The sequence below is a fragment of the Prionailurus bengalensis genome, chromosome X (assembly GCF_016509475.1).
Source record: "Prionailurus bengalensis isolate Pbe53 chromosome X, Fcat_Pben_1.1_paternal_pri, whole genome shotgun sequence".
NCBI lineage: Eukaryota > Metazoa > Chordata > Mammalia > Carnivora > Felidae > Prionailurus > Prionailurus bengalensis.
In genome coordinates this window covers 95,624,964-95,768,365 of record NC_057361.1, presented here as the reverse complement: position 1 = coordinate 95,768,365, position 143,402 = coordinate 95,624,964, and the positions used below count along the sequence as shown (strand labels likewise).

At 53.1% G+C, this 143,402-nt stretch overlaps 2 long non-coding RNA genes across 3 annotated transcripts; one reads left to right on the top strand and one right to left on the bottom strand.

Moving 5' to 3' along the window:
- Window positions 1–36,432: 36,432 nt before the first annotated feature.
- On the top strand, window positions 36,433–100,720 carry LOC122477852. Of its 2 annotated transcripts, XR_006295773.1 has the most exons (5): window positions 36,433–36,650; window positions 49,688–49,750; window positions 74,117–74,192; window positions 84,027–84,150; window positions 99,341–100,720. It is a non-coding gene; the product is annotated as an uncharacterized LOC122477852 (long non-coding RNA). The 2 variants fall into 2 exon arrangements; XR_006295772.1 differs by lacking the exon at window positions 84,027–84,150 and having other exon boundaries at window positions 36,442–36,650.
- LOC122477851 lies at window positions 95,392–143,039 on the bottom strand. Its single transcript, XR_006295771.1, has 3 exons — window positions 142,830–143,039; window positions 103,527–103,640; window positions 95,392–95,634 (listed from the first exon to the last, which is right to left on the bottom strand). It is a non-coding gene; the product is annotated as an uncharacterized LOC122477851 (long non-coding RNA).
- Window positions 143,040–143,402: the final 363 nt, after the last annotated feature.

Genomic DNA, 143,402 nt, shown 5'->3' with positions numbered 1-143,402 from the left:
CCAGCCATTTCTCTCAAGCTCGAAACCCTCTCGCTCCGGCTTTCCCTCTCCATTCGTGCCATCAGTATCTACCCAGTCTCTCAAGCCAGAGATTTAGGAGTCTTTCGGAAGGCCCATCCCTCTCTTCCTCACCCAAATCCTATAATTACAGATTTTAATATTTTTTAAGTTTATTTATTTTGGGAGAGAGAGAGAGCCAGAGCATGCGAGCGGGGGAGGGGCAGAGAGAGAGAGAGAGAGGGAGAGAGCACAAGCAGGGGAGGGCCAGAAAGAGAGGGAGAGAGAGAAAATCCCAAGCAGGCTCTGCACTCCCAGCGCAGAGCCCGACGTGGGGCTCGAACCCATGAACCATAAGCTCGTGTCCTGAGCCGGAACCAAGAGCCAGACGCTTAACCGACTAAGCCACCCAGGCGCCCCCTAAAATTACAGATTTTGAATGTAAGCAGTGCAAAAGAGAAACACTGAAGACACTACCTTGGCAATAAGAAAAACATGATCAGGGGCGCCTGGGTGGCGCAGTCGGTTAAGCGTCCGACTTCAGGCAGGTCACGATCTCGCGGTCCGGGAGTTCGAGCCCCGCGTCGGGCTCTGGGCTGATGGCTCGGAGCCTGGAGCCTGTTTCCGATTCTGTGTCTCCCTCTCTCTCTGCCCCCCCCCCCCCGTTCATGCTCTGTCTCTCTCTGTCCCAAAAATAAATTAAAAAAAAAACGTTGAAAAAAAATTAAAAAAAAAAAAAAGAAAAACAAGATCACCCTGCGACACTGGATCATAGTTTGGCCCTGGGGAATCCGTTCTCCCACAGAGCTCCTAGTCGAAATGGCTGAAATATAAATCTGATCAACTCACTTCCCTTCAATGACTCCCCATAGATTTCAGAATAAAGGGAAAGCACTAACTTAGAGCACAGGCCCTGCCTGAACCAATCCTTATCAACCTTGCTAGTCTCATTTCCGGCCTCTCCTCCATTGTACCCTCTAGGCATCGGCCTCACCGAACTGCTGGCACTTTCCTGACCATATTACACTGTTTCATATCTGTACTTTTATCCCTGCTGTTTCCTCTGCCTACAAGACTTAACTCGCACATAAATTTCCCAGGGAAGCTTTTCCTGACTCTTGAACAGGAGAATTTGACACCCCAAAATGTCTCTTTGGCATGAGGATTATTTGAGGCTGATTACTTCTAAGCCACAGCAGACACAGCAAAAGCTCTGAAAACTGAGAAGTTACCATTTTGTAAGAGAAATTAACATTTGCAAGGGAGATTTCCATTTGTAAGGGTGTCTTCCTGACTGTAGCAGAAAGGAAAGGATGACTCTACATCCCTAGAAACTCATCAATGGAGAAGACGACAATCTAAATCTGCATAACAAGTATACCCTTGTTTACTGTGCTTTTCCTGGAAACCTCTCATAACTGGCTCCCCGCCCCCAATCACTTTCAATTGTCTTTAGCTGGAAATGGTGTATAAGGTGAGGGCTTGGGCCATTTGGGGGAGTGACTCAGTTTTCCTGGGTATGTCCCATGTACACAAGAGGTACACATGTCATTGAACTTGTTTGGTTTTTTCCTGCTAATCTTTTTATTACAGAAGGGTCTCAGCCAAGAACCTAGAAAGGGAAAAGGAAAATTATTTCTCCTCCCCTGCATACTCCTTTTCTGCACCCCCAGTATTCAATGTGTATCTTTATCATAGCACCTCATCCCATTGACTTAGGCATATCTATTTACTCATATGGTTTTTCTATAAGGCACTAAAGTCCCCAAAGCAGGGATTGATTGATTATTTCTATTTATTTATTTATTTATTTATTTATTTATTATTTCTGTATCGCTATTGCCTGGCATATTATTTAGTACATAGTACATGCTAAATTAATATTTGATAAATTAAAAACATGAAGGAGCAAACGAATAGAAAGTTAATTAGGGAATAGAAGAGAGAGATTAAAAAAATCCATGTTGCTATGATTTCCTTTTTACACTAACTTACAATTTGTCTGTTTTTAAGTGGGTTTTTTTTAATGTTTATTTATGTTTTGATAGAGAGCGCAAGCAGGGGAGGGGCAGAGAGAGAGGGAGGCACAGAATCCGAAGCAGGCTCCAGGCTCTGAGCGGTCAGCACAGAGCTCGATGTGGGGCTCAAACCCACAAACCACTAGATCCTGACCTGGGCTGAAGTTGGATACTCAACGGGCTGAGCCACGCAAGCACCCCTAGTTTTTTGTTTTTTGTTTTTTGTTTTTTTTTTTTTGGAGAGAGAGCATGAGCAGGTGACAGTCAGAGAGAGTGGGAGAGAAAGAATCCCAAGCAGGCTCCACACTGTCAGCACAGAGCCCGATGCGGGCCTCAAACTCACAAACCATGAGATCGTGACCTGAGCTGAAATCATGAGCTGGACGCTTAACCAACTGAGCCACCCAGGCATCCCCCAATTTACATTTTAATTAGAGGCTTTTATTTCAGTTATGTATTTGTGGGAAGTAATCAAGGATTTGTAAGAATTCATACCTCTAGGGGCGCCTGGGTGGCTCAGTCGGTTAAGCGTCCGACTTCGGCTCGGATCACGATCTCGCGGTCCCTGAGTTCAAGCCCCGTGCCCGGCTCTGTGCTGACAGCTCGGAGCCTGGAGCCTGTTTCGGATTCTGTGTCTCCCTCTCTCTCTGACCCTCCCCCGTTCATGCTCTGTCTCTGTCTGTCTCAAAAATAAATAAACGTTAATAAAAAAGAGAAAAAGAAAAAAAGAACTCATACCTCTGGTCACCTGTGTGTTACTTTTTCACGAGTAAGTTAGACTGTACTTTGCATAATTGAGATGCTGCCTGGCTAGATGCTGGTACGTCCTGTAGGGTGAGTAGGGCTACATTATGTCACCGAGGAGGAGTTCTCTGTTTACTTCCCAAACCTCTACTGTCTTACAAAGAACATCTGTGCAAACTGTACCCCAGCCACTAGGCCTCTGGGACTCTTTGGCCACAGCTCTGCCTGCCTGGCCTCATCTCGTTCATATTCACTGCTGTTCACAACCCGCTGCTTGAATAGAATGAGCCAACCAGGCTCCCCATGCGCAAGGGGAGAACATTTTCCCAGCGGAGCAAAATAATTGTTAAATCACAGGCTTTGTGGATCAGAATTGCTTCTAACCTCACTCAAAGCCTCCTTTTGCGCCCAGAACAAATTTAAAGAGTTGTGCTTTTGCTCCCTTTACTATAAGCACGCCTCCCCCCTCCCCCACACACCAACTCCAACATCAACACCTTCTTGCCAATGAATAGCCTAATTCAGCCCTCTCGTTCTTTCTCAATGAATGGATCAGACGGTACACTCTGCTCCCTTCCTTCCTGTTCCAAGGCTGGAGTGTCCCGTCCAATTACGCTACAGGCCCTCCAGAGGACGAGACTGTGGTGTCCGTCTAGGGAGGGATCTTAGCACTATGAGGCAGCCAGTATGGGACCGTTATAAAAGGGCCCTGGACTATTCCTCTGAGCTATCTCTTGTAACACAAGTGAGCCTCGTCAGCCCATGGTGGACACATCACCAGTCTAGTGACCCAACCCTTCAAAGTATTTTGGCCTATCATTTCTGCATCACCTTGGATGTGGTCCCTTCCTCCACTTATGTATATGCTTTTAAGTGCAACACAAGTATTTTTAGAAGGTGTTGCTCTCTGGTAAAAAAATAAAATAAAATAAACACCACCACCACCAACAACAGCAGCAGCAACAAACACAAGAAGTTAGGAATCCTGTTGCGCAAATAGTCACATCTACTATTTCCATAAATCTCATTAACACTTTTGCCAGTACTTTTTAAAGCCAGTACGTTCTTCCACTTAACTCCACTTTACAACCTTTGGTTAGACCACACGATGTTGATGTTCTTTTACTCCGGATTACTTAATGCCCTCAAGATTTTAAGGGTTGCATCTGAGCAAAAAATCTTGGCTGGCATATCTTTGCATTAATAGTTTAAATGATTTTACTTATTTATTTTTTTTTAGAGAGAGAATGAGAGTTCCAGCAGGAGACAGGGGCAGAGAGAGAGACAGAGAGAGAGAGAGAATCTTAAGCAGGGGCTCGATCCCATGACCCTGGGATCATACCCTGAGCAGAAATCAATAGCCAGATGCTCAACTGACTGAGTCAGCCAAGTGCCCCTAAATGATCTTTTTAAACAGATCAGATTAATTACTCTAGTAATCATGAAATCTCTTTTTGCGCTTGCAAATCTCTTTCTCAAAACTTTTGAATTAATCTCTGCTCAGACATGACACAAGTCTTAAAACTCTCAAATATCGCCCATCTCTTCACAAAGTCAATCAATTACATCGAAGCCATGGGGAAATAAACTCTTTTTTTTTTTACAAGTATCTGTAAATATTCTCTCAGATGTTCCTGAAAATATATAGATCTAGATCATTCAAACTGAAACATGCTGTCTATTAAAGCTCGATGCTTTTCACATTAAATTTAGGCCACGACCAAATCACCCAGCTTGCTAATTAGATTTTCTGTGATTTGCTCAAGCTAGAGAGCTCAAATCTTAATACTAACTAAATTCTCAGAATGTGTTCCCTTTTTAACAATTTGATTGATGTGAGAAATTTAAATCTGAACAGAAAAATCCATTCTGAAAATCTTCCATTTTATGTTTTTCCATGTAATAAAAATCACATGTCTCCCTTTAGGCTGCAGTAACTAAAGTAGCTGCCCAAATCATCTCACCCCCAAGTTTACCTAAGCAGAGAGAAGTGCTTCTCAAAGATCCAGTTCCTGTAACTGTGTCTGTATACTGGCCGGGCTGTGTCAGTGGAGGAAAGGCATAGGAAAGGGACTGTCCTGAGCTGTTCCATGTCAACCACTAGGTCTGGCTCGGGACTTTATCAGCACCTTCCTGCCTTTCCAACCGGCAAATTAACATGAATAGGAGGACGGCCACACAGCCATGGCGGTCTATTCTACCCGCTGCTGCTGACAGATTATTTATTAATGCCATCACCGGGCATGTGTGGCATTGGGGCTGCGACGTGCCAACCTATCTCCTACATGCAGATGACCAACTTCAGTTGAGGAACAAATATTTTACCATTTCTATATTCCTTTAAGAAGTCCCTGGGAAAATACCCAGTCCTCACCAGCGTTTTATTTTGATAATAAGATGCTCTGTTGGGTAAGGAAACTTAAACTATTGGAAAACTATCTATGAGTAAGTTAGTAACTCTTTATAAATGTTGGGTCCCGGGGCGCCTGGGTGGCTCAGTCGGTTGAGCGGCCGACTTGGGCTCAGGTCACGATCTCGCGGTCCGCGAGTTCGAGCCCTGCGTCGGGCTCTGTGCTGATGGCTCAGAGCCTGGAGCCTGCTTCCGATTCTGTGTCTCCCTCTCTCTGACCCTCCCCCATTCATGCTCTGTTTCTCTCTGTCTCAAAAATAAATAAACGTTAAAAAAAAAAAATGTTGGCTCCCAAGAGTCACTGGTATCTCACAGCATAGATTACCTGGAACAGCATATATTTGAATTGGTTCATTTTTGTGCTACAAAACACGCAGAGCTTGAATAATCATATAAATCCTTAGTTAAAAGAGCCATGTCTCCCTAGTCAGTTATTAAATCAAGAACTTCCACAGAGGCACTGAGAGCTTATGCTGCCTTCCTAATATCTCGGGGAGGAAGGCTAGAAGCGCTCTGAGATGAGTAGGGCCAGAGCAAAGAAAATTGGGGCTTGGCATTGAACACAGTCACCAAATAATGTAGGGTAGTATATCACTCCTAGAACAAAGGAAACCTTAGAGGCTCTGAGCTCAGAGCAAATCACACCGTGTCCCCTGCATTCTTGCTTTCACGTACATCCAGGTGAGACTGGACGGTTCAACACCAAGACCAATTCAAAGGAAAGGCGGTATCACCATCCATACCCTATAGAAATATGGAGAAGGGAACTAATGACCGGTAGCCTCTCGACCTTGAGGGGGAAGCTTAGGAATCTTCATCTGCCCCACCTTCCACGTGGAGGGGGTCCACAGGCCACGCTTTAAGTAGCACTGCCTCAGAGAATAATAAAACTATCATAACCACAGAATCCTCGAGCAGGAAGGCCCTCAGAGACCATCAAATCATTTCCAACGGTCAGAGCCAGACAAAAAAATGGCGTGGACCACCTCTGGGAGATAGCAAACTGCCTATCACTGAAGGCATTCCAGCAGAAACTCAATAAGTCCTTAGCAAGAATATTGCAGTGGGATTTCAAACACCACATGGGGAAGTTAGAGTAGGTGATCTTGAGGACAATTTCAAGTCTGAGATTATATTGTCTCTAGCTCTGGGAAAAGACAGAAATCCCATTCCCAGAAGTAGAAATAATACTAAGATAAGTTCCAACTTATCAGATCATGGGAGTGCTGTTTAACAAAAACAGTTTAAATGCAAACTAAAACAATGCCAAATGTTCCAAGAAACAAGACTACGTACTCAGAGTCCACGGAGAGAGTCTAGAGGGCAGAGGTTGCTTGGTCTAACTTGAAGGAGCAGGAGAAGATAAGCTACTACGGATGAGTACTTCTGACCTATATCTTACAAGCTTGATATTCGTACTTGGTATTAGTGCTTTCTTGCTTTCATCATGGGGTGGACGTTAGAAAACAGGATGGCAATGAGATGGAGAATGAGAAGGAGTGGGGGCAGGGAAGAATAACATAGTATTCTGAAAGTATTCAAGTTTCATGGCGGGGAGGGCCTGATAAGGAACAAAACGTCTGAAAAGGCTCCTGGGGGGTGATCATGGAAAAAGGATGGGAAACACTGCTTTATATCTAGGGGTGAGACTGCAGTGTATGTGTATATTCAACTTTATATAGATTGCTAAAGAGTTTTTCCAGAGGGGCACCTGGGCGTCTCGGTCGGTTGAGCGGCTGACTCTTGCTGTTGACTCGGGACATGATCCCAGGGTCATGGGATCAATTTTGGCTCAGGTCACGATCCCAGGGCCGTAGGATCAAGCCCCGTGTCGGGCCCTGTGCTGACAATGGAGAGCCTGCTCGAGATTCTCTCTCTCTTTCTCTCTCTCTCCCCTGCTTGTGTGCTGTCTCTCTCTCTCTCTCTAAAATTAAAAAAAAAGAAGTTTTCCAGAATGGTGATATTTTTATTTTTTTTTTAATTTTTTTTTCAACGTTTATTTATTTTTGGGACAGAGAGAGACAGAGCATGAATGGGGGAGGGGCAGACAGAGAGGGAGACACAGAATCGGAAACAGGCTCCAGGCTCCGAGCCATCAGCCCAGAGCCCGACGCGGGGCTCGAACTCCCGGACCGCGAGATCGTGACCTGGCTGAAGTCGGACGCTTAACCGACTGTGCCACCCAGGCGCCCCAAGAATGGTGATATTTTTAAAAATACCAGAGGCGATTCTAATGTGTATCCAGGGTTGAGAACCACCACATTCTGCTGTGAGGGTTCACAGTAGGCCAAACAGGCAGTAACACCAGTCTGAATATTTGGGGTTGATAAGGTCCTGTCTCTCATCATCCTCGATCATCACCACGGTCCCTAACCAGCAGCTTCTCCCACAGGTTTTGGAACTAATTCTGTGAAGAAGGCTAAAAAGAGCGCTAGGTGATTTCGTCAATAAATAAATATTGAGTCATACTAACTCTGACTCTGTGCCCCAGTTATTAACAGCTGCTCTTAGATTCCCTGTTGGGGTTTTTTTGGGTCCACCCTTTGGGACCTCTTTTGCTGAACCCACGCTTCCTATGTCAACAGCCTGCCTTGACTATAAACCTGTCACTGTCTATTCTTTTTGAGAGAGAGAGAGCGAGCACTTGTGCTAGTCAGGGAAAGGGGCAGAGGGAGAGAGAGAGAGAGAGAGAGAGAGAGAGAGAGAATCTCAAGCAGGCTCCAGGCTCAGCGCGGAGCCTGACACAGGCTCCTACGACCCTGGGATCATGACCGGAATGGAAATCATGAGTCAGATGCTGAAGCAGCCAGCCAGGCGCCCCTGAGCCTGCCTACACCATACTCCTAGAAGCTTAGTTAAGGAAAGAACAAGAGAAAAGCATTCGCCAAAAAGTGATGCTTCCTCAACAATATTTTTAAGGTGCTATATTGACATGATTGTTTTTTTAATACTCGAGGTACAGAGAAAGCAGTCAACAACAAATGTTGTCTTAAAAAAAACCAACAAACCTGCTCACTCTCCTAGCAGCCAATACCACACCCGCTCTCATACAAGCCCACCTTTTGGCTTCCTCCCTCTCAGGTTAGAAACAAGGCAGCCTTATTTTTATCACTTGAAGCTAGGTCTTCCCTCCAGCATCTGCCCAATTCCAGGTATCTCAGGTTCTAGCCTCCCCTAAGTGTAGCTAAACTTCTGTTTTGTGTGTCCCAAGGTGTCTTGTTGGCAAAAACATCAAAGGCTCCCTGCACTTCTGAGTCTCAGACCTGTTCTATGGGTAAAAAATGCTGTCCCCCTGCTGAATTGTAATTTATATTCTTAATTTGAAGGCCGTGAATATTTCTCGTGGACCTTCCTAGGCTCTTTACTTTCTAGGCATGCCTACATTCAGATAATCAAATAATACCCTCTAATATCACAATTATAAAATCCTTATTTAAAAAAAAAATTCAGTCGTTGCTTCTCCGTTGCCTTTAGGAGGCTACTAAACTCTGACAGATGTTGAACTGAAATAGCGTTTTTTTTGGGCAGTAACTGGAAAAACCAAATTTTCCTTCACCGCTGGCTGCCTCACTAAATCCAGGCTACAGAAATAACAGTGGGGTTTGAGGGGGCAGAAGGGGCCTACGGCTCAGCTAGCCAGCCAGCTAGCATTTTCATTGCCACAAGCTTAGCATGACTCTAGCTACGGCAAAGTAATTTAGCGTCTCTGGTGACTAAACAACATATGTAAACTTTGTTAGCTTCCATTATGTCCTGGGGCACAGATTAATCCTCTTAAACATATCTAGACTTCCAGAGCCTCTGGACCAAGTAGAAGGACAGTGATTCCCTGGAAAGAAAATATTGGCTCAGAGTAGGAAGAATGGAAAAAACAGGTTCACTTCTCTTAAGAGTTGCAATTATGCATTTTCAATCGAGTAAAAATGAATCGTGATCTCCCTCTAGTGACCAAAAGGAGAGTAGCCAACAGACCAGCTTGGGTTCCTTTGTTTTTCTTTTTAACAGGCTGTTTTTAAGTAAAAAATATTTGTATTTATCCTTAGCAACTAAACACACACACACACACACACACACACACACACACACGCACGCACACGGAGCGTATGTATATATCTTTATTTCTTTATGACCAGAGCATAAGACTGTGCTTGGAGCAAGGATCAGAACACAAATTATGGATACCATAATTTGGATACTAGCTACATTTGCACTAATTTTTTATAGCTAAGCAGAAGCAGCCTCATAAAATATTAAAATCTTAGGGACTTGAAAACTTCATGTTTGGTAACTGGTATCTGAAAGTAGAGGAAATCTGACTTTCTTAAGGTTGGACTAAATGAATTTACACTGATGAATAAGCTTTTATTAAATGCCCAGAATTAGATTAAACTACAGATTTCCTTCTCGTTTCTCCTGTATCTACTAAGTGCTTTCTATTGGACAGTGTTTCCTTCTCTATATGATTTTTTCTAATTTTTTTAATCTTCTCTCTATTGTTTTAAAAGTTACGATGTTTTTAGTGTTCTCTGGTGTTTGCCCTTAAGAATCATACTCATGCATATTTTGCTTTTCTTAATTTCTTCAAGATATTAATATCATAAAAATCCGTAACTAAAATCATAGATCATAGTAACATAATGGGGATGAGTCTGGATTTTTATGAATATGTGTTCACTTTTTCTTCTACTTAGTCCCGAAATTATTTTTATTTTATTTAAAAAAATTGTTTTACGTTTATTTATTATTGAGAGACAGAGCGTGAACAGGGGAGGGGCAAAGAGAGAGGAAGACACAGAATCCGAAGCAGGCTCCAGGCTCTGAGCTGTCAGCACAGAGCCTGACACGGGGCTTGAACTCACAAACCACAAGATCATGACCTGGCTCCAGGCTCTGAGCTGTCAGCACAGAGCCCGACACGGGGCTTGAACTCACAAACGGAAAGATCATGACCTGAGCCGAAGTCGGACGCTTAACCAACTGAGCCACCCAGGTGCCCCATTTTTATTTTATTTTTAAAGCATCAAAAAGTTAGTTAAGAAATTTGATCATCCTAACTTGCTACGTTTCTAGAACTATCATTTGGATTGCCTATTTTCATTTGAGTACTTCTTCTGTTCCAGTTTGCAATGTGGGTTCTTGTGTAACAAACCCCCTAAGGCCTAGTATCCCAAAGAATATTTTTATTATTCCCTCATATGTGAATAACAACAATTTAGCTAGATAAGAAGTCTAGGCTCAAAGTTATTTTCCTTAATATTTATTTATTTATCTTTAATGTTTACTGATTTATTTTGACAGAGCGAAAGAGAGCAGGGTAGAGGCAGAGAGAGAGGGAGAGAGAGAATCCCAAGCAGACTTCACACTGTCAGCACAGAGCCCGACATGGGGCTCATACTGAAGAACTGTGAGATCAGGACCTGAGCTGAAATCAAGTGTTGGACGCTTAACCGACTGAGCCACCCAGGCACCCCTTCTCAATATTTAAAAATTAATAGCTCCATTGCTTTCTTGAGTCCAGAATACTATTGAAAAGTTGGATATCAATCTAACCTTGACTCTTCTATTGTTGATCTGTTCTTTCTTGCTGGCTCATTTTTAGGCTGGTTGACTTTAAAAAAAAAAAATCAATGCACTTTACTTTTTAGAACAGTTGTGAGTTTGTCTAAAACTTGAGCAGGATGTACAGAGTTCTCATATATCCCAACACCTCCACTCACCCACACACCCACACACACCCACCCACACACACACACACACACACACACACACACACAGTTTCCCCTACTATTAATATCTTACAATATACAGTAAATTTGTAATAAATGATGAGGCAATATGGATACATCATTATTAACTAAAGTTCATAGTTTACATTAGGGTTCACTCTTCTCTTAAACATTCTATAGATTTAAATATATTATCCACCATTACAGGACCATACGGAATAGTTTCACTGTGCTAAAAGTCCCCTATGCTCCACCTATTCATCCCTCCTTCTCTCTCCCCATTGCCATCATCATCACTATCACCATGACTATCAATATCATCCTCCTCACCATCATCATCACCCTTAACATCATCTGCATCATTATTACTATCACCTACACGATTATGACTATCATCTTCATAATCAAAAGAAACTTCAGAATAATCAAAACCCTCTTCTCTATCACCAGCAGCAGCTCACCGTCATTATTCACATCATAATGCTCACCATCACTGTCATGATCGTCAACTTCATTGTCATCTTCATTATAACCATGGTCATCCTCATCATCATCACCCCTCACCATCATCTTCATTATCATTGTCAGCTTCTGTTATGGACTAATTTATGCCCCCGAAATTCATAGGTTGAAGCCCTAAACCCAAATGTGACTGTAGTTGGAGACAGGGCCTTAAATGAGGTCATAAAGGTAGGGCTCTCTATTCCTATGGGTCTTGTGTCCTTATAAGAAGAGAAAGAGACAAAAGGGCTCACTGTCCTCTGTTCATGCACAAAGAAAAAGTCATGTGAGGACATAGTGAGAAGGTGTCCATCTGCAAGGTGAGGAGAGAGATCTCACCAGAAACCAACCCTGCCGGAACTTGGATTTTAGACGGCCAGTGTCCAGAACTGTTAGAAAATAAATTTCTGTTGTTTAAGCCACCCAGTCTGTGGGATTTTGTTATGGCAGCCCAAACAAACTAATACACCGTCACAACCATCTTTGTCACCTAAACCACCACGGTTGTCACTTTCATCAGCACCGTCACTATTTTTACCTTCACCATAATCATAATCACCACCATCGTCAATCACCCTTTGTATCATCCTCATTATCACCAGCGTCATCATCACTGGCATCATGACCATGTTTATCGTCTGTGTTAATACCATTTTCACCATCATCGTCATCTGTGTTATTACCATTTTCCACATAATTATTACCAATTGCCATCATCTTCATATTTATCACCACCACCATCCTCATGCTCACCATTACCAGCATAGTCATCATTATCACAATCAGCATTATCTTCATCTCCATAATTATCACCATTACCACCAATAGTATCAAAATCATCATCATCATCGTCGTCATCGTCATCACGTCACCATCTTCACACTGATCATAAGATCCAACATCATCAGATTCTTATCATCATCGTCATCAATACCATGATCTTTATAATCATCACCAACATTATTTTCCCCATATTTCTCACCGTCATGGCTATCATCACCCCCAATGTGTACATTGCCATCATTTCATCATCTTTACCATCATCCTCGTCATCTTCATTATCTTCACACTTATCTTCACCACCCTTACCATCATCACCAACAAAATCACCATCATCAACAACAGCATCCCCTCCGTCACTGTGATTATCACCAGGTCCATCGCCATCATCATCTTCAACATTATTGCCATTATCATCTTCCTCATCACCATCACCATCACCTTAATCATCAGTGTGACCATCACCATCGTCCTCACCATTAACATTACCGCCATCACTGTCATCATCCTCATCACCATACTCATCACGATTATCATCACCATCATCATCATCCACGAAATCTTCATCATCACCATTATCGTCCTCATCACCAGCATGATGAACATCGTCATCGTTACCATCATATCACTCTAATCATTTTCATATTCCTCCCATTAGCATCACCATTATCTTCCTATTCAGCATCGCCATCATTTTCATCACCTTTGCACTCATCCCCGTCATCAGTAGAATCAAAATCATTATCTTTATCTCACCACGGTCATCATCGGCTTCTTTTATATCTTCATCATCACCACCATCATCTTAATTATCATTTGCACTATCCTCATGACCATGATCATCCCAATCATTGCTGCTATCATCACAATTGTCATGATTATCATCATCGTCATCATCAACCTCACGATCATCATTATAATCGCCATTTTTATCATTACCACCATCATTTCCAAAGTCCTCTTTACCGTCAGCTTTACCATTATCATGATCATCATCGCCATCATGGACATCAACTCGTTTCATCATCATCACCATCTTTACCTTCTCCATCATAGCCATCATCTTCATTAGATTATCTTCACCGCCGAAACCACCATCCATCATCATCTTTATCATGAATGTATCACCATCATCATTTACACTCTTCATTAGTTACATTGGTAACCTTATCTCCAGTATCATCTTCATCACTATCATTATCTACATTATCATCACAATCATCACCTTCCTCACCACCTCACGGCCATCATGATCATAGTCATTGTTACAATTATTGTCCACAGTATCTCCAACGCTACCATCGTCACCATCATCTTCTTCACAGCATCATCCTCATTCTCATCGTTGATTCTCCTCATTTTCATCACTACCATTGTCTTCAGCAGCTTTGCATTCATCATCACCATCATCATCACCGTCCCACTATCTTCATTCTTACCACCATCGCCATCATCGTCTTCTTCTTTATTGTCATTCTAGTATTCCCTACATCATCATCATCACTACCGCCATCTTCACCATCATCATCACCGTGATTATCACCATCGTCTTAATTATTACTAGCATCATCATCAATGCTATCATTATCCTCACCATGACCATTCTTGTCATTATCATTACAATTAAAATTACCATCGTCGTGACCATCATCCTCATCTTCATCACCACCATCATCCTTTTTTTACCCTTCTCTCTACCATTACCATCACTATCCTATCCATCATCCTCATGTATATCATCACTGTCATCAGCAGCAGCTTCATATTGCCACCATCATCACCACCTTTATCCCAATTAGCATTATCATTGTCAACGCTATCATTGTGATGATCTCCATCATTATCATATTCATTATTATCATCACCTTCATCAGCACCATTATCACTCCCGTCATCCTCACCAGCCTCGTCAGATTGTTCATTAATATTCATCATAGTCACTACTATTATCACCCGCAGTAGCAGCATCAATATCTTCACTGTCTTTCCCATCATGATCACCATTGTAATCCTCACTATAATCTCTATCGTTACCAGATATGCAGAAGATAAATCAATCACAGGGAAAAACGTGGCATACGAAGTTACCAAAGTCAGAGTAGTTGCATGGATTGATGGAACACCAAATTTTTCTTAGTTCTTTAAGATCTTGTACAAATCTATATAGTGGGCAACCATCTTTATCAAATTTCACTTCCTTCTCTATTGGAAGTATGAGGGTATTACATGGTAAGCGCCTTTTGAAAATTATCTCTTCTTTTATTCTAATTCTCTTATAGTTAGTTTCATTCCTTCTAATTGAGCTCTTGACAATGGAGATTGTTTTACACATGGCCGTGGTTTATCCCTTTGGTAAAATATTTTTATGGGCTCTATATTTTGCATATAACAAGTATCGTTATTTCCCAGGGCCCAAAATAACGCATTGATTTGCTTCAACTTAGGGTGCTTTCCTATGATGTTGTGAGACCGCCATTCTACCATATTTCCTTTCTTTTGGTGGACACGTAGTAACCAATTCTGATACTACCTTCAGAGGAGCTCCACGGAAACTCCATTTGGAGTACAGAATATGGTAGTCTTTAAGGTGCACGGCTGGACACACAACAGGTGTACAGAAGAACCAAGAGAAAGCGAGGAACCATGTTCTTCAGTCAGAGGATCTGTCAATATGGGAACATGGATGAAATGGAACAAGGGAGAGAAGGTAAAAGCAAAAAGGCTGATCCAAGATACCAACACCCGACATTGATCTATCACCAAATGGAATGTGAGAAATTCCTGACAAAATTGCAAAATAAGCAGCACCAGTAACACCAATTCCCAACTTAGGATTCCCTAAATCGGTCAAATTTTTAAGCTATTTGTCAATGATTTCCTAGCTTTCTGAGCTTTCTTATTTATGTAATTCCTGCATCTTTTAGAGTGTCTTTCTATAATCCCCCCTTTAATATCTTGATTTCTGGCAATATTGACATACAGTTTCCCTTCTTCTTTTGTCCCTTTCATAGGTTTTCTAGAGTAGGGGGTATTCCCTTTAGAAAATAGTTCTAACAGAGCAACTGACACAGTAGTTTTTAAAATTTCTTCATGTTTTCTTTATCTTCTCTGGAGTTTACCAAAACTGAGTAGTTGCAGCTAATATTTGAGTAATAGTCTGCCCTTGCCCTACTATAGCACTTTCCTTAATATGAATTTTAAGAATCAGCAAAGAGCCAGGACTCCTTGTGGCTCAGTTGGTTGAGCATCCAACTCTTGATTTCTGCTCAGGTCCCAGAGTCATGGGATAGAGTCCTGCGTTGGGATCCACACTGAGCACAGAGCCTGCTTAAGATCTCTCCTCTTCCTCTGCTTCTCTCTGTCACTCACACTCTCTTTCTCTCTAAAAGTAAAATAAGTCTTAAAAAAAAAAAAACAAAATAAAGAATCAGCAAAGAGCCAAGACAAAGGTGGTTAGGACCAGAGGGTGAATTTGATCTGCCCTTAGATCCAGGCCAACAAACACAGAGGACCATAGAGAAAACATCTACTAATCACTGGTGAAATCAACAAGGGATTCACCCATCTTCTTGGGACACCACTGCAACTTCTGCCAGCTTACCTTTAATGGAAAGCTTCACACGCAATCATTATCAACCCTTCCTGACAGGTCTCCAAAGTCCTTAGTTCTTTCATCCTTGTGGGGTGACAGTAAACATCTTTCCTTGGTCACCATAACACTGTATGTGATCTTCCAGACTCTGAAGTGTTTGCTAGATTGAATGGACAGCCTTCTGGCAGCAGGATTCCATGCAGCTGCCGGTTGCAGAATTCTGGGAAGTAGCCAGTGCACAACATCACACATGGGGTTGTAAAATGAAAACACTCTGCTTCTGGGTTCCAGGGGAGACATGACATGACTATTATCAGCTGGCAAGAAAGGAATGTGAATTACCTGGGTGTCTGGGGTCGCTTTTCAATGTCATCACCTTTGCTGGCGATCCAACTAGGAAGGCCTGGGGTGTTCCCCCCCCCCCCCCCCCCGGATGAGGAAAATGTAAACTATATAGTACTTTTGTCTGCTTTCCTATAATTGACATTCATCGGCTTCACACCTTCTTTGTTTTCCTGTTTCCGAGTAACCAGTGAAACTACTATCCATATTTATCCAAGTTCTCAGGTATTCTCAGACCATGTCCCATTATCATATCTGCTTCTCTAACTGTGCGGATGATAAGGGACTCTTAAAAGCGTCATCTGGGACAAGACATGAGGTGGACTTTGGGTCAAGCCATGAGGCACACATTTATCTTCAAATAGCCACTGCGGTACAGAGAACTGCAACGCAGACAAACTCAGCAGATTTCATCGCTGATGAAGCCAACAACCAGCACAGACACCACAGATGCCCTGAAGGTATTTTGCCAACTATTTTTTGCATTCCAGATGCCAGTCGCCTGAGTCCCTCCCCCAAACCCTACAGCTACGCACCTGCATACATCCAGCCCAACCCCATCACTAGCCTCCAATGCTCTCTGCATGGCCAGGGGAAAGAACGCAACAATAGGAGAACATGCCAAAATCCAGGGCCTCCACAGCTGCCAGTGAGCCCGTAGTTGGCCATGGTCCTTGCTGCCTGCCCTGACCCCTATCACTACTATGTGGGTGTCTGCAACTGGACCCTGCTGCTACATAGGCATTTGCAGCTGGCCCCTGCAGCTCAGTGTGCACACACCACTGGATCCGGCCACCACTGGATCCTGCCCTGGTCCCTGGCTACCAGAATTGGCGCTTCCAGCCACTGCAGACCCCATGGTGCTCGCAAAGGACCATACAGTTGTTGATGCTATGTGCCACAGCATCCTAAGCCAAGGAGACATCATCCCCGATTAGACCCAGTGCCGCACATGCCCCTGCACTAGGTGCCCCACACCACCAGACCAGGGATCACACAGCGTATTCCCGCATACCCTGCCCAAAGGCAAAAGACTTCACTTATAAGAATCAGTCCATAAAGTCTGAAAGACGTAACTGCTTGCTCAAATGCAGAGACACCTATACAAAGCTACGGGGATGACAAAGGATCAGGGAAACATGTCTCCACCAAAGGACCAGAGTAAACCTCCAGTAACTAACACCCGCCGCATACAACAAATGAAGGTCCAGCAATTTCTCTGCGAATAATTCAAAGTAATTGTTCTAAAGATGCTCAAAGAGGTACAAGAGAACACAAATAAACAATTTGATGATATCAGGAAGAGTGCAGGAATAAAATGAGACATTCAACAAAGAGAAAACATAAAAAGGAAACAAATTAAGGAACTGAGGAATACCATGACTGGACTAAAGAATTTGAAAGAGAGCCTCAACAACGGACATGAACAAGCAGAAGAATCATTGGGCTAGAAGACAGATCAATTGAACTTATCCGATCAGAGGAGCAAAAATAAGAAAGAATGAAAATTGAAGAAGAAAGTCTATGGGGGTTATAAATACCACAAAGAGAAATACTATACACACCACTGGAGTCCAGAAGGAGAAGAGAGGGAGAAAGGGGCAGAAAACTTGTTTAAAGAAATAATGGCTGATATACCCAACATAACAGCACCTAAGTATATAAAGTAAATATTAACAGACCTCAAGGGAGAAATAGAGAGCAATATAATAATAGTAGGGGATTTTAAAACCCAACTTTCATCAATGGATAGATCATCCAGACAGAAAATCACTAAGGAAACAGTGGCTTTGAACGACATATTAGGCCAGATGGACTTAACAGACATATACAGACAAATCCATCCAAAAACAACAGAGTACACATTCTTTCCAAGCAGACATGGAACATTCTCCAGGATCGACCATATGTTAGGCCACAAAACAAGTCTTAATAAATTTAAGAAGATTGAAATTATATCAACCATCTTTCTGACCCCATCAGTGTGAAACTAGAAATCAATGGCAAGAAGAAAACTGGAAAATTCACAAACACATGGAGATTAAACAACATGCTATCGAACAACCAATCTTCTTTGATTCAAAGAAGAAATCAAGAGAAATCAAAAATATATTAAGACAAATGAAAATGGAAACACAACATACCAAAACTTATTGGATACAGCAAAAGCAGTTCTAAGAGTAAAGTTCAGAGGAATAAACGCCTACATCAAAAAGCAAGAAAGAGCTCAAATCAACAACCTAACTTTATACCTCAAGAAAAAGAAGAGTGAATGGAGCCAAAGTTAGTAGAAGGAAGGAAATAACAAAGATCAGGATGGAAACAAATGATATAGAGACTAAACATATGATAGAAAAAAAAAATCAATGAAACAAAGAGCTAGTTTTTTATTTTTTCATTTTATTTAAAAAATTTTTTTTCTTAATGTTTTTATTTATTTTTGAGACAGAGAGAGACAGAGCATGAGCAGAGGAGGGGCAGAGAGAGAGGGAGACACAGAATCTGAAGCAGGCTCCAGGCTCTGAGCCATCAGCACAGAGCCCGACGCGGGGCTCGAACTCACAGACTGTGAGATCATGACCTGAGCCGAAGTCAGACGCTCAACCGACTGAGCCACCCAGGCGCCCCAAAGAGCTAGTTTTTTAGAAGATAAACAAAATTGACAAACATTTAGCTATACCCACCAAGAAAAAAAGAGAGAGGACTCAAATAAATAAAATCATAAATGAAAGAGACGCTGCATCTGGTGCCACAGAAATACAGAAAACCAGAGGAGGTTACAATGGGTAATCATATACCAACAAATTGGATAACCTAGAAATGGATAAATTCATAGAAACATGCAATCTACCAAGACTAACTCATGAAGAAACAAAAAATCTGAACATACTGATTACTACTAAGGAGATCGAATCAGTAATTAAAAACCTGTCAAGAAACAAAAGCCCAGAACCAGATGGCTTTCCTGGCGATTTCTACCGAACGTTTAAAGAATTAATACCAATTCTTCTCGAGCGCTTCCAAAGTAATGCAAGAGGAGGGAACACTTTCTCCAACTCATTTTACAAAGCCAACATTACCCTGATAACAAAACCAGGATCCTGCTAAAACAGTTCAGAGAAAATCCCCCACCCTCGATATCTGAGCAAGTTCCTCATCCCCTACCTTTGATGTATAAATCCTTGGCCTATCTCCAGCAAGAATTCTCCTACCCTGGGTCACCTGGGTGGCTCAGTCCGTTGAGCTTCTGACTAGATTTTGGTTCAGGCCATGATCTCATGGTTTGTGGGACTGAGCCCTGTGTCGGGTTCTGTGCAGACAATGCAGAGCCTGCTTGGGATTCTCTCTCCCCCTCTCTTTCTCTCTCTCTCTCTGCCTCTCCTCCACTCGCTCTTCTGTGCGCTCTCTCTCTGAAAATAAATAAATAAATTTTTAAAAATTATTTTAGTATATGTGCTGCCGAAGCGAGCACAAATTTTTAAAAATGAAATTTCATTAATTAATTAAAGAATTCTCCTACCCTTAGGGCACCTGGCTGGCTCGGTCAGTAGAGTATGTGACTCTTTCTTTCTTTCTTTCTTTCTTTCTTTTTTTTAATTTGGGGAGAGAGAGAATCTGTTTTTTAAAGTTTGTTTATTTATTTTTGAGAGAGAGAGAGAGAGCGCGCGCGCGCGAGCACAAATGGGGGAGGGGCAGAGAGAGACACAGAATCCAAAGCAGACTCCAGGCTCCGTGCTGTCAGCACGAAGCCCCACACAGGGCTTGAATGAGATCACGACCTAAGCCGACGTTGGACACTCAACCGACTGAGCCACCCAGGCACCCTGCGTATGTGACTCTTGTAAGATCAAGCACCACGTTGGGTGTAGACACTACTTAAAAATAAAATCTTTACCAAAAAATTCTCCTACTCTGTTAGTAACTTTCCGTCTACTGATCCCCTCACGTGGCTATGAGGCTCCACTTGTCCTTGTCATATTTGGGGATGAGTCTGATCTCTTTTCCCTACTGCAATAGGGAAGGCTTCTTTGAGATGACATTTGAACAGACACTTGATTAGAGAGAGCAATTCACTTGTGCCGTGTTCATTGCATTTTTTAACTTGAGATTTTCCTGGTTCTTTGTATGACAAGTGATTTATGATTGTATCCTGGACATGTGGGTATTATGTTCTGAGTATCTGGATCCTACTTACAGCTTATACTTTAGGAAGCAGTTTAGATTTACCCTCAGGTCATGGCATACTTTTGCGGGCTATGTTTCGAATGACAATTTGGTTCTCACAGGCCTTGAAAAACTCTGCTATGCTTTATTTCTGTGCTATTCAGAGGCCAACCTGAAAACCTAGGCAGGATGTTCATTTCTTGTACAGGTTACTCGGGGGGGGGGGTTGCCCAGGATGCTATATATATTTAAAAATTCCTTTCTCCAACTCCTTCCTTGGATTCGCTAGTTTGGAGGGTAAGAAACATCACCTCATCAAGCTTGCCCAGCTCGGTCTCCTAGACATCACCTCATTAATGGAAGGAGAATGCTGCCTCCCAGCCACCAACCGGGGCAAGGTGTACTCATAATTTTTAAACACCAAGGCATTTAATGTTCAAAAACTTTCACTCTCTGCGCTTCTCTAGCAGGAAAAAAGACACAGATGTTCATTCAGCATCTCAGCAAAAACACCCAGAAATTCAGCTAAAATAGATTTATTGAGTGGAATCAGAGCAGGAGGGCAGAAATGTCTTTAAGCGGTTCAAAAGCAAGGAGAGTATCCTGAGATCCATGCTTTATTAGCCCAGAGAGCAGAAAGGCTGTCTAGAGAACCAAAATCAATAAAGTGCCATGACAAGGAAAAGGAATGAGTTCCTATGTCAGATTATGCAACAAAGCCAAATAAACTGAGCCATAGCACATGTGATACTAATTCACAAGATCTCTTTTTTGCTGAGCAAATATTCAATAAACAAATTTTTATTTTTTATTTCTATTTTTTTTAAGTTTATTTCTTTTTTTTTTTTTTTTTTGAGACAGAGAGAGCACGCACACAAGAGGGAGCACCTAAGCAGGGGAAGGGCAAAGAGAAAGGCAGAGAGAATTCCAAGCAGGCTCCACACGGTCAGTGCAGAGCCCAATGTGGGGCTCGAACCCATAAATCACGAGATAACCTGAGCTGAAGCCAAGAGTCAGACGCTTAACTGACTGAGCCACCCAGGCACCCCCAAAAATACAGTAAATTTTTAAAAATAATGAAATGATTTCGGCTCAGGTCATCTCGTGGTTTGGAGCAAGGAGGAGTCTAGCTAGATTTATCCATGGTCAGAAGTAAGGTAAAAGTCTACAGTCCAGGGGTGCCTGGGTGGCTCAGTCGGATAAGCATCCAACTCTTGGCTTTGGCTTAGGTCATCTTGTGGTTCGTGGGTTTGAGCCTCACATTGGGCTCTGCCCTGACAGTACAGAGCCTGCTTGGGATTCTCTCTCCCTTTCTCTCTGCCCCTCCTCTGCTCTTAAGCTCACTCTGTCTCTCTCTCAAAATAAATACACTTTATACACATAGATGAGTTATTTCCCCATATGGTGGCCTGGATAAGTGCATTTTCATTGGAAAATGAGTTCCTAATTCATAAGTATTGTGAAATTTTTGTGATCAGCTTGTGTGTGTGTGTGTGTGTGTGTGTGTGTGTGTGAGAGAGAGAGAGAGAGAGAGAGAGAGAGAGAGAAGCTTTTTAAAAGATACATTGTTTGATGATGATTAAAAAAAATAATATTCAGGAAAGAAGGCACTTTCCTATGCTATGTACCAAAAAAATTAGATTACTGTCACCACTGAATGTTGTCACCTATTACACACTGTAAAAATTTAAATGTCAACAGAAAACATCATTACCTTAAAAATAGCTAGGATAACAAGGGTCAAAACAATTTTTAAACATGTATGTTTATATTTAAGAGAGTTATAGTACTTAAAGATGGTAAAAATAATCAAAATTTCTTTTAAGAATGTGTTTCCTACATGACTGTAGTGAGACAAAAAGACCCTAATCCCCAGAATCTGTGATTACCTTATATCGCAAAAGATGTGATTAAGTTAAGGATCTTTTTTTTTTTTTAATTTTTTTTCAACGTTTATTTATTTTTGGGACAGAGAGAGACAGAGCATGAACGGGGGAGGGGCAGAGAGAGAGGGAGACACAGAATCGGAAACAGGCTCCAGACTCCGAGCCGTCAGCCCAGAGCCCGACGCGGGGCTCGAACTCCCGGACCGCGAGATCGTGACCTGAGCCGAAGTCGGACGCTTAACCGACTGCGCCACCCAGGCGCCCCATGGATCTTAAGAGGAGGTACTTATTCTGGACTATCTGGGTGAGCTCTGAATGCAGTCACCTTGTGAAAGAGAGGTAGAGGGAGTTTACAGACACGAAGAGGGGAAAGCAACGTAAAAATGGAACAGAGAGAGAGGTTGCCAAGGAATGCCAATAGCCATTAGAAGCTGGAAGAATCAAGGAAGAGCTTGTCTCCGGGAGCCTCCAGAGGGAGTGTGGCCTTGCCAGCACTTTGATTTTGGACTTCTGTACTCCAGAACTCCGAGAGATACATTTTTGTTGTTTTAAGACACCCAGTTTATGATAATTTGTTATGGCAGCCCTAGGAAAGTAATACAATCCTCCTTACAGAACTTTCTTGCTTTCTCTTTGCCTTCTGCATGAATTTCACATGCTTTAATGGAGTTTCCGATTATTGAGATACTGTCTGAAGGAGAAGCGTAAGGTGGTGAGCTCACAAAGGAAAACAAAAGAGTCTGCAGTCTATTCTCTAACACTGAACCGTACTTGGCTACATCTGTGCAGGTATTTGCACATTAGTGATCACCAATGGCTAGGAGATGCCATAAACTTTAGTCAACGTTTTGCCTTTGACCATGTGATTCTCTTCAAGGAGAATCAAGTCCTGGGGTTAAGAATTGATCGATGAAGTTCAGTTTCATATATTTATTTCTGCTTAATTCCTTAAGTTAGAGCAAGTGATGATCCTGGAACAAAAGGTACCCCAACAAAGGTAATGATGGAGGAGGAGGTCCTTGAACGAAGATGACGGGGGTGGTGATAACGGTTTACCATTTATTCCAGGTAAAGGAATTGGAGGAAGAGGAGCAACTCCTTTAGGTGGAGGCAGCACAGGTAGAGATGATGGTTGGCACGACCCTCTATCTACCCGTAGATACCACGGAAGAGGACCTGAAATTTATGAGTAACTTGACGGCCAGTGCTCCTATAATATAAATAAACTTCAAATGCTTGCAGTAAAATATGCAGTACACATTCATGGGGGTTTTTTAGAGATTATACACTACTTATTAGTTTATCCATCTCCAAGGACCTAGTATATGCAAGGGTCTTGTAAAGATATTTAATAAGCATTTAAAATTCTATACAAAAGTACTTCCACTAACACCGTAATGTCAGAAGAGTTGGCATCCTCATCAAAAGGTTTGTGAAATCGCACTCCAAAGTAATGAAAAATTAGATGTTACGATGAACATATGCAAAGAAGTATTCTATCTGGCCCGGGCCTGTTAGATTAGTCTGTTCAAATATGGGTAGTACAAGGTTATGGTTTGATCCCCTTGGGAGCTAATTAGCTTTACAGAAAGAGTCTGTCTCAGAGTGCCAATGATCTAGCTATCTTATAATAACATAAGCAATATCCATTTATATAGTAATATATGCTTATCAAAGTTTTTACATTATCCCTTTTGAACGTTATTATAACCCTATATATAATATAGGTAGGGCAAGTAGTTTTATCTCATTGTTTACAGATGAGACACTGAGAATCCCGAAACTTACGTGATTGGTCAAAGGTCACAAATTTAGTGTGGAACATAATTAGGACCTGAATACAGTTCTTCATGGACCTAATTGGGCTCCCTTTTTATTATAGCAGACTACCTCCTCATGAATGCGTGCCATCTGTCATGAGCTGAGGACAGACCTAGGTGAATGCCCAAATTTGGGGAGTGAAAAAAGGGAGAGCAACCAACTTCTTAGAGAAAACAAAAAGTGAAGTAGGATAGAAAAAAAAATGTCAAATATTACAGATATAGTAAAGCAAAACGAGGCTACGAAAAGGCCACCAGATTGGGCCACATGGAGTTCACTGTTGATTTTTTATGTAAGTTTTCAGTAGACTGGTAGAAACAGACCAATTCAAGCAACAAACACCTAGTGAGGATTGGCCACGTTAAGATGCAATCTTCACTTTCTGAATATTCCCTCCAAATCTGAGCTGTCTTGAGGGTGGGAATGTAAAGTTGACAGGTTTTGCAATAATGGTAGTCGAGATTAGAGAGGTCTACAAAAGCTTTGAGGATTATTAAAATAACTGAAGATTTTCTTCACGAGAGGAAAAGTGATTCTGATGGTTAATTTTATGTGTCAACATGACTGGGCAAGAGGGTGCCCAGGTATCTGGTTAAACATTATTCTGGGTGTTACTGGATGAGATTAACATTTGAATTGGTAAACTGAGTACCACAGACTCCCTTCCCTAATGTGAGCAGACCTAATCCAATCAACTGAAGGCACGAATATAACAAAAATGCTTATCTTCCAGCTAGTAATGAAGAATTCTTACTGCCTAACTACCTTTGAACTGGGACACTGGCATTTTTCCTGTATTAGGATTCAAACACAAACATCGGCTCTTCCTGAGTTTCAGTCATGCTGGACTTCCGACCAGACCTACACCATTGGTTTTCATGATTCTAAGGCTTTTCTACTAAGACTAGGTCCAGACTAATGGCTCTCCTGTGTCTGCTGCTTGCCAACTCATGCTGTAGATCTTGGGACTTGCTGCTACCATAATCATGTGAGCTGCTTCCTTATTTTATATCGTATGTATTATGTCCAATATTACATATGTTATATGTAAACTTTATATATTTTAATAAAAATACGTATACATATTTACATATAAATATGTATATGTTATACATAAAACATACACATATGTACATATAAATATATTCTGTAAATTGTATATATAAAATACATGTATATCTGTGTGTGTATATATATATACACAGAATATATAAAATCTCTACCCTATTGGTTCTGTTTCTCTAGAACCCGGAGTCATATAAAGGTGGACCCAAATATTCAAATTATAGTGAAAATTTTCTCTCAAAGACAATTTTGCTTGCATAATATTTTCTATCACAAAATATGTAGGGAAGCATAAGAAACGAATGCTCGAGTCTTTTTCCACGCATGGAAATGATTTGTCTTGGGAAATCAAATTCGTAGAGTTATTTAAACTAAAATTTTAATTTATGAGGAAGTCTCTTTCTGGTCCTATTTTTCCTCTATTGAACTAGATAATTTCCTACCATAGAACTCATCTTGACATGATAAAATATATATATAGCTTCATTACCTGTTTTTGATTTTGCTGGAATTCTGTTCCAAGCTCTTTGATCTTTTCTTCCTTTTTTGGCATCTTGTTTCGAACGTGGGTTCAAGCTCTGAATTCTTCATTTACCTGCAATGTTTGACACCGTAAATGCATACTGAATAATAAAGCTTCCAGAAAGCTTTAAACAATATTATGATTAAATAAATGGAACACCCGGTGCTTCTTTAATTCCCAGGCCTTCACTCCTGACTGTTTTCATGACAATTAACTGCCCCTGTGTGGGGGCGGGACTAGTGCTGGTGATCATAGTGGTAGTAATGAAGAACTATGCTCTCAACTCAATGCAAACAAAACCGTTTGTACTCCTGAAAAAAAAAATACTATAAAAAAATTTTAAATGTGTGGGCCACATTTTTCTTCATATATCATGGGTATCTTTTGTTTTATTATTCAAAAGTAGATCTTAGTAATTTCATCCCAAATGGGGAAAGACTGAGAGCTTTTCCTCTACAGTCCAGAACAAGATAGAGATGTCCACTCTCACCACTGTAATTCAACATAGTACTGGAAGTTCTAGCCACAGCAATCAGACAACAAAAAGAAATAAAAGGCATCCGAATCAGCAAAGAAGAAGTAAAAGTTCCACTATTTGCAGGTGACATGATACTATATAGAGAAAACCCGAGGGGCACCTCGGTGGCTCAGTCGGTTAAGCATCTGACTTCAGCTCAGGTCTTGATCTCACAGTGCGTGAGTTTGAGCCCCGTGTCTGGCTCTGTGCTGACAGCTCAGAGCCTAGAGCCTGCTTCAGATTCTGTGCCTCCCTCTCTCCCTGCCCCTCCTCCACTCATGCACTTTCTCTCTCTCAAAAATAAAAACAAACATTAAAAAAAAATTTTTTAAAGAAAACCCGAAAGACTCCACCAAAAAACTGCTAGACCAGATAAATGAAATCAGTAAAGTCGCAGGATACAAAATCAACATACAAAAATCTATTGCATTTCTATATATTAATAATGAAGCAGCAGAAAGCGAAATTAAGAAAACAATCCCATTTACAATTGCACCAAAAAATAATAAGATACCTAGGAATAAACCTAACCAACGAGGCAAAAGATCTATACTCTGAAAACTATAAAATACTAAAGAAAGAAATTGAAGAAGACACAAAGAAATGGAAAGACATTCCATGCCCGTGGGTTGGAAGAACAAATATTGTTAAAATCTCTATACTACCCAAAGCAATTTACACATTTAATGCAGTCCCTATCAAAATACCAACAGCGTTTTTCACAGAACTAGAACAAACAATCCTAAAATTTGTACGGAACCACAAAAGACCCTGAATAGCCAAAGCAACCTTGAAAAAGAAAAGCAAAACTGGAGGCATCACAATTCTGGACTTCAAGTTATATTACAAAGCTGTAGTGATCAAAACAGTATGGTACTGGCACAGAAATAGACACATAGATCAGTGGAACAGAACAGAATACCCAGAAATGAACCCACAATTATATGGTCAATTAATCAACACAAGAGGCAAGAATACGCAATGGGAAAAAAGACAGTCTCTTCAACAAATGGTGTTGGGAAAACTGGACAGCAACATGCAAAAGAATGAAACTGGACCGCTTTCTTACACCAAACACAAATACAAATTCAAAATGGATGAAAGACCTAAATGTGAGACCTGAAACTACAAAAATCATAGGAGAACACAGGCAATAACTTCTTTGACATTGGGCCATAGCAATGTCTTTCTAGATGGATCTCCTGAGGCAAGGGAAAGAAAAGCAAAAATAATTTATACTGTTTTTTAATGTTACATACTCTATATTTAAGCTTAATAAGTTAGAAAATTAAGTATAAAAATAAGTTGTCAGATGGTTCAACTTCTTAAATATACTTAATCTTGAAGAGAGATCACACTACTAGGACATTCAAGTTGATTCACATGAATACAAATTAGAATCTTTCTACTGCATCCTTCATTGCTTAGCATTCTAAAAGATGTGCTGTACAAAACCAGACAGTAGAATGATATACACCATAGGGGTGCCTGGGTGGCTCAGTCAGTTACACGTCCAACTTCGGCTCAGGTCATGATCTCATGGTTCGTGAGTTTGAGCCCCACATCAGGCTCTCCTCTGTCAGCATAGAGCCCGCTTCAGATCCTCTGTCTCCCCTCTCTCTGCCCCTCCTCCCCAACTTGTGCCCTCAAAAATAAACTTAAAAAAAATTAAAAATAAAAGAATGATCACGTCATAAAGGCATTCTCCATGAGATGGTAAGTCAAAACACTTGTATAAAATGTCAGGAGGGAATGTGAGAGGTTAAAATACAGTGCTAAGCCAGAGAGATCATCTAAATGATGGACATTCTCGGGCTGCCTGGGTGGCTCAGTCGGTTGAGCACCCGACTTCGGCTCAGGTCATGATCTATCTCACTGCTTGTGGGTTCAAGCCCCGCATCAGGTTCTGTGCTGACAGCTCAGAGCCTACAGCCTGCTTCGGATTCTGTGTCCCGCTATCTCTCTCTGCCCCTCCCTCACTTATGCTCTCTCTCTCTCTCTCTCTCTCTCTCTCTCTCTCTCCAGAATAAATAAAACATTAAATGATGGACATTCTTCTGCTGTGTCCTGCTACAGGTCTTCATCGAGCCTCTAAACAAGACCAAACAAACCTGAATATTTATTGTGAACACTGCTTGGTCCAGCTAAAGAAAGACCATATTCACATCTTATTTCACCTCTGTTGCAATGTCACCTGAAGTCATTCTAGAAGGCTACTACATTCTATAACGCTACTCCTGCTTCTACAAGTGATGTATCTTCTTGTCTGGAATTGTCTTTTTTTAAATGTTTATTATTTATTATTGAGAGAGAGAGAGAGGGAGAGAGCGCAAGCAGGAGAGAGAGAGGGAGACACAGAATCTGAAGCAGGCTCCAGGCTCTGAGCTGTCAACACAGAGCCTGACGCGGGGCTCGAACTCATGAACTATGAGATCATGACCTGAGCCAAAGTCGGACGCTTAACCGACTGAGCTACCCAGGCACCCCATTGTCTGGAATTGTCTTTAGCTTAGTGGAAGAATAAGTACTTTCACGGTTAGTCACTTATTCTCAGAGTATATATGACCTTTAGAAATTATAAAAGGCATTCAGATCCAAGTCTGAAGAAAGAGTGTGCGAGGGGCGCCTGGGTGGCGCAGTCGGTTGAGCGTCCGACTTCAGCCAGGTCACGATCTCGCGCCGTCTGTGAGTTCGAGCCCCGCGTCAGGCTCTGGGCTGATGGCTCAGAGCCTGGAGCCTGTTTCAGATTCTGTGTCTCCCTCTCTCTCTGCCCCTCCCACATTCATGCTCTGTCTCTCTCTGTCCCCAAAATAAATAAAAACGTTGAAAAAAAATTAAAAAAAAAAAGAGTGTGCGAGCAACACGGAGAATAACAATGGTTAGGGTTAAACCTAAAATACTACTTAATAATTGTTGTATCTATTCACATCTGAGTCCTAGAAAATGTCCCACAGTGGCTAATCCAAATCTTCTCTAGTATCTTTAAATTTCAATTCCTCCTCAAAGACTTTGATCAATCAATGAGCTGATACTGTATTTTTTTAAAGTAATCTCTACACCCAATGTGGGGCTTGAACTTACGATCCTGAGACCAAGAGTTGTATGCTCCACCAACTGACCCAGCCAGGCAGCCCTGATCTGATATTCTGGTTCATTGAAAGATGTGAGCTTGTTTGTTTGACTTTACTATGATCCATGTTAAGATTTCTCTGAATCCAGGGGCACCTGGATGGCTCAGTGGGAAGAGCATGTGACTCTTGATCTCGGGGTCGGGAGTTTAAGCCCCACGTTGGGTGTTGAGATTACTGAAAAAAAAAAAACCTTTAAGATTTCTATGAATCTGGGGCACCTGGGTGGCTCAGTTGGTAGAGCATTGGCCTCTTGATCTCAGGTCTTGATCTCAGGGTTGTGAGTTTGAGCCCTGTGTTGGGCATGGAAACTACTTAAAAAAAAAAAAAAGAAGAAAAGAAAAAGATTTCTCTGAATCCACACTCCCTTCCCTCTCCTAAATCAGCTTCTCCTTCTGTGTTTATGAGCTCATGTGCCTACACAAGATAATGTCTACAATTTCCTTCTGTAAATAGCTCATTGCTACATTTCAGAGAGTCATGTAATCTCTCTGCTTGTAATTTTTAAAATTTTTTTATTGTTTATTTTTGAGAGAGAGACAGAGCACCAGTGTGGGTGGGGGGAGCAGAGAGAGAGAGAGAGAGAGAGAGAGAGAGAGAGAGAATACAAAGCAGCTCTAGGCTCTGAGCTGTCAGCAGAGAGCCTGACGTGGGGCTTGAACTCACGAACTGTGAGATCATGACCTGAACCAAGGTCAGATGCTTAACCGGCTGAGCCACCCAGCGAACCCCTCTCTGCTTGCAATTTAAAATTAAAAACACAGGGGTGCCTGGGTGGCTCAATTGGTTAAGCATCTGATTTTGGCTCAGGTCATGATCTCATAGTTCATGAGTTCAAGCTCCGTGTCTGGCTCTGTTCTGATAGCCCGGAGCCTGCTTCAGATTCTTTGTCTCCCACTCTCTCTGCCCCTCCACTGCTCACACTTTCTCTCTCTCTCTCAAAAATAAGTAAATAAACATAAAAAAAATTTTTTTTTAGGGGCACCTGGTAGCTCGGTCGGTTAAGCATCTGGCTTCGGCTCAGGTCATGATTTCATGGTTCATAGATTTGAGCCCCGTGTCAGGCTCTGTGCTGACAGCTCAGAGCCGAGAGCCTGCTTCTGATTCTGTCTCCCTCTCTTTCTGCCCCTCCCCTGCTTGTGTTCTGTCTCTTTCTGTCTCTCAAAAATAAATAAAGATGTCAAAAAATGTTTAATTAAATAAATAAATTTAATTAAATTAACCGCACACAGAATTCAAAATCACACAAGTCTAAAGTATGTGAGTGGAAAGATGCCTTCTTAGAAGGCCACGAATCTTAGCTTCCACTTTTTTCTTTTTCTTTTTTTAAATGTTCATTTATTTTTGTGAGAGAGAGTTAGGGGCAGAGTGAGAGGGAGACAGAGAGGGTCCAAAGCAGGCTCCGCACTGACAGCAGAGAGCCCAATGCAGGGCTCGAACTCATGAACCGTGAGATCACGACCTGAGCCAAGGTTGGACGTTTAACCCACTGAGCCACGCAGGTGCCCCTTATCATCCACTTGTAACAGTGAAGAAGCCAAGACCCAAGAGTGCAACTTACTCAGAGCCACAGCCAATTGGTAGCAAAGCTGAGATCAGACCTTACAGCTTATCATCTACAACTGAGTGCAGGGATGTTAGAAAGTACCAGATAGGTTAATATTTCTAATCCCCCAGGCAGAACTCTCATGATCATCATAATAAATCATTAGAGCGACAAAGCATGCGTGGACACGGTGCTCACCAGATATTAACACAGGAAGTTCAGTGAGGCGCCTACTTTGAAAAAGGAGCCTCGGGGCACCTGGTTGGCTCAGTCGGTTGGGTGTGATTTTGAGGTTGAGTGTCCAAGTTTGGCTCAGGTCATGATCTCCCAGTTTGTGACAGCGCAGAGCCCACTTTGGATTCTCTGTTCCTCTCTCTCTCTCTCTCTCTCTCCCTACCCCTCCCCCACTTGCACTTTCTTTCTCAAAAATAAACACTAAAAAAAAGAAAAAGAAGCCTAGGTACGGAAGGGGGTAACACAGAATCAAAGTACAAAATACAACGCGGAGTTAACTCATATACCTATCAGAAGTGTGAAATCAGAGTCCGTTCTTCGTCTATGCTTGAACTCTGGGTCCACACCATCGCACGTGTAGCACACACAGTAGATCACACTCTTCAATTTTCTTATAAAACTGGGACCGGGATGGGGAGGGCACCTGGGTGGCTCAGTCGGTTAAGCATCCCACTCGTGATTTCGGCTCAGGTCACCATCTCGTGGTTTGTGGGTTTGAGCCCCACATCCAGCTCTGTGCTGACAGGGCAGAGCCTGCTCGGGATTCTCTCTCCCTCACTCTCTCTCTCTCTCCGCCCCTCCCCCCACTCCCAAATAAACTTAAAAACAAAAACGAAAACAAAAACAAAACCTGTGACCTGAAAAGGAAAGAAAGTATTTTTGAGTACCCTCGCCACAGATACAAATCAACTTTTCTAAGATTCCACATGAAAAAATCTATAGCTTCACACTAGAATTTGCTGGGATTCAGTGGTCAAAGATACGGATCAGCCTTTCTGCTTAGTTAAGCTACTGTCCTTAAGGTTAATAAAATAAATATCCTGTTAGCCCTACATGCGCAGGTTTAGAAATGTTGCTCCCCACTTGCGAGGGATGAATATCCTGGCACGAGGCAGCCAGGGACAGTTTGGATTTTGTACAGTGGTATCACTCAAGTAGCTGTGAACAGCTTATACAACTGTACTGAGCCACTCAAGATGCTAAGCAAGGAAGAATGTATACACGTGTTCAAAAAAGATCGAACTTATAGAAGCATACATGCTTAGTAGGCAATGGCTAGAGCCTCAATTGATTCAAAGTGGCAAAGGTCTTGAACCATGTCTTTAATTACGTAAACCATCAAGGTAAACCTGACCAATTTGCATACTGCCGAAATACAACAAAATACAACAGCAACTGTTGCATCGAAATGGGAGGGAAAATGACACTCGGTCAGTGGCTGGACGATTTTACAGAGTAACAGCACAAGAGGTACAGGATATTCCCTCTCTTTGCAACTTTCCTCCCCAGATCTCCAGGATCTCTTCCTTCAGGATTTTTGTCACCTTCTCAGTAAGGCCTTTGCTGCACAACCTATCGAAGGTGCAAATCCCCACATCCTTCCCATGGCCTACTCCCGTTCCCTACCCCAGTGTGTTGCAAAGAACAGATCATTATCCCTCATATATATATGTGTCTCATTGATCTTCCCCACTAGAAATGTGAGCCCCGTGTGAACTGGGACCTTTTTCTTTGTCACTTTCATGGTTGTATTTCAAGCATTAAGAACAGCGTCTGGCACATAGTAGGTGCTCAGCAAAAAACCAAAGTCACTTTTGGCCTAATGTTCATGCTGTTCCAAAGGTGATCCTGTTAAATGTATGGTGAGCAGTTTTCAGGATTTTCTTCCACATATTTACATTCTCATATAAGAGACTATTAAAAAATAGATACCATTCACTTCAATTAAGCTTTGAATACTTCTATAATAAACAAAAATCACTTGTTTCCACTTCTACCTGGAGATACAATTACAGCTTTGTAAACACAACCAAGATTAACTCTTTAAGTTTGGTATTTTCCCCCATATTTCTCAATACCGTGCTCAAACTATGATTTTGTTTCTGTTTACTCTTTATCATGGGTGATTTCAAATAAAGCAGATGCAACAATATGTCAGAAATCCTATGCATCTGCCAGACAGCTTCAACAACAATCAACATGAGCAATATTCCACACTTTGCCAGTTGTGGGTTTTGTTTGGGTTTTTTGGCTAATTTTTTTTTTTGGTTGAGCATTTCAAAACATATTGCAGATATATGGTTTTGCACATAAATCTTAAGCTATACAATCCATATACTCTACTATAAACAAACGCTCTAACAGATAAGGGCTTTAAAAAACCCAAATATTATCATTGCCTCTAAGAAATTGTAATTATAGCTGTCCTTGCACAAAACAGGTTTGAACTGCACGGGTCCACTTACACACAGATTTTTTTTTTTTTACATAGTACAGTACTATAAATGTATTTTCCTTTCCTTATGATTTTCTTTAACTTACTTTATTGTAAGAATATAGCATATAACATATGTAACATACAAAACACATATTTATGTTACTGGTAAGGCTTTTGGTCAACAGTAGGCTATTAGTAGTTAAGTTTGGGGGGGACTCAAAAGTTATACTTGGATTTTTGACTGCACAAGGAGGTCAGCACCCCAATTCCCCTCATTGTTCAAGGGGTCAACTGTATTCCCTAATGCCACATGAAAATATCCATGTCCAATATGCTGCTTGACCTAAATATGTCTCTCAAATTTGATTTGTTCTTATTAGGATCCAAACAAAGATCGTTCGTAGAATTGGCCAAATTATGACTTAATCCTCTTTTCGTCTATAACATCCCTTTACCCCCTTTTCTTTGCCATTTCTTTGATGAAAATACTGGATTATTTGTCTCGTAGAATTACTCACATTCTGATTTCTCCGTAGACATCCTTGTCCTGAACATATTCCATTACAAACAAAATAGCTTGTCGTGTGACTTGGTTAGATTCAGGTTAAATTACTTTAGCAAGCATGTTTTATAATTAATGCTTTGTATTCCTATTACATCACATCAGAACACACGTTGTGATTCACACACTGATGATATGAATATGAATCAGTGGGTCATAGTATTTTTACTTTGATTCACCCACACATTGTTCTTTTACTTAAATTGTATTAAATTTATGTGTGGGCTTGCTTTTTATTATTGATATGAAATTCATGCTGTATATAATTTATAATTTTAAAATGTACACGTCACTTTTTTTATGTTCCCCAATTTGTGCACGCATCACAATCAATTTTAGAATATTTGCATCATCCCAAAAAGCAAGTCCATACCCGTTAGCAGTCATTCTCCATTCCCCCTGACAACTTCTAATCCACTTTCTTTCCCTATGGATTTGCCTATTCCGAACATTTCTTGTGAATAGGATCATGCAATACGTATTCTTTTGTGCTGGCTTCTTAAAAGTACTATATTCTTGGGGTGCCTGGGTGGCTCAGTCAGTTAAGTGTCCGACTTCGGCTCAGGTCATGATCTCACGGCTCGTGAGTTCGAGCCCCGCGTCGGGCCCTGTGCTGACCGCTCAGAGCCTGGAGCCTGCTTCGGATTCTGGGTCTCCCTCTCTCTCTGCCCCTCCCCCACTTGCACTCTGTCTCTGTCTCTCAAAAATAAATAAACGTTAATTAAAAAATACTATATTTTAAAGGTTAATTCATGTCGTAATGTGTATCCATGTTATGACTAAATAACATTCCATGATATGGATATAACACATTTTGTTTAAATGCTCATCAGTTGATGGATATTCGGGTTGTTTCACCCCTTTAGCTTTATGAATAATGCTGCTGTGAACATTCATGTACGAGTTCTTGTTTGAATATGTTTTCAGTTCTCTGTTATATATACCCAGGAATGGAATTGCTGACCACGTGGTCACTCTGTTTAACTTTTGGTGGAATTGCCAAATGGCTTTCCCAGGTGTCCACACGATCTTACATTCCCACTAGTAATGTATATGAAATTAAATTCTTGACAACCTTGCCACAATTGCTATTTTCCATTTTATTTTTAATTTAGTCATCTTGGTAAGTAGGAAGTGGTATCTCCATGTGGTTTTAATTTTTACTTCCCTAATGATGGATGATGTCGAGTATCTTTTCTTGTGATCATTGGCCATTAGCATGGGAGGGACCAATGGATTTGCAGCATGTGTGTGAATACTTCCTGTGCAACCTTGGTTCACAGTGGCAAAGCCAGTGAGTCTGTTCGTACCTCAGTTTCCTGGCACAATGAGTAGTCAGTGAACTGGTCTCTGCCCAGAGAATGGGAATAGAAAAAGGCTTTGGCTTGGGTCTCTGCATGAGGAAATGACCCCCACTCCCTAACGTGGAGGACAAGAAACACAGGGAGGAATCCAGAGGCTCAGCTGAGACCCAGAGCCCAGGGGCTGGTCAGGTAATCCCACCAGGGGAGGAGGTGGAAACGCTTTCATTTACCACTCTGCCAGGTGGGGAGAGTGAGGCAGGGAATGAACCCCTCCCTTCACCCCTGGGAGTGGAAGGCAGCTGGGTTTTGTGAGATTTCCGGTGTTGACCTGAAATGCAAAAAGGCCGCCACGCGGCCAGGACAAAGCCCCTCGGGGTCTTCTTTGTCCTCCTTCCTTCCGCCCTAGAAATTCCCACCCACTTCTGCCCAAACAACCTAGGGAATGAATGGGTGAGAAAAAGGGGCTGTGAGTCCCAGCTTGAACCAGGCTGGAAGCAGCGGACAGCAGGTGGTCTTGAGGGTGGTGGGCAGGTGTGGGCAGGGGTGACTTCAATTCTCTCTTGAAACAGGTCTGTATTCCCGTATGTGTGAAGATTTTCTTCTTTAAAAATAAGAAAGGATTGCGTTTGTCAATGGAGAGAAAAAGTACACAAACGTATCTTCACAGATATAGATTACAACCTGCTGGGAGGATACAGGCACCAAATTAACACCCCTCATCTCTGGCCGCATCACCTATAGGTTCCTTTTCTTCTATATGCGTCTCCATTATGGGAACATTATTTTGCAAGAGGAAGGTTTTCCTCTTTCAATAGGAGGAAATAAATCAAGACACTGATCAGACAGGAGAAGCGTTCCAGTCGCTGTGATTCTTTCGGACCCGTCACATCACCAGGCGGTGTGGACACCACCTGCAGCAGCCCCGGAAAGGCCACACAGGGACGCTGGCTCCCTAGCAGGTCCTGGGCAAAGAGCGGGAGGTGATGGGGCGCAAAGAGCGCCTGCTCTTCCGATCCCGACTCTCACCCGGGGAGGGAGCAGTTAAAGTTTCCATTACCTCAGGCGTATGAATGATGCAAACGTGTAACCTCGTCTGAAAGTGTACGTATTGAAACTTCTTTCCCCCTAAATAGTTTTGCTACTGCGGAACGGTACATTTTCGGTTTTATTGTTTGAGCACCTTCACCACGTGCCCTCTTGCCGGCGGCGGACAAGTTGATTTTCCCGAGCAAACGGTAAAAGACCGCTTTACTCTCTGAGCTTCCCACGCCCACCTCTTCCCGCCCCTTCTAGCACCTGGGAATGTCCCACCCCTCCCTTGGGCGGGGCCGACACCGAGGAACCCGGATTCTCAGCCCCCGCCCCCGCCCCCGCCGCGACCCCGTACCTCCAGCCTGCGCACGCTCCGGGGAATAGGAGGAGGCGCCGACGTTGGGAGGGGCGGCCTACCCACGGCCTCGAGGGCGCAGCTTTACGGCAGGGATGGGCCGGGGGGCGCAGTCGTTATCGTGCGGCCCCGCGCGAGGACCGGAGCCGACTTTGTTTTTCCCGCCGGCGCGCGGCCTCCGCCAGGTGGGTCCCTCGGCTTTCGTCCCTTTGCCGTTCCTTTCCCTTCTCGGGCGCGAGGGGACCGGGGGGCGGGGGGCCGGGCTTGAGCGGCCCTTCCGGGCCCGAGGACCTTCCCTGTCCTCCAGAATGTGGACAGCCTGTCCCCGGCGTGCGACGTAGGCCAGCGGTGGCTGCTGCCCGGCCGGCTTGGAGGGACAGGAGGGGACTGGCCGAGGCGGGGCGAGCGCGGGCTCCGGGATTGTACCGCCGTCTAAGTTCTGTGCCCAGGCGCGTGTAGGGGGAGCCTCCCAGGAGCGCCTTCTCGGGCCTCCTGGTCTGTGGGCCTGGGAGCGTTTCCCTGTGGCTGCGGGGTGGGGGTGGGGAGGGCGCGGATCCTTGTCCCCAATCCCCACTCTGGACCCTCGCCTTCTTCCCCACTTACGTGGCCGCAGGAGGTTCTGCTCGGTTGGTTTGGATGGAGGGCTCCTCGGAATGTATCGCCAGAAAAGTGACATTTCGTGTAACTGAGGGAAGAATAGGTGTCCTTGGCCCGTGTTGGGCTCAATTCTCTGCTCATTTCGGACAAACTTTCTTGAAAATCTTGTAAGAAACCCAGTGCCAATGACTGGCTTAAGGAAACTGTTCTGACCTATAAATTGCTTATTTAAGTGAAACTAGCGGATTCACAGAATAGGTTGCAGATAATATGTCGTCCACATTATTTTAAATGAACTAAGGGGATTTGGGAGACCAGGATTAATTTTCACAAGTCGTTGGTGCTCCTCGCGATTTGAAACTTAGCCGGGGACTAAATTTGAAGAGGTGAAATGACCTGAGTGAAGGAATCCAGCCTCTTGTCTTCCTGTGTGTTTAAAACTTTTAAGAGCTTTGTAGGGGCGCCTGGATGGCTCGGTCGGTTAAGCCTCGGACTTCAGCTCAGGCGATGATCTCACGGTTTGTGAGTTCGAGCGCCGCGTCCGGCTCCGTGCTGACAGCTCTGAGCCTGGAGCCTGCTTCGGATTCTGTGTGTCCCCCTCTCTCTCTGCCCTTCCCCGGCCCGTGTTCTGTCTCTCTCTTAAAAATAAATAAACATTAAAAAAATTAAAAACTTTTAAGAGCTTGGTATTTGTGCACTGGCCTTACTGTGTTTCACTCATTTAAAGAAGGGTGCCTACTCTCCACAAATCCGTTCTGTCCATGTTTGATTATTTATGACAAATGTACACCCTGTTCAGTCCCTGGCGACATCTGAAAAGAAGATGTAGGTTGTGTTATTGTAGTCATAGAAACGAACAAAGGACAAAAGTTTGCTTTACCTGCATGCAAACGTGCATGTTTGTTTGTCGCAGACCTATCCAGATACACAGGTCCTGCTGGCGATTCATGAATGAAAAAAATGCAGGTGGAAGGGCCAGGCTATTGATTGTGTTTACTGTGAAGGAGTGGGATTTTTGAAGAGGCTCTTTCAGACCAATTTTAACCATATCTCAGTTCTTAAAACTTTTTAAAGACCAAACTGGAATTTAAGTTAGGATTTTCAGTGAACAGTTTTTTGAAAAAGTTGATGGGTTATCATCAAACAGCACAGATGTTAGTAATGGATTTTTGCCCTAAAATAATTCTATTTCCACATATACTTTTAACCAAACCCCCAAATTTTGGGGGCTTTCCCCAAGTGATGGGATTACTGGTGCTTTACGTTTTCATCTTTTTACAGTTTTCTGTGAATAGGAGGATCTGAAAGGAGGGTGATTACTAATGAAAGAAACAAGCTTTTTAAAGAAGTAGTTTCAGGTTATCAAAGATAATGAAGGCTAGTGGCAATACAGGTTTCCCCTGTTGTCAGAAAGTAGAGAACATTCCTCTGAAACCTAAGCTGAAATGGCATAAAGCTAAGAGTATACTGCACTTCCTGAACATTCGTGTTAGGCCACTTTGCTTTTAAGAAAGACTGGTAGTGGGGCGCCCTGGGTGGCTCAGTTGGTCAAGCCACCGACTTTGGCTCGGGTCATGATCTCGCAGTTTGTGAGTTTGAGCCCTGCATCGGGCTCTGGGCTGACAGCTCAGAGCCTGGAGCTTACTTCGGAGTCTGTGTTTCCCCCTCTCTCTACCCCTCCCCTGCTCACACTCTGTGTCTCTCTCTCAATAATAAATAAACATTTAAAAAAATTAAAAAAAAAAAAGACTGGTAGTAGTACCTGTTTTTGCTAACTGAAGGACATCCGAGGATTTTTGCTTTCACAAAAACTGTTACCATGCTAGTGTTGGTCTTTATAAAAGTGAAGTAGTGGAACTCAGACTTTTGGGAAGCAGGGGATACCCCAATACAAAAATATGTATGAAGCGAACCAACTCGATATATGCGGGGAAAAAAGTCCAGAAGGAAAGAAAGCACTAGTTATTTCCAGATGACAGCGTTACTGGTGTGCTTGTGTTTCTTGTTACTGATACCGAGGCAGACATTTGGTCTTATTTCCAAAATTTAACAGCTCACAGAAGTTCTGCGATGATCTGATGGCATGAGATGGCAATTGAAATGTGAGCGTTAGGGATTTTCACTAGTACCCTGTTTACAGTATGATTATTCCCATCTGAAGTATTCAAAGAGATTGGCTCCGTTCTTTGTAAAAACATCTACCTGTGAAATGGCACTTGACTGTCTGCATGGGCGGGACAAATCCTTGCAAGAAAATAGCAATGAAACCACTTAAGATGAGCCAGATTCAACATAGGGCAAGAAATGGTCCATATATAAAGAGTACAATAAACTGGTAATACGGGTCCCTCAGAGGGGCAGGTCACGATTAGGAACCCTTGATGTGGGGCGCCTGGGTGGCGCAGTCGGTTAAGCGTCCGACTTCAGCCAGGTCACGATCTCGCGGTCCGGGAGTTCGAGCCCCGCGTCGGGCTCTGGGCTGATGGCTCGGAGCCTGGAACCTCTTTCCGATTCTGTGTCTCCCTCTCTCTCTGCCCCTCCCCCGTTCATGCTCTGTCTCTCTCTGTCCCCCCCCCCCAAAAAAAAAAACGTTGAAAAAAAAGAAACCCTTGATGTGTAAGGAATTGTATAACAGTGCAATTTTTGTTTAGATTTTCCTTATTAGTTGGTGGGAAACCTTTCTGTATATTTAGGGTACTTTTGTGTTTCTCTGTGGACTGTTAATATCTTCTACTGTTGGGTGTTACTCAAATGATTTTCTTTGTTAATGTTTATTTTTGAGAGAGAGGGAGAGCATGAGCAAGGGAGGGGCAGAGAGATGGAGAGCGAGAGAGAATCCCAAGCAGGCCCCGCGCCATTACTGCAGAGCCAGATGTGGGGCTCGCACCCATGGACTGTGAGATCACAACCTGAGCTGAAATGAAGAATCGGGCGCTTAACCGACTGAGCCATCCAGGCACCCCTCAAATAATTCCTACAGCTTCTCCTGTATTTGAGTAAGACTAGTGTGAGTTGAAAATATTTTTTCCTATTTATCATTGCTTTTCTGACTTTGCTTACAAAAGTTTTTTTTTTAAATATGGTGAATTTTACATGTTCATATATATCCATGTTTTCCTTGATGGATTTTGAATCAAAGGTAGAAAGGCGTTCCCTGCTGCAGGGTTATTAAGGAATCAGCCTGTGCTTTTAAGGGTTTTATGATTCTGTTCACTGAATATTTAATTCTTGGATCTATATAGAGTTTATCCTGACTTCTTGTGTGAAATGTGGAACCAAGAACCTGGGTACCCCTTTGCCCCAAATCTGTCCTTTTTTTGTTAATGTTTATTTTTGAGAGAGAGAAGGTGAGTGTGCATGGGGGAGGAGAATGGGGGGGACAGACAATCCTAAGCTGGCTCTGTGCTCGATGCGGGGGCTCGAACTCACAGACCATGAGATCGTGACCTGAACCTAAGTTGGATGCTTAACCAACTGAGCCACCCAGGCGACCCCCAAATCTGTCTTTACGTCCACAGATTTGGGAGCCTACCTTTTATATACTAAACTCTTGTATGTCCTTGGGTCTGTTCTCCTTTTTTTAATTGAAGTGTTATTGACATACAGTATTAAGTTAGTTTCAGGTGGGGGGCACCTGGCTGGCTCAGTTGGAACAGCATGTGAATCCTTTTTACAACTTTTTTTTAAGTTTATTTATCTTGAGAGCAAGAGAGAAAGCGAGAGTGCTCGTGCAATGGGGGAGGGGTAGAGTGGAGAGAGAGAATCCCAAGCAGGCTCCATGCTCTGAGCATAGAGCCAGATGTGGGGCTCAGACTCATGAACCATGAGATCATGACTTGAGCCGAAATCAAGAGTCTGATGCTTAACCAACTGAGCCACCCAGGCACCCCATGCATGTGACTCTTGACCTCAGGGTTGTGAGTTTGAGCTCCACGTTGGATGTAGAGATTACTGAAAATAAACTAACTTAAAAAAATTAAATTAGTTCCAGGTGTGCAGCATAGTGATTCAATTATATACATTATGAAATGCTCACCACAATAAGCATAGTTACCTTCTGTCACCATACAAAGTTGCTATAATATTACTGACTATATACCCTATACTTTACTTTTCATCCCCATGACTTATTTATCTTATAACCGTAAGCTTGTACTTGTTAATCCCCTTCACCTATTTCACCCACCGCCCCACCCCCCCCTTCCGCTCTGGCAACCACCCATTTGTTATCTGTATTTGTGAAAATGCTGCTGTTTTTTGTTTTGTTTTTTTAGATTCCACATGTTAGTGAAATCACGTGGTATTTGTCTTTCTCTGGCTTACCTGACTTAGCTAATACCCTCTAAGCCCATCCATGTTGTCGTGAATGGCAAGATTTCATTCTTTTTTATGGCTGAGTAATATTCCATTGTGTGTGTGTGTGTGTGTGTGTGTGTGTATACACACCACATTTTTATCCATTGATCTATCAGTACACACTTGGGTTGCTTCCATATCTTGGATATCGTAAATACTGAGTAAACATAGGGGTGCATATATCTTTCTGAATTAGTGTTTTTGTTTTCTTCAGGTAAATACCCAGTAGTAGAACTATTGGATCTTATGGTATTTATATTTTTAATTTTTTTGAGAAACCTCCATGTTGTTTTCCAGAGTGGCTGTACCAGTTTGCATTCCCATCAGTAGTGCATGAGGGTTCCCCTTTTTCCGCATCCTTGCCAACACTTGTTATTTCTTACCTTTTTGATACTAGACATTTTGACTGGTGTGAGGTGATATTGTAGTTTTGATTTGCATTTCCTTGATGTTAGGAAATATCAAGCATCTTTGTCATATGTCTCTTGGCCATCTGTATGTCTTTGGAAAAATATCTTTGGGTCCTCTGGCCATTTTTTTAATAGGATTTTTTTGTTGTTGTTGTTACTGAGTTGTATGAGTTCTTTATATATTTTGGGTTATTAACCCATTATTGCATATATGATTAGCACGTATCTTCTCCCATTCAGTAAGTTGCTTTTTCATTTTGATGATGATCTCCTTTGCTGTGCAAAAGCTTTTTAGTTTGCCATAGCCCCAATTGTTTATTTTTGCTTTTGTTTCCCTTGCCTTGGGAGACAGATCCAGAAAAATATTGCCCAGGCTGATGTCTTAAGAGTTTACTGCCTATGTTTGGGGCGGAGGGGGTGGGTTAGGAGTTTTATGGTTTCAGTTCTTACATTTAGGTCTTGAACCATTTCGAGTTTATTTTTGTGTATGATGTAAGAAAGTGGCCCATTTTGGGGTCTAGTCTTGGTCTTTGTGTTCTCTATATATGGCACATCTAGTCATCCCCCCACGTGGCCATTCATTATCAAAACTGTCCTGATATTCCTGCCTGTTTATTTTATTGTCCCTTATGAGTAATGGAAAACAACAACAAAGCCTTCAAAAGCCTTTTGGATTGTTCTTGGGATTAGAATAGATTGATTAATTTACTGATGATGAATCAACATATTCAAGAGGTTGAGTATTTTTTATGTTTATTTTGAGAGAGGGAGGGAGGGAGGGAGGGTGAGAGAGAGAGAGAGAGAGAGAGAGAGAATCCCAAGCAGGCTCAGCACTGTCAGTGCAGAGAGAGAGAGAGAGAGAGAGAGAGAGAGATCGAGAATCCCAAGCAGGCTCAGCACTGTCAGTGCAGAGCCTGACGTGGGGCTCCATGTCACAAACCGTGAGATCAGGACCTGAGCAGAAGTCAAGAGTCGGACTCTTAACCAACTGAGCCACCCAGGCACCTCGAGGTTGAGTCTTATTATTCAAGAATATAATACATGTTTACTCTTGTTTAAGTGTGTTTTCCTGTCTTTCTTGACCCTTTAAAGTTTACCTCCTGTGAAGTGTTTCGTGTTTTTGTTCAATTATTCCTAGCCATATAATCTTTCATTATTGGTAATATAAATTCCTTTATTCTCTTTAGTAATGGGATATTTGTCCGTGGAATTGGCCTGAAAAAAATATTGGTAGAGCCCTTGATGGTTAAGAATTTTGTTAACCCTCTAGGTGGCAGTGAAGGGTATAAATATTTTCCTTATTGGTTCTTACCAACCCTAGGAAAGGTGAAAAAGTTTTGAAGCATATGCCTCTGAGTGTTGGATCTTCTGGCACTGGGTGGGTAAAAGTTGGGTAAAAAATTACAAATCCATTTCTCTGAAATATTTTGTTTTCTCTCTTACGTTCAGTGTTGCAAACAGAATTCAAATGTTCCCACTGTTCCCATCTCATTGGAGGGTCCTGAAACCCTTGCATTTCTCCGTTAACACATTTGCTGAAATTCCAAAGATTTTGAAAGTTAATGTTCGTTTTTGTGGGCAACAGATAATCCAGTGACTCCAGAAGATGATATAGATCTCAATTTGATGAATTTGGAAAGGGCATAGACACTCTCGTGTACCGAACAAGATGGGCTAAGTTTAGAGTATTATAGAGCCTGTAAACCAGAATTTGAGAGGATCAAAATAAAACAAAACTGTAAATTCTGTATTGCCTTTTCTTTTCAAGGCTTTGTTAAACATGATATACAGCGACTCCCTTCAAACTATGGAATACAGAATGCTAGTCTTTTTCTTCTTTAGGGTCTTCTGTTGTTCCTATTTGTGCTTTGATTGTACACAGGCCCTTATTTTGCTGACAAGAACTAAAGTAAAATATATTGTTGAAATGCTTGAAAATTGGAGAAGTTTGGCATGAAGGGGGGCTTTTCTAAGCCTGATTGAAATTCAAGCATCCACGAACATCTAGGCTGATGCGTTTAGGTACCCGCCTCTTGGAAAACCATTTGACAGTATTGATCCAAGAATTGAATGAAAGTACATGAGAATTTCTGATTCATTCTGTTGCTTCTCTGAAAATGCAGGATTATATTCACAAATGAGCAGAGGAGCATATCCAAGAGGGTGTCTTTCACCCAGGATTTGTAGAAGTGAGAAGTAGAAAGGGACCAGAAGGACCCTCCAGAGGTGAATGGTGGGATGTCTTGTTACTCAGCCGTGGGAGGGAATATACACTGCCTGCCATAGAAAGAATGAGATGGTGGTCCTCGTGGGCCTGAATCCTTGGCAGAAGCGTGTCCTCTTTTGAGGGAAAAAGCAGAAAGGTTCCTTGAAGGATTGAAGTTTGATGAATCGCCTACAATATGAAACCAGAAAGAAATCTCCAAGTGGATATGTGTATACCTCTATGTCATTGCAAACGCAGACTGAGGAAGAAACAGACATTTGAATCTTCCACCCAAACAGTTGTTTGCTGTGTGCATGGGACAATCTTTCAAAGATGGAAAGGATAACATAAGATTGTGACTTGCCTTTCTTTGGGGGTCTTATGGCTTGTGGTGGAGGCTCTTTAGAATTTTGCTTGATTTTCTCAGTTGATTTAAAGGCTTTTCTAACAGCTTTCAGTCACATCGGGCCTCTGGAGCAATACGGTAATGTGTAGACCAAGAGAAAAAATTTAAAAAAAAAACCAAAAAACCAAAAGAAAACATGAATTGGCCGGATATTCCCAGCCAGAACAATGTGGGAGCAGCTGGGAAAATGGGGCATGGAGTCACCAGCAGAATGCATTTCCTTCTGATTATGCTGTCTTCAGATACCTTTACTTGGCCAGTGTGTTCCTTCAGAGATTATTCCACCCTGCGTCTGCCACAGTCATGGAGAGTGAATTCTAGAGGTGTGCCTGACATAGGTAAAGTCTTCATCATGTAGCACGTGCCGATCGCTCAGAAACCTGACCAAAGGCTTGTGCCTTCATAGGAAATGCTCCAGAGTGAAATGCATGAACTCTCACAAGTGTACAGAAATCATACTTGTTTTTCATTGAAAACTTTCCCGTGGGAAGCATTGAGACAATGAATATAGGCCAGATACAAGGACAGGTGTCTTTAGAATACCATGTAGTTCCATTTCTGACCAATGTATGAGTATAATAATCCATATCTGAAAACTGTGAACAGTCACGTAACATCAGCCAGCTTAACAGGATTATTGTATTGCGAGTTTACCTCACTTGACCTCTTGCTGGTACCTGTGGACCAACTGTCTTTGTATCAAGCTATAAGAATTCCGAATGTTTTCCGCGGGGGTGGCAAACGCAAAGTGTTAAAGAAATAGAGATACTTTCAGGTCCCCTGCTAGGGTGCCTAGGTGTGGAGTCATTGCTTTTGTGTCATGAAGGCAGGCTAAGAAGATTCTACAGAGACCAGGCCTTGCAGGATGGAGCGCCAGATTTTGAGGCATTTGCCCCTTTGCTCTCAAGTGGCCAAGATGGTGAACCATCTTGTGTTAGCCAAGCTGAACACAGGCTGGCTTTTTTTCCTTAGGAAAGGGCGGAGGGAGAGGACCTGGGGTGGAAGGGCACTTTGGCATTTCTGGTACAGTACTGCCACCAAGAGGAGATACTTTGCAAATCTCACCAACCAGACACCTTCACTTCCTGGGGAGGAGTGATGGGGGTGAAGTATGGGACAAGGATAGTGTCCCTAGGAGGTCAAGAGATCCACTAGGCGTGGGAGTAAGTGTGACCCAAGACCGAATTGGGTCAGGGAAGCTCCAGAGACTGGCACTGTGATAAGGATCGTGGTCCGGGAGACTGCCAGGCACCCAAATGGCCGCCATGTCCGGGCAGGAGTGGAGGAAGCCCTCTCTGAAGGAGCCCCATCCAGGAGGCTTAGGCGTTCAGCCATGTGCCCTTTCCCCTTGGAGCAAGAGCACATTTGGCCTGGATGGACCAGGTCCCTGAAAGCCTCTCTTGGCCAGAATAAAGCCCAGTCCAACACCACTGCAGGCACTGGAGGACTGCTGCCGTTGGCAGTCCTAGAGGCAGGACGGCAACGTTCCTCTGTCCGGCTCAGAGATGACATGCGGAGCCTGGCTACTCCGTGCCAAAGGGTCTGAGGCGTAGTGCGGCAAGCAAGCAGAGTCTGGAAGGGAACAGCCCACACGAGGAAAAAGGAGCCAGGTTGAAGGAGCCCTTTGCCTGAGTTAAAGAATCTGATCAGCAACTGTGGTGCCATCTACTGGGGTCTGTAGGATCCCAGACTTCCAAACACACCTTTTGGCTTAGAGCAGGGCAGACACCCTGGCCCATAATTTGCAGTCTTCGGCACTCTTGGCCGTCTTCCGCAAGAATCCGTGAGACTCCTTCAGTGATGAGAAGGAATGGCCCTGGCTTCCTTTCACTCTTGGCGCTCTAAGGTCTCAACCCCATGCTTGCCCCTGAAGCTGGGGAATCAAGAAGAGGTCTGAAGGTGGTACTTAAAGCTCACAGCTGTTAAGTTGAGAGAATCCCCTCCCCCCTGTTCATCACAGATCAATATGTTTCTCAGGGACAGGAACAAGGTGCATACTCCTGGGCACACAGCAGTTCATTCTAGACTTCAGCTGTCCTGATAGCCTACTTCTGGAAGAACCTCTGGGGTAGCTCATGCCCTTTGCCTCACTTTTACCTGCTGAGGGAGGTGTTCTGGAAGCAAATTTCCAGGCCCAATCCCTCCTGCCACCCACACTTGTTGATTCCACCCCTCGTGGAAGGGTGTGGAAACCCACTCACTGTCCCTTCATTTTATGCTTATGGCGTTGAACTTTTTGCTGAGCCCCCAAGGCCAGATCCTGACGTACATGGTCTGATTGGTCCCCAGACCAAGGTGGTCTCAGTGTGCCCCTCTGGCCACCTACAGAACATGGATCTCATATAGGAAATCCCAAAAGAGTCCCCAAACAAGAGGACCCAGGTCATATACCCATACACCGGGAGACAGGCTGAGGAATAGGGTGTTTCTGAGCTGCAACCTTCCCAACAAGTAGTGAAAAAAACAGATCTGGATCCCCTTACTCTGGTGGATGATGTCCATCTCAATATACTTATCTTGTCTCTGTCCCGTTCCATCCTGTATCTACATGCGCTGTCATATGGGACAAGTAGGGCTTCCTGGGATACTTTGGGGCCTGGAACCCAGATTCTCTTTGTAGGGGGAGCCAAAGCAAACAAAACACAGCTCTAGCTCTAACCAGCAGGGCATCTGCATTACTCTTCCTTGTCTAGGTCTAGTACCAAATCTGGAGATTTTCTATCCTGTCTGCAAGATGCTGCCTCCACCCCAGGGTGGCTGCTGCCTTCCCTTTCCTGTTTCTGTGGCAGCTGAGCCTGGGGCCTCCAGTTCTGGGTTCCCCCATGGCCCTGAGACCACAGGAATCTCACTGAGCTAGTTCCTGCACTGAGGGTAAGGATCCACAGGCCAGTTGCCCTGGAGTTGGAGCTTCAGCTCCTTGTTCCCTAACATGGTGGCTGCCGAGGCCACGCCCCCACAGCCTCGGGAGGCCTGCGTCGTGGCAGCCCAGTGTTACCTGATGGTTGAGTCTGTCTCTATCCACCCTGCATTGTTTCCCCCACCGACTCTGGGGGTGTGCTCTGTCTGACCCGGGATCTTGTGGGTGCCCCAATCCCACCCTTCCTCCCCTCATAGGCCTTCCTCAGCAGAAGACGGGAAGGTATTACAGTCTTTGCTCAAAAAGTATCCACTTGATGGCACTGTTGCTCCAGAAATGCCATCCATGCTTGCCTGTGAGGTTTCTCTCTCTGTCCTTTGAGGATCAGGAAAGGTTCCTGAAGACTCTAAAGTGAACTAAGCCCCCAAATAGGGTTGACTGTAGTGGGGTGTTGGGGGAGGTGGTGTCTCTTCTATTTGGACTTCTTGTTGGCAGTAGGAATGTACCTATAATAACACCTAAAGGAATACATACATTTATGGATTCACCCTTATGTCTCTTTAAGAGTTTTAAGTATGCATGCCCTGGGGACTGGGACCCTGTTTTCTCTGCACACTTTCATATGGATAGTTCTTCTGGGGCAGAATCCTCCCTTTCCAAGGACATTGATTCTATAGCAGTAGCTGTCACCATAACCTGGATTTCCTAACTTCGTGAGTTATTGCGTCTTTCTGTATTCATCCAGCTTCTTCATCCAGCTTAAAGGCCCAGGAGTAGGCCATCATGACAATAGGAGGAACTGACAGGGGCCGTGTTAGGTGAGGGGACAGGGAGGTGAATTGCCCATGCTCACCTCCAAGAGCCACAGTCACTCTGCCACTGAGTGCCCCAGGTGGGTTGTGCAGGTTGAGGGTGGGAGGGGTGGGGTCCATAGGACAGATGGAGAGCCCAGTGACTTCATCCACATAGTCAGATGACCTAGGTGAGGGCCATTGTCAGCAGCCCCTCCTGGGAAGTCGTCCTTGGGAATGCCTCTATATTCCACCCTCAAAACACCTACTCATTGATTCAGCATTCACTTTTTCGTTAATAATAGACACACAAATATGTTTGTGTTTCTGTATATACATATATATAAAATTTCCTGTCTGTATTTTTCCCTAAAACTGCCTTGGAGATGCCACATTGGATAGAAATTTTGCCCAAAGAAAAGCCCTTAGCGATGCATGATGACCGCTCCCAGGTTGTCTCTCTGCCTTCCAACCCCCTATCTGCTGTGGGAACCACGTGTAATGTTTCCTCATGTATGCTGCAGTGACTGCATGTAAATGAAAACTAATGGACACATAGGGCATCACGTATTCTGCTCTCTGACCCTACACGTCCCACGTAGTAATACACACTCTTTAACATTTGGCTGCTCTCCCAGCATATAGGTATCTTGACCTTGGCACATCTGTGCAGAGTAAATGACCTAGCCTGCTTGATCCTCTCCATTTCTTTTCTGATAGCTGCTCAGTGTAGGGTGTCCTCACCTCTGCCAGGGGCTGGAGCACAGGTTATTTTACTTGTCCCATCTCTTTGGACACTGGGTTTCTCCCCTTCTCTGCTTCCCTCTTCAACTAGCATACAGAGTCATAGTTACTGAACTGTGTGTGCATGCATGCGTGTGTGTGACCATGATACATTTTCTTTTTTTTTTTAAGTTTTTTAAACATTTATTTATTTTTCAGAGACAGAGCACAAGTGGGGGAGGGGCAGAGAAAAGGGGAGATACAGAATCCAAAGCAGGCTGCAGGCTCCAGGCTCCAGGCTGCCAGCACAGAGCCTGATGCGGGGCTCAAACCCACAAACTGTGAGATCATGACCTGAGCTGAAGTCAGACACTTAACTAACTGAGCCACCCAAGTGCCCCCAGGATACATTTTCTTACATCAGTGTCCACCCAGAGGAAAGAGGATGGTAAATCGTAACCTGCCACATCCTTAGGGAAAATGTCCACATCCCTAGAAAATGAATGTATGCCCATCAATATCCCCCCATAGTCACAGAGGTCCAGAATTAAGGGGGGAGAGCTATGAGTATAAACGTCAAGGTGATGGCTGTGGTTCCCTCAGAAAAGAGATTTTAGAAGATAACTTCACGATTCACCTGATGCATTCTCTGTGAGCTGCTTCCTGACATCCTGGAATGACAATCTGCGCAGTTTTTGAAAGATGAGTGAGGTTGGTTTACACACCCTGCCGTATTCAGCAGTTTTGGTTGACCCCAGAGGTGGTATGAATAGTAACCAGAAACACTCAAGATTGCTTGAGTGGGATGTACACGACACCCTGTTAACTGGAGCACCACTGTGGTGGTCCCATACTGAGAGAGCTCTATCGTTGCAGGAGGACACAGTGTAAGGAAAGAAAGAGAAAGGAAAAACAAAGAGGCCGGTGCTGGTGTTCTGGGTAAGTGAGTGCTCTTCGTTCTTTCTTTTCCTTTTCCAAGAGAGTTTATTTTATCATAGGTAAAACACAGTGGTTGTGGTATTTCCGCAAGGCTCAAGGAGAGACTCCCAAAGCAGGTTCCTGACACCAAGGCATTTGTGTACTTTACCAGAGTTTCAGCCATGGTAGGCAAGGCTCTCAAGTCACATCCTGATCGTGGGACAGGAAAAAGGTGATACGTGCATGAGCGTCTAGATCATCTCAATACTTGACTTAAGGGAACCTGTATGAGGAACTCAAGGTCAGTGTCCTGCAGGACTGACAGAGTGGAAAGGAATTGGGCCGGAACCTGATTTGGGCTCCAGTCCCTGTGAAGTCAACTACCAGAGACCAAAACATGGTCTGGTATTTGGCTCCCCACTTCACCTACGGGGAGCAGCAGTCCCAGCCCCATTGGCGGAGAGGTCAGTGGAGACCTTTTGAAGACAGCCAAGTGCCTCATGCCTATTGCTATCTTTGATTTGATTGGATCTCTCCATACATGTTCTTCCCATTGTCTCCTGATTTCTCTTGCGTCTAGCTTACTGCACCATGGCCCTCTGCCAGTTCAGGGAAGCCTTGGGAACAAACTCTTACTGGAATATTAAGGGGTTACATGTGCTGGGGGGTGTTGGCTTCGGGGGAGCATATCATGGCAGTCAACTGTAGATCTCTCCACGAGCCCTAACTCTATCTTTTGACAAACCAAGAAACTTAAAAGCATAGAGTCTTGAGGAAGTGTACTTCGTTCTTCTGGGGGGAAATGTTGCATGAGGGCATGGCCAGAAGCCAGCCATGTTTTCTTTCTTCTTACTCATGTTCCTTTAAACAAAAAAAAGTGTCATGAAGATGACACTTCCTACTGTGGTTCAAAATAGTTGAAGGCTTCTGCAGGTGGCCAAGGGACCTTGTAGAATCATGCTTATGCTGGGTTGTATGCTAGTCTGGTCAAGGTTTCTGCCTTAGCAAAGGACAGAGACAGGGTCCAAGCAGCAAAGGCAAGGAGACAATTTTGTGGGAACCCCACTTTCAAGAGGACCTTGTTTGACAACCCTATGAGCCTTTCATAGTAAATCCTGGACACAGCTCAATGTTTGAGTCAAGTTCTTGCTCTAGGTTCCAGAGAGGAGGAAAGATGCCACCTGCTGCCCTTAAAAGAAGCGTTGGACTATGACACTCCCCTCCTTCTCCAGTATGACTTTCTGTACAAAACCTAGGGACAGGGAAGGAATATGCTCCCTGTTACCTGCCATAGGGGGAAACGGAGCTAATGGGAACCTTAGGTGTGATTGAGTGCACAACTCCTGTCTTGTTGGAATTTAAAAAAAGTAGGGGTTGTCTCAAGAATGGAGATTTGAGGAGTCGATACAACATGAAGCCATGTGGACATGCAAACACCTCTGTACCTCTGTACACTCAGACTGCCACGGAAACAGGCAGAATGCCCAGATATGGACAAGCATTTCTCCTAGAGCATGGGTCTATGGGACCCCTGCTCAGACCTGGCAGCTCGTTAAGTATTGCTATATACATCTCAGTATGACCAAAGGGGTGTCAGCACACAGAGTATGAAAATTACAGTTAGAGACAGTTCAGTGCAAGCTCAGAGAAAATAAAGGTAGAGTAGAAAGAAAACTAGGTCATGCCATTGCTTTTCAAGATGCAGCATATGATAAATGACAGTGCTCATAAACTTAAAGATGGAGGTCTCATCAAAGTGCTCTGTGTCCTCCCAATGTCTCTAGTCATTGAGAGTCAACTCCTTCACCAACATGGAATTCTGAAGCATCAACTCACCCAGATGCCTTCTCTAAGAGCAACCAAGCACTAAGGAGCCACTAAAGTTCATTGGCATGTGTCTACACCAAACGCCTGATTAACGACCATAAAAACAAAGTACATTTCCAAAGCTAAAACAAGTATAAGGCATATATCAGATAGCTCCTCCCTAGCCTACTGACATGCTGATATGAATATGAGAGCCGTCAGAAATTCAATTTCAGAAGGCATGACATGATTAGGCATCACATTAGATACACACCTGCCATCCACAATTAGTCATAGGTGCTATTATTCACACATAAATCGCAGGAGCACCCGGTGGGTGAAGGGCCGGCTCCTCGGGACAAATCCGACCTCTAGCCACGGAAGGCAGAGGCCAGCGTTGACTGCAAGGCTCCTGCCCGGGGGCCGGCGCAGACCTTGGCGTCTGGCTGCTAGAGGCTTCGGGGTCACGTCAGGCTGGCCCGTCGGGGAGTCCTGACCGAGGATGCCCGGGTGAGCGTGTACCCCCGTCGGGCACCGACTGGCTGGATAGGGGTAGCCCGGGCGCTGGGTCCACGACCAGTGGGTCTCCTGAGGTCTCCTCCTGCAGGCCTCCAGGGGTCGCAGTGGCGCCCCGGAAAGGGTCAGGGCCAGCGCCGGGAGCCTCGGGGAGCCTCGATGCGCCGGCCTCGCGTTTGCTTTTGGGTCCGAAAGCGGGCTACATGGAGCCAGAGGGGACAAGGCTCCGCTCCCCGGAGCCTCAGGAGCCGGAGTGCTCCCCCAGGTGGCAGAGACCTGAGAGCCGCCATGTTGGAGCCCGGGGTGGACAGGGCCCGGCCTTTTTTCCTCGGCAAAGGGCGGAGGGAGAGGACCTGGGGGAAGGGCGCGTGGACATTCGTGGTGCAATACTGCCATCAAGCGGAACTCGTTGGCCATCCAGGCTTCCTCTGGAGGAGAGGCCTGGGAGCGAAGTGGGGAGTCCCGGGCGGGACAGAAGGGGCCGCCGTCCAAAGGTGCCCGGTCCTTTTGGCAGGCTCTCCACCCTGGTCCTTTGGTGACCGGCTGCGAAGCAAGCGTGGCATCCGGACGCAGACACAAAGGCCACTCCTTGCCATTGCCCTCAACACTCTCACGGGACGTTGGAACCAGGTGGCCCAGAGAGTGACCCGTGTCAATGCAGATGCCTGGCGGGGGGCGGGGGGGGTGGGGTGGGGTAGGGAGTAGACCACTCCCCAGACAGACACGTGGACAGACAGTTGAGTGCGAGATCGAGATCGGTGGTGCGCGGCCCCCGCCAGAGACCGTGTTATCCCCGGGCGTTCGCATTGCAGCTGCCCCGTGTGTGTGTGTGTGTGTGTGTGTGTGCGTGCGTGTGTGTGTGCGTGTGTGTGTGTGTGTGTGTCTGTGTCGGGCGGCCGCTTCCTGGGCCCAGGCCTGGGTTTGGGGGGCTGTGGCGGGTCGTTTGGGGAGGCGAGGGGTGCAGCGGCGGAGCGAAGGAGGAGGGGGGCTGCCGCCACTTCTACTTTGGCTCGCCCTGGCTTCTGGACTCCGTTCCTCCCCACACCCCGCGGGAGCCACCTGCACGTTCCTCACCCCCCACCCCCCACCCCCCAAGACCAGCTCGAGGTCCCTGGACACCGGCTAGGCGGGGCCCCACACCTGAGCCTCACGGTGGGACACAGGGACATCGGAGTCCCGCCTCCTCCCCCAAGGCCAAGTGGCAGCAGCCCTCCCAGTGCCCGTGCCGTGCCTGTCTCGTGCAGGGCTTCTAGCCCCCACCTGCCCTCCCCACCCCGGCCCCGCCGGGGCCGATCCTGCTCTTGCTCCCAACGGAAGGGACACGCGGCCAAGGGCTCACGGGCCAAGGGCCCAGCGCCCCTTGCCCCGGCCGGCCCGGGGTGCTCCTGGCCGCTTCGCCGCGGCTTCCAGGACTCGTCCAGTCCCGCCCAGACATGGCGGCCACCAGGGTCCCTGGCCCTGGCTTCCCGTGCCCGACCCCCAGGGGAGCCGGTTCTGGCGCTCTGTCGCGCCACCCGTCTCTGGAGCCTCCCGGGTCTCCCGCCGGAACTCTGCGCCTGGGAGTGGGGGGGGGGGGGGGGTTGGAGGGAGGGCCCATCTCGTCTCCCGCCTGGGACTTCACTCACAGGGAAGCCACAGCGCGGGGCTCACGGGATGGCCAACGAGTTTCGCTTGATGGCAGTGTTGCACCACGAATGCCCACGCGCCCTTCCCCCAGGTCCTCTCCCTCCGCCCTTTGCGGAAGAAAAAAGGCCGGGCCCTGTCCACTCTGGCTCCAACATGGCGGCGCCCTCGTCTGGGCCACTTTGTGGTAACAGCTCCGCTTGTGTGGTGGCTCCGTGCAGCCGAGCCTGGTCCCCTCGGCAGCAAGGCCCGGGCCCCTAGGCCCAGATGCCCACTCAGGCAACCGTCCGCCTAGGCCGCGGAGGAGCCTCACGCTGTGGATCACAGTGCCCGCCCGCCCTTACGTGGAGACCCCGGCCGTGCCAATAGCCCACGTGTGGAAGAAGGTGCGGGCTGGGTCGTGCCTTCCCCTCCACACGCAGCCACATCCAGCCCCGGGAGTCCCCAAGCATCCACATGCGTCCGGGTCCCACGTGCACGTTCCTCCCTCCTTCCCCCCTTCCCCCCCCCAGCCCCCCAACTCCAACTCCGGCCAACACCCACCGAGGGCCGAAGGCAGCCTGTGTCCCCTTCTCCTCACACAAGTCAACTTCAGCAAGGCTCTTTGGGCGCGGGGTGGGGGTGGGGGTGGAGGTTGCGGGTGGGGAGCGAGAAGCTGTGCCCCCTCACCTCCTTTTTGGCCAAACCCCAGGGGCACGGTGTTGACATCCTGGAGATCTCCTTGTTCCCCCCGCCCCTTGCCCCAGAGTCCCGGCGGGTGTCCTTTGGGCCCCGGGTCCAGCAGGTGCACTCGCAGACGTTGGGTGCACGGAACCGCAGAGCGCCCTGCGTGCGCTCTCGGGTGCCTTCCCAGAGGACGGGAACTGGGTCACGCGGGCCCCGAGGCCGAGGAGGAGGGCTGCGCTGGGCTTCGCTGGGCTACCGTTGATACCCAGTGGGGAAAGGTGGGCCTCGATGGGGTGACTGTGGTGGATGAGGTCCTTGTGGGCGTAGCGGTCCCGGGCGCACACGCACACCCTCCCCCTCGGTCAGGGTTCCCGAGATGGGCGCCGTGGGGGCCCGTGCCGGGGACTCTGTTTGGCGACCTGACCTGACAGCAAACACCCGGGTTCGGGGGCACCTGGGTGAGCCTCCCTTGGTGCGGCCCCGTCCCCGACGATCGATCGGGGCGGCTCACGTCTCTTGGGACCGGACCCTTCCTTCCCCGTGCGGGTCGTTCCTCCCTCCCTGTCTCTGTCTGCGTGTCTCTGTCTGCTTTCGTGGCCTTGCGTGGCTCCTGCTTGCACTTTGAGGGTCCTCGGGGCCTTTGTTTGTGGTCAGAACGACATCCCTCGGGAGGGTGGCAGCCGGTGGAGAATGGAGATGCTGGGTTTCCAGCCGGACTGGAGGGGCAACTAACTGTCCGGGAGCCTGCTTGGATGTCCCGGCAGCCCAAAGTGCCCGGAATGACCCTTTTGGACTTGAGGCCGGCCAAGGGTTCGTGTGCGGGTGCCAGGAGAGAATGTGCGGGCACAGGCCGCCCCGGGAGGGTCGGTGGACGTTCGTGGCCTTCCCGGACCGCCCGCCGCTGCCGCCGCTGTAGGTCCCTTCGCGTGGGCCCGTGTCCGTGCCCGCGTGCCTGGACGGTGCGATCGCACCACGGACTCGCCAGCGCCAGTGCCGGGCTGTCTTGGGGACGACGCGTCCCTTTGCGGGAACGCTTGGCTCCAAGGTCAAAGAACAGAGCCCCTCTGTGCGTGTTCTTTCTCCCCTCCCACCAGACCCAGGCCCCAGGCCCCAGGCCCCAGGCCCCAGCCCTCGCCCTCGCCCTCGCCCTCGCCCTCGGGGGCATGAGTCTCCCCAGCGAGCAGGGTCTGTGTCCAACCGGGTGTCGTTCGGCCAGGGTTGGTAGAACTGACGCGCGGGAAGGGACCGGAAGGTCTCTGGGGACGTGGAGACGAATATGGCGGGGTGGGGGGAGGGGGGAGGAGGCTGGCTGCTTTCCACAGGAGGGATGGAATCTTACATCCACTGGCTGGCCTAGGAAGAACGAGGTGCTGGGCCACAGGCTTGGGAGAACAGGCGGCTCCCGTCTGCAGGGCAGAAAGCGAAAACGTTCCCCGAGGGTTGAGGATGGACAAGTGTCTCGCCGGAGGAGAGCAAGTGACCTGGGTCCGTGTGGTTGTCAGGAGTCCCTTTATGCCCTTGGGCACACAGACCGGGGTAGAAACAGACATCCGCCGTACACCTTTATGAGCTCTTGCTGCGGGGTGTGTGGGCCACCTCCTGAGGGCGAAAAGCATGACATCCAACTGTGCCGAACTCCCCTTTCACTGCGGGACGGTGTGGGCGTGTCAGTCTGCATGCGGGTGTGTGTGTGTGTGTGTGTGTGTGTGTGTGTGTGCGCGCGCGCGCGTGCGTGCGTCTGTCTGCGGGAGTGTGTGTCCAAGCGTGCTTGTGGTGTGAGTTGAGGGTGTGTGTGTGTGTGTGAGCAAGCGAAGGAGGGAGGGAGTGTGTGTGGTTCTTCCTGGTTGGAATGTGCCCCAGGCGCGAGAGGCGGGTTGTCAGGGTGCCCTTGAGAGGTCTGCGGTCAGGTGTTGGTCGTAGGTTATGGACCGATGAACGGGAGAGAAGACCACCGGCCCTGTGCGTTGGCCTTGTTACCGCCGTGCCAGAAAAGGCACGGGTCCTGGAGAGCGTGGGCACACCTGGGTGCTGCCCATGCCTGGCCTTGGCTCCCGTGGGAGCTGTCCAGGGATGGAGCCTGGGGCAAGCGTGAGGCCGCTTTGGCGTCAGTGGTGCGGCTCCAGGCCGCCCTCCCCAGTGACCCGTGGGTGCCACCGTCCGCGCCTGAATCGCGGGAGTGCCCCAGGGGTGAAGGGCCAGGTCCTCGGACCCGTACGTCCTGTGGCCGCGGGAAGCGGACGCCAACGTTGACGGCACGGCTCCTGCCCGGGGGCCGGCGCAGACCTTGGCGTCTGGCTGCTAGAGGCTTCGGGGTCACGTCAGGCTGGCCCGTCGGGGAGTCCTGACCGAGGATGCCCGGGTGAGCGTGTACCCCCGTCGGGCACCGACTGGCTGGATAGGGGTGGCCCGGGCGCTGGGTCCACGACCAGTGGGTCTCCTGAGGTCTCCTCCTGCAGGCCTCCAGGGGTCGCAGTGGCGCCCCGGAAAGGGTCAGGGCCAGCGCCGGGAGCCTCGGGGAGCCTCGATGCGCCGGCCTCGCGTTTGCTTTTGGGTCCGAAAGCGGGCTACATGGAGCCAGAGGGGACAAGGCTCCGCTCCCCGGAGCCTCAGGAGCCGGAGTGCTCCCCCAGGTGGCAGAGACCTGAGAGCCGCCATGTTGGAGCCCGGGGTGGACAGGGCCCGGCCTTTTTTCCTCGGCAAAGGGCGGAGGGAGAGGACCTGGGGGAAGGGCGCGTGGACATTCGTGGTGCAATACTGCCATCAAGCGGAACTCGTTGGCCATCCAGGCTTCCTCTGGAGGAGAGGCCTGGGAGCGAAGTGGGGAGTCCCGGGCGGGACAGAAGGGGCCGCCGTCCAAAGGTGCCCGGTCCTTTTGGCAGGCTCTCCACCCTGGTCCTTTGGTGACCGGCTGCGAAGCAAGCGTGGCATCCGGACGCAGACACAAAGGCCACTCCTTGCCATTGCCCTCAACACTCTCACGGGACGTTGGAACCAGGTGGCCCAGAGAGTGACCCGTGTCAATGCAGATGCCTGGCGGGGGGCGGGGGGGGTGGGGTGGGGTAGGGAGTAGACCACTCCCCAGACAGACACGTGGACAGACAGTTGAGTGCGAGATCGAGATCGGTGGTGCGCGGCCCCCGCCAGAGACCGTGTTATCCCCGGGCGTTCGCATTGCAGCTGCCCCGTGTGTGTGTGTGTGTGTGTGTGTGTGCGTGCGTGTGTGTGTGCGTGTGTGTGTGTGTGTGTGTCTGTGTCGGGCGGCCGCTTCCTGGGCCCAGGCCTGGGTTTGGGGGGCTGTGGCGGGTCGTTTGGGGGGGCGAGGGGTGCAGCGGCGGAGCGAAGGAGGAGGGGGGCTGCCGCCACTTCTACTTTGGCTCGCCCTGGCTTCTGGACTCCGTTCCTCCCCACACCCCGCGGGAGCCACCTGCACGTTCCTCACCCCCCACCCCCCACCCCCCAAGACCAGCTCGAGGTCCCTGGACACCGGCTAGGCGGGGCCCCACACCTGAGCCTCACGGTGGGACACAGGGACATCGGAGTCCCGCCTCCTCCCCCAAGGCCAAGTGGCAGCAGCCCTCCCAGTGCCCGTGCCGTGCCTGTCTCGTGCAGGGCTTCTAGCCCCCACCTGCCCTCCCCACCCCGGCCCCGCCGGGGCCGATCCTGCTCTTGCTCCCAACGGAAGGGACACGCGGCCAAGGGCTCACGGGCCAAGGGCCCAGCGCCCCTTGCCCCGGCCGGCCCGGGGTGCTCCTGGCCGCTTCGCCGCGGCTTCCAGGACTCGTCCAGTCCCGCCCAGACATGGCGGCCACCAGGGTCCCTGGCCCTGGCTTCCCGTGCCCGACCCGCAGGGGAGCCGGTTCTGGCGCTCTGTCGCGCCACCCGTCTCTGGAGCCTCCCGGGTCTCCCGCCGGAACTCTGCGCCTGGGAGTGGTGGGGGGGGGGGGTTGGAGGGAGGGCCCATCTCGTCTCCCGCCTGGGACTTCACTCACAGGGAAGCCACAGCGCGGGGCTCACGGGATGGCCAACGAGTTTCGCTTGATGGCAGTGTTGCACCACGAATGCCCACGCGCCCTTCCCCCAGGTCCTCTTCCTCCGCCCTTTGCGGAAGAAAAAAGGCCGGGCCCTGTCCACTCTGGCTCCAACATGGCGGCGCCCTCGTCTGGGCCACTTTGTGGTAACAGCTCCGCTTGTGTGGTGGCTCCGTGCAGCCGAGCCTGGTCCCCTCGGCAGCAAGGCCCGGGCCCCTAGGCCCAAATGCCCACTCAGGCAACCGTCCGCCTAGGCCGCGGAGGAGCCTCACGCTGTGGATCACAGTGCCCGCCCGCCCTTACGTGGAGACCCCGGCCGTGCCAATAGCCCACGTGTGGAAGAAGGTGCGGGCTGGGTCGTGCCTTCCCCTCCACACGCAGCCACATCCAGCCCCGGGAGTCCCCAAGCATCCACACGCGTCCGGGTCCCACGTGCACGTTCCTCCCTCCTTCCCCCCTTCCCCCCCCCCAGCCCCCCAACTCCAACTCCGGCCAACACCCACCGAGGGCCGAAGGCAGCCTGTGTCCCCTTCTCCTCACACAAGTCAACTTCAGCAAGGCTCTTTGGGCGCGGGGTGGGGGTGGGGGTGGAGGTTGCGGGTGGGGAGCGAGAAGCTGTGCCCCCTCACCTCCTTTTTGGCCAAACCCCAGGGGCACGGTGTTGACATCCTGGAGATCTCCTTGTTCCCCCCGCCCCTTGCCCCAGAGTCCCGGCGGGTGTCCTTTGGGCCCCGGGTCCAGCAGGTGCACTCGCAGACGTTGGGTGCACGGAACCGCAGAGCGCCCTGCGTGCGCTCTCGGGTGCCTTCCCAGAGGACGGGAACTGGGTCACGCGGGCCCCGAGGCCGAGGAGGAGGGCTGCGCTGGGCTTCGCTGGGCTACCGTTGATACCCAGTGGGGAAAGGTGGGCCTCGATGGGGTGACTGTGGTGGATGAGGTCCTTGTGGGCGTAGCGGTCCCGGGCGCACACGCACACCCTCCCCCTCGGTCAGGGTTCCCGAGATGGGCGCCGTGGGGGCCCGTGCCGGGGACTCTGTTTGGCGACCTGACCTGACAGCAAACACCCGGGTTCGGGGGCACCTGGGTGAGCCTCCCTTGGTGCGGCCCCGTCCCCGACGATCGATCGGGGCGGCTCACGTCTCTTGGGACCGGACCCTTCCTTCCCCGTGCGGGTCGTTCCTCCCTCCCTGTCTCTGTCTGCGTGTCTCTGTCTGCTTTCGTGGCCTTGCGTGGCTCCTGCTTGCACTTTGAGGGTCCTCGGGGCCTTTGTTTGTGGTCAGAACGACATCCCTCGGGAGGGTGGCAGCCGGTGGAGAATGGAGATGCTGGGTTTCCAGCCGGACTGGAGGGGCAACTAACTGTCCGGGAGCCTGCTTGGATGTCCCGGCAGCCCAAAGTGCCCGGAATGACCCTTTTGGACTTGAGGCCGGCCAAGGGTTCGTGTGCGGGTGCCAGGAGAGAATGTGCGGGCACAGGCCGCCTCGGGAGGGGCGGTGGACGTTCGTGGCCTTCCCGGACCGCCCGCCGCTGCCGCCGCTGTAGGTCCCTTCGCGTGGGCCCGTGTCCGTGCCCGCGTGCCTGGACGGTGCGATCGCACCACGGACTCGCCAGCGCCAGTGCCGGGCTGTCTTGGGGACGACGCGTCCCTTTGCGGGAACGCTTGGCTCCAAGGTCAAAGAACAGAGCCCCTCTGTGCGTGTTCTTTCTCCCCTCCCACCAGACCCAGGCCCCAGGCCCCAGGCCCCAGGCCCCAGCCCTCGCCCTCGCCCTCGCCCTCGCCCTCGCCCTCGCCCTCGCCCTCGGGGGCATGAGTCTCCCCAGCGAGCAGGGTCTGTGTCCAACCGGGTGTCGTTCGGCCAGGGTTGGTAGAACTGACGCGCGGGAAGGGACCGGAAGGTCTCTGGGGACGTGGAGACGAATATGGCGGGGTGGGGGGAGGGGGGAGGAGGCTGGCTGCTTTCCACAGGAGGGATGGAATCTTACATCCACTGGCTGGCCTAGGAAGAACGAGGTGCTGGGCCACAGGCTTGGGAGAACAGGCGGCTCCCGTCTGCAGGGCAGAAAGCGAAAACGTTCCCCGAGGGTTGAGGATGGACAAGTGTCTCGCCGGAGGAGAGCAAGTGACCTGGGTCCGTGTGGTTGTCAGGAGTCCCTTTATGCCCTTGGGCACACAGACCGGGGTAGAAACAGACATCCGCCGTACACCTTTATGAGCTCTTGCTGCGGGGTGTGTGGGCCACCTCCTGAGGGCGAAAAGCATGACATCCAACTGTGCCGAACTCCCCTTTCACTGCGGGACGGTGTGGGCGTGTCAGTCTGCATGCGGGGGTGTGTGTGTGTGTGTGTGTGTGTGTGTGTGTGCGCGCGCGTGCGTGCGTCTGTCTGCGGGAGTGTGTGTCCAAGCGTGCTTGTGGTGTGAGTTGAGGGTGTGTGTGTGTGTGTGAGCAAGCGAAGGAGGGAGGGAGTGTGTGTGGTTCTTCCTGGTTGGAATGTGCCCCAGGCGCGAGAGGCGGGTTGTCAGGGTGCCCTTGAGAGGTCTGCGGTCAGGTGTTGGTCGTAGGTTATGGACCGATGAACGGGAGAGAAGACCACCGGCCCTGTGCGTTGGCCTTGTTACCGCCGTGCCAGAAAAGGCACGGGTCCTGGAGAGCGTGGGCACACCTGGGTGCTGCCCATGCCTGGCCTTGGCTCCCGTGGGAGCTGTCCAGGGATGGAGCCTGGGGCAAGCGTGAGGCCGCTTTGGCGTCAGTGGTGCGGCTCCAGGCCGCCCTCCCCAGTGACCCGTGGGTGCCACCGTCCGCGCCTGAATCGCGGGAGTGCCCCAGGGGTGAAGGGCCAGGTCCTCGGACCCGTACGTCCTGTGGCCGCGGGAAGCGGACGCCAACGTTGACGGCACGGCTCCTGCCCGGGGGCCGGCGCAGACCTTGGCGTCTGGCTGCTAGAGGCTTCGGGGTCACGTCAGGCTGGCCCGTCGGGGAGTCCTGACCGAGGATGCCCGGGTGAGCGTGTACCCCCGTCGGGCACCGACTGGCTGGATAGGGGTGGCCCGGGCGCTGGGTCCACGACCAGTGGGTCTCCTGAGGTCTCCTCCTGCAGGCCTCCAGGGGTCGCAGTGGCGCCCCGGAAAGGGTCAGGGCCAGCGCCGGGAGCCTCGGGGAGCCTCGATGCGCCGGCCTCGCGTTTGCTTTTGGGTCCGAAAGCGGGCTACATGGAGCCAGAGGGGACAAGGCTCCGCTCCCCGGAGCCTCAGGAGCCGGAGTGCTCCCCCAGGTGGCAGAGACCTGAGAGCCGCCATGTTGGAGCCCGGGGTGGACAGGGCCCGGCCTTTTTTCCTCGGCAAAGGGCGGAGGGAGAGGACCTGGGGGAAGGGCGCGTGGACATTCGTGGTGCAATACTGCCATCAAGCGGAACTCGTTGGCCATCCAGGCTTCCTCTGGAGGAGAGGCCTGGGAGCGAAGTGGGGAGTCCCGGGCGGGACAGAAGGGGCCGCCGTCCAAAGGTGCCCGGTCCTTTTGGCAGGCTCTCCACCCTGGTCCTTTGGTGACCGGCTGCGAAGCAAGCGTGGCATCCGGACGCAGACACAAAGGCCACTCCTTGCCATTGCCCTCAACACTCTCACGGGACGTTGGAACCAGGTGGCCCAGAGAGTGACCCGTGTCAATGCAGATGCCTGGCGGGGGGCGGGGGGGGTGGGGTGGGGTAGGGAGTAGACCACTCCCCAGACAGACACGTGGACAGACAGTTGAGTGCGAGATCGAGATCGGTGGTGCGCGGCCCCCCGCCAGAGACCGTGTTATCCCCGGGCGTTGGCATTGCAGCTGCCCTGTGTGTGTGTGTGTGTGTGCGCGCGCGTGTGTGTGTGTGTGTGTGTCTGTGTCGGGCGGCCGCTTCCTGGGCCCAGGCCTGGGTTTGGGGGGCTGTGGCGGGTCGTTTGGGGGGGCGAGGAGTGCAGCGGCGGAGCGAAGGAGGAGGGGGGCTGCCGCCACTTCTACTTTGGCTCGCCCTGGCTTCTGGACTCCGTTCCTCCCCACACCCCGCGGGAGCCACCTGCACGTTCCTCACCCCCCACCCCCCACCCCCCAAGACCAGCTCGAGGTCCCTGGACACCGGCTAGGCGGGGCCCCACACCTGAGCCTCACGGTGGGACACAGGGACATCGGAGTCCCGCCTCCTCCCCCAAGGCCAAGTGGCAGCAGCCCTCCCAGTGCCCGTGCCGTGCCTGTCTCGTGCAGGGCTTCTAGCCCCCACCTGCCCTCCCCACCCCGGCCCCGCCGGGGCCGATCCTGCTCTTGCTCCCAACGGAAGGGACACGCGGCCAAGGGCTCACGGGCCAAGGGCCCAGCGCCCCTTGCCCCGGCCGGCCCGGGGTGCTCCTGGCCGCTTCGCCGCGGCTTCCAGGACTCGTCCAGTCCCGCCCAGACATGGCGGCCACCAGGGTCCCTGGCCCTGGCTTCCCGTGCCCGACCCGCAGGGGAGCCGGTTCTGGCGCTCTGTCGCGCCACCCGTCTCTGGAGCCTCCCGGGTCTCCCGCCGGAACTCTGCGCCTGGGAGTGGTGGGGGGGGGGGGGGTTGGAGGGAGGGCCCATCTCGTCTCCCGCCTGGGACTTCACTCACAGGGAAGCCACAGCGCGGGGCTCACGGGATGGCCAACGAGTTTCGCTTGATGGCAGTGTTGCACCACGAATGCCCACGCGCCCTTCCCCCAGGTCCTCTTCCTCTGCCCTTTGCGGAAGAAAAAAGGCCGGGCCCTGTCCACTCTGGCTCCAACATGGCGGCGCCCTCGTCTGGGCCACTTTGTGGTAACAGCTCCGCTTGTGTGGTGGCTCCGTGCAGCCGAGCCTGGTCCCCTCGGCAGCAAGGCCCGGGCCCCTAGGCCCAGATGCCCACTCAGGCAACCGTCCGCCTAGGCCGCGGAGGAGCCTCACGCTGTGGATCACAGTGCCCGCCCGCCCTTACGTGGAGACCCCGGCCGTGCCAATAGCCCACGTGTGGAAGAAGGTGCGGGCTGGGTCGTGCCTTCCCCTCCACACGCAGCCACATCCAGCCCCGGGAGTCCCCAAGCATCCACACGCGTCCGGGTCCCACGTGCACGTTCCTCCCTCCTTCCCCCCTTCCCCCCCCCCCAGCCCCCCAACTCCAACTCCGGCCAACACCCACCGAGGGCCGAAGGCAGCCTGTGTCCCCTTCTCCTCACACAAGTCAACTTCAGCAAGGCTCTTTGGGCGCGGGGTGGGGGTGGGGGTGGAGGTTGCGGGTGGGGAGCGAGAAGCTGTGCCCCCTCACCTCCTTTTTGGCCAAACCCCAGGGGCACGGTGTTGACATCCTGGAGATCTCCTTGTTCCCCCCGCCCCTTGCCCCAGAGTCCCGGCGGGTGTCCTTTGGGCCCCGGGTCCAGCAGGTGCACTCGCAGACGTTGGGTGCACGGAACCGCAGAGCGCCCTGCGTGCGCTCTCGGGTGCCTTCCCAGAGGACGGGAACTGGGTCACGCGGGCCCCGAGGCCGAGGAGGAGGGCTGCGCTGGGCTTCGCTGGGCTACCGTTGATACCCAGTGGGGAAAGGTGGGCCTCGATGGGGTGACTGTGGTGGATGAGGTCCTTGTGGGCGTAGCGGTCCCGGGCGCACACGCACACCCTCCCCCTCGGTCAGGGTTCCCGAGATGGGCGCCGTGGGGGCCCGTGCCGGGGACTCTGTTTGGCGACCTGACCTGACAGCAAACACCCGGGTTCGGGGGCACCTGGGTGAGCCTCCCTTGGTGCGGCCCCGTCCCCGACGATCGATCGGGGCGGCTCACGTCTCTTGGGACCGGACCCTTCCTTCCCCGTGCGGGTCGTTCCTCCCTCCCTGTCTCTGTCTGCGTGTCTCTGTCTGCTTTCGTGGCCTTGCGTGGCTCCTGCTTGCGCTTTGAGGGTCCTCGGGGCCTTTGTTTGTGGTCAGAACGACATCCCTCGGGAGGGTGGCAGCCGGTGGAGAATGGAGATGCTGGGTTTCCAGCCGGACTGGAGGGGCAACTAACTGTCCGGGAGCCTGCTTGGATGTCCCGGCAGCCCAAAGTGCCCGGAATGACCCTTTTGGACTTGAGGCCGGCCAAGGGTTCGTGTGCGGGTGCCAGGAGAGAATGTGCGGGCACAGGCCGCCCCGGGAGGGTCGGTGGACGTTCGTGGCCTTCCCGGACCGCCCGCCGCTGCCGCCGCTGTAGGTCCCTTCGCGTGGGCCCGTGTCCGTGCCCGCGTGCCTGGACGGTGCGATCGCACCACGGACTCGCCAGCGCCAGTGCCGGGCTGTCTTGGGGACGACGCGTCCCTTTGCGGGAACGCTTGGCTCCAAGGTCAAAGAACAGAGCCCCTCTGTGCGTGTTCTTTCTCCCCTCCCACCAGACCCAGGCCCCAGGCCCCAGGCCCCAGGCCCCAGCCCTCGCCCTCGCCCTCGGGGGCATGAGTCTCCCCAGCGAGCAGGGTCTGTGTCCAACCGGGTGTCGTTCGGCCAGGGTTGGTAGAACTGACGCGCGGGAAGGGACCGGAAGGTCTCTGGGGACGTGGAGACGAATATGGCGGGGTGGGGGGAGGGGGGAGGAGGCTGGCTGCTTTCCACAGGAGGGATGGAATCTTACATCCACTGGCTGGCCTAGGAAGAACGAGGTGCTGGGCCACAGGCTTGGGAGAACAGGCGGCTCCCGTCTGCAGGGCAGAAAGCGAAAACGTTCCCCGAGGGTTGAGGATGGACAAGTGTCTCGCCGGAGGAGAGCAAGTGACCTGGGTCCGTGTGGTTGTCAGGAGTCCCTTTATGCCCTTGGGCACACAGACCGGGGTAGAAACAGACATCCGCCGTACACCTTTATGAGCTCTTGCTGCGGGGTGTGTGGGCCACCTCCTGAGGGCGAAAAGCATGACGTCCAACTGTGCCGAACTCCCCTTTCACTGCGGGACGGTGTGGGCGTGTCAGTCTGCATGCGGGTGTGTGTGTGTGTGTGTGTGTGTGTGTGTGTGTGCGCGCGCGCGTGCGTCTGTCTGCGGGAGTGTGTGTCCAAGCGTGCTTGTGGTGTGAGTTGAGGGTGTGTGTGTGTGTGTGAGCAAGCGAAGGAGGGAGGGAGTGTGTGTGGTTCTTCCTGGTTGGAATGTGCCCCAGGCGCGAGAGGCGGGTTGTCAGGGTGCCCTTGAGAGGTCTGCGGTCAGGTGTTGGTCGTAGGTTATGGACCGATGAACGGGAGAGAAGACCACCGGCCCTGTGCGTTGGCCTTGTTACCGCCGTGCCAGAAAAGGCACGGGTCCTGGAGAGCGTGGGCACACCTGGGTGCTGCCCATGCCTGGCCTTGGCTCCCGTGGGAGCTGTCCAGGGATGGAGCCTGGGGCAAGCGTGAGGCCGCTTTGGCGTCAGTGGTGCGGCTCCAGGCCGCCCTCCCCAGTGACCCGTGGGTGCCACCGTCCGCGCCTGAATCGCGGGAGTGCCCCAGGGGTGAAGGGCCAGGTCCTCGGACCCGTACGTCCTGTGGCCGCGGGAAGCGGACGCCAACGTTGACGGCACGGCTCCTGCCCGGGGGCCGGCGCAGACCTTGGCGTCTGGCTGCTAGAGGCTTCGGGGTCACGTCAGGCTGGCCCGTCGGGGAGTCCTGACCGAGGATGCCCGGGTGAGCGTGTACCCCCGTCGGCACCGACTGGCTGGATAGGGGTGGCCCGGGCGCTGGGTCCACGACCAGTGGGTCTCCTGAGGTCTCCTCCTGCAGGCCTCCAGGGGTCGCAGTGGCGCCCCGGAAAGGGTCAGGGCCAGCGCCGGGAGCCTCGGGGAGCCTCGATGCGCCGGCCTCGCGTTTGCTTTTGGGTCCGAAAGCGGGCTACATGGAGCCAGAGGGGACAAGGCTCCGCTCCCCGGAGCCTCAGGAGCCGGAGTGCTCCCCCAGGTGGCAGAGACCTGAGAGCCGCCATGTTGGAGCCCGGGGTGGACAGGGCCCGGCCTTTTTTCCTCGGCAAAGGGCGGAGGGAGAGGACCTGGGGGAAGGGCGCGTGGACATTCGTGGTGCAATACTGCCATCAAGCGGAACTCGTTGGCCATCCAGGCTTCCTCTGGAGGAGAGGCCTGGGAGCGAAGTGGGGAGTCCCGGGCGGGACAGAAGGGGCCGCCGTCCAAAGGTGCCCGGTCCTTTTGGCAGGCTCTCCACCCTGGTCCTTTGGTGACCGGCTGCGAAGCAAGCGTGGCATCCGGACGCAGACACAAAGGCCACTCCTTGCCATTGCCCTCAACACTCTCACGGGACGTTGGAACCAGGTGGCCCAGAGAGTGACCCGTGTCAATGCAGATGCCTGGCGGGGGGCGGGGGGGGTGGGGTGGGGTAGGGAGTAGACCACTCCCCAGACAGACACGTGGACAGACAGTTGAGTGCGAGATCGAGATCGGTGGTGCGCGGCCCCCCGCCAGAGACCGTGTTATCCCCGGGCGTTGGCATTGCAGCTGCCCCGTGTGTGTGTGTGTGTGTGCGCGCGCGTGTGTGTGTGTGTGTGTGTGTCTGTGTCGGGCGGCCGCTTCCTGGGCCCAGGCCTGGGTTTGGGGGGCTGTGGCGGGTCGTTTGGGGGGGCGAGGGGTGCAGCGGCGGAGCGAAGGAGGAGGGGGGCTGCCGCCACTTCTACTTTGGCTCGCCCTGGCTTCTGGACTCCGTTCCTCCCCACACCCCGCGGGAGCCACCTGCACGTTCCTCACCCCCCACCCCCCACCCCCCAAGACCAGCTCGAGGTCCCTGGACACCGGCTAGGCGGGGCCCCACACCTGAGCCTCACGGTGGGACACAGGGACATCGGAGTCCCGCCTCCTCCCCCAAGGCCAAGTGGCAGCAGCCCTCCCAGTGCCCGTGCCGTGCCTGTCTCGTGCAGGGCTTCTAGCCCCCACCTGCCCTCCCCACCCCGGCCCCGCCGGGGCCGATCCTGCTCTTGCTCCCAACGGAAGGGACACGCGGCCAAGGGCTCACGGGCCAAGGGCCCAGCGCCCCTTGCCCCGGCCGGCCCGGGGTGCTCCTGGCCGCTTCGCCGCGGCTTCCAGGACTCGTCCAGTCCCGCCCAGACATGGCGGCCACCAGGGTCCCTGGCCCTGGCTTCCCGTGCCCGACCCGCAGGGGAGCCGGTTCTGGCGCTCTGTCGCGCCACCCGTCTCTGGAGCCTCCCGGGTCTCCCGCCGGAACTCTGCGCCTGGGAGTGGTGGGGGGGGGGGGGGGGTTGGAGGGAGGGCCCATCTCGTCTCCCGCCTGGGACTTCACTCACAGGGAAGCCACAGCGCGGGGCTCACGGGATGGCCAACGAGTTTCGCTTGATGGCAGTGTTGCACCACGAATGCCCACGCGCCCTTCCCCCAGGTCCTCTTCCTCTGCCCTTTGCGGAAGAAAAAAGGCCGGGCCCTGTCCACTCTGGCTCCAACATGGCGGCGCCCTCGTCTGGGCCACTTTGTGGTAACAGCTCCGCTTGTGTGGTGGCTCCGTGCAGCCGAGCCTGGTCCCCTCGGCAGCAAGGCCCGGGCCCCTAGGCCCAGATGCCCACTCAGGCAACCGTCCGCCTAGGCCGCGGAGGAGCCTCACGCTGTGGATCACAGTGCCCGCCCGCCCTTACGTGGAGACCCCGGCCGTGCCAATAGCCCACGTGTGGAAGAAGGTGCGGGCTGGGTCGTGCCTTCCCCTCCACACGCAGCCACATCCAGCCCCGGGAGTCCCCAAGCATCCACACGCGTCCGGGTCCCACGTGCACGTTCCTCCCTCCTTCCCCCCTTCCCCCCCCCCCCCAGCCCCCCAACTCCAACTCCGGCCAACACCCACCGAGGGCCGAAGGCAGCCTGTGTCCCCTTCTCCTCACACAAGTCAACTTCAGCAAGGCTCTTTGGGCGCGGGGTGGGGGTGGGGGTGGAGGTTGCGGGTGGGGAGCGAGAAGCTGTGCCCCCTCACCTCCTTTTTGGCCAAACCCCAGGGGCACGGTGTTGACATCCTGGAGATCTCCTTGTTCCCCCCGCCCCTTGCCCCAGAGTCCCGGCGGGTGTCCTTTGGGCCCCGGGTCCAGCAGGTGCACTCGCAGACGTTGGGTGCACGGAACCGCAGAGCGCCCTGCGTGCGCTCTCGGGTGCCTTCCCAGAGGACGGGAACTGGGTCACGCGGGCCCCGAGGCCGAGGAGGAGGGCTGCGCTGGGCTTCGCTGGGCTACCGTTGATACCCAGTGGGGAAAGGTGGGCCTCGATGGGGTGACTGTGGTGGATGAGGTCCTTGTGGGCGTAGCGGTCCCGGGCGCACACGCACACCCTCCCCCTCGGTCAGGGTTCCCGAGATGGGCGCCGTGGGGGCCCGTGCCGGGGACTCTGTTTGGCGACCTGACCTGACAGCAAACACCCGGGTTCGGGGGCACCTGGGTGAGCCTCCCTTGGTGCGGCCCCGTCCCCGACGATCGATCGGGGCGGCTCACGTCTCTTGGGACCGGACCCTTCCTTCCCCGTGCGGGTCGTTCCTCCCTCCCTGTCTCTGTCTGCGTGTCTCTGTCTGCTTTCGTGGCCTTGCGTGGCTCCTGCTTGCGCTTTGAGGGTCCTCGGGGCCTTTGTTTGTGGTCAGAACGACATCCCTCGGGAGGGTGGCAGCCGGTGGAGAATGGAGATGCTGGGTTTCCAGCCGGACTGGAGGGGCAACTAACTGTCCGGGAGCCTGCTTGGATGTCCCGGCAGCCCAAAGTGCCCGGAATGACCCTTTTGGACTTGAGGCCGGCCAAGGGTTCGTGTGCGGGTGCCAGGAGAGAATGTGCGGGCACAGGCCGCCCCGGGAGGGGCGGTGGACGTTCGTGGCCTTCCCGGACCGCCCGCCGCTGCCGCCGCTGTAGGTCCCTTCGCGTGGGCCCGTGTCCGTGCCCGCGTGCCTGGACGGTGCGATCGCACCACGGACTCGCCAGCGCCAGTGCCGGGCTGTCTTGGGGACGACGCGTCCCTTTGCGGGAACGCTTGGCTCCAAGGTCAAAGAACAGAGCCCCTCTGTGCGTGTTCTTTCTCCCCTCCCACCAGACCCAGGCCCCAGGCCCCAGGCCCCAGGCCCCAGCCCTCGCCCTCGCCCTCGCCCTCGCCCTCGCCCTCGGGGGCATGAGTCTCCCCAGCGAGCAGGGTCTGTGTCCAACCGGGTGTCGTTCGGCCAGGGTTGGTAGAACTGACGCGCGGGAAGGGACCGGAAGGTCTCTGGGGACGTGGAGACGAATATGGCGGGGTGGGGGGAGGGGGGAGGAGGCTGGCTGCTTTCCACAGGAGGGATGGAATCTTACATCCACTGGCTGGCCTAGGAAGAACGAGGTGCTGGGCCACAGGCTTGGGAGAACAGGCGGCTCCCGTCTGCAGGGCAGAAAGCGAAAACGTTCCCCGAGGGTTGAGGATGGACAAGTGTCTCGCCGGAGGAGAGCAAGTGACCTGGGTCCGTGTGGTTGTCAGGAGTCCCTTTATGCCCTTGGGCACACAGACCGGGGTAGAAACAGACATCCGCCGTACACCTTTATGAGCTCTTGCTGCGGGGTGTGTGGGCCACCTCCTGAGGGCGAAAAGCATGACGTCCAACTGTGCCGAACTCCCCTTTCACTGCGGGACGGTGTGGGCGTGTCAGTCTGCATGCGGGTGTGTGTGTGTGTGTGTGTGTGTGTGTGTGTGTGTGCGCGCGCGTGCGTCTGTGTGCGGGAGTGTGTGTCCAAGCGTGCTTGTGGTGTGAGTTGAGGGTGTGTGTGTGTGTGTGAGCAAGCGAAGGAGGGAGGGAGTGTGTGTGGTTCTTCCTGGTTGGAATGTGCCCCAGGCGCGAGAGGCGGGTTGTCAGGGTGCCCTTGAGAGGTCTGCGGTCAGGTGTTGGTCGTAGGTTATGGACCGATGAACGGGAGAGAAGACCACCGGCCCTGTGCGTTGGCCTTGTTACCGCCGTGCCAGAAAAGGCACGGGTCCTGGAGAGCGTGGGCACACCTGGGTGCTGCCCATGCCTGGCCTTGGCTCCCGTGGGAGCTGTCCAGGGATGGAGCCTGGGGCAAGCGTGAGGCCGCTTTGGCGTCAGTGGTGCGGCTCCAGGCCGCCCTCCCCAGTGACCCGTGGGTGCCACCGTCCGCGCCTGAATCGCGGGAGTGCCCCAGGGGTGAAGGGCCAGGTCCTCGGACCCGTACGTCCTGTGGCCGCGGGAAGCGGACGCCAACGTTGACGGCACGGCTCCTGCCCGGGGGCCGGCGCAGACCTTGGCGTCTGGCTGCTAGAGGCTTCGGGGTCACGTCAGGCTGGCCCGTCGGGGAGTCCTGACCGAGGATGCCCGGGTGAGCGTGTACCCCCGTCGGGCACCGACTGGCTGGATAGGGGTGGCCCGGGCGCTGGGTCCACGACCAGTGGGTCTCCTGAGGTATCCTCCTGCAGGCCTCCAGGGGTCGCAGTGGCGCCCCGGAAAGGGTCAGGGCCAGCGCCGGGAGCCTCGGGGAGCCTCGATGCGCCGGCCTCGCGTTTGCTTTTGGGTCCGAAAGCGGGCTACATGGAGCCAGAGGGGACAAGGCTCCGCTCCCCGGAGCCTCAGGAGCCGGAGTGCTCCCCCAGGTGGCAGAGACCTGAGAGCCGCCATGTTGGAGCCCGGGGTGGACAGGGCCCGGCCTTTTTTCCTCGGCAAAGGGCGGAGGGAGAGGACCTGGGGGAAGGGCGCGTGGACATTCGTGGTGCAATACTGCCATCAAGCGGAACTCGTTGGCCATCCAGGCTTCCTCTGGAGGAGAGGCCTGGGAGCGAAGTGGGGAGTCCCGGGCGGGACAGAAGGGGCCGCCGTCCAAAGGTGCCCGGTCCTTTTGGCAGGCTCTCCACCCTGGTCCTTTGGTGACCGGCTGCGAAGCAAGCGTGGCATCCGGACGCAGACACAAAGGCCACTCCTTGCCATTGCCCTCAACACTCTCACGGGACGTTGGAACCAGGTGGCCCAGAGAGTGACCCGTGTCAATGCAGATGCCTGGCGGGGGGCGGGGGGGGTGGGGTGGGGTAGGGAGTAGACCACTCCCCAGACAGACACGTGGACAGACAGTTGAGTGCGAGATCGAGATCGGTGGTGCGCGGCCCCCCGCCAGAGACCGTGTTATCCCCGGGCGTTGGCATTGCAGCTGCCCCGTGTGTGTGTGTGTGTGTGCGCGCGCGCGTGTGTGTGTGTGTGTGTCTGTGTCGGGCGGCCGCTTCCTGGGCCCAGGCCTGGGTTTGGGGGGCTGTGGCGGGTCGTTTGGGGGGGCGAGGGGTGCAGCGGCGGAGCGAAGGAGGAGGGGGGCTGCCGCCACTTCTACTTTGGCTCGCCCTGGCTTCTGGACTCCGTTCCTCCCCACACCCCGCGGGAGCCACCTGCACGTTCCTCACCCCCCACCCCCCACCCCCCAAGACCAGCTCGAGGTCCCTGGACACCGGCTAGGCGGGGCCCCACACCTGAGCCTCACGGTGGGACACAGGGACATCGGAGTCCCGCCTCCTCCCCCAAGGCCAAGTGGCAGCAGCCCTCCCAGTGCCCGTGCCGTGCCTGTCTCGTGCAGGGCTTCTAGCCCCCACCTGCCCTCCCCACCCCGGCCCCGCCGGGGCCGATCCTGCTCTTGCTCCCAACGGAAGGGACACGCGGCCAAGGGCTCACGGGCCAAGGGCCCAGCGCCCCTTGCCCCGGCCGGCCCGGGGTGCTCCTGGCCGCTTCGCCGCGGCTTCCAGGACTCGTCCAGTCCCGCCCAGACATGGCGGCCACCAGGGTCCCTGGCCCTGGCTTCCCGTGCCCGACCCGCAGGGGAGCCGGTTCTGGCGCTCTGTCGCGCCACCCGTCTCTGGAGCCTCCCGGGTCTCCCGCCGGAACTCTGCGCCTGGGAGTGGGGGGGGGGGGGGGTTGGGGGGAGGGCCCATCTCGTCTCCCGCCTGGGACTTCACTCACAGGGAAGCCACAGCGCGGGGCTCACGGGATGGCCAACGAGTTTCGCTTGATGGCAGTGTTGCACCACGAATGCCCACGCGCCCTTCCCCCAGGTCCTCTCCCTCCGCCCTTTGCGGAAGAAAAAAGGCCGGGCCCTGTCCACTCTGGCTCCAACATGGCGGCGCCCTCGTCTGGGCCACTTTGTGGTAACAGCTCCGCTTGTGTGGTGGCTCCGTGCAGCCGAGCCTGGTCCCCTCGGCAGCAAGGCCCGGGCCCCTAGGCCCAGATGCCCACTCAGGCAACCGTCCGCCTAGGCCGCGGAGGAGCCTCACGCTGTGGATCACAGTGCCCGCCCGCCCTTACGTGGAGACCCCGGCCGTGCCAATAGCCCACGTGTGGAAGAAGGTGCGGGCTGGGTCGTGCCTTCCCCTCCACACGCAGCCACATCCAGCCCCGGGAGTCCCCAAGCATCCACACGCGTCCGGGTCCCACGTGCACGTTCCTCCCTCCTTCCCCCCTTCCCCCCCCCAGCCCCCCAACTCCAACTCCGGCCAACACCCACCGAGGGCCGAAGGCAGCCTGTGTCCCCTTCTCCTCACACAAGTCAACTTCAGCAAGGCTCTTTGGGCGCGGGGTGGGGGTGGGGGTGGAGGTTGCGGGTGGGGAGCGAGAAGCTGTGCCCCCTCACCTCCTTTTTGGCCAAACCCCAGGGGCACGGTGTTGACATCCTGGAGATCTCCTTGTTCCCCCCGCCCCTTGCCCCAGAGTCCCGGCGGGTGTCCTTTGGGCCCCGGGTCCAGCAGGTGCACTCGCAGACGTTGGGTGCACGGAACCGCAGAGCGCCCTGCGTGCGCTCTCGGGTGCCTTCCCAGAGGACGGGAACTGGGTCACGCGGGCCCCGAGGCCGAGGAGGAGGGCTGCGCTGGGCTTCGCTGGGCTACCGTTGATACCCAGTGGGGAAAGGTGGGCCTCGATGGGGTGACTGTGGTGGATGAGGTCCTTGTGGGCGTAGCGGTCCCGGGCGCACACGCACACCCTCCCCCTCGGTCAGGGTTCCCGAGATGGGCGCCGTGGGGGCCCGTGCCGGGGACTCTGTTTGGCGACCTGACCTGACAGCAAACACCCGGGTTCGGGGGCACCTGGGTGAGCCTCCCTTGGTGCGGCCCCGTCCCCGACGATCGATCGGGGCGGCTCACGTCTCTTGGGACCGGACCCTTCCTTCCCCGTGCGGGTCGTTCCTCCCTCCCTGTCTCTGTCTGCGTGTCTCTGTCTGCTTTCGTGGCCTTGCGTGGCTCCTGCTTGCGCTTTGAGGGTCCTCGGGGCCTTTGTTTGTGGTCAGAACGACATCCCTCGGGAGGGTGGCAGCCGGTGGAGAATGGAGATGCTGGGTTTCCAGCCGGACTGGAGGGGCAACTAACTGTCCGGGAGCCTGCTTGGATGTCCCGGCAGCCCAAAGTGCCCGGAATGACCCTTTTGGACTTGAGGCCGGCCAAGGGTTCGTGTGCGGGTGCCAGGAGAGAATGTGCGGGCACAGGCCGCCCCGGGAGGGTCGGTGGACGTTCGTGGCCTTCCTGGACCCCTAGCGTTTGTAGTTGGGGACAGGAATCTAAGTGAAAATTTGGTCACGTGTTGTCAGTGGGGGCGAGGCTGTGCTTGCTGGAGCCTCAGAAAGCGGAGCTGCTCCTGTATAGTTACTGATATGTCTGCATGGCCATATTGGAAGTAGGGTTGATAATGCCTGCTCTCATGTTTGTTTGTTTGTTTGTTTGTTTTTAGCAGTGAGGTAAGTGAGGGGATCTGGGGAAGGGCTCTTGGACATATTCTGTACAGTACTGCCATCAACCTGATCCCACTGGTGTTTTCATTATTCTGTGTTGGCTGTTCCTGCAGGAGTGATTGGATTTCAAGTTGCGTTCTCAAATTGGACATAAATTTGGACTTCTTGCCTCCCCTCATCTGCCTGAAGGTTGGTAGTTTTTCCTGGGCTCCCCCTGTGGTTTTAGTCATTTTATCAGCCTGAGGAAGAAGCCTTATTGCTTTGTGAGTCAAGCCCAGAAATTCAAGGGTTGAGACCCTTGTTTCTCCTACTTCTAGAAGGCAGTACTAGAGTGGCTGTAGTAATGGGAATGGAGGAAAGAGTTTTGACCGGGGGCATTCCCCTTTTCTCTCTGTGTTTTTGGCACATTCCCCTTTCCATAGGAGTAAGAGCATGAAAGGCCTGGGGGTATAGACCTCTCTGGAATCCTCACTCTTGGATATGCTACAACCATTTTAAAGGTTGTCATGGGCACTCGCAGCATGGCTCCCTTTTGGGCAGCATGGAAGCAGGACCTGTAAAACCATTAGATACTTAGATACATTTGCACATGTGGATGTTTCCCATTCTTGAATTTCCTCTTCTATGCGTCTAGAGGTTTAGTTTGGCATAGTCATGTAATTGGCTGGTTACCTATGTTTAGGCTCCTTTCTGACCTCCAGATTAACTCTTTGGGCCCCTGTCTATTTTTGAACCTTGAGAGCTCCATGAGAATAGAAGTATATGTTTTGGGTCCTACAGTCTTCTTGTAGGGTTGTCAGACCTTTCGATTTTCGTATTGGTTTCCATTGTTCATCACAGACCTTTGTGTCTGCCTGCTTGAATCCTCTTGGTCAGACTGGCCTTCCAGTGACTTCTTATAATTTCTGTTGTGATAGTGCCCTGCTCCCCATTGTTTGGTGGTGGCCAGAATACTGTGCTTACACTCATCATGTTTCTTGAGGCCTTAGAAAACCCTAGACAGGCAATGAACTGTCCACAAATGTATTCTTGACGGTCACTGTGGTGTCTCAATGCAGTGTCATTGCATGTTTTTTTTTGTTTCGTGAAGGCAGTCTACGTGAATACTACAGAGGTCAGGTCCTATGTGGTGGAGCACCAGACTTTGAGGCAAACATTCACCAGCCCAAAGTCACCATGATGGTGACTTCTTGTGTTAGCCAGAATGGACCCAGGTGGCATTTGTTGTTGTTGTTTTTGTTTGTTTGGTTTTTTTCCTTGTTAGCTAAGGGTAGAGTGAGAGCAGTTTGCGTGGAAGAATAGTCTGGCATTTCTGGTGCCATACTGCTACTGATAATAAATAGAGAGTTAGAGCTCACAGTCACGTTGCTCCTGAGGAGGAGTGACAAGAGTGAAGTATAGGCCACGGAAGTGGGTCCCCAGGATGTCAAATGCCCCACTAGGCCCTGGGGAAAGTGAAGCCCAAGATCAGGTGAGGCCTTGGAAGCTCCAGAGACAGGCAGAAGCAAAATCACAGAGTGTGGCTTCTTGGTTGGCCTTTTATGAGAAGCCAAGCTTCAAAACCTTGAAGCAGCCATGTCTGTGCCAGTCTAGAGCAATTCTCTCTGAAGGAGTCCTGGCCAGGGTTTTGGGGGCATTTGGCCACATTTACCTTACCCTTAGTGCATAAGCAACTTTGGCCTGTGTGGGCCCAGTGCTTTGGAAGCCTCTAGTGGCACCTGAGGGCCAAGCCAAAGACTAGCGAGAGCTCTAGTGTCAGACTTCCATCGCAGCTATAGATAGGCCAAGTGATGAACCTCTGTTGAACTCAGGAGTAGAGGTGGAGCCTGACTTCACAGTACCAAAGAGGCCTGACACAGAGTAACAGTCCCGTGAGTCCAGAAGAGAACTACCTTCACCAGGGCAAAGGAGTCAGGCTTGATGGAGACCTTCTGACCCTAAAATGGAATCAGCAGCTGAGGTGCCATCACCTGGGGTCTCCAAGGATTCTGGCACAGGACTGTCTCCAGAGCTCCTGGAGCCACCTCCCCAAGAGCAGAGAACAGGAGAGGAACAGAGTAATGAGGACACCCTTGGCCATTCATTTGCATTCCTTAGCTTTCTTAGCCACCTTCCCCAAGAAGCACTGTGACTCCCATCCGGAATGAGAAGGAATGGCCCTGGCATCCATTCAAGCCTGGCTGGCCAGGTCTCAACCCCATGCTCCCCTATGCAGCTGAGGAATCAAAAGGTCTGAAGACATTGCCCAAAAACTCAGAGCTGTTGGGTTGAAGGAACCCAACCCTCCTCTTCCCTAGATGTGCCACAGATCAAGCATGTCTACCAAAGACAGGATCGAGACACATACTCCCAGGCACACAGCCTTTTCCTCTAGACCCTGACTGTCCTTACATACAGCCCACTTCTGGAAGAACATCTGGGGTGGCGCTTGCCCTTTGCTTAGCTCTTACCTGTTGGCTGTCAGTAGGGGAGCAAGTCTCCAGGCTCTACTTTTCTCTGCACACACACCCTCTGTTTTCACCCTTACTGGAAAAATTCTGAAACCTGCTCCTTGACTTTTATTTCATACCTGTGAGCCACCTGAAAGTGGCTAGCTGCCCTATGTGGGCTGACCCTTCTGGGGTCAACTTTCTTTGCCAAGCCTTGGGTCCAGGTCCCGACTTATGATCTGATTGGTCCCCGGTTTAAAGTGGTTTTGGGGTGACTGGCTGGCTCAGTAGAACATGTGACTCTTGATCTCGAGGTCATCAGTTCGAGCCCCACATTGGACATGGAGATTACTTTAAAAACAAAACCAATAAAATATAACACTTGAGGCACCTGATTGGCTCAGTTGGTAGAGCATGCAACTTTTGATCTGGGGGTTGTAAGTTCGAGCCTCGCGTTGGGCATACTTAAACCAACAAAACAGAAAAATAAAATGGTCTTAGTGTGCTCCTCTGGCCAGGGCCAATGTCTGCACCCATAGAACATGGACCCTGTGTGGGAAATCTCAGGCATCTCCTCATAGAAGAGGGCCCAGGTCATGCACCCCTACACTGAGAGAGCGAGCCCAGGGTGTTTCTGGGCTGCAACATTTCTGACAAGTACTGCAGGAAACAGACCTGCATCCATCCAGTCAGGAGAAAGATGTACTGAACTTTGTCCTATCTTCTCCTGTTCCATCCCATTATATCCTGAGTGGGTATCCACACCCTGTGTCATATGTGAGAAGTTAGGCCTTCTCGGATACTGTGGGGCATGGCACCCAGCCTCTTTTACATGGGAGACAAAATACAAAAGTCATAACTCCTGCTCCAACCTACAACTTGAGTTGCTCTTCCTTATCTGAGTCTAGTACCAGATAATCAAGAAATTCTCCATCCTGTCTGCAAAATGCTGCCCCTGAGAGGGTGGCCACTTCCTACCCTTTCCCCTGTTTATGTGGTTTTTGAGCCTAGAGCTTCTGGTCCAGGGTTCCCTATGTCCCTGAGACCCCAGGGAACACACTGGCCTCTGCATTAAAGGCAAGGATTGACTGGCCAGACATCCTGGAGTGGGAGGCTTAGTAATTTGTTTTGTTAACATGGTGGCTCTCGAGGCCACGCCCCCTCAGCCTGGGGAGATGAGAGGCCTGAGGTAGGCAGCCTGGTACACTGGGGCTCCTTGTTGGGTGAGCCCAGTTCCATCCACCCTGTGTCACTTCTCCAGTGATTCTGGAAGTGCACCCATTCGCTTTGTCCAGCCCAGAATCTTGTGGGTGTCTCAAACCCACCCTTCCTCCCCTCACAGGCTTTCCTGAGAAGCACAGACAGGCGCTGCAGACTCTGCTCAAAAAGATTCCACTTGATGGCACTCTTGTTCCAGGAATGCCTTCCCTGGTTGCTCTGGGGCCTTCCCTCCCCCACTTAGTGTGTGAAAAAGGGCTCAAGGAGGCTCAAGAGTTATCTAACCCCAAGTCGGGTTGGCTGTACTGGGGTGTTGGGAGGTACTACTGTCTCTTTTTGGGGGGTTTCTTGGTGGTGGTAGGAATACACCTCTAATGACATCCACAGGAATATGTGCATGTGTAGATCCAGTTCCACATCTCTCTAGGAGTTTTATGTGCACAGTTCTTGGGAGCAAGGACCGATTTTTCTCTGTACACTTGTGCGTTGATGTCCAAATGGGCAAATATAGGTGGAATTCTCACTTTCCAAGGACACTGATTTGTAGCAGTAGGTATCACGATGACCTGGATGTCCCCCATTCTCCTTGAGGTATTGCCTCTCTCCTGTGCTCAGCCAGGTACTACATCTAGCTTAAGTGCTTGGGAGCAGGCCCTAGAGGGAATAGGCCATTGTGGCAGCAAGAGGAACTGACAAGGTCAAGTTCAGGTTAGAAGACAGAGAAGTGGATTACCTAGGCTCACTCAAGGAGTCTCAGGCAGTCATTCTTCCATCGTGTCCCAGGATGATTGTGGGTGGGTGCAGGGCGTTAGGGTCCATGGGACAGGCGTAGAGCCCAGTGACTCCATCCACATAGATGACCTGGGTGAGGGCCATTTTTCAGGGAATCCTTCTGGGAAGCCATCCTTGGTAGTGGGTATTCTACCCTCAATATCCATGTTCATTCACCATTCATTCATAAATACATATATATACATAAATGTGTGTTTGTGTGTGTATATACCTATACATCTGACCCTTGAAGAACGTGGGTTTGAACTGCATTGATCCTGAATTGCAGGACTCTACTTAAATATGCAGATTGTTTTAAATGAGTATGGTACAGTATTGTAAATGTGTTTTCCTTACGATTTTCTTTTTTAAATTTATTGTTATTTTTAAATTGTTAATTCTAATATAATTAGGTTATAGCATTATATTAGTTGTAGGTGTGTAATATAGTGATTGAATAATTGTGTATATTATTTAGTGCTCATCAAGATGAGTGTACTCTTAATCCCCTATCACCTATTTTACCCATCCCCCCACCCACTTCCCATCTGGTAACCATGGTTAAGAGTCTGTTTTTTTGTTTCTGTTTTTTTCTTTGTTTTCTTTTGTTTTTTAAATTTTACATATAAGTGAAATCGTATTGTCTTTCTCTTACCTGTTTCAGTTGGCATTATACTTCTAGATCCATCCGTGTTGTTGGAAATGGCAAGATTTCGTTTTTTTATGACTGAATACTATTCTACTGTGTGTGTGTGTGTGTGTGTGTGTGTGTGTATGTGTCCCACATTTTCATTATCCCAATGGACGCTTAAGCTGCTTCCATAATTTGGCTGTTATAAATAATGCTGCAGTAAACATAGGGGTGCACATATATTTTTGGTTAAATACCCAGCAGTGGAATTACTAGATTATATGCTAATTCTATTTTTTAAATTTGGGGGAACTTCCATACTGTTTTCCACAGTGGCTACACCTGGTTACATTCCCACCAACAGTGCATGAGGGTTCCTTTTCCTCCACAACCTCATCAACACTTACTATTGCCTGTGTTTTTGATTTTGGCTATTCTGACAGATGAGAGGTGATATCTCGTTGTGGGTTTGATTTGTATTTTCCTGTTGATGAGTCACATTGAGCATCTTTTCATATATCTGTTGGACATCTGTATGTCTTCTTTGGAGAAACCTCTGTTCATGTCTTCTGGCCGTCTTTATTTTTATTTTTTATGTTTTTAAAAAAAATATTTAGTTATTTTGGGGAGAGTGCAAGTGGGAAGGGGACAGAGGATCCCAAGCGGGCTCTGTGCTGACAGGCTTGACAGCAGCAAGCCCAGTGTGGGGCCTGAACTCATGAACCGTGAGATCATGACCCAAACCAAAGTTGGACAGTCAACCAACTGAGCCACCCAAGTGCCCCTATTTTTTATGTTTTATATAATTTATTGTCACGTTAGCTAGCATACAATATAAGAGTATACAGTGTACTCTTGGCTTCGGGAGTAGATTCCCCTGTGATTCATCACTTACATAAAACGTCCAGTGCTCACCCCACCAGGTGTCCTCCTCAGTGCCCATCATCCATTTTCCTTGATCCCCCAATCTCCCACTCCCATCAACCCTCAGTTTTTTCTCTGTATTTAAGAGTCTCTTATGGTTTGCCTCTCTCTCTGTAACTATTTCTTTCCTTCCCTTCCCCCAAGGTCTTCTGTTCAGTTTCTCAAATTCCACATACAAGTGAAAACATAGGATACCTGTCTTTCTCTGACTGACTTATTTCACGTAGCATAATACCCTCCAGTTCCATCCATGTTTTTGCAAATGGCAAGATTTCATTCTTTTTCATTGCCGAGTAGTATTCCATTGTATATATGTATATACCACATCTTCTTTATCCATTCATCAGTTGATGGACATTTGGGCTCTTTCCATAATTTGGCTATTGTTGAAAGCACTGTTATAAACATTAGGGTGCATGTGCCCCTATGAATCAGCACTCCTGTATCCTTTGGATAAATTCCTAGTAGTGCTATCGCTGGGTCGCAGGGTAATTCTACTTTTAATTTTTTGAGGAACCTCCACACAGTTTTCCACAGTGACTGCACCAGTTTGCATTCTACCAACAGTACAGGAGGGTTCCCTTTCTCCCCACATCCTTGCCAACATCTGTTGTTTCCTGAGTTGTTCATTTTCGCCACTCTGACTGGTGTGAGGTGGTATCTCAGTGTGGTTTTGATTTGTATTTCCCTGATGATGAGCATTGTTGAACATCTTTTCATGTATCTGTTGGCCATCTGGATGGCTTCTTTGGGAAAGTGTTCATGTCTTCTGTCTATTTCTTCAATGGATTATTTGTTTTTCAGGTGTTGAGTTTGGTAAGTTCTTTATAGATTTTGGATACTAACCCTTTTTCCGATATGTCATTTGCAAATATCTTCTCCCATTCCATTGGTTGCCTTTTAGTCTTGTTGATTGTTTCCTTTTCTGGGCAGAAGCTTTTTATCTTGATGAGGTCCCAGTAGTTCATTTTTGCTTTTATTTCCCTTGCCTTCGGAGATGTGTCAAGTAAGAAGTTGCTGCAGCTTAGGTCAGAGAGGTTGTTGCCTGTTTTCTCCTCTAGGATTTTGATGGGTTCCTGTCTCACATTTAGGTCTTTCATCCATTTTGAGTTTATTATTGTGTTTGGTGTAAGAAAGTGGTCCAGTTTCATTCTTTTGCATGTTGCTGTCCAGTGTTCCCAGCACCATTTGCTAAAGAGACTTTTTTCCATTGGATACTCTTTCCTGCTTTGTCAAAGATTAGTTGGCCAGGGCACCTGGGTGGCTCAGTAGGGTTAAGCATCCGACTTCTGCTTAGGTCATGATCCCATGGCTCATGAGTTTGAGCCCCGGGTCAGGCCCTGTGCTGACAGCTCAGAGTCTGGAGCCTCCTTCAGATTCTGTGTCTCCCTCTCTGTCTACTCCTCCCCCACTAGTGCTCTGTCTCCCCCCCCCCCAAAAAATAAACATTAAAAAAAAAAAAGATTAGTTGGCCATACATTTGTGAGTCCAATTCTGGGTTCTCTACTATATTCCTTTAGTCTATGTATCTGTTTTTATGCCAATACTGTCTTGATGGATAGCTTTGTAGTACAGGCTAAAGTCCGAGATTGTGATGCCTCCACCTTTGGTTTTCTTTTTCAACATTACTTTGGCTATTTGGGGTCTTTTGTGGTTCTATACAAATTTTAGAATTCTTTGTTGTAGCTCTGAGAAGAATTCTGATAGTATTTTGATTGGAATTGCGTTGAATGTGTAGATTGCTTTGAGTAGTGTTGACATTTTAATAATATTCATTGAATCCACAGCATGGAATGTTTTTCCATTTCTTTGTGTCTTCTTCAATTTCTTTCATAAGTTTTCTATGGTTTCATTGTACAGATCTTTTACCTCTTTGGTTAGGTTTATTCGTAGTTCTTTTGCAGTTGTAAATGGGATCGATTCCTTGAATTCTCTTTCTGTTGCTTCATGATTGGTGTATAGAAATGCAACTGATTTCTGTACATTGATTTTCTGTACTGTGACTTTGCTGAATTCATGTATGTCAGTTCTAGCAGTTTTTTGGTGGAGTTTTGGGTTTTCCATGTAGAGTGTCATGTCATCTGTGAAAAGTAAAAGTTTGGCTGCTTCTTTGCCCATTTGGATGCCTTTTATTTCATTTTGTTGTCTGATTGCTGAGGCTAGGACTTCCAACACTATGTTAAATAACAGTGGTGAGAGTGGACATCCGTGTTGTCTTTGTGATCTCAGGGAAAAGCTCTCAGTTTTTCCCCATCGAGGAGGATGTTAGCTGTGGCCCTTTCATATATGGCTTTTATGATGTTAAGGTATGTTCCTTCTATCCCGACTTTCTTGAGGTCTTCTGGCCATTTTTAAATTGGATTATTTGAGGTTTTTGTGTTGTGTAAGTTTTTTACATATTTAAATACTAACCCTTCATTGGATGTGTCATTTGCAAATCTCTTCTTCCATTCAGTAGGTTGTCTTTTAGTGTTGTTGATTGTTTACTGTGCTGTGCAGAAGCTTTTTATTTTTATATAGTCCCAATAGTTTAATTTTGCTTTTGTTTCCTTTGCCTCCAGAGATAGCTAAAAATATGCTGCTACCGTGGATGTCAGAGACATTTCTGGTTTCACATCTCACATTTAGGTTGTTAATCCATTTTTACTTTATTTTTGTGTACGGTATAAGACAGTGGTCCAGTTTCATTCATTTGTACCTGGCTGTCCAGTTTTCCTAACACCATTTGTTGAAGGGAATGTCTTTTTCTCATTGCATGTTCTGGCCTCTTTTTGTCGAAAATCAATTGACCATACAGTGGTTTATTTCTGGGCTCTATTCTGTTCTAGTGATCTATGTGTCTGTTTTTATGTCAGTACCATACTTGTTTGATTACTACAGCTTTGTAGTATATCTTGAAATCTGGGATTTTGATACTGCTAGTTTTGTTCATTTTTTTCTTTTTTTCCAAGATTGCTTTGCCTATTTGGGGTCTTTTGTGGTTCCATACAAATTTTAGGATTATTTGTTTCTAGTTTTGTGGAAAATATTGTTGGTGTTTTGATAGGGGTTGCATTAAATATGTAGATTGCTTTGGGTAGTATCAACATTTTAACAATATTTGTTCTCCCATGAGCATGGGATATCGTTGCATTTGTGTCAATCTCTTATGATTGTCTTAAAACATTTCTTCTAAAAAAATTTTTTTTCTGTTGTAAGTAACATGTACAAAATATGTGGTAATTCATTGTTTATGTAATAGGAGAGATTTCTGGTCAACATTGGTTATTAATAGTTAGGTTTTTGAGGAAGTGAAAAGTCCTTTTTGGGTTTTCAACTCCAGTAGTGGGTGGCTGGGTCTGCACCCCTAACCCTGGAGTTATTCAAAGGTGAACTGTATATAAAAATCTCCTTCTGTACTTCACCCTCTAATCGCTTTGCCACTGAAGAAGGAAATGTCTCCCCGTCGAACCAGAAGTTCTTACCGTTGAATGATGACCACTCCGATTTGTCTCTCTGCCTTCCAGATTCCTCCCCACAGTGGGAACCACATGTAATATTTGTCATGTGTGGTTTTGGAGTTGAATGCAAATGAAATCCAGCAGACCCATGTGGCATTTTACATTTCCCCGGCTCTCCCATAAAGCTCCTGTAGTAATAATACTTTTTTTTTCCAAGTAGGCTTCAAGCTCAGCGTAGAGCCCAATGCTAGGTTCAAACTCACAACACTGAGATAAAAACCTGAGCTGAGATCAAGTGTCAGATACTTAACTTGACTGAGCCACCTAGGCACTCCAATCTTTTGCATTTGGCTGTTCTCGGAGCCCATAAATTCCCTGGCTTTGACACATCTCTGCAGAGTAAATGTGTTCTGTTTCATCTTCTCTATTTGTTTCTGGCAAATACCCAGTGTAGGGTTCCCTGCTTTCTTCCTGGGGGTACAGGCCTAGGTTATTTCGCTTATCCCTTCTCTTTGGACACTAGGCTCTCTTTCTTCTTCTTTTTTTTTTTTTTAACTTTTAAATGTTTATTCATTTTTTAAACAATTTTTTATGTTTATTTATTTTTAAGGGGAGGGAAGATGCAGAGAGAGGGAGACACAGAATTCGAAGCAGGCTCCAGGCTCTGAGATGTCAGCACAGAACTCGATGCGGGGCTCAAACGCACGAGCGGTGAGATCATGACCTGAGCAGAGGTAAGACACTTAACCAATTGAGCCATCCAGGTACCCCGGATGTTTATTCATTTTTGAGAGTAAGAGACAGAATGCAAGTGGGGAAAGGGCAGAAAGGGAGACACAGAATCCAAAGCAAGCTCCAGGCTCTGAACTGTCAGCACAGAGCACAATGCGGGGCTCGAAGCCACAAACTGTGACATCGTGACCTGAGCCAAAGTTGCACGCTTAACTGACTGAGCCACCCAGGCACCCCTTCCTCTCCTCTTTTCTATTCAACTTGGGATTTTGACGTCTGTGGTAGAAGGCCCCGCTGCCCTCCAGTCTTCCATGTGGACCTCTGTCTACGCCTGAACTGGAGTCTGTCACTGGAGAAGAACTGGGTCCTCAGGCTCTGTATATCATCTGTCTCAGTGTAGGTGGTTCACCTCTCTCGACTCCACCGCCAGTACCAGTAGATAGCCACAGACCTTTGTGTCTGCCTGCTGAGGTCTTGCATTCAGAGTTACCTCTCAGTGACTAGGAAGGATGTCCAGGAAGTGCAGGCCCTGCTGGACACAGGTAGGGAATGGCTCTGCCTCTGCGCCCATGCTCAGTGTGTTTCCCAAAGTCTAAGGCAATCATGGAGTGCTAAAGTAACAGCCAGGGGTACTTTCAGGTCCTCTGCTAGGGTGCCTAGTAGAGGCGCAGTCATTGCTTTTTGGTCATAAAGATAGGCTAAGAGGTTGCTAGAGAGACCAGGCTCTGCAGGTTGGAGCACTAGACTTTGAGGTGTGGTTCCAATCCCATGTGGTCAAGATGTTTAACTACTGTAAGCCGGGCTAGACAGAGATGGGTGTTTTTTTCTTCAGGAAAGGGTGGAGGGGTGGGGGGCAGGTTGACATTCCTGGTGCAATACTGCCATCAAGAGGAAATACTTTGGGGCACCTGGATGGCTCAGTTAGTTAAGTGACTCCTGATCTCAGTTCAGGTCTTGATCTCAGGATCCTGAGTTCAAGCTCTGCATTGGGCTCCATGCTGGGTGTGGAGCCTACTTAAAGGAAAAGAAAAAAAAAAGAGGGATCACTTTGCAGATTCCACGAACCTTGCACCATCACTTCCTGAAGAAGAATGACAAGGAAGTGAATTGTACAAGAAGGGAGAGTGTCCCTGAGAGATTAAGAGATTCACTGGTCATGGGGTGAGCATGGCACAGGGCTGAATGGGGCCATGGAAGCTCCAGAGATAGGCGTACCAATTCAAGGATTATGGTCTGAGAGTCTAGTGGGTCTAGCACAGGAAGCCAAAGTTTGGGACTCTGATGGCCACCATGTCTGAGCAGGACTAGAGGAATTTACTATAAAGGAGCCTAGGCCAGGAGGCTGTGGGCATTTGGCCACGTGTCCCAACCTCTCCTAGAGAGATCAGGTTTGTTCTGCTTGGGCCCGGGGTCCTGGAAGCCTTCTTGGGCATGATGAAGCACAACCAAAGACCACCACTGGAGTCCCGCTGCCATTGGCAGCCATAGAGACTGGTTGAATGACATTCATCTGACCAGCTCAGAAATAGGATGTAGAACCTGGCTATCTGTTCCCCGGGTGGGAGAGGGGAGCAGTGATGAGGCCCAGTGAGAGCGCAGAGTCCAGAAGAGAACTGCCTTCACTCGGACGACGGAGTCAGGGTTGAAGGAGACCTTCTCCTGAGCCCAAAATGGAACCAGCAGCTGCAGGGCCATTCCCTGGGGTCCCAAAGGACTCTGGCACAGGCCTGTCTCCAGGGCTCCTGAACCTACCTCACCAGCAGCAGACAGGAACAGAGCTGAGTAGAACAATGCAGATACCCTGGCCGTTCATTTGCATATTTCGGCTTTCTTGACCACTTTCCCCAAGAGGCCCTGAGGCTGACTTCTGCAATGAGAAGGAATGGCCCTGGCTTCTGTTCAAGCCTGGTGCTGCAGATCTCAGCCCTGTTCTTACCCCACAGCTGGGAATCAAGAGGTCTGAAGTCACTGCCTAAAACTCAGAGCTTGGGAGCTGAGGGAACCCAACCCTTCTCTCCCCAAATTGGTCACAGATCAAGGTTATCTCCCAAGGACAGTATCAAGGCACATACTCCCAGGCACACAGCCTTTTCTTCCAGACCCTGACTATCCCACTTCTGGAAGTACCCCTGGAGTGGCTCATGCCCTTTGCCTAGCTCTTACCTGCAGGGTGTCAGTAGGGGAGCAGGTCTCCAGGCCCAGCTTCTCCCTCCTCACACACCCCTCTTGGAAGCACGCTGAAACCCACTCCCTTCCCCTTAATTTCATACTCATGAGTTGCCTGAAAGTTTGTCAGGCTGCCCTCTGTGGGCTCACCCTTTGTGGTCACCTGTCTTTGTCAAGCCCAAGGTCAAGGTCCTGACTTATGTCATCTGACTAGTCCCCAGTTTAAGATGGTCTAGACCTACCCTCTGGCCAGGGCCAATGGCTGCACTCACAGAGATTTCCCAAGGAAGAGGACCCAGGTCATACACCCCTACAAGGGAGGGCTGGAGTGTTCCCGACAAGTAGTGAGGAAAGCTGACCTGTATCCCTTCAGTCTGGAAGATGCTCATCTCCACATACTGGTCCCTGTCCCATCTTCTCCTGTCCTATCCCGAGTGGGTCATCACACCCTCTGTCATATGGGACATGTAGGGCTTTTTAGGTTAACCTGGGACCTGGCATACAGGCTCTTTTAAGCAGGAGCCAAAGTACAAAACCTAGAACTCTAGCTCTAACCTGCAGTGCACCTGAATTGCTCTTCCTGGTCTGGGTCTAATACCAAATAATCTGGAAGTTCTCCATCCTGCCTGCAGAATGCTGCCCCTGAGAGGGTGGCCACCACCTCCTCTTTTCCCCTGTTTCTGTGGTGGCAGGGCTTGGAGCCTCTGGTTCTGGGTTCCTGGTGGCCCTGAGGCCCCAGGGACCCCACTGACCAAACTTGCCTCTGCACGGAGGGTAATAAGGATCCACAGGCCAGCTGCCCTGGAGTTGGAGCTTCAGCTCCTTGTTTTGTAACATGGAGGCTGCCGAGGCCACGCCCCCCCAGCCGGGGGAGGCCTGAGTCCTGGCAGCCCAGCGCTGCTGGTTGGCAGAGCCCTGCTCCATCCACCCTGTGTTGCTTCCCCACCAATTCCGGAGGTGCGCGCCATCGCTTTGTTCCACCTATAATCTTGCGGGTGTCCCCAAACCCACCCTTCCTCCCCTCACAGGCCTTCCTCAGAACACAGACGGGCGCTGCAGGCTTTGCTCAAAGAGGTTCCTTTTGACGGCACTGTTTCTTGCTCCAGAAATGCCAACCATGCTTTTGGGGCCTTTGTGGATGAAAAAAGGCTAATGAAGGCCTAAGAGCCTTCTGATCCCCCAAGTGGGGTTGGCTATACTGGGGTGTTGGTGGAGGTGGTATCTCTTCCTTTTGGGCTTCTTGTTGGCAGTAGGAATATACTTACAATAACATGCAGAGGAATATGTGCATGTGTAGATCCAATTCCACATCTCTCTAGGAGTTTTAAGTGCACATTTCCTGGGCATGGGGATCCTGTTTTTTTCGGTATACTTGTGGATGGACGTCCAAATAGGTCTATTTGGGCAGAATCCTTGTTTTCAGATACTGATTCATAGCAACAGGTGGCACGAGTTCTTGATGTCCCTTTTCTACCTGAGGTACTGCCTGTCTTCTGTGCTCCTCCAGCTTAAGGGCTCAGAGCAGGCCATGATGGCAGCAGGAAGAAATGACAAGATCCAGGTCTGGTTAAAAGAAGGGAAGTGGGGGGTGGCACCTGGGTGGCTCAGTCAGTTAAGTGTCTGAGTTCGGCTCGGGTCACTGATCTCATGGTTCGTTGGTTCAAGCCCCAGAACGGGCTCTGTGCTGACAGCTCAGAGCCTGGAGTCTCCTTTGGATTCTGTGTCTCCCTCTCTGCCCATCCCCTGCACGCACGCTTTCATATGCTCACTTGCTCTCTTTCTCTCAAAAATAAAAAAATTAAAAGAAGAGAGGTGGATTGCCCAGGCTCACCTCCAGGAGCCTCAGGCAGTCACCCTGCCATTGTGTGTCCCTGGATGATTGTGGGTGGGTGCTCAGTGTTAGGGTCCACAGGACAGGTGGAGAGCCCAGTGGCTCCAACACATAGTCAGATGACCTGGGTGAAGGCCATTGTTCAGTAGCCCCTTCTGGGAAGCCATCCGTCAGAGTGTGTCTGTATTCCACCTGCAAAATCTATATTCGTTCACCATTCATTCGCTTGTAAATGCATACACACAGAAGCGTGTGTGTGTGTTAGATGTACAGTTGACCCTTGAAGAACATGGGTTTGAACCACATTGATCTGAATTGCATAAGGCACTTAAATATGCACATATTTTTAAATAAATGGAATACAGTGCTGTAAATGTATTTTCCTTATGCTTCTCTTAAAACATTTTTCTCTAGCTTTCTTATAAGAATGTAGAAGTGACACAGATAACTACAAAATACGTGTTAATTGTTTACATAATCGGAAAGGCTTCTGGTCAGCAGTTGTTACTAGTAGTTAGGTTTCTGGGGGGAGTGAAAAGTTGTATGTGGATTTTCAACTGGGCAGGGGCGCTTGTCAGCTTCCAACCCGCACGTTATTCAGTGGTCAACTGAATTTAAACTTTCCCTTCTGTACTTTTCCTTGTAACTGCCTTGGAGATGCCAGTGGGGAAAGAAATTTCTCCAAATCAAAGCAAAAATCCTTACCCTTGTGTGATGGCTACTCCCAAATTGTCTCTCTGACTTTCATCTTTCTCCCCACAGTGGGGACCATATGTAATTTTTTCATGAATTGTTTGGGGGTTCAATGAAAGTGAAAGCCAACAGACACAGAGGGCATTCTCCATTTTCTCTGCTCTGACCCCATGAGGCTCTGTAGTAATAACACTCTCTTGCGTTTGACTGCCTCACAGCCCATAAGTCCCCTGGCCTCCACACACCTGTACAAAATAAATGTCCTGTTACACTTGATCTTTTTTATATTTCTTTTGTAACAATAACCGGTGTCAGGTGCTGTGGGTTCTTCCTGGGTCCAGAGGCCTAGGTTATTTCAGTTGCCCTTTCTCTGTGGAACTAGGTTCTCTTTTCTTTCTTTCTTCTCTTCTCTCTTCAACCTGGGGCTTGGGCATCTGTAGTACGGTGTTAGTCTGCCCTCCCATCTGACCTGTGTGTGTCACCGTCCACTCCAGAACCTGGGGGCCATCACTGGAGAAGAGCTAGATCCTGAGGCCCCATCCATTGTCTCTCTTGGTGGGGCGATTTGTCTTTCTCTTGACTCCACTGCCAGTGAGTGGGCTCTGCTGCAGCCCTTAGTGTTTGGCTGCCAGGTGTCTCCCATTTAGGCTGCTCTCTCAGTGATCGGGGAAGGTTCTGGAAGTGTGTGCTCTGCTGGGCGCTGGCTGTGTGTCTCTTCCTTACCGTGATTGTGTTTCTGGATGTTTGAGACAAATGTGGAGTGCTAAAGAAACAGCCGTGGATACCTTCAGGTCTGCTGGTAGGGTACCTAGGTGGGGAGTCCTTGCTTTTTTGTCATGAAGGTAGGCCAAGAGGATGCTAGAGAGAAGAGACCATGCAGAATGGGGCGCCAGACTTTGAGGCTTATATTCCCTTTACCCCAAAGTGGCCAAGATGGCGAGCCACATTGTGTTAGCCAGGCTATACACGTTGCCCTTTTTTTTTTTTTTTCTGTTAGCAAAGGGTGGAGGGAGGAGGCTTGGGTTGGAGGGGCAGGTTCGCTTTTCTGGTACAATACCGCCATCAGGAGGAAATGCCTTGTAAATCTCGCAAACTCTGTACCGTCACTTCCTGGGGAAGAGTGACAAAGGAGTGAAGTGTGGGAGAAGGACAGTGACCCCAGGAGGTGAAGAGGTCCACTAGGCACGGGGGTGAGCACGGCGCAAAGCTGAGTCAGGCCGTGGAAGCATCAGAGACAGGGACAGGATCTTGGTCTCGGAGCCTGGAGGGTCTAACACAGGGAGCCGAGGTCTGGGACCCTGGTGGCTGCCATGTCTGGACGGGACTAGAAGCATTGGCTCCAAAGGAGCCCAGGCCAGGGGGCTCTGGTCATTTGGCCACGTGCCCCTTCCCTTAGGAGAGAGAGCACATTTGGACTGGGTAGGCCCAGAGCCCTGGAAGCCTCTCTGGGCATGGTGAAGCCCAGCCAAAGACCACAGCCGGAGACCCGCTGCCATTAGTGGCCATGGAAAAGGGTGAATGATGTTTCCCTGACCAGCTCAGAAATGAGATGTAAAGCCCGGCTCCCAGTGCCAAGGGGCCTGAGGCCCAACAACAACACACAAGCCGAGTCTAGAAGAGGAATGGCCCTCACCACAACAAAGGAATCCAGTTGAGGGATACTTTCTGAGCCTAAAATGGAATCACTTAGCTCTTCTGCCTTCTCCTGGGGGCTCCATGCATTCTGCTGGGCCTGCCTCCCCACGTGCAGAATTGAGCAGAGCAGTGCCCACACCCTGGCCGTTCATTTGCATACTCCCGGCTTTCCCAAAAGCTTGAGATTCACGATAGCCAAGAGAAGGAATGGCCTGGATTCCATTCAAGCCTGGCTTCGCAGGTGTCAGCCCCATGCTCCACCCCACAACCCCCCAGCCCCCCACCCCACCCCCCTGCAGCTGGAGAATCAACAAGAGGTGTGAAAACACTGCCTGCAACTCAGGGCTGTTGGGCTGAGGGAACCCAACCCTTCTCTCCCCCAAGTTGATCACAGATCGAGCATATCAGCCAAGGACAGGACATACTCCCAGGCACACAGCCTTTTCTTCCAGACCCTGACTGTCCCTATAGCCCACTTCTGGAAGAACCTTTGGGGTGGTTCGTGCCCTTTGCCTGCCTCTTACCTGTTGGGTGTCAGCAGGGAGCAAGTCTCCAGGTTGAGCTTCTCCCTCTTCACACACCTCTTGCTTTCATCTTCCCTGTAAGGGTGCTGAAACCAGCTCCCTGCTCTGCGTTTCATGCTTGTGAGTCACCTTGAATTTTGCCATGTAACTTTATGTGGGTTGAACCTTTTGTGCTCAACCTTTTCTCATCGCCTTGGGTCCAGGTCCTGACATATATGGTCTGATTTGTCCCTAATTTAAAGTGGCCTCTGTCTGCCCAGGCCGATGGCTGTACCACAGAACATATACCCCATGTGGAAAATCCCAGGTGTCCCCACAAAGATGAGGAGCCATTTCATACACCCATACACTAGGAGGTTGCCGTGGCACAGGGCGTTCCTGGGCCACAAAGTTCCTGAGGCATGTGAGGAAAGTACACCTGGATTCTCTCACTCTGGGGGATGACGTCCACCTCAAGGTACTGATCCTGGTCATGTCTGTTTCTGTTCCCTCCCATCCTTAGTGGATATCCACACCCTCTGTCATATGGGACAAATTTGGGTTGTCTAGGATACTGTGAAGCCTGAGAGACAGATTTTGTTTTTGTAGGAACCAAAGGTAAACAATCCTAGCTCTAACTTGCAGTACACCACATTGCTCTTCCTTGTCTGGGTCTAGTATTACGTAATCAGGAGATTCTTTATTCTGTCTGCAAAACGCTGCCCTGACAAGATGGCTGTCCTCTCCTTTTTTTCTTCTTTCTGTGGCATCTTGGACTAGACACTCCAGTCCTGGGTTTCTTGTTGCCCTGAGACCCTAGAAGCCCCACTGGCCGAACTTGCTTTGGACTGAAGGTGCTGATCCACAGGCCAGATGACCTGGAGTAGGAGCGTTAGCTCCTTGGTTCTTAACATGGCGGCTGCCGAGGCCACCTGCCCCCACAGCCTGGCCAAGCTAGCATTCTTTCCGCTGGAGCTGGGCTCTATCCATCCTCTGTGGTTTCCTCACTGATAATGGAGGTTGCCAGGCTGCTGGGTCTTCTCCAGAATGTTTTGGGTGTTCCAATCCCACCCTTCCTCCCATCATAGGGCTTCCTCAGAGCATCCACAGATAGCATCTGCAGGCCTTGCTCAAAAAGCTTTCACTAGAGGTGCCTGGGTGGCTCAGTCGGTTAAGTGTCCGACTTCGGCTCAGGTCATGATGTCACAGTTTGTGGGTTCAAGCCCCGCATCGGGCTCTGTGCTGACAGCTCATTGCCTGGAGCCTGCTTTGGATTCTGTGTCTCCCTCTCTCTCTCAAATATAAATAAATGTTAAATTTTTAAAAAGCTTCCACTTGATGGCACTGTTGCTCCTGAAATGTCAACGCAGGTTTGCAAAGGGCAGCCTCTCAGCCTTTTGAGAATCACGAAAGGCCCGAGGAGGCTTAAAAGTCATCCAGGCGCTTCAAGTGGGGTTGGCTCTGCTGGGCTGTTGGGGCACGTCATGGTTCTTTCTTTTGGGTTTCTTGCTGGCAGTGGGAATATACATATAGACATCCAAGGAATACATGCATCTGTGGACCCATCACCACATCTCTGTTTGAAGTCTGCATTTCCTGGTAACAGGGACCCTGTTTTCTCTGCATTCTTGTGGATGGAAATCCATATGGGTCTTCGGGGCCAGAATCCTAGTTTTCCAAGGACATTGATTTGTAGCAGTAGGTATCACGATGACCTGGATGTCCCCCATTCTCCTTGAGGTATTGCCTCCCTCCTGTGCTCAGCCAGGTACTACATCTAGCGTAAGAGCTCGGGAGCAGGCTCTAGAGGGAGTAGGCCACTGTGGTAGCAAGAGGAACTGATAGGGTCACGTTAAGTTTAGGAGACAGGAAAGCGGATTGCCCAGCTCACCTCCAGGAGTCTCAGGCAGTCACTCTGCCATTGTGCCCCATGATGCTTCTGGGTAGGTGGGGGGTGGTGAGTCCACAGGACAGTGGCCCGGTGTCTCCATCTATACAGTTACGACCTTGGTGAGGGTCATTTGTTCAGCAGCCTTTTCTGAGAGGCTCTTTTTTTTTTTTTTAAGTCTATTTATTGAGAGACAGTGAGTGGGGAAGGGGAAGGGGGGGGGGAGACAGAGAATCCCAAGCAAGTCCCACCCTGTCAGTGCGGAGCCAGACCCGGGGCTCAAACCCACAAAACTGCAACATCATGACCTGAGCTGAAACCAAGATTCAGACACTTAACTGACTGAGCCACTCAGGTGCTCCTGAATTTTTCACGTTAAAGAAATGAGTTGTATATATTGCAGTGAAAGCAACACTCGGAATTATAATTATATAAACGTAGTTTTTTTAATTTTTAAAAAATGTTTATTTTTGAGAGAGGGAGAGCACGTACACAAGCAGGGGAGGGGCAGAGAGAGAGGGGAGACAGGATCCTAAGCAGGCTCCGGCTTCCTGCTGAAAGCAGAGAACCCTATGTGGGGCTCGAACTCAGGAGCCATGAGATCATGGTCCTAGCCAAAGTCGGATCCTTAACTGACTGAGCCACCCAGGCACCCCTAAACATGTAGTTTAAAAAAGAGGAGACCTTAAATCAACAACCTAACCTTTCACTTAGAAGTCAGAAAAAGATCAGCAAACTACTACAAAGCAAGCAGAAAGAAGAAAATAATTAAGGCAGGGATAAATGAAATGCAGAATAGAAGATAATGAAGAAAACTAAAAGTTCTGTATCTTTAGCTACACTGAATGGAGAAAATAGAAATAATTGAAGTTAAAAATGTGAGGATGGGGCGGACATTATGGCCTATGTTACAGAAATTAGATGGGTGATTGGACTGTATTATGAACAACTGTACCCAACAATTAAACAGGTGAGATTACTAGAAATACACGTTACCAAATTGACTCAAGAGGATATAGATGATCTTAACAGACCTGAGCTATTAAATATTTTGAATAAGTAGTCAAAATCTCCTGTCAAATACAATTCCAGGACAAGATGTCCTTACCAGGAAATTTTACCACTTAAAGACAATTAACACTAATCCTCAAATCTTCTAATAAATTTGGAATGCATCTGTATTAGTTAGGGTTCTCCGGAGAAATGGAGCCATATAGAGAAGAGGAGAGGTTTGTTTTATGAAATTGGCTTATGTGATAGTAGAGGTTGAGAAGTATGAAATCTGCATGGTAGGCTGGCATGCTTGAGATGCCTGAGAAAGTTCATGTTGCAGATGGAGTGTCACAGCAGTGGGGGGGTAGAATTCCCTCTTCCTTGCGGGACTTCCATCGTTTTTCTCGTGTGGCTTTCAACTGATTGATTGGATGAAACCCACCTGTATTGTAGATCGTAATCTGCTTTAATTACTGAAACGTCAGTCTCATCTAAAAATACTTGCACTTCAACATTTACATTTTTTTTTTTACTCTTTATTTATTTTTGAGAGAGAGACAGAGTGTGAGCAGGGGTGGAGCAGAGAGAGGGAGACACAGAATCCGAAGCAGGCTCCAGGCCCCGAGCTGTCAGCACAGAGCCCAGCCGACGCGGGGCTCGAACTCACGAATCGTGAGATCATGACCTGAGCCGAAGTTGGACGCTCAACTGACTGAGCCACCCAGGCGCCCCGCCCCGCACTTCAACATTTAGACTTATTCGACAGATATCTAGGTGCCATGGCTTAGCCATGTTGACACATAAGATGAACTGTCATAACATCCTAGGTCATTGTTTGGGACCAGCATTACCCCAGTACCAAAGCCAGGCAAAAATAACACAAGTAAAGTACAGGCTAATATCTTGTATGACTGTACACATAAAAATCCTCAAGAAAATACTGGCAGACAATCCAAGCGTATTTAAAGATTATACACCAGGATTTACTCCGGGAATGTAAGGAAATTAATCAATGTAATGTACACATAAGTAGAATGGAGGTGAAAAACCACATGGTCATCTCAAATGATGCGGAATAACCACTTGACAAAATACCCATTTATAACATTCAATAAAATAGGAACTTCTCATGTGAAAAGCCCACAGCCAGTATCATACTTAGTAGTGAAAGACCGGAATCTTTCCCATGAGAAACAGAAGGTTGCCTGTTATTGCCACTTCAAGATTTTGCTGGAAGTTTTAGCTATAGCAAAATTAGGCCAGAAAATGAAATAAAAGCCACCCAAATCGGCAAGTCTTTCTGCACATGATTTCCAATACGTGGAGTATCCCAAAGAATACACATGCACACATATGCAGGCACGCACACGAGTTGTTAAATGGATTTGGCAAAGTGGCAGGAGACGAATATGCAACAGTGCAGGGCCCGCTTTGGATCCTCTGTCCCCCCCCAGCCGTCTCTGTCCCTCTCCCACTCACACAGGCTCTTTCTCTCTCTCTCAAAATAAATAAAGATTACGAAATACACATGGAGTGCAGGTTTATACATTTATTTGTACTTCCATTTCATAATTCAGAGCGGGTGGTGTGATTATGGATCACCGATCCCCCAACAGAGGCAATGGCGGTGGATACCATTTAGTAGAGGCGAAGGACTTGGAGGAGCAATTCCTGCAGTTAGAGGTGGTGCTGGTAGAGCTGGTGGTGGGGATGCCCCTCTTGCCTGTAGATGCGGTGGAGGTCCTGGGATTCACGAGCAACTTCCAAGTCCATGTTCCTACGATATAAATAAGCCATTCTTCCAATACTTGTCATAGAATATGCAGCCCAGAATGCATAGTAATAGACACTTAAGACTCACATAGATTATAAGACATACAGATTATATACCACTTATTAATTTATCAGCATTCAGTGATATAACACTACGTGCAAAGGACTTGTATAGATATCTGATGAGCATTTTTTTTTTTTATTTTTGAGAGACGGAGCAGAAGTGGGGGAGGGGCAGAGAGAGAATGAGACCCAGAATCCAAGCAGGCTCCAGTTTCCAGGCTGTCAGCACAGAGCCCGTCGCAGGGCTCGAACTCCCAAACCGTGAGATCATGACCTGAGTGAAAGTTGGACACTTAATCGACTGAACCACCCAGGTGCCCTGAATTTTTTTTTTAGTTTTTAAATATTTATTTGGGAGAGAGTGAGCAAGCACGAGTGGGGGAGGGGCAGAGCCTTCGGAGGACAGAGGATCCAAAGCAGGCTCCCCGCCGACAGTAGAGAGCCAGACACGAGGCTCGAACTCACAAACCATGAGATCGTGATCTGAGCCAAAGTCAGGCGCTTAACTGACTGAGCCACCCCAGGCGCCCCATGGTGATCATTCTAAACTACATAATGACTGCTTCTTTAGAGAGAGAAGGCGAGCAAGTAGGGGAAGGGCAGAGAGGTATAAAATCCCAAGCCGGCTCCACAGTGTCAGTATAGAGCCTGACGTGGGGCTCGATCACACAACTGAGATCATGACCTGGGCTGAAATCAAGAGTCCAGACAATTAACCAACTGAGCCACCCAGGCACCGCCATAGTGCCTACTGCTAATACTCTCATACTAGGAGAGTTGGCCTCCTCGTCAAAGGCCTTGTGAAATAGTATTCCAAAATAATGAAAACCTAGATTTCGTGATAAACATATGCAAAGGAGAATTAGTCTATCTGGTATGGGCTGTTAGACTAGTTGGTTCAAATATGGACAATACAAGGTCATGGGTTGATCCCTAAGGGAGCACCAAGAGTCCGTCTTACAACATTGATGACTGAGCTATTTTCTAATACCAATAACTGATAAGTAACATCCATTTGCACAGGGACAATGCTTATCAAAATTTTTGCCTTACTTTTGATTCTCATTAGGACCCTGTAACGTAGAGGGGCACCTGGGTGGCTCAGTCAGTTAAGTGTCTGACTCTTGATTTCGGCTCAGGTCATGATCTCACAGTTCGTGGGATTGAGCCCTGCATCGGCGTCTGCGCCGACACCATAGAATCTGCTCCAGTTTTTTCTCTCTGCTCCTCCCACCCATGCTCCCTCCCTGTCTCTCTCAAAGTAAATAAACAAACAAACCTAAAAACACTTGAACTTAATGTAGATAGGATGAGTACTTTCACCTATTCACAGAAAAGTTACCAAACTCCAAAAGTTTAAGTGACTGATCAAATGTCTTGGATTTAATCAGTTCTAAAGCTTAGACTTCCTAATAATGATTTTAAGTATAATGGGATCTTTCATCATACATAACTTTACATGACCACCTACAGATAGTAGTTTAGATTTAAAGAGGTATACAGAGCTTCTGGAATTACTAAAATTATTGGGGCTTTGCTTTTTCAAAGGAAATACCATGGGCCCAATTTTTCAAATCATCATGAAACACCCCAAAGTAGGCTTCTTTGGAATAGGGACTATTTTAAGCTCAAGGCCATTGAGAACCAGCCAACATAGGAAATGCTTCTAAAACAGCACAAGCTTTCTTTTGTAAAGGAAATTTCCATCGGTAAAAAGTCTCTCTCTTTCCCTCACCAGAAAGAGGAGGGCTATTAACGATCTATTTTTTCCCCAGCTTTATTGAGCTATAATTGACATATAACATGGGGTACATTTAAGGTGTACCACGTGATTTGATATGTGTATACCTTTGGTATATGTATAGCTCGTGAAATAATTACAATAAGGTTAGTTAACACATCCATCACCATTACACAGTAACCTTTTGTGTGTGTGGTGTGAACTTTTAAGATCTCTCAGCAACTTTCAGGGGCGCCTGGGTGGCTCAGTCGGTTGAGTGTCTGACTTCAGCTCAGATCATGATCTCACGGTCCGTGGGTTCGAGCCCTGCGTCGCGCTCTGTGCTGACAGCTCGGAGCCTGGAGCCTGTTTTAGATTCTGTGTCTCCCTGTCTTCCCCTCCCCCATTTATGCTTATCTGTGTCTCTCAAAAATGGATAAACATTAAAAAATAAATATCTCTCAGCAACTTTCATGTATACAGTACAGTATTGTTAATTATAGTCACCATGCAGTACATTAGATCCCCAGAACTTACTCATTTTATACCTGGAAGTTTGCACCCTTGGACCACCTTTACTCCCTTCCCCCGCCCCGCCCATCACTAGTCTACTGTTCTTTGAATTAGTTTTTAGATTCCACATAAGTGAGATCATATTGTATTGCTCTTTCCCTGTTTGATTTTATTTCACTTGGCACAGTGCCCTCAAATTTCATCCATGTTGTTGTAAATGATCAGATTTTCTTCTTTTCTAGGACAGAATGATATTCCATTGTTTGTGTATCACATTTTCTTTATCCATTCCTCTACCACTGGACACCTAGGTTGTTTCCATGCTTTGGCTATTGTGAATAATGCTCCAATGAAGATGAGTGTGCAAATATCTCTTCAAGATAGTGACTTTATTTCCTTCGGATAAACACCCAGTAGGAGTGCTGAGTCCTGGGTGCCCCATCCAGGAACCCATTCCATTCTTAATTGGATTCATGAACTTACCCATTGAAATATTGGCAAGATGGTCCTTTGGGAAAACAATATTTTTGGAAACCATCTCTAGAAATAGCCCCCCAATGTTATAAAGAATGTCTGATTTGCCCCTAACATAACTCTGGAAGCCCCTTCATAGTTCAAAGGGACATTTCCCCTTACCCTCTGGGCCCTTTTGAGATACGGCAATTGGATTTCATCTAGCTGGTGCCATCGCAAAGGTAGAAATATGTTTTAGTAACGGTTTGTATGCTCAGTGGATAGAAGCCTTTCCTTGACACAGAGCTACAGTTGAAGCAATAGGAAAAATCCTGTCGGAAAAGATTATTCCCAATTGGGGAAAATACCCTTGGAACTTCATAGTAACTGAGAGACCCATTTCACTGGATGGATAGTATAGGCCATTTGCCACCTTTAGCCAATTATGCACCATTTCTACGGTGCCTATCCATCCTCCATCACGCAGCCTTTTATAGTGAACCGATGGCATTATAAAAACCTAACTAGCGAAACTTTGGGATTTTTCCCACTTGCATGGCCACAAGCCTTTCCCTTGGTACTACTGAATCTTTGTGTCTCCCACTGGGAGTAGATCTAACTCTCACCCTTTGAAAGAATATTGGAAGACTGATGAGATTAGATCAAGATGCATATGAACCAAACTTTTACTTAAAGGTAAGATGATGACTTCTAAGGGGTTGATATAGCCCCTTCAAAGAAGTGAGAAATTGGTAGAACAGTCTTTTCACAGTGCACTCCTAGGAGATAAAGACATCAAACATCATGACCTTCAGCCTGGAGTACATGGTTTATCGGAAAGCTCTCCATAGAGATTCCCTCCAGCCTTGCGAGAGGGGATCATACCAGGTACTGTTGACCAATCATTGTGCTGCTAAATTAAAAGGCACAGGCTCACGGGTTCATGTTTTTCATTTTAAAGAGGCTTCAACATCTGACTGGACCAGCAAACCAACAGGAGACCTCAAACTAACCCTTTCTTGGAAAGTGAAGCAGATGACCTCTTCAGAGACTCCTCTCACAAGACTTGGGAGCAGGCCAGTATTATGTTCACAAGATTCATGATACCAATCCTCATGAGGCTTCTTTCTCTTCCATTTCCACTTTTGATTGGGAAAACAATGCTATAACTCAAGTGTCACAATCCCTTGTTGCTTCTGGAAACCTTTCTGACTGTTGGATTTGTCACCACACTCCTACTAGGTCTTTTACTGATAATAATACCCCGTAATGTTAACCTATAAATAGTTTATACCTCCAAATATTTCCATTAGTTACAGCAAAACACATCCCTCCCATCACTTTCAACGTAAGGATGTTCTTGCCTTAAGAAAACCTTCCATGTTGGGGCGCCTGGGTGGTTCAGTCGGTTAAGCGTCCGACTTCCACTCAGTTTATGATCTTGTGGGTCATGGGTTCAAGCCCTGCATTGGGCTGTGTGCTGACAGCTCGGAGCCTGCTTCAGATTCTGTTTCCCTCTCTCTGCCCCTCCCCTGCTCACTCCCTGTCTCTCTCAAAAAATAATAAAAATAGAAAAAAGAAAACCTTCCATGTTTTATGCTGACCACCTACCTCCTAGGTCAATGGGTTAGCAAAAAATGGAAACCCACCCCTTCCCTTTATATGATTTCCTCTTTACAAATTGTGTATCTTCTACCTGTTCTAATAGAAATCTTTTCAACTGTCCCATCTCCATTATGCCAAGACTTTTGGATATTCCTACTTGAATGTACCAGCCCATTCTGCACCAAACCTTCTGATACAATCTTTCAACAACTCAGTGGTGCTCTTTTCTGAGAAATCTGTTCATTTAACCAAACCACTATCCCTAGCTAGATGCTATCCCCCCTTCTCCTTTACAAAAATAAGACCTGTGCATTCTGTGCACCTCCAGTTGTTTGGACAGCTGGAGAATTACTGGCCAAGGCTTTTCAGGGCACCTTATTTCCCCCCCCTCACAGTTCTCAGATCACAACTGATCTCCTATCACAAGGGACTTCTCCATAATAGAGTATCTGATGAAGATCCTTCTGATTATGAAGATAATAGCTGTGGACGTACCCAGGAATGTGATCCCCTGCAGGCTTTTCTGTCAATTACCAGTGACCATCTCCTTTGAGGTTTCTTTTCCTGGCTGGGGGTTGTAGCGTCAAACATGACATCACGTTGTAGAACAGGTCTACAAATTGTATTATTGTTTTTCATTTGTACCCTACTTATTATCTTCAAATTATGTTATGCATTTCCCATTGCTGTTGTATTCAAAATGTCAAAATAATGGTTGCTCAAAGACTTGAAAATATTCATCAGACCTACTCACTGACAATGACAAGTGAAACTTCAGTTGGCATAGCCAAAAGCTCCGTGTGAGGGGCAAAGAGTAGCTAGATTTTATTCATGTAACCATGTTTGGGAATTTCTGTTATTCTAATTTTTTAATGTTTATTTTTGAGAGACAGAGGGAGACACAGAATCCGAAGCAGGCTCTGAGCTGTCAGCACAGAGCCTGACATGGGGCTCCAACTCATGGACAGTGAGATCATGACCTGAGCCCAAGTCAGATGCTCAACCGACTGAGTCACTGAGGCGCCCCTGTTATTCTAATTTCAGTGGGAAATGGTTGGAGGGTTTCAGGTAGGGGCCTGTGTGATTTGAGTGATAGAAAGCACTAGAATGACAGAGCTGTAAAATCGGAAGTGAAATCAAGCACCCGAAGTAGAGGTGCTCTTAAGAGAGAGATCCGACATGCAAAGGAGGTCAGGAAGATGGCAGAGTAGGAGGATCCTGATCTCACCTCATCCGGTGGACACACCGAGATAGCAGCTACTTATGTGCAACTAACTCTCTTCCCCTCCCATGCTCATGTTCTGTCTCCCTCTGTCTCTCAATAATGAATAAACATTAGAAAATTAAGAAAAATAAGAAACAAACAGCAAAATGAAAAAAAAAAGAGCAAAGGATACAAACAGGCAGTTCACAATATTCTGAGGGAATAGTTCTTCCCTGCTCCTAATATTTACTTGCTCTAATCAAGCACAAGTAATTCAACTACAGGTATCTCTGTCCTTTTTGTACGGTTGCAAGCTTCTAGGATGTTTGTTAGATTTGTTTAAATGTGGTTGGGGCACCTGGGTGGGTCAGTCGGTGAAGCGTTCAACTTTGGCTCAGGTCATGATCTCGCAGTTCATGAGTTCAGGCCCCACATCGGGGCTCTGTGCTGACAGCCCAGAGCCTGGAGCCTGCTTCAAATTCTGTGTCTCTCTGTGCACCGAGAGACACACCCCCACTCTCACCCTCTCAAAAATAAACATTAGGGGCGCCTGGGTGGCGCAGTCGGTTAAGCGTCCGACTTCAGCCAGGTCACGATCTCGCGGTCCGTGAGTTCGAGCCCCGCGTCGGGCTCTGGGCTGATGGCTCAGAGCCTGGAGCCTGTTTCCGATTCTGTGTCTCCCTCTCTCTCTGCCCCTCCCCTGTTCATGCTCTGTCTCTCTCTGTCCCAAAAATAAACGTTGAAAAAAATAAAAATAAAAAATAAACATTAAAATTTTTTTTAAATTTTTTTTGAAGAGGGATAAACTTACAGTTACAAAGTAATTAAGTCATGGAGATGAAAATACAGCATAGGAAATGTAGTCACTAAGAGTCTAACATTTGTTGACAGGAATTATTATACTATGTACCTGACGTAAACACTATTTTGATTATTCTTCAATAAAAAGCTTTGAAAAGAGAGCTCTAGACTTTTCCTTATACTTAGGTATCTGCTAATTTGTGCACATGTCCGTTTTTAAAATTTATTTTTCATACTATTAATCGGCATCTCCGAAAGGTCCTCGATCATACGTTTTTAAGACCTTTTCATTTAATTGACCCACATATTAGCTGAAGATCAAAACCCAGAGAAGTAAAGAGATTTATTCAAAATCAGAGACGGCAGGCTGATGGGATCACAGGGGTTGTTCGGTGCTGCCTAGCCTCTCTCCCCACGTGCCCTCCTCTCTCCCCACTCCCACTGCTGACTCACAGAACTTCGGAGCTGACACGGGGCACAGAAAGCCAACGTCTGCTGAACCCTGACCCACTCACCCATGTCAGCAAGAGAGAGAGCGCCAAGGGCATGGCCCAGAAGAGGTCATAAGCCACGACAACCATCAGAAAACGGTCTCTTAGGGCTCCATCATCAAACGTGTATAACGTTCTAAACCACCTACATGTGTATTACTATTAAACTCACAAAAGAATACATCGTGATAATAAGCTAGTCATCTTTCACTATTACTCGGAGCCTGCCCTGTGCTACAGACCAAAAGAACAGCACAGAATTGGCATCCGACAGGTAGAGTTTTCTTCTTCTAAAGAAATGACAAGTGAGTTTATGGTCGATCCTCCCCAACAGAGATTCTGATTATGTATAAATAAAACTGCTGACTAGAAGGCCCCAGAGCAGACTACATTTCACAAGGGAAGTTCCAATGTCATCCTCTAGATCCGGTACAGTACAGGACAGGAGGGTCCTCCTTTCCTTCACGCTCTAGGGAGACAAACAGGATCGCCTGACATCTTTGCTGGTGCTAGAGGTAATAACTATATCAGGCTACCCTGACAGCTTGAAAAGGTCTCAACTTACTGAAGTTAACTGCCTTTCTTTGCTCAACCTCGGGCACTAAGCACATGGCTATAATGCTCATTGAAACCTAACGTACACAGGATTTCTACAAAACCTCTGTGGCACCGGTATAAGCCGGATTAAAACATTTCAGAAAGTCATGCTTGCAAACATCAAGGAGATAAAACACAAGGCACAACTTCTATTCCATCCCTACCAGATGCACAACATCAACGCTAGTCAGATAATGGCCTTTGCTGGGCTTTGAGTTTGGAACTCACCAGGTACGTTACTATTTCCAGTTCCCCAGGCAGAACCCTCATAATCACCATCATGATCGCATCATGATCGCATCATCATTAGAGCGACTGAGCATGCGTGGACACGGTGCCAACCAGATGTTACCAGAGGAAGTTCAGTGAGAGGCCTACTTTGAAAAAGGAGCCTGTGTACAGAAGGGCTAACACAGAATCAAAGTGCAACTCAGAGTTCACTTACACACCTATCAGGAATGTGAAATCCGTGTCCGTTCTTCGCCTGTGCCTGAACTCTGGGTCCACACCACTGCCCGTGCAGCACACACTGAAGATCGCACTCTCTCACTTTTCTTATAAACCTAGGACCCAAAAAGGAAAGAAAGTATTTTTGATTACCCTGGTCACAGACACAAATCAATTTCTGTAATCTACATGAAAGAGAAAAATGTATCAATCTTTTACTTCCTCTGTAAGAGAAACTCTTCCAGCCACCACACACCCTTAGGAGAAATCAGCCTAAACCTAAAGTTGGTCTGGGTCTTATATGCTATAAATCCATTGTGATGTCACCAACTGTGACCATTTAGTGACTTCAGTTTGTAACTTGCTGGGATTCAGGCTTGTGGCCAAAGATACCGATCTGCCTTTTTTTTGCTGATGTCCCTGAGCTACTGCCCCTGAGGTTAATGAAATAACCTGCCAGCCCTGCATCCGTGGATATGGAAATTTTTTCCCACTTGTAACTTAATGATTCTAATGAGAGATGAGCGTCCGTCCCAGCACTAGGGGGCAAGGGACACCTTGCGTTTTGTACAGCTCTGTTACTCAGCTACCTGTAAACACCTTACAAAACTGGACCGAGCCACGTTAAGATGCTAAGCAAGGGGGGGGCGCCTGGCTGGCTCAGTCGGCAGAGCATACGACTCAGGGTCGTGTGTTGAAGGCCCACATTGGGCCTAGAGCTTACTGAAGAAACACAGAATTGCCAAGACGCTAAGCAAGGAACAATCTATACGTGTCTTCTGAAGCGATCCATTTTATGGAAGCATACACGCTTAGTGTGTGTAGCTAGAGCCTCAGTTTATTCAAAGTGGAAAAGGCCTTAAACCGTATCCTAATCACATAAACCGTCCCGGTACTTCTGGCCCTACCTGACCACTTGCATATTGCCAAAATCCAACACGGCACCTGTTGGTGTCAACTTGGGAGGGAAGGTGACCGCTGGTCAGTGGCTGAAAGATTTAAGCAGGTTAACGGCGGGAAGAGGTACTGAGTGGTCTCGTTGCATCTTTCATCCCCAGATCTCCACAGGGCTCTCCCCCTACCTTCCTTCGGGATCTCTGTCCCCTCAGTGATGCCTTCCCTGAACAACCTACCTGAAGGTGCAAATCCCCCCAGCCTCCCCAGGTCCTGCTCCCCTCCCCTGCCTACGTGTGCTGCATAGGCTGGGTCATCATCATGGTATATACACATCTCATCAATCTTACTTTTTCATTCTCCCCCACTGGAATGTGAGCCTCATGTGAGAAGGGACATTTTTTGTCCCTTTAATGGCTGTATTTCCATTATTAAGAAGAGCGTCTGGCACACATTAGGTCAGCAAATAATGAGTTCTCTTGGCCATCAGCCTTCATGTTCATGCCATTCCCGTAGCTGACACTGTAATTGTATAGTGGGCGTCCTTCAAGTTCTCCTACCATATGCTTACATTCTCATACAAAAGCCCATTAAAAATGGATACCGCTCAGTTCACTTAAGCTCGAGTCGTTCTCCAGTATGTTAAATATCACCAGTCTCTACTCTGAACTAAAGAGAGAAACAAAGCTCTGTAAATATAACCATAATCAACTCTTAGTTTTTTATTTTCCCGTATTTCTCAGATAAACACTCAAACCGTGACTTCCTTGTCAATTTTGGTTGGGAATCTTGATTAAGATGGCAGGCTAGGAGGCCCCTGCATTTCCCTCTTCCCATTGACGCACCAAGGCTACAACTACGTATACAGCAACTCTGAGAAGAACCCGAACACTAGCAGAACTATTCACGCCTTAAAGATCTAAAGAAGCCACGTCAAGAAGTCTGTTCAGGACGCACACTCCCAGTATCCACCAAGACGGCTATCACCGATGCACATGTCCTCCCTGAGGAGGAAGAGTGTCAAAGTCCACATCAGCCACCCCCCCCCCATCCCCGCCACGCTGGGTACTTGCACCAAAAAGATGCGCCCCCATCACGTCTTTGAGATCAGCAGGGCTTAACTCCGAGACTGGGCCTTCACTCTGGGAGAGCCAGAGGACAATAGGAAAGGAGACTCTGCTTTTCAAGGGCTCGTGTACAAACTCACTTGCTCACAGACCCAGCACACAGGCAGCACTTTGAAAAGTACCTGGGCCACAGCTAAGGGAGATTGACGAATTTCTGGGCCATGTTTCTTGCCCTCCTGCCTAGCTGGGCCAACACGGGAGGGCCCCAGTTCGGACACTCTCCGTCTGCCTTGTGAGAACCACTCACCTTGCCCCAAAAGCAGCCCCTCCAAACCAGTCCCTTCCCCAACGCACACGTCGGTAGCCATAGCCGGGGCTGGAAGACCCCAGTGCAGCTGCCACTCTGACATGGCTGGTGGGCAGCCTTGGCTGGGACCAGCAGCCCTCTAAAGCCCCTCCTACCCAGGACAATGGGGGGGCGACACTCCCTATCAGTGTACCCGTAACAGTCGTGGCTGGACCTCACAGCCACCACACTGGGGTCTAATCCCACCCACCAGCCCACCCCTGGCAGTCATGGCCCGGTCAGAGTGTGTGCATTCTGCCTACGTGGGACACCCCATTCTAGTGTTCAGGTAACATCTTGCTTCTGGGCCCCCGAGGATGCTTTCTACGTAAAACCACTCCTTGAAGACCAAGAGACACGGTCTTCCTAATACATAAAAACAAACAGGACAGGGGCACCTGGTCGGCTCAGTCGGTGGAGCATGTGACTGTTGACCTCCGGGTTGTGAGTTCGAGCCCCACGCTGGGGATGACGATTACTTTAAAAAAAATGAAATGGGAAAGTCAGGCAAAATGACACAGAGGAATATGTTCTAAATGAAAGAATAAGACACGTCAGGAGAACTAAAAATGGACATAAGCAATCTGCCTATATGTTCAAAATAATGCTCATAAAGATGCTTGCTAGAAGTGAGGGAAGAGTGGATGAACTCAAACTTCAACAAAGAGAAATATGAAACCAAAGAAGAATAGAATATGTAAAAATGATCAGTAATCTGGAAGATAGGATAGCTAGAAATCATCAAAGTTGAGCAACAACAAAAAAATTTTAATGACCATGTTAGACCTCTGGGACATCAAACATATTGACATTCACATTTATTGCAGGGGGTCCCCGAAAAAGAAAAGAACAGAAAAGGTAGTTAGAGAAATACTGCTTACAACTTCCCTTCCTTGGGAAAGAAACCAGTCTGGGAGGCACAGAAGGCCCCGAACGGGATGAAGTCAGAGTGGACCACACCAAGAGATGATCACGAAAATATCAGAACTTAGAATCTTAAAAGCAGCAAACAAAAGCACCGACCTACATACAGAAGAACCTTCACAAGGCTATCATCTGATTTTTCAGCAGAAACTTTGCAAGCCAGAACGTACTGGAATGATGTATCGGTTTAGGTTGCCATAGTTGTTCTTGTAATTCTTGTTTCCTCATTAATAGGGATATTTTTCAGCAACTCAAAGAGAAGAACGAAACTGAGACTCCATTTACCCATGATAAGGGACGAAAAAGCTTCCTTCTATCCTTGCAATTTCTGAAACTGGAGTAAAAAGTAAATTGGAATAAGAATATCAGACAACGCCTGGGTGATGCACTCGGTTGAGCATCAGACTTCTCAGGACGGAATCTCACAGTTCTTCGCTTTGAACCCCACTTCGGGTGAGCCCAGCTTTGCTCTCTCCCTCTTTACCCCTTGGTCACTTGCACCTTCTCTCTCTCACAGAAAAAAAAAATAACACAAGAAAAAACATTTTATTATGAAGAGAGAAGAACAAAAGTTTCACAAATCACTAGTAGTGCCTTCTTCGTAGTTCAGACACGTAGTTCAGGTACTGATTTCTATTTGTTAATAAAAATTCCCTTGAAGAAAAAAAAAATGTTTTTCATCTTTATTTGTGAGAGACAGAGAGACAAGGAGGACGAGCAGGGGAGAGACAGAGAGAGAGAGAGGACAGAGAATCTGAAGCAGGCTCGAGGCACTGAGCGGTCACCAAAGAGCCGGACATTGCTCCGAACCATGAACCACAACTCAATCACGTGAGCGGAATACTCATGCTTAAACAACTGAGCCACTGGGGGACACCAGGAAAAGCCCGTTGGAGAGAAACATTTCCCTTACAAAATCCAAGTTACCTCTAACTAGTGAACCCGAACGTCTAGGGGTTCACCAGAAACTCCTAACTACAAAGGACATACGGACACAAAAACGACTCAACAGCAAGAGGCAGGTAAGAAGAGACCCGAGAGGTCACATTGTGCCCCTGGGTTTGGGACTTCGAGAAAAAACTCAACGGGCACACCCTCCCGGTGTACGTAGGCGAACGAGTAGACACCACGTCCCAGAGACACATCACCCACCGTCCCTCCACATTCCGCCCCCGCGCCCCGCCCTGCACGCACGCACGCCCCCCGTACCTTCAAGGGCGCCCACCCCGGCAACTCTGACAGAGGGTGTGCACACGCGCCCGGGTCCGCTCGGCCCACAAGGACATCGTCCTCGGGAGTCACCCCATCCAGGCCCCCTTTCCCCACTGGCTGGCGACGGCAGGCCAGCGAAACCCTGCTCGTCGGCCTCGGGGCCAGCGTGACCCACTTCCTGTCCTCGGGGTGGGTACCCCAGACGGCAAGCAGGGCGCTCCCTCCGCGGTTCCGGAGACCCAAACCTCTGCAGGCGCACCAGGTGGCGCCGGGGCCCGGAGGGCACGCGGACACCTCCGGCGCTCTCGGACAAGGTGCGGGGGACACGGAGGGCTGGAAGGTCCGGGAGCTCCACACCGTGCCCCTGGGGTTGGGGTTCCAGGAACGCGTGAGCCGGCACACCCTCCCGGTGTACGAAAGCGGGCGAGCAGACACCACGTCTCGCCCCTCCCGGGCCTCACCCCGCCCCTCCCCCCCCCAACACATTCTGGAAGGCGACATGTGTGAGGACAAGGGGCAACAGGCTGCCTTCAGCATTCGCAGGGGGCAGTGTCCGGCGGGAGGATGGACAGCAGGGTGTGGTGGGGGGGGGGGCGTGAGGGGGGTGGTACAGACGTGCGTGGATGCCTGTGGACGAGCGTGGAGGGGAAGGCACGACCCGCCCCGGTCAGGGCTTGTGGGGACAGCAGAGGTCTCCACCTAAGGTCTGCCCCCCGGGATCCAGAGCGTCAGCCTCCTCGGTGGCACGGGCAGACGAGTGCCTGAGTGCTGGCGCCGGTGGCCAAAGCGGGACCGGACCCGCTATCCCACGGTGCCTGGCCCTGTGAACGGGCAGGCGGGCTGGCTGTCCACAGCGGTCCCTCGATGACCAGCTGTGAAGCAAGAGTGACATCCGGCCGCAGATGTCAACGGCCATTCCTCCCCGTTGCCCCGAACGCTCCCGTGCGACGTTGGACAGGGTGGCCCGGAAAGCTCAAGTGCGCCAACGCAGGGTCCTCGGCGGACGGCTCTGCCGAGGATCGAGTGCGCGATCCAGAATTGGGTCCGGGACCGAGACCTGAGTGCGTGATCGGTGGTGGGGCCAGGCCTCCGCCAGAGAGGGTGAAGCCCCGGGGGGGATGGCACCGCGGCTGCCGGGTCTGTGCCAGACAACCGCTTCTCGCGCCCAGATCTGCTATTGAGGGGCGGGGCAGGGGGTTGGCGGAGAAGGAGAAGGAGGCGCTGGTGTTGGTGGCGGCGGTTGCCGCGGCTGCTTCGGCGGCGGCGGCGGCGGCAGCGGCGCGGCGGCTAAGACCGCTGCCACCGCCTCCCCCTTCCACTTCCACTTTCACTTTCACTTTCACTTTCACTCACCCCATGGTGGGCACGTCCCTTCTGGACTCTGCTGCACCAGGGAGCCACCTCCACCTCTCCCGACAACCGCCCCCCCCCCAACCCCAGGCACCCCGAGAACGACTCAAAGCCCCTGGACAATGGGTGGCCGGGCCCCACACCTGATCCTCAGAATGGAACACAAGGACAGCACGGTCCCGACTTCTGCCCCCCACCGAGTGGCAGCACCCCTCCAACTGCCCCCGCAGGTCTAAGGCCCGGTTTCCAGGCTCCTCTCCGCCCCCCACCCCAGGCCGGGCCACACAGGGACCCCGCTGCTAGGGCAAGGGTCACGCGGCCCAATGCTCTCCCAGGCCAGAGTCCCAGCGCCCCTGGCCCGGTGGCTTCTCCTGGCCCGTTTGTTCGCTTGGTGCTCCTGGCCCTTTCGGGGCGGCCTCTTCCCCTCCAGTCCCGCCCAGACATGGCGGCCACCAGCGGCTCTTGTCAAGAGCCGTGGCTGCCCGTGCCCGCCCCACAGGGCAGCGGGACCTGGCGCTCTGTTCCGCTACCCGTCTCTGGAGCCTCCCGGGTCGCCTGCCTGCGGCAGCTCGGCACCTCGGGGCAGTCGGGGGGTTGGAGGGAGGACCCCGTTCTCTGCCGCCTGGGACTCCCCACTTCGCTCGCAGGGAAGCCACGGCGCGGGGCTCGCGGGAAAGCGAACGAGTTCCGCTTGATGGCAGTGTTGCACCACGGATGCCCACGCGCCCTTCCCCCCAGGCCCTCTCCCTCCGCCCTTTGCGGAAGAAAAAAAGGCCGGGCCCAGTCCACCCGGGCTCCAACATGGCGGCGCCCACGGCTCCGCCACTCTGCGCGGGGCCCCTCCCCGCGTCGGACGCTCCGTGGAGCAAGCGCAGCCTCGTCCCCTCTGGCTGCTGCACTTAGCCGGCTCTCGGCTCTCGGCTCTCGGGACCGGAAAGCCAGGGCGAGCGAGGGGCATCGAGGCTCCCCGCGGTGGCCCTGAACCTCTCCGGGGCTCCGTCGTCGGGACCCCTGCAGGTCTGCAGCAGACCTCAGGAGACACACTGGTCGTGGACCCAGAGCCCGAGCCGAGCCCACCCCACCTGGCCAGTCGGAGCCCGACGGGGCCCGTGCTCCCCGGGAGCATCGTCCGTCAGGACTCCCCGCCAGGCCAGCCCCCAGCGGGAGGCCTCTAGCGGCCGGCCGACACGAAGGCGTGAGGCGGCCGGCGGGCATGGGCCGGGGGCTGGGGGTCGACACTGGCGTCCACCTCCCGCGGGTCGACGACGGACGCGTCCCGCGGGCCTGGCCCGTCACCCACGGGGCGCCCCCGCGACTCAGGCGTGGACTGCAGCCTGGAGCCGCACCACAGTCGCCAAAGCGGCCTCGTGCCTGCCCCAGGCTCCGTCCCTGGACAGCTCCCACGGGAGCCAAGGCCAGCGCGCGGGCGACACCCAGCTGTGCCCACAAGCTCCGGGACCCGCGCCTCTCCTGGCACGGCCGGACGAGGCCAACCAACGGTCTTCTTTCCTGTCAACCGGCTCCCGTCCTCTCCTATGGTGAACACCTGACCTGTATCATAGCGAGGGTACCCTGACGCCCCAGCCCGCCTCCCATTAGACGGCAGAAGAACCAGGTGCGCGCCTGCGCACGCACACGGACACGCACGCGTAATCACACACACACACACACACACACACACACACACACACCACGAACACGCTGGCAAACACACACTCGGCGGCAAACACCCTGAAACCCCATCGCCAAAACCCACACTCGCACACGCGAGCACACACACTCACACACGCATGGCCTAAACCCTCCACCCCCCTCCCCCCCCCACCCGCCACCCCCACCCCCACCCCCCCCCCCACCCCGGGGAGAAAAAGGGAGATCACAGCCGGAGGTCATCCTTTTCCTCCTCGGGAGAAGGCCCACCCACTCCACAGCAAGTGCCTCTACAGGTCAATGATGGATGTGTGCTTTTACCCCAGTCTGGGTGCCCAAGGGCAGAAAGGGACTCCTGACAACCACCCAGACCCGAGGCACCAGACTGATCCAACTTCAACCCTCGGGGAACACTTTCACCTTCTGCCCTGCAAACAGGACCCGCTTCTTCTCCCAAGCGTCCGGCCCCAGAGGCCCAGCGCCTCATTCTTCCTAGGCCAGCGGGTGGATGTATTGGGTCCCAGCCGTGCACAGCAGCGCCGAGCCCCCTCCCCGCACCCCCAGCCCCCTCGCCACAACCTCCCGTGCCCAACCACGCATCCTCCACCTCGGAAGGGCCCTGGCGGTCCCTTCCCACGCTTCAGTTCAAGGAACCCTGGCGAATCACACCCTGGTGGACACAAACCCTGTGCACGTGGGAGACTCAGGCCTGGAGGAGGGCTGGTGCTGGCGGGAGGGGACAGAGAACCCACGCTGCAGGCGCTCTATTGTTGGCACTTGGAGCCAAGCGTCCCGCCAAGGGACACGCGCTCCCGGAGCCAGCTTGGCACCCCGCCTGGTGGGACGAGGTCCGATCGCTGGGTCCGGGCAGGGGCACACGCACGCATGCACGCTGGCCTCCGGGGCCTACGCGAAGGGTGCTACAGCTGCGGGGGGTCTCGGGAAGGGTAGGGAAAGGAAGAAGGGTAGGAAAGGGAAGAAGCGGAGGGGAGGGGAGGGGAGGGGAGGGGAGGGGTGCCCACCGCCCCTCCCGAAGGGGCCCGTGTCCGCACGGTCTCACCTGAGGCGCGCGCGCGCTGCGCGGTCCTCAAGTCCAAACGGACATTCCGGACACTCTGGGCTGCCCGGACTTCCGAGCAGGCTCACAGACACTTAGTTGGCCCTGCAGACCGGCTGGACACCCAGCGTCTCCATTCTCCACCATCTCCTACCCACCCTGCCGAGGGCTTCCGTTCTGACCACAAAGCAAAGACACGCACAGGCAGGAGCCACGCAAGACCCCAAAGGACACAGAGAGATGAGCAGCAAGGGGAAGGAAGGACCCGGTTCCTAGAGAGGCGAGCCGCCCTGAACGTCGGGGTTGGGTCCACGTCAAGGGAGGGTCACCCGGGTGCCCCCTGACTCGGGTGGGTCGGGCTCGGGCGCGTGGACAGCTCTCCCAAACAGAGACACACCCCCCACCGTCCCTCCACATCCCCTCCCCCCCCCCCCCCGCCCCTCACGCACGTCCCCGGTACCTTCAAGGGCGCCCACCCCGGCAACTCTGACAGAGGGTGTGCACACGCGCCCGGGTCCGCTCGGCCCACAAGGACATCGTCCTCGGGAGTCACCCCATCCAGGCCCCCTTTCCCCACTGGCTGGCGACGGCAGGCCAGCGAAACCCTGCTCGTCGGCCTCGGGGCCAGCGTGACCCACTTCCTGTCCTCGGGGTGGGTACCCCAGACGGCAAGCAGGGCGCTCCCTCCGCGGTTCCGGAGACCCAAACCTCTGCAGGCGCACCAGGTGGCGCCGGGGCCCGGAGGGCACGCGGACACCTCCGGCGCTCTCGGACAAGGTGCGGGGGACACGGAGGGCTGGAAGGTCCGGGAGCTCCACACCGTGCCCCTGGGGTTGGGGTTCCAGGAACGCGTGAGCCGGCACACCCTCCCGGTGTACGAAAGCGGGCGAGCAGACACCACGTCTCGCCCCTCCCGGGCCTCACCCCGCCCCTCCCCCCCCCAACACATTCTGGAAGGCGACATGTGTGAGGACAAGGGGCAACAGGCTGCCTTCAGCATTCGCAGGGGGCAGTGTCCGGCGGGAGGATGGACAGCAGGGTGTGGTGGGGGGGGGGCGTGAGGGGGGTGGTACAGACGTGCGTGGATGCCTGTGGACGAGCGTGGAGGGGAAGGCACGACCCGCCCCGGTCAGGGCTTGTGGGGACAGCAGAGGTCTCCACCTAAGGTCTGCCCCCCGGGATCCAGAGCGTCAGCCTCCTCGGTGGCACGGGCAGACGAGTGCCTGAGTGCTGGCGCCGGTGGCCAAAGCGGGACCGGACCCGCTATCCCACGGTGCCTGGCCCTGTGAACGGGCAGGCGGGCTGGCTGTCCACAGCGGTCCCTCGATGACCAGCTGTGAAGCAAGAGTGACATCCGGCCGCAGATGTCAACGGCCATTCCTCCCCGTTGCCCCGAACGCTCCCGTGCGACGTTGGACAGGGTGGCCCGGAAAGCTCAAGTGCGCCAACGCAGGGTCCTCGGCGGACGGCTCTGCCGAGGATCGAGTGCGCGATCCAGAATTGGGTCCGGGACCGAGACCTGAGTGCGTGATCGGTGGTGGGGCCAGGCCTCCGCCAGAGAGGGTGAAGCCCCGGGGGGGATGGCACCGCGGCTGCCGGGTCTGTGCCAGACAACCGCTTCTCGCGCCCAGATCTGCTATTGAGGGGCGGGGCAGGGGGTTGGCGGAGAAGGAGAAGGAGGCGCTGGTGTTGGTGGCGGCGGTTGCCGCGGCTGCTTCGGCGGCGGCGGCGGCGGCAGCGGCGCGGCGGCTAAGACCGCTGCCACCGCCTCCCCCTTCCACTTCCACTTCCACTTTCACTTTCACTTTCACTCACCCCATGGTGGGCACGTCCCTTCTGGACTCTGCTGCACCAGGGAGCCACCTCCACCTCTCCCGACAACCGCCCCCCCCCCAACCCCAGGCACCCCGAGAACGACTCAAAGCCCCTGGACAATGGGTGGCCGGGCCCCACACCTGATCCTCAGAATGGAACACAAGGACAGCACGGTCCCGACTTCTGCCCCCCACCGAGTGGCAGCACCCCTCCAACTGCCCCCGCAGGTCTAAGGCCCGGTTTCCAGGCTCCTCTCCGCCCCCCACCCCAGGCCGGGCCACACAGGGACCCCGCTGCTAGGGCAAGGGTCACGCGGCCCAATGCTCTCCCAGGCCAGAGTCCCAGCGCCCCTGGCCCGGTGGCTTCTCCTGGCCCGTTTGTTCGCTTGGTGCTCCTGGCCCTTTCGGGGCGGCCTCTTCCCCTCCAGTCCCGCCCAGACATGGCGGCCACCAGCGGCTCTTGTCAAGAGCCGTGGCTGCCCGTGCCCGCCCCACAGGGCAGCGGGACCTGGCGCTCTGTTCCGCTACCCGTCTCTGGAGCCTCCCGGGTCGCCTGCCTGCGGCAGCTCGGCACCTCGGGGCAGTCGGGGGGTTGGAGGGAGGACCCCGTTCTCTGCCGCCTGGGACTCCCCACTTCGCTCGCAGGGAAGCCACGGCGCGGGGCTCGCGGGAAAGCGAACGAGTTCCGCTTGATGGCAGTGTTGCACCACGGATGCCCACGCGCCCTTCCCCCCAGGCCCTCTCCCTCCGCCCTTTGCGGAAGAAAAAAAGGCCGGGCCCAGTCCACCCGGGCTCCAACATGGCGGCGCCCACGGCTCCGCCACTCTGCGCGGGGCCCCTCCCCGCGTCGGACGCTCCGTGGAGCAAGCGCAGCCTCGTCCCCTCTGGCTGCTGCACTTAGCCGGCTCTCGGCTCTCGGCTCTCGGGACCGGAAAGCCAGGGCGAGCGAGGGGCATCGAGGCTCCCCGCGGTGGCCCTGAACCTCTCCGGGGCTCCGTCGTCGGGACCCCTGCAGGTCTGCAGCAGACCTCAGGAGACACACTGGTCGTGGACCCAGAGCCCGAGCCGAGCCCACCCCACCTGGCCAGTCGGAGCCCGACGGGGCCCGTGCTCCCCGGGAGCATCGTCCGTCAGGACTCCCCGCCAGGCCAGCCCCCAGCGGGAGGCCTCTAGCGGCCGGCCGACACGAAGGCGTGAGGCGGCCGGCGGGCATGGGCCGGGGGCTGGGGGTCGACACTGGCGTCCACCTCCCGCGGGTCGACGACGGACGCGTCCCGCGGGCCTGGCCCGTCACCCACGGGGCGCCCCCGCGACTCAGGCGTGGACTGCAGCCTGGAGCCGCACCACAGTCGCCAAAGCGGCCTCGTGCCTGCCCCAGGCTCCGTCCCTGGACAGCTCCCACGGGAGCCAAGGCCAGCGCGCGGGCGACACCCAGCTGTGCCCACAAGCTCCGGGACCCGCGCCTCTCCTGGCACGGCCGGACGAGGCCAACCAACGGTCTTCTTTCCTGTCAACCGGCTCCCGTCCTCTCCTATGGTGAACACCTGACCTGTATCATAGCGAGGGTACCCTGACGCCCCAGCCCGCCTCCCATTAGACGGCAGAAGAACCAGGTGCGCGCCTGCGCACGCACACGGACACGCACGCGTAATCACACACACACACACACACACACACACACACACACACCACGAACACGCTGGCAAACACACACTCGGCGGCAAACACCCTGAAACCCCATCGCCAAAACCCACACTCGCACACGCGAGCACACACACTCACACACGCATGGCCTAAACCCTCCACCCCCCTCCCCCCCCCACCCGCCACCCCCACCCCCACCCCCCCCCCCACCCCGGGGAGAAAAAGGGAGATCACAGCCGGAGGTCATCCTTTTCCTCCTCGGGAGAAGGCCCACCCACTCCACAGCAAGTGCCTCTACAGGTCAATGATGGATGTGTGCTTTTACCCCAGTCTGGGTGCCCAAGGGCAGAAAGGGACTCCTGACAACCACCCAGACCCGAGGCACCAGACTGATCCAACTTCAACCCTCGGGGAACACTTTCACCTTCTGCCCTGCAAACAGGACCCGCTTCTTCTCCCAAGCGTCCGGCCCCAGAGGCCCAGCGCCTCATTCTTCCTAGGCCAGCGGGTGGATGTATTGGGTCCCAGCCGTGCACAGCAGCGCCGAGCCCCCTCCCCGCACCCCCAGCCCCCTCGCCACAACCTCCCGTGCCCAACCACGCATCCTCCACCTCGGAAGGGCCCTGGCGGTCCCTTCCCACGCTTCAGTTCAAGGAACCCTGGCGAATCACACCCTGGTGGACACAAACCCTGTGCACGTGGGAGACTCAGGCCTGGAGGAGGGCTGGTGCTGGCGGGAGGGGACAGAGAACCCACGCTGCAGGCGCTCTATTGTTGGCACTTGGAGCCAAGCGTCCCGCCAAGGGACACGCGCTCCCGGAGCCAGCTTGGCACCCCGCCTGGTGGGACGAGGTCCGATCGCTGGGTCCGGGCAGGGGCACACGCACGCATGCACGCTGGCCTCCGGGGCCTACGCGAAGGGTGCTACAGCTGCGGGGGGTCTCGGGAAGGGTAGGGAAAGGAAGAAGGGTAGGAAAGGGAAGAAGCGGAGGGGAGGGGAGGGGAGGGGAGGGGAGGGGTGCCCACCGCCCCTCCCGAAGGGGCCCGTGTCCGCACGGTCTCACCTGAGGCGCGCGCGCTGCGCGGTCCTCAAGTCCAAACGGACATTCCGGACACTCTGGGCTGCCCGGACTTCCGAGCAGGCTCACAGACACTTAGTTGGCCCTGCAGACCGGCTGGACACCCAGCGTCTCCATTCTCCACCATCTCCTACCCACCCTGCCGAGGGCTTCCGTTCTGACCACAAAGCAAAGACACGCACAGGCAGGAGCCACGCAAGACCCCAAAGGACACAGAGAGATGAGCAGCAAGGGGAAGGAAGGACCCGGTTCCTAGAGAGGCGAGCCGCCCTGAACGTCGGGGTTGGGTCCACGTCAAGGGAGGGTCACCCGGGTGCCCCCTGACTCGGGTGGGTCGGGCTCGGGCGCGTGGACAGCTCTCCCAAACAGAGACACACCCCCCACCGTCCCTCCACATCCCCTCCCCCCCCCCCCCCCCCGCCCCTCACGCACGTCCCCGGTACCTTCAAGGGCGCCCACCCCGGCAACTCTGACAGAGGGTGTGCACACGCGCCCGGGTCCGCTCGGCCCACAAGGACATCGTCCTCGGGAGTCACCCCATCCAGGCCCCCTTTCCCCACTGGCTGGCGACGGCAGGCCAGCGAAACCCTGCTCGTCGGCCTCGGGGCCAGCGTGACCCACTTCCTGTCCTCGGGGTGGGTACCCCAGACGGCAAGCAGGGCGCTCCCTCCGCGGTTCCGGAGACCCAAACCTCTGCAGGCGCACCAGGTGGCGCCGGGGCCCGGAGGGCACGCGGACACCTCCGGCGCTCTCGGACAAGGTGCGGGGGACACGGAGGGCTGGAAGGTCCGGGAGCTCCACACCGTGCCCCTGGGGTTGGGGTTCCAGGAACGCGTGAGCCGGCACACCCTCCCGGTGTACGAAAGCGGGCGAGCAGACACCACGTCTCGCCCCTCCCGGGCCTCACCCCGCCCCTCCCCCCCCCAACACATTCTGGAAGGCGACATGTGTGAGGACAAGGGGCAACAGGCTGCCTTCAGCATTCGCAGGGGGCAGTGTCCGGCGGGAGGATGGACAGCAGGGTGTGGTGGGGGGGGGGGCGTGAGGGGGGTGGTACAGACGTGCGTGGATGCCTGTGGACGAGCGTGGAGGGGAAGGCACGACCCGCCCCGGTCAGGGCTTGTGGGGACAGCAGAGGTCTCCACCTAAGGTCTGCCCCCCGGGATCCAGAGCGTCAGCCTCCTCGGTGGCACGGGCAGACGAGTGCCTGAGTGCTGGCGCCGGTGGCCAAAGCGGGACCGGACCCGCTATCCCACGGTGCCTGGCCCTGTGAACGGGCAGGCGGGCTGGCTGTCCACAGCGGTCCCTCGATGACCAGCTGTGAAGCAAGAGTGACATCCGGCCGCAGATGTCAACGGCCATTCCTCCCCGTTGCCCCGAACGCTCCCGTGCGACGTTGGACAGGGTGGCCCGGAAAGCTCAAGTGCGCCAACGCAGGGTCCTCGGCGGACGGCTCTGCCGAGGATCGAGTGCGCGATCCAGAATTGGGTCCGGGACCGAGACCTGAGTGCGTGATCGGTGGTGGGGCCAGGCCTCCGCCAGAGAGGGTGAAGCCCCGGGGGGGATGGCACCGCGGCTGCCGGGTCTGTGCCAGACAACCGCTTCTCGCGCCCAGATCTGCTATTGAGGGGCGGGGCAGGGGGTTGGCGGAGAAGGAGAAGGAGGCGCTGGTGTTGGTGGCGGCGGTTGCCGCGGCTGCTTCGGCGGCGGCGGCGGCGGCAGCGGCGCGGCGGCTAAGACCGCTGCCACCGCCTCCCCCTTCCACTTCCACTTCCACTTTCACTTTCACTTTCACTCACCCCATGGTGGGCACGTCCCTTCTGGACTCTGCTGCACCAGGGAGCCACCTCCACCTCTCCCGACAACCGCCCCCCCCCCAACCCCAGGCACCCCGAGAACGACTCAAAGCCCCTGGACAATGGGTGGCCGGGCCCCACACCTGATCCTCAGAATGGAACACAAGGACAGCACGGTCCCGACTTCTGCCCCCCACCGAGTGGCAGCACCCCTCCAACTGCCCCCGCAGGTCTAAGGCCCGGTTTCCAGGCTCCTCTCCGCCCCCCACCCCAGGCCGGGCCACACAGGGACCCCGCTGCTAGGGCAAGGGTCACGCGGCCCAATGCTCTCCCAGGCCAGAGTCCCAGCGCCCCTGGCCCGGTGGCTTCTCCTGGCCCGTTTGTTCGCTTGGTGCTCCTGGCCCTTTCGGGGCGGCCTCTTCCCCTCCAGTCCCGCCCAGACATGGCGGCCACCAGCGGCTCTTGTCAAGAGCCGTGGCTGCCCGTGCCCGCCCCACAGGGCAGCGGGACCTGGCGCTCTGTTCCGCTACCCGTCTCTGGAGCCTCCCGGGTCGCCTGCCTGCGGCAGCTCGGCACCTCGGGGCAGTCGGGGGGTTGGAGGGAGGACCCCGTTCTCTGCCGCCTGGGACTCCCCACTTCGCTCGCAGGGAAGCCACGGCGCGGGGCTCGCGGGAAAGCGAACGAGTTCCGCTTGATGGCAGTGTTGCACCACGGATGCCCACGCGCCCTTCCCCCCAGGCCCTCTCCCTCCGCCCTTTGCGGAAGAAAAAAAGGCCGGGCCCAGTCCACCCGGGCTCCAACATGGCGGCGCCCACGGCTCCGCCACTCTGCGCGGGGCCCCTCCCCGCGTCGGACGCTCCGTGGAGCAAGCGCAGCCTCGTCCCCTCTGGCTGCTGCACTTAGCCGGCTCTCGGCTCTCGGCTCTCGGGACCGGAAAGCCAGGGCGAGCGAGGGGCATCGAGGCTCCCCGCGGTGGCCCTGAACCTCTCCGGGGCTCCGTCGTCGGGACCCCTGCAGGTCTGCAGCAGACCTCAGGAGACACACTGGTCGTGGACCCAGAGCCCGAGCCGAGCCCACCCCACCTGGCCAGTCGGAGCCCGACGGGGCCCGTGCTCCCCGGGAGCATCGTCCGTCAGGACTCCCCGCCAGGCCAGCCCCCAGCGGGAGGCCTCTAGCGGCCGGCCGACACGAAGGCGTGAGGCGGCCGGCGGGCATGGGCCGGGGGCTGGGGGTCGACACTGGCGTCCACCTCCCGCGGGTCGACGACGGACGCGTCCCGCGGGCCTGGCCCGTCACCCACGGGGCGCCCCCGCGACTCAGGCGTGGACTGCAGCCTGGAGCCGCACCACAGTCGCCAAAGCGGCCTCGTGCCTGCCCCAGGCTCCGTCCCTGGACAGCTCCCACGGGAGCCAAGGCCAGCGCGCGGGCGACACCCAGCTGTGCCCACAAGCTCCGGGACCCGCGCCTCTCCTGGCACGGCCGGACGAGGCCAACCAACGGTCTTCTTTCCTGTCAACCGGCTCCCGTCCTCTCCTATGGTGAACACCTGACCTGTATCATAGCGAGGGTACCCTGACGCCCCAGCCCGCCTCCCATTAGACGGCAGAAGAACCAGGTGCGCGCCTGCGCACGCACACGGACACGCACGCGTAATCACACACACACACACACACACACACACACACACACACACCACGAACACGCTGGCAAACACACACTCGGCGGCAAACACCCTGAAACCCCATCGCCAAAACCCACACTCGCACACGCGAGCACACACACTCACACACGCATGGCCTAAACCCTCCACCCCCCTCCCCCCCCCACCCGCCACCCCCACCCCCACCCCCCCCCCCACCCCGGGGAGAAAAAGGGAGATCACAGCCGGAGGTCATCCTTTTCCTCCTCGGGAGAAGGCCCACCCACTCCACAGCAAGTGCCTCTACAGGTCAATGATGGATGTGTGCTTTTACCCCAGTCTGGGTGCCCAAGGGCAGAAAGGGACTCCTGACAACCACCCAGACCCGAGGCACCAGACTGATCCAACTTCAACCCTCGGGGAACACTTTCACCTTCTGCCCTGCAAACAGGACCCGCTTCTTCTCCCAAGCGTCCGGCCCCAGAGGCCCAGCGCCTCATTCTTCCTAGGCCAGCGGGTGGATGTATTGGGTCCCAGCCGTGCACAGCAGCGCCGAGCCCCCTCCCCGCACCCCCAGCCCCCTCGCCACAACCTCCCGTGCCCAACCACGCATCCTCCACCTCGGAAGGGCCCTGGCGGTCCCTTCCCACGCTTCAGTTCAAGGAACCCTGGCGAATCACACCCTGGTGGACACAAACCCTGTGCACGTGGGAGACTCAGGCCTGGAGGAGGGCTGGTGCTGGCGGGAGGGGACAGAGAACCCACGCTGCAGGCGCTCTATTGTTGGCACTTGGAGCCAAGCGTCCCGCCAAGGGACACGCGCTCCCGGAGCCAGCTTGGCACCCCGCCTGGTGGGACGAGGTCCGATCGCTGGGTCCGGGCAGGGGCACACGCACGCATGCACGCTGGCCTCCGGGGCCTACGCGAAGGGTGCTACAGCTGCGGGGGGTCTCGGGAAGGGTAGGGAAAGGAAGAAGGGTAGGAAAGGGAAGAAGCGGAGGGGAGGGGAGGGGAGGGGAGGGGAGGGGTGCCCACCGCCCCTCCCGAAGGGGCCCGTGTCCGCACGGTCTCACCTGAGGCGCGCGCGCGCTGCGCGGTCCTCAAGTCCAAACGGACATTCCGGACACTCTGGGCTGCCCGGACTTCCGAGCAGGCTCACAGACACTTAGTTGGCCCTGCAGACCGGCTGGACACCCAGCGTCTCCATTCTCCACCATCTCCTACCCACCCTGCCGAGGGCTTCCGTTCTGACCACAAAGCAAAGACACGCACAGGCAGGAGCCACGCAAGACCCCAAAGGACACAGAGAGATGAGCAGCAAGGGGAAGGAAGGACCCGGTTCCTAGAGAGGCGAGCCGCCCTGAACGTCGGGGTTGGGTCCACGTCAAGGGAGGGTCACCCGGGTGCCCCCTGACTCGGGTGGGTCGGGCTCGGGCGCGTGGACAGCTCTCCCAAACAGAGACACACCCCCCACCGTCCCTCCACATCCCCTCCCCCCCCCCCCCCCCCCGCCCCTCACGCACGTCCCCGGTACCTTCAAGGGCGCCCACCCCGGCAACTCTGACAGAGGGTGTGCACACGCGCCCGGGTCCGCTCGGCCCACAAGGACATCGTCCTCGGGAGTCACCCCATCCAGGCCCCCTTTCCCCACTGGCTGGCGACGGCAGGCCAGCGAAACCCTGCTCGTCGGCCTCGGGGCCAGCGTGACCCACTTCCTGTCCTCGGGGTGGGTACCCCAGACGGCAAGCAGGGCGCTCCCTCCGCGGTTCCGGAGACCCAAACCTCTGCAGGCGCACCAGGTGGCGCCGGGGCCCGGAGGGCACGCGGACACCTCCGGCGCTCTCGGACAAGGTGCGGGGGACACGGAGGGCTGGAAGGTCCGGGAGCTCCACACCGTGCCCCTGGGGTTGGGGTTCCAGGAACGCGTGAGCCGGCACACCCTCCCGGTGTACGAAAGCGGGCGAGCAGACACCACGTCTCGCCCCTCCCGGGCCTCACCCCGCCCCTCCCCCCCCCAACACATTCTGGAAGGCGACATGTGTGAGGACAAGGGGCAACAGGCTGCCTTCAGCATTCGCAGGGGGCAGTGTCCGGCGGGAGGATGGACAGCAGGGTGTGGTGGGGGGGGGGCGTGAGGGGGGTGGTACAGACGTGCGTGGATGCCTGTGGACGAGCGTGGAGGGGAAGGCACGACCCGCCCCGGTCAGGGCTTGTGGGGACAGCAGAGGTCTCCACCTAAGGTCTGCCCCCCGGGATCCAGAGCGTCAGCCTCCTCGGTGGCACGGGCAGACGAGTGCCTGAGTGCTGGCGCCGGTGGCCAAAGCGGGACCGGACCCGCTATCCCACGGTGCCTGGCCCTGTGAACGGGCAGGCGGGCTGGCTGTCCACAGCGGTCCCTCGATGACCAGCTGTGAAGCAAGAGTGACATCCGGCCGCAGATGTCAACGGCCATTCCTCCCCGTTGCCCCGAACGCTCCCGTGCGACGTTGGACAGGGTGGCCCGGAAAGCTCAAGTGCGCCAACGCAGGGTCCTCGGCGGACGGCTCTGCCGAGGATCGAGTGCGCGATCCAGAATTGGGTCCGGGACCGAGACCTGAGTGCGTGATCGGTGGTGGGGCCAGGCCTCCGCCAGAGAGGGTGAAGCCCCGGGGGGGATGGCACCGCGGCTGCCGGGTCTGTGCCAGACAACCGCTTCTCGCGCCCAGATCTGCTATTGAGGGGCGGGGCAGGGGGTTGGCGGAGAAGGAGAAGGAGGCGCTGGTGTTGGTGGCGGCGGTTGCCGCGGCTGCTTCGGCGGCGGCGGCGGCGGCAGCGGCGCGGCGGCTAAGACCGCTGCCACCGCCTCCCCCTTCCACTTCCACTTCCACTTTCACTTTCACTTTCACTCACCCCATGGTGGGCACGTCCCTTCTGGACTCTGCTGCACCAGGGAGCCACCTCCACCTCTCCCGACAACCGCCCCCCCCCCAACCCCAGGCACCCCGAGAACGACTCAAAGCCCCTGGACAATGGGTGGCCGGGCCCCACACCTGATCCTCAGAATGGAACACAAGGACAGCACGGTCCCGACTTCTGCCCCCCACCGAGTGGCAGCACCCCTCCAACTGCCCCCGCAGGTCTAAGGCCCGGTTTCCAGGCTCCTCTCCGCCCCCCACCCCAGGCCGGGCCACACAGGGACCCCGCTGCTAGGGCAAGGGTCACGCGGCCCAATGCTCTCCCAGGCCAGAGTCCCAGCGCCCCTGGCCCGGTGGCTTCTCCTGGCCCGTTTGTTCGCTTGGTGCTCCTGGCCCTTTCGGGGCGGCCTCTTCCCCTCCAGTCCCGCCCAGACATGGCGGCCACCAGCGGCTCTTGTCAAGAGCCGTGGCTGCCCGTGCCCGCCCCACAGGGCAGCGGGACCTGGCGCTCTGTTCCGCTACCCGTCTCTGGAGCCTCCCGGGTCGCCTGCCTGCGGCAGCTCGGCACCTCGGGGCAGTCGGGGGGTTGGAGGGAGGACCCCGTTCTCTGCCGCCTGGGACTCCCCACTTCGCTCGCAGGGAAGCCACGGCGCGGGGCTCGCGGGAAAGCGAACGAGTTCCGCTTGATGGCAGTGTTGCACCACGGATGCCCACGCGCCCTTCCCCCCAGGCCCTCTCCCTCCGCCCTTTGCGGAAGAAAAAAAGGCCGGGCCCAGTCCACCCGGGCTCCAACATGGCGGCGCCCACGGCTCCGCCACTCTGCGCGGGGCCCCTCCCCGCGTCGGACGCTCCGTGGAGCAAGCGCAGCCTCGTCCCCTCTGGCTGCTGCACTTAGCCGGCTCTCGGCTCTCGGCTCTCGGGACCGGAAAGCCAGGGCGAGCGAGGGGCATCGAGGCTCCCCGCGGTGGCCCTGAACCTCTCCGGGGCTCCGTCGTCGGGACCCCTGCAGGTCTGCAGCAGACCTCAGGAGACACACTGGTCGTGGACCCAGAGCCCGAGCCGAGCCCACCCCACCTGGCCAGTCGGAGCCCGACGGGGCCCGTGCTCCCCGGGAGCATCGTCCGTCAGGACTCCCCGCCAGGCCAGCCCCCAGCGGGAGGCCTCTAGCGGCCGGCCGACACGAAGGCGTGAGGCGGCCGGCGGGCATGGGCCGGGGGCTGGGGGTCGACACTGGCGTCCACCTCCCGCGGGTCGACGACGGACGCGTCCCGCGGGCCTGGCCCGTCACCCACGGGGCGCCCCCGCGACTCAGGCGTGGACTGCAGCCTGGAGCCGCACCACAGTCGCCAAAGCGGCCTCGTGCCTGCCCCAGGCTCCGTCCCTGGACAGCTCCCACGGGAGCCAAGGCCAGCGCGCGGGCGACACCCAGCTGTGCCCACAAGCTCCGGGACCCGCGCCTCTCCTGGCACGGCCGGACGAGGCCAACCAACGGTCTTCTTTCCTGTCAACCGGCTCCCGTCCTCTCCTATGGTGAACACCTGACCTGTATCATAGCGAGGGTACCCTGACGCCCCAGCCCGCCTCCCATTAGACGGCAGAAGAACCAGGTGCGCGCCTGCGCACGCACACGGACACGCACGCGTAATCACACACACACACACACACACACACACACACACACACACACCACGAACACGCTGGCAAACACACACTCGGCGGCAAACACCCTGAAACCCCATCGCCAAAACCCACACTCGCACACGCGAGCACACACACTCACACACGCATGGCCTAAACCCTCCACCCCCCTCCCCCCCCCACCCGCCACCCCCACCCCCACCCCCCCCCCCACCCCGGGGAGAAAAAGGGAGATCACAGCCGGAGGTCATCCTTTTCCTCCTCGGGAGAAGGCCCACCCACTCCACAGCAAGTGCCTCTACAGGTCAATGATGGATGTGTGCTTTTACCCCAGTCTGGGTGCCCAAGGGCAGAAAGGGACTCCTGACAACCACCCAGACCCGAGGCACCAGACTGATCCAACTTCAACCCTCGGGGAACACTTTCACCTTCTGCCCTGCAAACAGGACCCGCTTCTTCTCCCAAGCGTCCGGCCCCAGAGGCCCAGCGCCTCATTCTTCCTAGGCCAGCGGGTGGATGTATTGGGTCCCAGCCGTGCACAGCAGCGCCGAGCCCCCTCCCCGCACCCCCAGCCCCCTCGCCACAACCTCCCGTGCCCAACCACGCATCCTCCACCTCGGAAGGGCCCTGGCGGTCCCTTCCCACGCTTCAGTTCAAGGAACCCTGGCGAATCACACCCTGGTGGACACAAACCCTGTGCACGTGGGAGACTCAGGCCTGGAGGAGGGCTGGTGCTGGCGGGAGGGGACAGAGAACCCACGCTGCAGGCGCTCTATTGTTGGCACTTGGAGCCAAGCGTCCCGCCAAGGGACACGCGCTCCCGGAGCCAGCTTGGCACCCCGCCTGGTGGGACGAGGTCCGATCGCTGGGTCCGGGCAGGGGCACACGCACGCATGCACGCTGGCCTCCGGGGCCTACGCGAAGGGTGCTACAGCTGCGGGGGGTCTCGGGAAGGGTAGGGAAAGGAAGAAGGGTAGGAAAGGGAAGAAGCGGAGGGGAGGGGAGGGGAGGGGAGGGGAGGGGTGCCCACCGCCCCTCCCGAAGGGGCCCGTGTCCGCACGGTCTCACCTGAGGCGCGCGCGCGCTGCGCGGTCCTCAAGTCCAAACGGACATTCCGGACACTCTGGGCTGCCCGGACTTCCGAGCAGGCTCACAGACACTTAGTTGGCCCTGCAGACCGGCTGGACACCCAGCGTCTCCATTCTCCACCATCTCCTACCCACCCTGCCGAGGGCTTCCGTTCTGACCACAAAGCAAAGACACGCACAGGCAGGAGCCACGCAAGACCCCAAAGGACACAGAGAGATGAGCAGCAAGGGGAAGGAAGGACCCGGTTCCTAGAGAGGCGAGCCGCCCTGAACGTCGGGGTTGGGTCCACGTCAAGGGAGGGTCACCCGGGTGCCCCCTGACTCGGGTGGGTCGGGCTCGGGCGCGTGGACAGCTCTCCCAAACAGAGACACACCCCCCACCGTCCCTCCACATCCCCTCCCCCCCCCCCCCCCGCCCCTCACGCACGTCCCCGGTACCTTCAAGGGCGCCCACCCCGGCAACTCTGACAGAGGGTGTGCACACGCGCCCGGGTCCGCTCGGCCCACAAGGACATCGTCCTCGGGAGTCACCCCATCCAGGCCCCCTTTCCCCACTGGCTGGCGACGGCAGGCCAGCGAAACCCTGCTCGTCGGCCTCGGGGCCAGCGTGACCCACTTCCTGTCCTCGGGGTGGGTACCCCAGACGGCAAGCAGGGCGCTCCCTCCGCGGTTCCGGAGACCCAAACCTCTGCAGGCGCACCAGGTGGCGCCGGGGCCCGGAGGGCACGCGGACACCTCCGGCGCTCTCGGACAAGGTGCGGGGGACACGGAGGGCTGGAAGGTCCGGGAGCTCCACACCGTGCCCCTGGGGTTGGGGTTCCAGGAACGCGTGAGCCGGCACACCCTCCCGGTGTACGAAAGCGGGCGAGCAGACACCACGTCTCGCCCCTCCCGGGCCTCACCCCGCCCCTCCCCCCCCCAACACATTCTGGAAGGCGACATGTGTGAGGACAAGGGGCAACAGGCTGCCTTCAGCATTCGCAGGGGGCAGTGTCCGGCGGGAGGATGGACAGCAGGGTGTGGTGGGGGGGGGGCGTGAGGGGGGTGGTACAGACGTGCGTGGATGCCTGTGGACGAGCGTGGAGGGGAAGGCACGACCCGCCCCGGTCAGGGCTTGTGGGGACAGCAGAGGTCTCCACCTAAGGTCTGCCCCCCGGGATCCAGAGCGTCAGCCTCCTCGGTGGCACGGGCAGACGAGTGCCTGAGTGCTGGCGCCGGTGGCCAAAGCGGGACCGGACCCGCTATCCCACGGTGCCTGGCCCTGTGAACGGGCAGGCGGGCTGGCTGTCCACAGCGGTCCCTCGATGACCAGCTGTGAAGCAAGAGTGACATCCGGCCGCAGATGTCAACGGCCATTCCTCCCCGTTGCCCCGAACGCTCCCGTGCGACGTTGGACAGGGTGGCCCGGAAAGCTCAAGTGCGCCAACGCAGGGTCCTCGGCGGACGGCTCTGCCGAGGATCGAGTGCGCGATCCAGAATTGGGTCCGGGACCGAGACCTGAGTGCGTGATCGGTGGTGGGGCCAGGCCTCCGCCAGAGAGGGTGAAGCCCCGGGGGGGATGGCACCGCGGCTGCCGGGTCTGTGCCAGACAACCGCTTCTCGCGCCCAGATCTGCTATTGAGGGGCGGGGCAGGGGGTTGGCGGAGAAGGAGAAGGAGGCGCTGGTGTTGGTGGCGGCGGTTGCCGCGGCTGCTTCGGCGGCGGCGGCGGCGGCAGCGGCGCGGCGGCTAAGACCGCTGCCACCGCCTCCCCCTTCCACTTCCACTTCCACTTTCACTTTCACTTTCACTCACCCCATGGTGGGCACGTCCCTTCTGGACTCTGCTGCACCAGGGAGCCACCTCCACCTCTCCCGACAACCGCCCCCCCCCCAACCCCAGGCACCCCGAGAACGACTCAAAGCCCCTGGACAATGGGTGGCCGGGCCCCACACCTGATCCTCAGAATGGAACACAAGGACAGCACGGTCCCGACTTCTGCCCCCCACCGAGTGGCAGCACCCCTCCAACTGCCCCCGCAGGTCTAAGGCCCGGTTTCCAGGCTCCTCTCCGCCCCCCACCCCAGGCCGGGCCACACAGGGACCCCGCTGCTAGGGCAAGGGTCACGCGGCCCAATGCTCTCCCAGGCCAGAGTCCCAGCGCCCCTGGCCCGGTGGCTTCTCCTGGCCCGTTTGTTCGCTTGGTGCTCCTGGCCCTTTCGGGGCGGCCTCTTCCCCTCCAGTCCCGCCCAGACATGGCGGCCACCAGCGGCTCTTGTCAAGAGCCGTGGCTGCCCGTGCCCGCCCCACAGGGCAGCGGGACCTGGCGCTCTGTTCCGCTACCCGTCTCTGGAGCCTCCCGGGTCGCCTGCCTGCGGCAGCTCGGCACCTCGGGGCAGTCGGGGGGTTGGAGGGAGGACCCCGTTCTCTGCCGCCTGGGACTCCCCACTTCGCTCGCAGGGAAGCCACGGCGCGGGGCTCGCGGGAAAGCGAACGAGTTCCGCTTGATGGCAGTGTTGCACCACGGATGCCCACGCGCCCTTCCCCCCAGGCCCTCTCCCTCCGCCCTTTGCGGAAGAAAAAAAGGCCGGGCCCAGTCCACCCGGGCTCCAACATGGCGGCGCCCACGGCTCCGCCACTCTGCGCGGGGCCCCTCCCCGCGTCGGACGCTCCGTGGAGCAAGCGCAGCCTCGTCCCCTCTGGCTGCTGCACTTAGCCGGCTCTCGGCTCTCGGCTCTCGGGACCGGAAAGCCAGGGCGAGCGAGGGGCATCGAGGCTCCCCGCGGTGGCCCTGAACCTCTCCGGGGCTCCGTCGTCGGGACCCCTGCAGGTCTGCAGCAGACCTCAGGAGACACACTGGTCGTGGACCCAGAGCCCGAGCCGAGCCCACCCCACCTGGCCAGTCGGAGCCCGACGGGGCCCGTGCTCCCCGGGAGCATCGTCCGTCAGGACTCCCCGCCAGGCCAGCCCCCAGCGGGAGGCCTCTAGCGGCCGGCCGACACGAAGGCGTGAGGCGGCCGGCGGGCATGGGCCGGGGGCTGGGGGTCGACACTGGCGTCCACCTCCCGCGGGTCGACGACGGACGCGTCCCGCGGGCCTGGCCCGTCACCCACGGGGCGCCCCCGCGACTCAGGCGTGGACTGCAGCCTGGAGCCGCACCACAGTCGCCAAAGCGGCCTCGTGCCTGCCCCAGGCTCCGTCCCTGGACAGCTCCCACGGGAGCCAAGGCCAGCGCGCGGGCGACACCCAGCTGTGCCCACAAGCTCCGGGACCCGCGCCTCTCCTGGCACGGCCGGACGAGGCCAACCAACGGTCTTCTTTCCTGTCAACCGGCTCCCGTCCTCTCCTATGGTGAACACCTGACCTGTATCATAGCGAGGGTACCCTGACGCCCCAGCCCGCCTCCCATTAGACGGCAGAAGAACCAGGTGCGCGCCTGCGCACGCACACGGACACGCACGCGTAATCACACACACACACACACACACACACACACACACACACACACACCACGAACACGCTGGCAAACACACACTCGGCGGCAAACACCCTGAAACCCCATCGCCAAAACCCACACTCGCACACGCGAGCACACACACTCACACACGCATGGCCTAAACCCTCCACCCCCCTCCCCCCCCCACCCGCCACCCCCACCCCCACCCCCCCCCCCACCCCGGGGAGAAAAAGGGAGATCACAGCCGGAGGTCATCCTTTTCCTCCTCGGGAGAAGGCCCACCCACTCCACAGCAAGTGCCTCTACAGGTCAATGATGGATGTGTGCTTTTACCCCAGTCTGGGTGCCCAAGGGCAGAAAGGGACTCCTGACAACCACCCAGACCCGAGGCACCAGACTGATCCAACTTCAACCCTCGGGGAACACTTTCACCTTCTGCCCTGCAAACAGGACCCGCTTCTTCTCCCAAGCGTCCGGCCCCAGAGGCCCAGCGCCTCATTCTTCCTAGGCCAGCGGGTGGATGTATTGGGTCCCAGCCGTGCACAGCAGCGCCGAGCCCCCTCCCCGCACCCCCAGCCCCCTCGCCACAACCTCCCGTGCCCAACCACGCATCCTCCACCTCGGAAGGGCCCTGGCGGTCCCTTCCCACGCTTCAGTTCAAGGAACCCTGGCGAATCACACCCTGGTGGACACAAACCCTGTGCACGTGGGAGACTCAGGCCTGGAGGAGGGCTGGTGCTGGCGGGAGGGGACAGAGAACCCACGCTGCAGGCGCTCTATTGTTGGCACTTGGAGCCAAGCGTCCCGCCAAGGGACACGCGCTCCCGGAGCCAGCTTGGCACCCCGCCTGGTGGGACGAGGTCCGATCGCTGGGTCCGGGCAGGGGCACACGCACGCATGCACGCTGGCCTCCGGGGCCTACGCGAAGGGTGCTACAGCTGCGGGGGGTCTCGGGAAGGGTAGGGAAAGGAAGAAGGGTAGGAAAGGGAAGAAGCGGAGGGGAGGGGAGGGGAGGGGAGGGGAGGGGTGCCCACCGCCCCTCCCGAAGGGGCCCGTGTCCGCACGGTCTCACCTGAGGCGCGCGCGCGCTGCGCGGTCCTCAAGTCCAAACGGACATTCCGGACACTCTGGGCTGCCCGGACTTCCGAGCAGGCTCACAGACACTTAGTTGGCCCTGCAGACCGGCTGGACACCCAGCGTCTCCATTCTCCACCATCTCCTACCCACCCTGCCGAGGGCTTCCGTTCTGACCACAAAGCAAAGACACGCACAGGCAGGAGCCACGCAAGACCCCAAAGGACACAGAGAGATGAGCAGCAAGGGGAAGGAAGGACCCGGTTCCTAGAGAGGCGAGCCGCCCTGAACGTCGGGGTTGGGTCCACGTCAAGGGAGGGTCACCCGGGTGCCCCCTGACTCGGGTGGGTCGGGCTCGGGCGCGTGGACAGCTCTCCCAAACAGAGACACACCCCCCACCGTCCCTCCACATCCCCTCCCCCCCCCCCCCCGCCCCTCACGCACGTCCCCGGTACCTTCAAGGGCGCCCACCCCGGCAACTCTGACAGAGGGTGTGCACACGCGCCCGGGTCCGCTCGGCCCACAAGGACATCGTCCTCGGGAGTCACCCCATCCAGGCCCCCTTTCCCCACTGGCTGGCGACGGCAGGCCAGCGAAACCCTGCTCGTCGGCCTCGGGGCCAGCGTGACCCACTTCCTGTCCTCGGGGTGGGTACCCCAGACGGCAAGCAGGGCGCTCCCTCCGCGGTTCCGGAGACCCAAACCTCTGCAGGCGCACCAGGTGGCGCCGGGGCCCGGAGGGCACGCGGACACCTCCGGCGCTCTCGGACAAGGTGCGGGGGACACGGAGGGCTGGAAGGTCCGGGAGCTCCACACCGTGCCCCTGGGGTTGGGGTTCCAGGAACGCGTGAGCCGGCACACCCTCCCGGTGTACGAAAGCGGGCGAGCAGACACCACGTCTCGCCCCTCCCGGGCCTCACCCCGCCCCTCCCCCCCCCAACACATTCTGGAAGGCGACATGTGTGAGGACAAGGGGCAACAGGCTGCCTTCAGCATTCGCAGGGGGCAGTGTCCGGCGGGAGGATGGACAGCAGGGTGTGGTGGGGGGGGGGGCGTGAGGGGGGTGGTACAGACGTGCGTGGATGCCTGTGGACGAGCGTGGAGGGGAAGGCACGACCCGCCCCGGTCAGGGCTTGTGGGGACAGCAGAGGTCTCCACCTAAGGTCTGCCCCCCGGGATCCAGAGCGTCAGCCTCCTCGGTGGCACGGGCAGACGAGTGCCTGAGTGCTGGCGCCGGTGGCCAAAGCGGGACCGGACCCGCTATCCCACGGTGCCTGGCCCTGTGAACGGGCAGGCGGGCTGGCTGTCCACAGCGGTCCCTCGATGACCAGCTGTGAAGCAAGAGTGACATCCGGCCGCAGATGTCAACGGCCATTCCTCCCCGTTGCCCCGAACGCTCCCGTGCGACGTTGGACAGGGTGGCCCGGAAAGCTCAAGTGCGCCAACGCAGGGTCCTCGGCGGACGGCTCTGCCGAGGATCGAGTGCGCGATCCAGAATTGGGTCCGGGACCGAGACCTGAGTGCGTGATCGGTGGTGGGGCCAGGCCTCCGCCAGAGAGGGTGAAGCCCCGGGGGGGATGGCACCGCGGCTGCCGGGTCTGTGCCAGACAACCGCTTCTCGCGCCCAGATCTGCTATTGAGGGGCGGGGCAGGGGGTTGGCGGAGAAGGAGAAGGAGGCGCTGGTGTTGGTGGCGGCGGTTGCCGCGGCTGCTTCGGCGGCGGCGGCGGCGGCGGCAGCGGCGCGGCGGCTAAGACCGCTGCCACCGCCTCCCCCTTCCACTTCCACTTCCACTTTCACTTTCACTTTCACTCACCCCATGGTGGGCACGTCCCTTCTGGACTCTGCTGCACCAGGGAGCCACCTCCACCTCTCCCGACAACCGCCCCCCCCCCAACCCCAGGCACCCCGAGAACGACTCAAAGCCCCTGGACAATGGGTGGCCGGGCCCCACACCTGATCCTCAGAATGGAACACAAGGACAGCACGGTCCCGACTTCTGCCCCCCACCGAGTGGCAGCACCCCTCCAACTGCCCCCGCAGGTCTAAGGCCCGGTTTCCAGGCTCCTCTCCGCCCCCCACCCCAGGCCGGGCCACACAGGGACCCCGCTGCTAGGGCAAGGGTCACGCGGCCCAATGCTCTCCCAGGCCAGAGTCCCAGCGCCCCTGGCCCGGTGGCTTCTCCTGGCCCGTTTGTTCGCTTGGTGCTCCTGGCCCTTTCGGGGCGGCCTCTTCCCCTCCAGTCCCGCCCAGACATGGCGGCCACCAGCGGCTCTTGTCAAGAGCCGTGGCTGCCCGTGCCCGCCCCACAGGGCAGCGGGACCTGGCGCTCTGTTCCGCTACCCGTCTCTGGAGCCTCCCGGGTCGCCTGCCTGCGGCAGCTCGGCACCTCGGGGCAGTCGGGGGGTTGGAGGGAGGACCCCGTTCTCTGCCGCCTGGGACTCCCCACTTCGCTCGCAGGGAAGCCACGGCGCGGGGCTCGCGGGAAAGCGAACGAGTTCCGCTTGATGGCAGTGTTGCACCACGGATGCCCACGCGCCCTTCCCCCCAGGCCCTCTCCCTCCGCCCTTTGCGGAAGAAAAAAAGGCCGGGCCCAGTCCACCCGGGCTCCAACATGGCGGCGCCCACGGCTCCGCCACTCTGCGCGGGGCCCCTCCCCGCGTCGGACGCTCCGTGGAGCAAGCGCAGCCTCGTCCCCTCTGGCTGCTGCACTTAGCCGGCTCTCGGCTCTCGGCTCTCGGGACCGGAAAGCCAGGGCGAGCGAGGGGCATCGAGGCTCCCCGCGGTGGCCCTGAACCTCTCCGGGGCTCCGTCGTCGGGACCCCTGCAGGTCTGCAGCAGACCTCAGGAGACACACTGGTCGTGGACCCAGAGCCCGAGCCGAGCCCACCCCACCTGGCCAGTCGGAGCCCGACGGGGCCCGTGCTCCCCGGGAGCATCGTCCGTCAGGACTCCCCGCCAGGCCAGCCCCCAGCGGGAGGCCTCTAGCGGCCGGCCGACACGAAGGCGTGAGGCGGCCGGCGGGCATGGGCCGGGGGCTGGGGGTCGACACTGGCGTCCACCTCCCGCGGGTCGACGACGGACGCGTCCCGCGGGCCTGGCCCGTCACCCACGGGGCGCCCCCGCGACTCAGGCGTGGACTGCAGCCTGGAGCCGCACCACAGTCGCCAAAGCGGCCTCGTGCCTGCCCCAGGCTCCGTCCCTGGACAGCTCCCACGGGAGCCAAGGCCAGCGCGCGGGCGACACCCAGCTGTGCCCACAAGCTCCGGGACCCGCGCCTCTCCTGGCACGGCCGGACGAGGCCAACCAACGGTCTTCTTTCCTGTCAACCGGCTCCCGTCCTCTCCTATGGTGAACACCTGACCTGTATCATAGCGAGGGTACCCTGACGCCCCAGCCCGCCTCCCATTAGACGGCAGAAGAACCAGGTGCGCGCCTGCGCACGCACACGGACACGCACGCGTAATCACACACACACACACACACACACACACACACACACACCACGAACACGCTGGCAAACACACACTCGGCGGCAAACACCCTGAAACCCCATCGCCAAAACCCACACTCGCACACGCGAGCACACACACTCACACACGCATGGCCTAAACCCTCCACCCCCCTCCCCCCCCCACCCGCCACCCCCACCCCCACCCCCCCCCCCACCCCGGGGAGAAAAAGGGAGATCACAGCCGGAGGTCATCCTTTTCCTCCTCGGGAGAAGGCCCACCCACTCCACAGCAAGTGCCTCTACAGGTCAATGATGGATGTGTGCTTTTACCCCAGTCTGGGTGCCCAAGGGCAGAAAGGGACTCCTGACAACCACCCAGACCCGAGGCACCAGACTGATCCAACTTCAACCCTCGGGGAACACTTTCACCTTCTGCCCTGCAAACAGGACCCGCTTCTTCTCCCAAGCGTCCGGCCCCAGAGGCCCAGCGCCTCATTCTTCCTAGGCCAGCGGGTGGATGTATTGGGTCCCAGCCGTGCACAGCAGCGCCGAGCCCCCTCCCCGCACCCCCAGCCCCCTCGCCACAACCTCCCGTGCCCAACCACGCATCCTCCACCTCGGAAGGGCCCTGGCGGTCCCTTCCCACGCTTCAGTTCAAGGAACCCTGGCGAATCACACCCTGGTGGACACAAACCCTGTGCACGTGGGAGACTCAGGCCTGGAGGAGGGCTGGTGCTGGCGGGAGGGGACAGAGAACCCACGCTGCAGGCGCTCTATTGTTGGCACTTGGAGCCAAGCGTCCCGCCAAGGGACACGCGCTCCCGGAGCCAGCTTGGCACCCCGCCTGGTGGGACGAGGTCCGATCGCTGGGTCCGGGCAGGGGCACACGCACGCATGCACGCTGGCCTCCGGGGCCTACGCGAAGGGTGCTACAGCTGCGGGGGGTCTCGGGAAGGGTAGGGAAAGGAAGAAGGGTAGGAAAGGGAAGAAGCGGAGGGGAGGGGAGGGGAGGGGAGGGGAGGGGTGCCCACCGCCCCTCCCGAAGGGGCCCGTGTCCGCACGGTCTCACCTGAGGCGCGCGCGCGCTGCGCGGTCCTCAAGTCCAAACGGACATTCCGGACACTCTGGGCTGCCCGGACTTCCGAGCAGGCTCACAGACACTTAGTTGGCCCTGCAGACCGGCTGGACACCCAGCGTCTCCATTCTCCACCATCTCCTACCCACCCTGCCGAGGGCTTCCGTTCTGACCACAAAGCAAAGACACGCACAGGCAGGAGCCACGCAAGACCCCAAAGGACACAGAGAGATGAGCAGCAAGGGGAAGGAAGGACCCGGTTCCTAGAGAGGCGAGCCGCCCTGAACGTCGGGGTTGGGTCCACGTCAAGGGAGGGTCACCCGGGTGCCCCCTGACTCGGGTGGGTCGGGCTCGGGCGCGTGGACAGCTCTCCCAAACAGAGACACACCCCCCACCGTCCCTCCACATCCCCTCCCCCCCCCCCGCCCCTCACGCACGTCCCCGGTACCTTCAAGGGCGCCCACCCCGGCAACTCTGACAGAGGGTGTGCACACGCGCCCGGGTCCGCTCGGCCCACAAGGACATCGTCCTCGGGAGTCACCCCATCCAGGCCCCCTTTCCCCACTGGCTGGCGACGGCAGGCCAGCGAAACCCTGCTCGTCGGCCTCGGGGCCAGCGTGACCCACTTCCTGTCCTCGGGGTGGGTACCCCAGACGGCAAGCAGGGCGCTCCCTCCGCGGTTCCGGAGACCCAAACCTCTGCAGGCGCACCAGGTGGCGCCGGGGCCCGGAGGGCACGCGGACACCTCCGGCGCTCTCGGACAAGGTGCGGGGGACACGGAGGGCTGGAAGGTCCGGGAGCTCCACACCGTGCCCCTGGGGTTGGGGTTCCAGGAACGCGTGAGCCGGCACACCCTCCCGGTGTACGAAAGCGGGCGAGCAGACACCACGTCTCGCCCCTCCCGGGCCTCACCCCGCCCCTCCCCCCCCCAACACATTCTGGAAGGCGACATGTGTGAGGACAAGGGGCAACAGGCTGCCTTCAGCATTCGCAGGGGGCAGTGTCCGGCGGGAGGATGGACAGCAGGGTGTGGTGGGGGGGGGGCGTGAGGGGGGTGGTACAGACGTGCGTGGATGCCTGTGGACGAGCGTGGAGGGGAAGGCACGACCCGCCCCGGTCAGGGCTTGTGGGGACAGCAGAGGTCTCCACCTAAGGTCTGCCCCCCGGGATCCAGAGCGTCAGCCTCCTCGGTGGCACGGGCAGACGAGTGCCTGAGTGCTGGCGCCGGTGGCCAAAGCGGGACCGGACCCGCTATCCCACGGTGCCTGGCCCTGTGAACGGGCAGGCGGGCTGGCTGTCCACAGCGGTCCCTCGATGACCAGCTGTGAAGCAAGAGTGACATCCGGCCGCAGATGTCAACGGCCATTCCTCCCCGTTGCCCCGAACGCTCCCGTGCGACGTTGGACAGGGTGGCCCGGAAAGCTCAAGTGCGCCAACGCAGGGTCCTCGGCGGACGGCTCTGCCGAGGATCGAGTGCGCGATCCAGAATTGGGTCCGGGACCGAGACCTGAGTGCGTGATCGGTGGTGGGGCCAGGCCTCCGCCAGAGAGGGTGAAGCCCCGGGGGGGATGGCACCGCGGCTGCCGGGTCTGTGCCAGACAACCGCTTCTCGCGCCCAGATCTGCTATTGAGGGGCGGGGCAGGGGGTTGGCGGAGAAGGAGAAGGAGGCGCTGGTGTTGGTGGCGGCGGTTGCCGCGGCTGCTTCGGCGGCGGCGGCGGCGGCAGCGGCGCGGCGGCTAAGACCGCTGCCACCGCCTCCCCCTTCCACTTCCACTTTCACTTTCACTTTCACTTTCACTCACCCCATGGTGGGCACGTCCCTTCTGGACTCTGCTGCACCAGGGAGCCACCTCCACCTCTCCCGACAACCGCCCCCCCCCCAACCCCAGGCACCCCGAGAACGACTCAAAGCCCCTGGACAATGGGTGGCCGGGCCCCACACCTGATCCTCAGAATGGAACACAAGGACAGCACGGTCCCGACTTCTGCCCCCCACCGAGTGGCAGCACCCCTCCAACTGCCCCCGCAGGTCTAAGGCCCGGTTTCCAGGCTCCTCTCCGCCCCCCACCCCAGGCCGGGCCACACAGGGACCCCGCTGCTAGGGCAAGGGTCACGCGGCCCAATGCTCTCCCAGGCCAGAGTCCCAGTGCCCCTGGCCCGGTGGCTTCTCCTGGCCCGTTTGTTCGCTTGGTGCTCCTGGCCCTTTCGGGGCGGCCTCTTCCCCTCCAGTCCCGCCCAGACATGGCGGCCACCAGCGGCTCTTGTCAAGAGCTGTGGCTGCCAGTTCCCAACCCACAGGGCGGTGGGAGTTGGCGCTTTGTCTTGCTACTCGTCTCTGGAGCCTCCTGGGTTGCTTGGTTGCGGGAGCTCTGCACCTCAGGGCAGTTGGGCGTTTGCAGGGAGCAACTGCATTGTGACTGCCGCCTGGGACTTCCCCCTTTGCTAGCAGGGAAGATAAGAAGAGGTGCTCACGGTATTGCCAATGATATCCACTTGATGGCAGTATTGCACCACGAATGCCCACGCGCCCTTCCCCCCAGGTCCTCTTACCCTCCGCCCTTTTTGGTGGAAAAAAAGGTTAGGCCATGTCCACCCGGGCTCCAACATGGAGGCGCTCATGGCTCCACCCGTCTGCGCGGAACCCCTCCCCGCGTCGGACGCTCCGTGGAGCAAGCGCAGCCTCGTCCCCTCTGGCTGCTGCAATTTACTGGCTCTCGGCTCTCGGCTTTTGGGACCGGAAAGCCAGGGCGAGCGAGGCGCATCGAGGCTCCCCGTGGTGTCCCTGCTGTCTCCAGGGCTTCGTCGTCGGGATCCCTGGAGGTCTGCAGGGGACCTCAGGAAACACAGTGGTCGTGGAACCCAGAGCCCGAGCCGAGCCCACCCCACCTGGCCAGTCGGAGCCCGACGGGGCCCATGGTCCCAGGGAGCTTAGTCCGTCAGGACTCCCCGCCAGGCCAGCTCCCACCTGGAGGCCTTTAGCGGCTGGCCGACACGAAGGTGTGAGGCGGTCGGCGGGCACGCGCTGGGGGCTGGGGGTCGACCCTGGCGTCCACCTCTCGGGCATAGACGATGGACGCGTCCCCCGGACCTGGCCCGTCACCCATGGGTCGCCCCTGCGATTCAGGCGTGGACTGCAGCCTGGAGCGGCACCACAGTCCCCAAAGGGGCCTTGTGCCTGCCCCTGGCTCTGTCCCTGGACAGCTCCCACGGGAACCAAGGCCAGCGCGCGGGCGACACCCAGCTCTGCCCACGTGCTCTGGGACCCGTGTCTGTTCTGGCACGGCCGGACGAGGCCAACCAACAGTCTTCTTTCCTGTCAATAGGCTCCCATCCTCTCCTATAGTGAACACCTGACCTATGTCATAGGAAGGGCACCCTGACACCCCAGCCCTGCCTCCCCCAATCCCACGTTATAGGGCAAAAGAACCAGGTGCGCGCCTACGCGTGCTCACGCGTGCACAGACACGCATACACACACCATCCACTGGTCATGGACCCATACTCTGGGCCACCCCTGTCCAGCCATTCAGTGCCCGACGGGGGCACACGCTCACCCGGGGGTCCTCGGTCAGGACTCCCGACAGGCCAGTCTGACGTGACCCCGAAGCCTCTAGCAGCCAGACGCTAAGGTCTGCGCTGGCCCCCGGGCAGGAGCCGTGCGGTCAACGCTAGCGTCCGCTTCCCGCGGCTAGAGGACGGACGGGTCCGAGGACCTGGCCCTTCACCCCCGGGGCACCCCCGCGATTCAGGCGCGGACGGTGGCACCCAGGGGTCACTGGGGAGGGCGGCCTGGAGCCGCACCACAGACGCCAAAGCGGCCTCACCCTTGCCCCAGGCTCCATCTCTGGACAGCTCCCACAGGAGCCAAGGCCAGGCATGGGCAGCACCCAGGGGTGCCCACGCTCTCCATGACCCGTGCCTTTTCTGGCAGGGCGGTAACAAGGCCAACGCACAGGGCCGGTGTTCTTTCTCTGGTAAATCACTTCCAACCCAACTGGGTCTCTGTCAAGTCCCGTGAAGGTCTTCAGACCTAAGGAGACACGCCATAGGTAAGATAATAATGGAGTCATCTCCAGAAGCCTTCTGATAGTGTGTCATCTCAGGAGAGCATTGTAGGTCCATGGGAGTGCTTTTGAAGTGTTTACAGTGGTCTCTCAGGGATCATCTGGTTCAGATTATCATAGACACAAAGGTGACCAGTATGGGCTGAGAGTCTCTGTCTTTTTAACTTGTTTCTGGAATTTAATATAAATACTTCTCACTCCCTGTAAAACACCCTACTCTTTAGGCAAAAGAATCTGTTTCTTAAAAAAGAAAAAAATCGCAAACATTTTCTCTTACCAGTGACGTGTTTACAATAAAGCCAATAATACTACTTGAAAACAATGAACAAGAGAATGTTTTTTACTGATTAAGTTTTTTCAGTAGAAAATATATCTCTATAATTAATTCGGTTATGAAAAGGAACAGTGTTAGAAGTGTATTAAAGTTTGTTTTTTGGTGATCCTCTTGAATACAGTCTGGGCCATAGTTTACAGTTCTAAAATTCACTTGTTAGGTATTAATAAAAGTATGTACTGTCTTTCACTATGAATTTATGTAATCCCATTCTGGAGTCCTTAAATCAAAGTCTGTTGAACACCTTTCTTTTCCGAAACGGCTTGTTTAGCTCCTATTTCGTTGGTTCCAGTCTATTTCAATTTCCTCCTGTTTAGAAATTTACCTGGGAACCTCAGGCATGTAGTCTATTGTCTGTAGCTTCATAATACCCTGTTGTTAATTTTGGTGAAAAGTACACACTTAAGAACATCTAGCCACAGCGCTGGGTATGGACCACAAGTTCAACTGGTTGATGAACTCGTCACTAGCTTAATAAATAAGGTCTCAACATCATTCCCACTTAATATTAGCATTCAAAACAATTTTTTTTAAGTTTATGTATTTATTTTGTGAGCGAGCACTTATGCGCAATTGGGGAAGGGGTAGACAGAAGGAAAGGATGAGAGAGAGAGAGAGAGAGAGAGAGAGAGAGAATCCCAAGCAGGTTCTGCAATGTCAGGGCAGATCTCGATTCAGGGCTGAAACTCAAGTCATGACCTGGGCTGAATTGGGAATCTTAACCGACTAAGCCACTTAACTGCCCCTAACTTTCAAAATTTTACAGTCATAGATGGGTATGAAAAATGAGAGATTCAAAGTTTTCAGTACACCTCCAATGAGGTGTTTAAAAATGTGGTGATATTTTAATTCTTTTTATTTTAGAGAGAGAGCACAAGCAAGCGAGGGAGGGAGCATATGGGGACAAAGAGACAATCTTAAACAGATTCCATGCTTAGCACATAGGCTAACATGAGGCTCAATCCCAAGACCTGAGCCAAAATCAAGAGTTGCACACTCAAGGAACTGAGCCACTCAGGTGTCCCAAACTGTAGTAATATTTCAACTATGCAACAATGTGTATTAGGAGGCAAAACATTTGAAAGACATTGATTTATAACTTATTTTTCCCAGAACGTTACCCAGCCAATGCTCAAAAATCCCATACTCAGAGGGATATGTGAACACATTTTAACCTCTGGAAGGGGTGGTTAGATTATAGAGAATATACTATTCACCAATACTGAAAATGTTAACCAGTTTCTTGGTAATCAGGGGCATTACCAATTTTTAGAAGCCAATTTCATCAATCAACATCCAGTTAAAAATAAAAGGGGCCCCTGCTGGCTCAGTCCATTAAGTGTCTGACTTTAGCTCAGGTCATGGTATCAGGGTTCCTGAGTTCAAGCCCCACATTGGGCTCTGCACTGACAGTATGGAGCCTGCTTGGGATTCTCTCTCCCTCTCTGCCCCTCCCCTTCTTGTGCTTTCTGTGTCTCTCAAATTAAATCAAGAAACTTAAAAAAATAAAATACAAGATTTTAAGGTACCAATGATCAAGTATTACATGCTTAGGCATAAAAGTTACATGAATATGTACTCAAGGACAACTTTAAAATTCCTAAATGCTAGTAGACTTTAACAAGAGTAAGGATATACTGTATTATTGAGTAAAGACACTTAACCTCATGAACATTTCCATTCTGCATCAGTTAATTCATCAATCTATTCTAAGGAAAATCCAAGACTTTTGAATGCTTTGTTATGTTCCAGTGTTTGCAAAGGAAAATAAATAGGCAGGAATATCTTGGAGAGTTATGACAATTAACAGCCATGTTGTGTGAGAAGTAGTCTTACCACATGTGCAAATATATAGAACACAAAATCCAAGAACAGACCTGAAGTCATACAAGAATTTCATATACAATGAGGCAGCCTCCCAAATCAGTAATAGTGGTCTGCCTTGGGACAAAGGGGTAGTCATGTATAATAGGCTCTTAGTTTCACAAACCTTACAATAAAACAGTATAAACTCTACATGGAGTAAAGAACTATAAGCTGTAGAACTCCTATAAGAAATAATGGGCAGATTCCTTTATAACCCTGGAGAAGGAAAAGCCTTTTGAGTCAAAGATCCTATAAAAAAAAAAAATGGGTAAGGGCGCCTGGGTGGCTCAGTCATAATCTCCCAGTTGGTGAGGTCAGGCCCTGGGGCGGGCTCTGTGCTGACAGCTCACAGCCTGGAGCCTGCTTCGGATTCTGTCTCCCTCTCTCTCTCTGTCCCTCCCCCGTTTGCACTCTGTCTCTCTCTCTCTCTCTCAAAAATAAACATTAAAAAAATCTTTAAAATGGACAATTGTGACCATGTAAAATCTGCCATGTTAAGGAAGAAAAACCGTAATCAAAGTTAGAAAAGCATTGATAAAAAGGAAAAAAATTTCAATTCACATTAGTAGTCTTTCTAATACGTAGGGCGAGCTTCCAACTATCATTTAAGAGAAAGATTAGCAACTAGCAAATAGAAAAAGATATTAACAGTTCACAGAAACAGAAACATAAAATGCTCTTAAATACACAGAAAGACTCCTCAGACACTCATATAAGAGAAACACAAACAAAACCTAACTTCCGTATAACTTCTTACATATAATAAGTTCCCAACCAAGTCCTGCCCGATCTGCCATTTCCCGGACCTCTCTTGGATCTGAATTGTTACAAGTGGCCCCAAAGTCCCCTTTACCCATGAAATGATAACAATCCCATTGTAAACAAAGTACTGTCCTTTATACGAAAATCTCTGACCTTTCTATCACGATAGGCTTCTCTTGCCATCACAATTTGAATTTTTAAATTTTGGAAATATGGCCAAAATTCCTTCCCCCTCACTCTCCGCAACCGGAAACAAATGTGCGTGCAGCTTGCGTGCGCGCACGCACACCCCGCCCCGCCCCCACCCGCCTTAACAATGGGGCCTGAAAGTAACTAGGTTGTTTTACTTTTGGACTTTTTAAATGCACACATAATTTGTTCGCCTTACTCGTGGTTTGTATAAGCATTAAATTTTATTATCTTTACTAACCTGAAACTATTTTTTAAAAAGCTTCACTGTTTCTTTCATTAATAGAAGGCATCCTCCTTACAGATAACTCCTCTAACTTTACAAAACTGTAACTAGATGAAAACAGTGAACTACTAGCACTTCCATCAGTTGAGGAGAACCCCCTGAAAATCTAGGGGCTTTTCCCCCAACGTGGTTAAATGCACACGTGGAAATGGAGCTGTAATTTTTTTTAGGTCAAAAATTCATTACAGGAAATGTCACTTCTCTAGGGATACTTTCCGAGGAGCCCTCCATCCAAACCGACCGAGCAGAACCTCCTGGGGCCACGTAAATGGGGAAGAAGGCGAGGGGCCAGAGTAGGGACTGGGGACAAGGAATCCGCGCCCCCCCCCTACCCCCACCCCGCAGCCACCGCTGGGAAAACGCTCCCAGGCCCACCGACCAGGGAGCCCCGAGAAGGCGCTCCTGGGAGGCTCCCCCTACAGAACTTAGACGGCGGTACAATCCCGGAGCCCGCGCTCGCCCCGCCTCGGCCAGTCCCCTCCTGTCCCTCCAAGCCGGCCGGGCAGCAGCCACCGCTGGCCTACGTCGCACGCCGGGGACAGGCTGTCCACATTCTGGAGGACAGGGAAGGTCCTCGGGCCCGGAAGGGCCGCTCAAGCCCGGCCCCCCGCCCCCCGGTCCCCTCGCGCCCGAGAAGGGAAAGGAACGGCAAAGGGACGAAAGCCGAGGGACCCACCTGGCGGAGGCCGCGCGCCGTGGTGCAGTCTTGGGCCACCTCGGGGCCGCCGCACCTCTGATCCGGAATAGGCAGCCACCACTTGCCCTCAAACCTGCGCTTCACTTCATCGTTCCTGAGACTGGGTGAGGGCTGAAAATCTACCAGCCAAAGGCGTAGGAGAAATCTAGTATCTCTACTGCCGGCCCCGCCCAAGGGAGGGGTGGGACGTCCTCAGAAGATCCCAGGTGCAAGAAGGGGCGGGGCGAGGCGGGCGGGAGCAAGTCTGAGGGGGAAACCCACCTACTGCCATTTGCAAAGGAGAACCAACTTCTCCTTCGTAGGGTCCCTGCCGGCGAGAAAGTAAATGATGAATGGGCTGGTCCAATAAAGCCGAAAATGTACCGTTCCGCAGTAGCAAAACTATTTAGGAGGAAAGAAGTTTCAATACGTACACTTTCAGACGAGGTTACACGTTTGCATCATTCATACGCCTGAGGTAATGGAAACTTTAATTGCTCCCTCCCCGGGTGAGAGTCGGGATCGGAAGAGCAGGCGTTCTTTGCGCCCCATCACCTCCCGCTCTTTGCCCAG